Below are 140,324 nucleotides of genomic sequence, written 5' to 3'. Positions count from 1 at the left end.
GAGCCCAACTGGTTATAAGGGAGGAACACTGGGCATAAACAGGGGAAGGGACTCTTTCCAAGACAGGCATCTGGTCTTCTCTCACTAGAGCCCCTGTGGTAGAGGGTACAGAAATGGATGGTGGTTCCATGCCAGGCTGGGGAGGGAACTCTGTCTGCACAGGAAGGCAACCTGCAGCACTGACCTGTCCTAATGAAGATGAATGCTGTATAGGCCCCGAAGACAGCTGTGTATGAGAACTGGAAAGCTGCAGGAGAGAGTAGAATCTTTTAGAAAGAGAGCCACTGAAATTCCCTTATACAGTATCACGACTGATCACTTCTGGCAAAAAACTGTGTGTGCTTAAAACAGAGTTGCCACATCTTTTCCCACCATCAGGGATCCAGAGAGAGGCCAAACTAACTACAATTATGTTAATTAAACTGACTTTATAGATTACAATTTACATTTAATGAACAAAAGAATTCTGATTTAGAAAATACAATGGACTAGAACATAAACCCCACCCTTTCATACTGTTTTGCGTTTCAGCTTCAATAAAGACATGTATTTCTTGATGTGTTGGCTTCTTGGCTGATTGAACAATTAACCCTCCTCTGCCAATGTCTCTGTTCCTGTCACTTTACCTTGTCTAAAGGATGTTTAGTAAGCCTATTTCCTTCCCTGGTCTTCCCTTAACTTTTCCTCTTTCTAGGTATTACCCTTTTGTGGCTATTTCAGCTCTGTTACTAGCTCCCCTTTGATGATGGAACTCAGTCACTGGGGTTGTATCCACTGGCTTCCCACTTACTGCATCCCCTTCTTTTCTGGTGTTTGTTGCTGCCTTGCTCACCACGGGCAGCTTCCCTCCAGACTTCACCAGCTGTTCTGGAGGGAAGCTGCTGTTCATCCTCCCCCACCCCCAACTCGCTCCAGACCCTTCACAGACAACTTGTGCTGCTCTCATTGTGCTTTTGACCCAACAGCCTCCAATACAGTGGGGCGATACATATTCCCCTCCCCAGAGATGGCTGCATCTCCACACCAGTGGTACAGGCACACATTGTACCTGTCTGCCAGACTGGGAGTGAGGCTGAGGGAGGGGATTCTCCTCAGTCAAGAGCCAGAGACAGGCCCAGGGGAGCTCCAGGGCTGGCTAGATGTGTGTGATTGCTCTAGGTAGGGGTTTGACCATAACTACCTCTATCCCTGGTAATGAGGAGGACACGCTGACAGGTTCACACACAACCAGCTGCACCCAGAGCAGGCTAAGATAGTGCTGGTCTAGGGGTCCTTAGTTCAGGACCATTGCCCTAGCAACCATTTCCTACCTGCCGACAGGAAGATGCTGGCTATGCTGCCCTGGCGGAACCGTAGCTGCTCAATAACATGGTGGAAGTGAGCTGGAAGAGGGAAATGTCCATCAATGCCTGTGGCTAGCCCAGCCCCCCTCCCCAGCCTCTACTGGCAGGAGCTGATCTGAGGAGAACCCTGCTTGCACCAACCCCACCTGCACCTGCTCCCCGTCTCTGTGAGCATGCTGGCCCCTAATGGGCACCAGGCAGGGGGTTGTGCACAGGGCGGAGGCTTCTAATCCATGCTCCTGTGCCCAAGGCAGACACCCCTAGCTCAGAAGGGCTTGTTTTGTGCTCAGTGGGACTGGGGAGGGGAGCAGAGAAGCAGAACTCAGCCTTCCCCTCATTGTATGGGAGGAGGTAGATACTTGTTCCCTTGCCAAGCTGCTCGGGGGTTGGGGTGGGGTGGGGATCAGTGCAAACCCCTCAGTCCCACTGGGTACAGGAAGAGGAAGGGAGACAGACAGAGAGGAGGGGTGGGAAAGAGTGACATGGGAAGGAGCAATGCTGGGCCTAGGTCACATGCCCCCTGACTCTGCCCCCACCACTCCCAGCAACCTGGGGGTGGGGGATGGAAGCTGTGCTCAGAGCCATACTGTTGACCCTGCCTGGATGCTTTGCAGTAGCTGGGGAGGGAGCTCTGTTGGACACCGTGGGGCGGCTCAGTCAGGGGGCCTGAGCAGTGCTGGATACTCACCGACACCAAAGAAGAGCGGGCAGGTGAAGATGGCTGGCCCCAGGCCGGTGCAAGGGATAAGCATGGGCAGCATACAGGCCCGGAACACCAGCTCCTCTGTCAGGGGTGCGATCACCTGGTTGCGGAGCCAGCGCATGTCGCTCAGGCACAGCACCCAGAAGTGGGGGTCTGCAGGGAGAAGGGGGGTAGCATTATGTGTCTGGCGCTGCTAGAAGTCTCTGGAATGTCCTGTGGAGGCCTGGCACAGAGCTCCCCTCCCCAGTGCTGCTTGGGCATCTCATCTCAATAGATATGAACAAAAAGCACAGACCAGGCCGAGGATGCCCCCTCCCCTGACTATGGGACCCCCTTCTTTGTCCCTGTGCACTCCCACTAGCTCTGAGCAGCTCCCAGGAGACACAGAGCTCTGCCGACCTATGCCCACTAGTCCCTTAGCTCACCACCAACACTCCCTGCAGCTTGCTGTTACAGGCAGCGTGGTCTAGAGACTTCAAGCTAGGCCAGGACTCTTGGGGTCTAATCCTGGCTCTGCCAATGGCCTCAGGTGAATCCCTTCCCCTCTCCATGCCCCAGTTTCCCCTCCCACCGTTTGTCTAGCTAGACTGTGAGCTCCTCAGGGCAGGGACTGTCTTTCACTGTGTCCATGCAGCACCCGGCACGCAGCATGAGAGGAGACGATTTCGGTCTGTGTTCCTACGTGCTACCATCATCTAAATAGCAAGGCCTTACCAAACATGACCTTCAGTCCATCAACCCAGTCCCAGGGACAGTCCATCGAGAGCTGAATGAGGGGCCCAAGGAACAGGACCTAGGACAGAAAAGGAGGTGCTGAGTGAGCATCCCCTTTGGCATTCAGGTTTACCCCAGCTGTCAGTCCTGTCCCCACACCGAGACAACAGCCATTGTTTAAACATCACATAAAGGATCTGGGTGCCTGGTTCCCTGGCATTTTAATGGGCACCTAAAGGCCCTGGGCAATTTGGAAATCTCAGCTCAGCACCATTAAGCCCTGTTTGCTCAGTGAGTCACAGTCCTTCCGACTGATCTCAGAAGGGCAGCTCTTCTATGCACAGTCTGCTAGCAAAGTCAGGACAAAGCAGCCTGCACCACATCCCCACCATGGAGGAGTCCATGCCCTGCAATGAGGGCAGCAGCACAGAGCAGACGACTGAGCCTGGCATCTCTGTGTTTGCTGGCACACTATAGCAAGCGAGGGTGGAGAGAAGGCGGCTTGACAGGCCAGCCATTGGCCCCCAAGAGAAAGCAGGCACCTGCTCCCAGCAGAGCCTCTATCAGGGCCTAGCAGGTTGGGGCAAGGCAGCCCTAGGGCATTAGCCCCACACATACCATAGTGAGCAACAAGGGCAGTAGAGTCGCTGGCACAATGCCCTCCAGTCGGAAGCCCAGCAGAACTAGCAGGGATATACCTGGCTGAGCAAAACACAAGACACATGTGGATCAAGACCATGCAGGCCATCACCCCCTGGCCCAGCCCTGCAGCCACCTCCTGCACCCCAGTGACTAGTGCATGGGGCTGGCACTCAGGGCTCCTGGTTTCTATTCCAGCTCTGCCAGAGACCTTGGGCTAGTCCCTTCTCCTCTCAGTGCCTTTGTTTCCTCTTCCACTCTGTGTCTGTTTAGACTGTTGAGTTCTTCGGGGCAGGGCCTGTCTCTCACTGTGCACCTGTGCAGTACCCGGCACGATGGGGCCCTGATTTCGGTTTGTGGGGGGGGGGTCTGTGCAGTCCCCGGCATGACTGGGCTCCTGATCTTGATCAGGGTGTGCAAGCACCCATGTAATACAATACTCAGACCCAGAGGGTGAGGCAGTGGCTGGCACAGCACTAACTAAAAAGATTCTCCCTGATGGGATTAGCCAGGAAGGAGGGGCGATGTGAAGGGCCAGGCTAGCTGCAAGGGAGTCCCAGGGCTTGAGGGACAGCCTCCGGCTCCACACTTCAACATACTGGCCTTGGGGCCCTCACAAGACAAGTGTCACGTGACTATCCTTATCAGCCAGGACTGTCCCAGCCTGCTACGAGTCACATGACTACTCTCCCACATAGGCAGCCCAGCTTGCAGATATCGGGGAGGGAGGAGATAGGGAACAGGTGACAATCTTACCTTAATGCCTGTCAGCTCCTTCCAGAGCCAGACGAAGAGTGGCGAGAGGCCGGAGACGATCAGAACGCTGGTAAATCGCCGCTTGATCACGGCCGGGTGGTCTCTGCAAATGGAGACAAACCTTCAGGGCGCAGAGGAACGGAGGCCGCTCTGTCGTGCGGCCTAGGGGCTAGGTCCTCAGGACTCCTGGGTTCTATTCCTGGCTCTGCCACGAACCCACTGTATGAGCTTGGGCTATGCTTTTCCCTCTGTGTGTCTTGATGTAAGCCGGGGCGTCGAGCTCATTTGGGGGAGGGAGCCGGGTCCCACTGTTAATGACAATTTCATGTTGGGGACAGAATTCCCCCACCCCATATCCCACTGGCCTTTATTTCTCTTCCTTCCCCACCCTCCTTCCCGGAGTTCCCTCCTTCTTCCCCATCTTTGTGGCTCTTCACATCTAATGATTTTCCTGCCAATTCCCACAACTTCTCCTATATCATCTGCTTATTGGCCATGCAACAGTTAACACTGGCATTTGTCTCCCATAGAGGACTGAGGCCTTCATATCTCCTCCAGACATCATTTCAGGCTCTCTGCAGACTCAGGAAGGCAACACTATGTCAGTTACCATTATTATTATTATGTGAATTGTCCAGTCACGGACCAGAACTCCATTGCGCTGCACAAACTTGGAGGAAAGAGACAGCCCCTCTGCCCCAAAGAGTTTCCATTCTAAGGCACTGGACAGTTTCTCCCAGCCAGAAGCGATGGCCTAGCTACTGTAGAGGGTCAGAATGGGCCATCACTGTGGTCCTTTCTAGCTTCAGAATCAATGAATCTATGAAGCACAAGGGCTAGATTGGTTCTTTAAAAAAAAAAAAAGTAATATCCAAGATTTTGCACAATCTGAATATGTCCTATGGGCAATGCAGATACTACAGGGGGCCAGATCTGGGTAGAGGGCTGTCTCTCACTGTATGTCTGTGCAGTGCAAAGCCCAGTGGGGGGTGGGGGAGGGATCTCAGTAACTGTTGCAATACACATAACAATAACCAGCAACATATAAGGGAGATTTCTCCCTAATCCCTCTTGAAGGGTTAGAGCAGAACACTGGGAGTCAGAACTCCTGCTGGGTTCCATTCCCAGTTCTGTCAGAGGTGTTCAATTTAAATGCATGAGAATTTAAGAGGAACCTTGCTTTTTTAAATATGTCTTGAAGTTCACTTGACTCTTGGCCTTGATATCATGAACCAGTGAGTTCCACAGATTATGCACTGGATAACATCTTTTAACAATCCCTTTCATCAGTTGTGAATGTGCTGCCTCCCAATTCCATTGTACCCTCCTAACAGCCAGTGTATGACGAGGGGTGAATAGCAGCACCTGGTGCTTTCTATCCCCCAGTCATTATTGTAGTGTATGTGCTTGCATCATGTCCCCATGACCCACCCACTGCACCCAATATTTGCATTTTATAAAATCCTCACAGCAAGAGAAATGTTTCTACCAATTTTATATATATATAAAAGGGAGAGGGGTGGGAGGAGCCAGGACTCTTGGGTTCTATCATATCTGGCATGTAAATACCTTGCAATGCCAGCTACAAAAGTGCCATGCAAATGCCTGTTCTCACTTTCTGGTGACATTGTAAATAAGAAGAGGGCCGCATTATCTCCTGTAAATGTAAATAAACTTGTTTGTCTCAGCGATATATATATATGTATAGAACCCAAGAGTCCTGGCTCCTCCCACCCCTCTCCCTTTTAATCATTCTCCTCACAGTACTTGGAATAGAACCCAAGCTGGTAACCTGACTCCCTCCCCCTCACACTCTAACCCACTAACTCCCCACCCAGAGCTGGAAACAACCCAAGGTGAAGAAGGTGCAGGGTGGGTCAGGGATCACACTCTTCCTCTCATCAACCCCCCCCCCCCCCACACACACACACATTCTAGAGACAAAGATTATTAGGCTGAGGTTTGGTTTGTGTTTATGGGGGCGTAACATGCCCCTCTCATCTGATTAATGCCCTGGGAAGTCCCAGGGCATTGGGGTTGCTGGAGAGGCAGGGGGCATCCCAGGAGTATGGGGCAAAGTGGGTCTAGAGTCTCCTCCTCACCTGGATAGGTGACTGGGCAGGACATGCCAGGGTTCCCTCTAACTGGGCCAGCCAGTACCGGGGAGGTCACTCTCCAGGGCAGGTGGTTCCAGGGTACCGGGTCAGTACCACAGAGCAGGGTGTCAGTCACCGGGGCAGGTGTCTGGGGGCGGGAGCTGGGGCAGGTCATTCACGGGGGGGTGTCACTCAGCAAGGCAGGTGGCTCAGGGGTGGGGGGGGTTCAGTACTGGGGAGCAGGGTGTCACTCACCTGGGGAGATGGCTCGAGGGGTGGCAGGTCGGGATTGGGAGAGGGGGTCATTCACCAAGTCAGGTGGGTTGGTACCAGAGGGGCTGGGTCAGTACCCGGGGGGGGGGGTCACTCACTGGGGCAGGTGGCTTGTGGGGGGGGGGTGTCACTCCCCAGGGCAGGTGGATTGGTACGGGGGGGGGGTCGCTCACCGGGACAGGTGGGTTGGTACCGGGGGGCCTGGGTCAGTACCGGGGGGGGTCACTCCCCGGGACAGGTGGGTTGGTACCAGGGGGCCTGGGTCAGTACCGGGGGGGGGTCATTCCCCGGGGCAGGTGGTTCGCGGGGCGGGTGTCACTCCCTGGGGCAGGTGGGTTGGTACCGGGGGGCCTGGGTCAGTACTGGGGGGGGTCATTCCCCGGGGCAGGTGGTTCGCGGGGGGGGTGTCACTCCCTGGGGCAGGTGGGTTGGTACCGGGGGGGTCACTCCCTGGGGCAGGTGGGTTGGTACCGGGGGGGTCACTCCCTGGGGCAGGTGGGTTGGTACCGGGGGGGGGTACTCACCGGAGCAGGTGGGTTGGTACCGGGGGGCCTGGGTCAGTACCGGGGGGGTCACTCCCCGGGACAGGTGGGTTGGTACCGGGGGGCCTGGGTCAGTACCGGGGGGGGTCATTCCCCGGGGCAGGTGGTTCGCGGGGGGGGTGTCACTCCCTGGGGCAGGTGGGTTGGTACCGGGGGGCCTGGGTCAGTACTGGGGGGGGTCATTCCCCGGGGCAGGTGGTTCGCGGGGGGGGTGTCACTCCCTGGGGCAGGTGGGTTGGTACCGGGGGGATCACTCCCTGGGGCAGGTGGGTTGGTACCGGGGGGGTCACTCCCTGGGGCAGGTGGGTTGGTACCGGGGGGGGGTACTCACCGGAGCAAGTGGGTTGGTACCGGGGGGCCTGGGTCAGTACCGGGGGGATCATTCCCCGGGGCAGGTGGTTCGCGGGCGGGGGGGCACTCACCGGGGCAGGTGGGTTGGTACCAGGGGGGGGCACTCACCGGGGCAGGTGGGTTGGTACCGGGGGGGGGGGCACTCACCGGGGCAGGTGGGTTGGTACCAGGGGGGGGCACTCACCGGGGCAGGTGGGTTGGTACCGGGGGGGGGGCACTCACCGGGGCAGGTGGCTGTTCCACACGTAGAGGCTGCCCACGTAGGCGCAGGCCAGGCTGAGGCAGGCGAGCAGCGCGGCCCAGCAGAGCGCGGGGGAGCCGGGGCCCGGCGCCAGCCCGCCAGCGGAGACCCAGGGGGAGTTGGCCGGGCCCAGCGCCTCCGGCCCGGCCGCGGCCGCATCCGCTGCAGCCGACATCGCCCGGCCGGCCCGGCCCGCCCCCCGTGACGGGGAGAGGCGGGAGCGAGGGAGGGACCGGGACGGGCCGAGACACCCCCATAGCGCCCGCGGCCTGGGCTCCGCGCCCCGTCACGGGAGAGCCGGGACCTCCCCAGCGCCCCGGGGATCTGCCCACCGGCCCGACCAGTCACCCGCGTCCCCGCTACCGCCTGCGGCCTCCCCGCCTCCTCCAGCTCTTCCCAGTCACCCCTCTCCTCCCGGCTACTCCCTAACCCTCCCCGGGCACCCCCCTTCCTCACTACTCCCCCAGCCCGCCCCGGTCACCCTCGCTTTCCCCCCAGCACTCCTGGTGCCCCCCACTACTCCCTAGCCCTTCCCAGTCACCCCCCATTAGCCCCCAGCCCTTCCCAGTCACCTCCCCATTACACCTCCAGCATCTCCCATCACCACCTCCTTACACCCCCAGTCACCCCCCATTACACCCCCAGCACTCCCCAGTCACCTCCCCAGCACTCCTGGTCACCCCCCATTACCCCCCAGTCACCCCCATTACAGCTCCAGCACCTCCCATCACCTCCTCATTACACCCCCAGTCACCCCCCATTACACCCCCAGCACTCCCCAGTCACCTTCCCAGCACTCCTGGTCAACCCCCATTACCCCAATCATTTCCCCATAACCCCCCCAGCACTCCCCAGTCACCTTCCCACTCACTCCTCCCTTACCTCCCAGCATTCCTCGGTCATCCCCCCATCATTCCCCAGTCACACACACACACCCGACTACCCCTCGGTACTCCCTGATCACACACACTGCCCATCGCAAGTCCCCAGCACTCTCTGATCATTCCCTTCCCTTACAACCCTTCAGCACTCCCTGGTCACTCCTGTCCCCACACTGCCTCTACAGCTCTCCCTGGTCACCCCATCCCCATTCCACAGCACCCCTGGATCACTCTCCTGGGCTGCTTCCCCCACTAATGATGGGAATCATTAAGAAAGGGATAGATAATAAGACAGAAAATATCATATTGCCTCTTTATAAATCCATGGTATGCCCACATCTTGAATACTGCATGCAGATGTGGTCGCCCCATCTCAAAAAAGTTATATTAGAATTGGAAAAGGTTCAGAAAAGGGCAACAAAAAGGATTAGGGGTATGGAATGGCTGAAGATTAATAAGAGATTAAGAAAACTGGGAGAGATTAATAAGATTGGGACTTTTCAGTTTGGAAAAGAGACAACTAAGGGGGGATATGATACACGTTTATAAAATCATGACTGATGTGGAGAAAGTAGATAAGGAAGTGTTACTTACTCCTTCTCATAACACAAGAACTAGGGGTCACCAATAGGGCTATCAAGTCATTAAAAATTAATTGCGATTAATCACGCAATTAAAAAAATTGTGACTAATCGCACTGTTAAACAATAATAGAATACCATTTATTTAAATATTTTTGGATGTTTTTTACATTTTCAAATATAGTGATTTCAATTACAACACAGAATACAGTGTACAGTGCTCACTTTATTTTTGATTATAAGTATTTGCACTGTACAAAGAAACAAAAGAAATCGTATTATTCAATTCACCTAATACAAGTACTGAACTTACAAATGTAGAATTATGTAATAAAAAACTGCATTCAAAAACAAAATAATGTACAATTTTAGAGTCTGCAAGTCTATTCAGTCCTACTTCTTGTTCAGCCAATTGCTCAGACAAACAAGTTTGTTTACATTTGCAGGAGATAATGCTGCCCATTTCTTGTTTACAATGTCACCTGAAAGTGAGAACAGGCATTCTCATGGCACTTTTGTAGCTGGCGTTGCAAGATATTTACATGCCAGATGTGCTAAAGATTCATATGTCCCTTCATGCTTCAACCACCATTCCAGGGAACATGCGTCTATGTTAATGACGGGTTCTGCTTGATAACAATCCAAAGCAGTGTGGACCAACGCATGTTCATTTTCATCATCTGAGTCAGATGCCACTAGCAGATGGTTGGTTTTCTTTTTTCGTGGTTCGGGTTCTGTAGTTCTCTCATTGGAATGTTGCTCTTTTAAGACTTCTGAAAGCATGCTGCACACCTCATCTCTCAGATTTTGGAAGGCACTTCAGATTCTTAAACTTTGGGTCGAGTGCAGTAGCCATCTTTAGAAATCTCACATTGGTACCTTCTTTGCATTTGTCAGATCTGCAGTGAAAGTGTTCTTAATATGAACAACATGTGCTGGGTCATCATCCGAGACTGCTATAGTGTGAAATATATGGCAGAATGGTAAAACAGAGCAGGGGACATACAATTCTCCCCCAAGGAGTTCAGTCACAAATTTAATTAACATATTTTTTTTTAAGTAATGTCTTCAGCATGGAAGCATGTCCTCTGGAATGGTAGCCAAAGCATGAAGGGGCATACAAATGTTTAGCATATCTGGCATGTAAATACCTTGCAATGCCAGCTACAAAAGTGCCATGCAAATGCCTATTCTCACTTTCTGGTGACATTGTAAGTAAGAAGAGGGCAGCATTATCTCCTGTAAATGTAAATAAACTTGTTTGTCTTAGCGATTGGCTGAACAAGAAGTAGGACTGAGTGGACTTGTCGGCTCTGAAGTTTTACATTGTTTTGTTTTTGAGTGCAGTTATGTAACAAAAAATGTACATTTGTAAGTTGCACTTTCAGAACAAAGAGATTGTACTACAGTACTTGTATGAGGTGAATTGAAAAATACTATTTCTTTTGTTTATCATTTTTACAGTGCAAATATTTATAATAAAAAATAATATACACTTTGATTTCAATTACAACACAAAATACAATCTATATGAAAATGTAGAAAAACATCCAAAATATTTAACAAATTTTAATTGGTATTGTTTAACAGTGTGATTAAAACTGTGATTAATTTTTTAATTGTGATTAATTTTTTTTAGTTAATCGCATGAGTTTACTGCGATAAATTGACAGCCCTAGTCACCAAATGAAATTAATAGGCAGCAGCTTTAAAACAAACAAAAGGAAGTATTTTTTCACACAACGTACAGGCAACCTGTGGAACTCCTTGCGAGAGGATGTTGTGAAGGCCAAGACTATAACAGGGTTCAAAAAAGAACTAGATAAGTTTATGGAGGATAGGTCCATCCATGCCTATTAGCCAGGATGTGGAGGGATAGTGTCCCTAGCCCCTGTTTGCCAAAAGCTGGGAATGGATCACTTGATGATTACCTGTTCTATTCATTCCATCTTGGGCACCTGGCACTGGCTACTGTCGGAAGACAGGACACTGGGCTAGATGGACCTTTGGTCTGATCCACTATGGCTGTTCTTATGTTCTCACCCTCCCTCCCACACAGCACTCCCTGGTCATTCCACCGTAGTGCCCCCTCAACCATCCATTGGCCCCAATATCCCTATAGTTCCTTCTCACCTCCACACCATGGCTGAGATGACTCCTCTTCCCCAACACCACCAGCACAGTACTCCCTGTCTTGGGTCCACACCACCCCACAGCTCCCAGCCACAGCACCCCCATCTCTCCAGGAAACCCCAGCCCTGGGCCCATCCCCTGCACCCCTTCAGGAACCTCACAGCACTCCCATGCTGCCATGTAGGATCAGGCAGTGTTGCTGTGGTAGGTTGTCCGGTAGAGTGCTTATCCAGACAAGGCTTCTTACACACCCCACAGCTCCCAGCCACAGCACCCCCATCTCTCCAGGAAACCCCAGCCCTGGGCCCATCCCCTGCACCCCTTCAGGAACCCCACAGCACAGTACTTACACAGTACCAACACCTCAGTACCTGACTCAACTGGAGCATCTACAGTACCCTTTAAGGGATGTGAGATCTCCCAAGAGTGGGTCTTATGGGGTGACCTACCCTTTTTCTTAATTTCTCTGGTTAGGAAGGTGTGTTTCTTCCTTTCTGAGGTCTTTGTGTCTGTGGTCACAGATGAGGCTGGACCAGTGACGAGAGTGGTCTGCAATGTTGAGGCTGATGTACGGGGGAGGAAGTGGACCCCTCCAGAGCTAGGCCATATTCCCTTAAGAGGTGTTTTAGTCTAGCCTCCCTATCTTTTTCTGGCTCTGCCCTTAAATCCCAGACAGACCCTACACTATGAGGGGATATGGGAGTCCCCCAAACACCATAGGCAACTCAAATGTCCGTCACTGTTGGGAAAAAACCTGTAGCAGGTCTGGCAGGGCTTAAACCCTGGGGTCTTGGGCATAACAAATTGTGCTCCCTCCAGCACAAACAAAGGTTCCAGAAGAAGGAGGCAGAAAAACTCCCTCCACAAAAAAGAAAAATCAATAACTATGAAACAAAAATAAAGAAAGACTTTCATGAGATGAAACAAAAGTGGGAAACTAACAGCAAAGACTCTGTCTTGAGCTGCCGGCAGTTGAGGAGGACCTGAGCCCACCACCACTCATTCAGAGGATGAGGTGTTCTGCACAGGGGCAGGCCCGCGAGCACTACTTTGCAGTCTCCAATCAAGAGCACACAGGCACAAACATCCTATGGTGGAGCTCCCATGGGACATATACTCAAAGAAGAACCCAGAAGTCCTCCACCACTGTCATGTCCCTTGACCACAAAGCCATCCACCCTCCCTCCTTCTAATACAACAGTGTCAGCTCTTTGGGGCAAGGGACCAACTTTGTTCCATTTTTGTACAGTGCCCAGCACAGAGGGGTCCTAGTGCGTATCGGGGCTCCTAAGCCCTACTGCAGTGGTTCTCAAACTTTTGTACTGGTGACTCCTTTCACATAGCAAGCCTCTGAGTGCGACCCCCCCTTATAAATTAAAAACACTTTTTTATATATTTAACACCATTATAAATGCTGGAGGCAAAGTGGGATTTGGGGTGGAGGCTGACAGCTCGTGACTCCCCCATGTAATAACCTCGTGACCCCCTGAGGGGTCCAAACCCTCAGTTTGAGAACCCCTGCCCTACTGCCATCCAACAATAAAGAACAAGAACCCCATTGAACGGATGGTCTTTATTTGGCTTTGTTTGCATGGGGGAGCACAGCTGTTCTCATACCCTTGGCTAAGGGCATCTCCATTTCAGGATGTCCATTCAGAAAGATTGGAAATCTCTTGCAGCCACAAGTGGTCAGCCTGCAGGACAAATACAAACAGGCATTGGTCTGTGACTAGACAGGAGCAGAGAAGCCTCCCCACTGGCGAGGGAGGTTACAGCAACACCTGGAGGCCATGTCCTGCCATGCCAGGTGCTGCTCACACAACCAGGCCAAACTCTTCCAAAGCAAAGAGTGACATCAGGTGCCTCATTTTTTGAGCATGCAACTAGAGATGCTGTAAGGACCCTGATTTCCAGACAGTGCTTGGACATCACCCTCAAATTCAGGCCCCTTTGAGGGCTCTCATGTTGGGCTACCAAGAGCCTGGCCCCACAAATGACTGGTGCCTTTTTCAAACAGTAAATGGAAGTCTCCACCCCAAGAAACTTCCAGTCTTTCCCTTGTGCTGAACAGGCCCCTTTGACCAAGATACTAATTGTATGTGATTCCCACAGATCTCAGTGGGCTCCTGGAATCCTGGCTCCCACCCTCCCTACTCTAACCATTAGATCTCACTCCCCTCCCAGAGCTGGGACTAGAACCCAGGAGTCCTGATTCCCAGTCCCTGCCCCTGTTCTCTAACCCACTAGACCCCCCTCCACTCCCCTTGCTGAGCTCCAGACTCCCAGCCCACCTTGCTCTCCTCTGAAAACCAAACCCAGACTTTTGCATAATCTAGAAGGATTTTTGAAAAGAAATCCCCATAGCCATGTTTACGTATTACTCCTGATTGATAATCCTTAGCCCTTCTATCTAAGCCTCTCAAAGTGCTTTCCACACTGTGACGATGCCCCCCATAAGGCTTTACAGAAATATACTTATGAATGTATATATGACATAACTAGAATGTGTTTTATGCTACATATGCCATGTAACATATCTGTAAAGGTTATGATCTACTGAATCTATTAATCCTATTTGTATAAATGTATCATTTTTGTATTCAAAGTTATGAATATTGGCTGCATACTTGTTTGATTCTGAGTAGGTTTTAGTGAAGCAGTTGGTCAACTTCCTGAGAAAAGACTATTTTCAGTAAGTGCCCAATCAAGAAGCCTTAAGCCAACAATGAATTTGGAGATGCCAATCCACATCTGGGCTTTCCCAGGAATGTGGCTTGATTGGTAAGGAACTCAGTCATGCATGGACATGTGACTTGCCCAGGTGACTCCAAAACTCCATTTTGTAGCTGGACTTTGCATAAGAGAGAGGAGGGGGGTCTCCACCCACAAGAGAAAGTCTATTTAAACCCCTGGAAGACCCCTCCATTTTGTCTTCAGCTGGCTAAAGAGAGAGCCTCTCCCCCCCCAAGGATACCTGAAAGGAACGGGAACAAAGGACCGTAACTATGGGGGAGGGGGGGGGGAGGGTGTGAGTGATTGCTGGACCCAGACTAGAAGGAGACTATTCTGTAAAAGGAAGCTTACTGGGTGAAGTTTTTATCTGTATTCAGTTTCTTAGACATAGGCTTGCGTGTTCTATTTTATTTTGCTTGGTAATTCACTTTTGTTCTGTCTGTTACTACTTGGAACCACTTAAATCCTACTTTCTATATTTAATAAAATCACTTTTTACTTATTAATTAACCCAGAGTATGTGTTAATACCTGGGGTGGGGGTTGGCATCTTCAGCTGTGCATGTCTCTCTATCAGTGTTACAGAGGGCAAACAATTTATGAGTTTACCCTATATAAGCTTTATACAGGGTAAAATGGATTTATTTAGGGTTTGGACCCCACTGGGAGTTGGGCATCTGAGTGTTAAAGACAGGAACATTTCCTAAGCTGCTTTCAGTTAAGCTTGCCGTTTGTGGGACGTGGTTTAGACCTGGGTCTGTGTTTGTGGCCAGTAAGTGTGTCTGGCACAGCCAGGCAGGGTTCTGGAGTCCTAAGCTGGCAGGGAAAGCAGGGGCAAAAATAGTCTTGGCACATCAAGTGGCAGCTCCCAAGGGGTTTCTGTGATCCAATCTGTCACACACACATTCATACCTGAAGCCACAGCTCCCTCTGGTAGTTGGGTCAGTGTTATCCCCATTTTGCAGACAGGGAAAGTGAGGTAGAGAGGGAAGGCACATTAGAACTCAGCACCAATTGATTCTGAAGCCCATGCTCCTGCGAACATGGCCTTGTGGGTGCCATCCAGTTTGGCCCTTCCCTTTTGCTCAAACCAAGTTTGATTTCTGGAGAGGTTCTTCCCTCACCAACCTGCCACAGATTCTCACTGCTTCTGGCTCCGCATTCTGATACAGCTGTAAAGCCTTCCTCTCTTTCACGTAGGAACATGCTGGCATCTGCTCCTTCCTTGGGACTCCACAGGCAAAAACTCAGCTGGCTGCCAAAGTCTGTCATGAGATCGTCCGTCCTCTCCTGCAAGCCACCCAGTGGCTCTCGCTCCAGAGCCCCACCTGCATTGTTCTCCATGGTTGCTGTCTTCCTCCTCTTAGTTTCACTCATTTCTCCCCACAAGTCAGCTCTGTCCAGCAGAGAGGCTGTAAACATAAAATGAACATGATGCTCTCACGATAACTGTCTTATACTGTTCTATTGCTGGGAAATGCTGCAGAGCTAGTTACCCAGTGTCTCATACCATGCTGTAGGCGAATGGGACCTCTTTGCCAAGTTTGGCAAAGGCCACATGTAACCCTAGGGAGCTCGTGAATCTGGTAGACACAGACTGAGCAGGGCCAGCAGCTGGAAGTCTGAATACATTCACATTAGGAATAAGGGGAAAATGTTTAGCCAGGAGGGAGAATCCCATGGTTGGGATTGTCCATCCCTTAGCAGCTTCACATCCAGACCGGATGTCTCCCTGAATTATCTGGTCTAGCTCCACCACAGGATTGATGCTGAATGCTGGAATCACTGGGTGAGGTTCTCTGGCCTGTTTGATACAGGCCAGGGGGTCATGCCCGATGGTCAGAATGGTCCCTGGCCTTGAAATCTATGGATGAATGGTGGGCAAAATCTACTGTGAGCATGTGTAAATGCAGATAAGAGCATGCCATTCAATCAGCTCCAATGCTTGTGGTAAGGGAAATAGAAACTGCACAGGAAAATGATCTCGGAGCCATCGTGGGGCTGCTCAGTGGGGAAGAGAGGACGAGGGGGTTAGAGAAAGGAATAAGATATTAAAGGGTGTTAAGAGTAGAGACAGCCCATCCCAGGGAGCAGGGCAGAGGACTCTTGGGCTCTATTCCCAGCTCTGCCACTGGCCTGCGGCATGACCTTGGGCAAGTCCCTTCCTTCTCAGTGCCTTTGTTTCCCCTCCCACTCTGTGTCTATTCTGATTGTTTCTCACTGTGGGTCTATGCAGTGCTCAGTCTAATGTGAGTCTGATCTCAGTCGGGGAAGGTCTGTGCAGAGCCTGGCACAATAGGGGCCTTAATTCAGTCATGCAAAGAATAACAGGCAATATGATTGTGGTTGTTCTATGAACTGCTGGCCTGTTTATCTACTTTTCTAGTACTAATGTGGCTGGATCCAAGCCCCAGTGCGGTCACTGGAAAGAGGATTTGTGGGGTGTCTGGGTGGCTATCACCTGGAGGAGCTGTGTGTTTGTGTTGTGACAGGGCAAGGCCAGATGGTTATAGGAAAGTAGTGAGAAACAGGTATGTTAGCCCCAGGCTAAACAAATCCCTGTTACATGGTAACCAAATGGCAGTTGCTCCAGGTTAAGCAAGACACCTGGGGCCAATTAAGATCCTTCCAGAAAGCAGTGGAGACAGCTAGGTTGATCCTTCCAGAAAGCAGTGGAGATAGCTTCCAGAAAGCAGTGGAGAAAATCAGAGGCTGGCTGAAACTAGTTAAAAACCTCCCAGATAGTCAGGTGGGCGTGCATGTCAGGAGTTGTGGGAGGAAGTTGTGCTGTTGAAGAGACTGAGCAGTACACACCATATCAGGCACAAGGAAGGAGGCCCTGAGGTAAGGGTGAAGTGGAACTTGAGGAAGTGGGGACTGCTGTGGGGAAGTAGCCCAGGGAATTGTATGTGTCCTGTTTCTCAAAGGTCAGCTACCATAGCTGATACTATTAGGGTCCCATTTTCTTACCTGGCTCTGAATTGACAGAACTGATGCTGTCAGATACCTCTTTCTGTGATAGCTTCTGGCCAGCTGTTGGTAAGAAACACGCAGCGAGCCAGGCTGGGTTGGCATCTTCAGTGAATAATCAGAGGGCCAAAGGGGGGAGCCCAGAGTAGAGGGTGGACCCGGGCTCCCCCCTTTGCCCCTCTGATTATTCACTGAGACTGGGAGACAACAGAAACTGTGAAAGGGAGGACAGCTTCTCCTCACCTCCCTCGCTGGGTTATGATGAAAATGGCTCAGTAGGCTGTGACCCTTGCCTCTAGAGAGACAAGGGCTATGTGGAGGGTCACAGTGAGCCTCTGAGGCTAGCAAAATCTGCCAGGAAACGCGGGACCCACGGAGACAAGGACAGAACTTTGTCACAGTGTGCAGAGAGAATGTGTGTCCTCTGCACATTTTCTTACCCGGCTCTGAATTGAGAGAACTGATGCTGTCAGATGCCTCTTCCTGTGATAGCTTCTGGCCAGCTGTTGGTAAGTCACACGCAGCAAGCCAGGCTGGGTTGGCATCTTCAGGTACCTGCTGTTGAAAGTTACCCTCATTAAGTTTGATGAGCAGGGGACAGCTCTGCCAACCTGGTTACACTGGAAAACTGGGTAGGGGAGGCTGAACTGACGCAAAAGTGCAGCAAGTCCCCAGCAGCCATGCAGAACTGACTGCACTGCTCCCCACAGCCAAGCACGGTGCTCTCAGCAGCACGCCTGGCAGTACAAGTGCATTTTGGGTAGCTATCCCACAGAGTGGTTGCAGACGTGTATTCTGCTCAGGTCAGTGTGTGCCCAGTGCACCAAAGCCAGAGAACTTTACCTAACAGTACACATGGGGCAGCACTTGCACCCCCTGACCCCTTAGCCTCTCCCCTGGCTATTTAAGGGCTTCACAACACTCTTCCCTAGTTCCTTCTCATCTCCCATGGCTTGAGTCAGAGTGGTTTTCTCCTCAGGCTTTATTCCACAGTGATGTGATTTTTCTGTATATTGTTTTTAGTTGTGGCTAGCTTACCAGTGCCCTTAAGTTTAGTTTATTATTAATAGTTAGATAAGATTTTGCACACTCTTTCCAGGTTTCAGTGGCCAGAAAGGAGGTTCCCCTTCGGAACTGGAGAAAGGGATTCTACTTATGGTACTTCCTGCTCCCCAAGTCCAAGGGAGGGGGTGAGATCTATCCTCAGTCTGCGTCTCAACAAGTACATCAATTACATGAGGTTCCACATGGTCACGCTAACTACTATTCTTTGAATCACAATGACTGGCTTGCCGCTCTCAATCTTCAGGACGCTTACTTCCATGTAGTGATTTTCCCAAGCCACAGTAGATTTCTGAGATTTGTAATGACAGATCAGCATTATCAGTACACCGTGCTTCTCTTTGGCCTGTTCTTAGCTCCCTGGGTATTTACCAAATGCCTGACTACAGTAGAAGCATATCTCAGAAAAGAGGAATGAGAGGGTTACTCGCATTGTGCAGTAATTGAGGCTCTTCGAGATGAGTATCTCTGTGGGTGCTCCACTTCAGGTGTTGGTGCATCCTGGCGCTGGTTGATGGGAGATTTTCGGGAGCAGTGCCTGGTCAGGATGTGCATGCGCAGTAGCTGGCTTGCCGTGCCATTAGCGCTTCATCTAGCATGTGCACGGCCTGACCCCTTCAGTTCCTTTCCTACCACAGAGTCTTTAATGCGAACGCCGAATTAGAGGGGAGAAAAGTAGGTAGTGGAACGCCCATAGGGGAACACATCTTGAAGAACCTCAGTTACTGCATGAGGTGAGTAACCCTCTCCTTCTTTGAGTACTATCCCTGTGGATGCTCCACTTCAGGTGACTGTAAAGCAGTGCCCTACTGTCGATGGATGGGCTGCGGAGTTGTATGCATAGTTGGTGCTAGCACCGTTCGGCCTAGTATCGCATCTGAGCCTGAGCTTTGCATTATTGCGTAGAGATTAATGAATGTGTGTTTGGATGCCCAAGTGGTGACTCGACATATCTCTGTGAGTGGTAGGTTATTCAAAAAGGCTGTTGAGGTTGATATTGATCTCGTCAAATGGGCTCTGATCCCCACTGGGAGTTCCCTTTTTTGTTGTTGTTAGCATAGGTGGATGCAATTGGAGATCCATTTTGAACGTCTTTGTTTTGATATTGCGGATCCCTTTGATCATTCAGTTGTGGAGATGAACAGTCTCGGTGATTTTCTGAATGGTTTCATTCTATCTCGGTAAAATGCTAATGCGCATCTAACATCTAGAGAGTGTAGGACTGTCTCTTGTACAGTCCCATGTGGGTTAGGGTAAAATGTAGGTAAGTGATTGGTTGGTTGAGATGAAAGGATGATGATACCTTGGGGAAAAATTTTGGGTGTGGTTGTAGTGTCACTTTGTCTTTGACGAATACGGTAGATGGAGGGTGGGCCATGAGAGCCCCTAGTCCACTTACTCTTTGTGCAGAAGTAATTGTGACCAGGAATGCTACCTTCATTGAGAGGTGTAGTAGAGAACAAGTCATGAATGGATCCAATGGTGCTTTGGTAAGGCCTCTAAGGACCAGGTTTAGATCCCATGCTGATGTGGGGTTGAGTATTTCTGGGTTATACCTGTGAGGAAATGCTTTGTGATCGGGTGTGTGAATATTGAGACACCATCGATCTTATGGTGGAAAGCAGCTATGGCTGGCAGGTGTACTTTAACCGTACTTATGGAAAGTCCTGATTGTTTCAGTTCTAATATGTTCTCCAAGATCAAATGAAGTGGTGCTGTAAGTGCAGTTATGCATCTGTTTCTGCACCACATGGAGAACTCTTCCATTTCTGTAGGTATGTTGCACAAGTGGATGTCTTTCTGTTGTTTAGTAATACCTGTTTAACCTGTTCTAAGCAGGCTAATTCTTCGTGTTGGAGCCCTGGAGGAGCCATGCCTTCAGGTGAAGTTTCTCCAGGTCCAGATGGAGGACTTGACCTGCGTCTTGTGAGAGAAGATCCCGTCACCGTGGGAGAGTGTATGGTGCGCAGATCGCCATGCATCTCAGGTATGGGAACCATGTCTGGGCCATGTCGGGGCTATAAGTATGACCTTGGCTTTGTTGTTTCATATCTTGTGTATTACCCTGGAGATTAACCGTGTCAGTGGGAATGCTACAGGAGAGGTGTGTTTCATCTGATGAGGAAGCCATCTCTTAGGAATTGTGTTCCCAGTCCTGCTCATGAGCAAAACTTTGGGCATTTGTTGTTTCATGTGAATAGGTCGATGTGTGGGAACCCTTTCATGTGGAATATGTGTTGTGTTATGTTGTCATTCAGTTCCTATTCATGTTCTTGAGGAAACTGTCTGCTTAATGTGTCCACCGTCATGTTCTGCTGACCCAGGAGGTATGATGCTGTAATGGTGATGTTGTGTTTTATGCAACAGTTCCATAGTTTTATGGCTTCTGTGCATAGGGAGCGAGATCGTGCTGCGCCCTGTCGGTTTATGTAGAACATACATACAATGTTGTCCATCATGACTCTTATTGTTTTGTTCTGAAATGGTTGCATGCATTGCGAACTGTGCATAATTCAAGCAGGTTGGTGTGTAAATGTGTCACTGCGGATTCTCTTGGATTGTATGTTGGTTTCGGTGGGTGCCCCAGCAAATCGGTGAGCAACCGTTGTGATCAGTATGGAAGGTGGATCCTGCTGGAATGGGGTCCCTGAGCATATGTTTCCTGGATTTGTCCACCATTGTAAGAAGTGTTGGACTTTTGGTATTAGTGTTAGGCTTTTGTTCAGGCTGCAAAAGGAAGAGCAGATACTCCCAAAACTGGTGGTTAACACTGAAGTTAAACTCACCAACCAGTCACAAACTGTGTTTCTGATCCCCCACACTGGTTATCAAGAAGCTGAAAAAAGAAATCACACAGCCCCCTTTATTGCATTCCAGTTCTCTGGCTCCCAATCAGCACACAGGTCCAGTACAGTGAGAAGTTATTTAAAAACTCTACTCACTATGCAAAATGTTTTTCTAACCACAAAGGGTCAGCCATGTTACCAGGTCAATATTAGTTTGGATCTTACCCAAAATACCACGCTGCCAGCCAATCCTTTAGTGTCTAAAACTAAAGGTTTATTATAAAGAAAAAAGAAAGAACAAGAAGAGCGATTTTAAATGGTAAAGCAATCACATATATACAGAGACTTCAAAGTGCATATATCAGGTTCTCAGCAGTATTGGTGAATTTGCTGGCTTGAAAGTCCCTCTGGAACACATCCACAGCTTGGATGGGATCATTCAGTCCTTTGTTCAGAGCTTAAATTTGTAGAGAAATTACTCCAGAGGTGGGAAGCAGGATTGAAGACAAGATGGAGATGATGCAGTTGTCTTTTATATCCTTTGCCATGTGTTTGGTACTTCCTTTGTCCCATACACAAACTCATAGCACACGGCATGGAAAAACCTTGGAGTCCTCTGTCCATACGCATGCCCCTACAAGTCCTGCTGACTCATAAGGTGTAGCCCCTGGCTTCTTTCAGTGGGTTGTTTCTAAGCTGATGACCCTTGATCATGGGCCATCAAACAGGCTAGGCACTGCTGATGTCAATCTGTCTGGGGGTGTCACCCAGAAACACAGCACAAGTTTTGAAATACAGATATACCATTAAAAAGATGCATCCAATGAAGTGAGCTGCAGCTCATGAAAGCTTATGCTGTAATAAATGTGTTAGTTTCTAAGGTGCCAAAAGTACTCCTTTTCTTTTTACGGATACAGACTAACACGGCTGCTACTCTGAAACCTATCAGATATACCATTGTGACATTCTATACCTTGGGGGAGCATAGTGTAACCCCCATATTCCTCATTTTCATATAATCATGATCTTACATATAAAGTATGCCTTGTAAGGTATCAGGGGAAAGGTTATGATCTGCTGAAAGACATTTATCTATCCATATATGTGTATCATTAATGCATATTAAGTTATGAGAATTGTGTTATATGGTGGTCACTAAAGCATGCTGTAAGTTGGGGACTCAGCCAGATATTAGCTCCCCAGATGCAACAGCAAGGAAAGTAACTAACGCCTGGGAGGAGTGCCAAACAACCCATCAACAGCCATTGCCCAGCAAGGGAGCTACAAAGCAATGACTCTCCTGCATGAGGCCACACAAGGGGAATTGCTCAACCTTTGCTTGAGGAGACTCAGCAATGCCCTCCAGACATGCCTAGACTTGTGCTCTCCAAGCACATGGACTGAGAGTATAAAACAGACAGAGTGGACACATACTGAGCCTTTCTCCTGCCCCCACCTATGCTGCAAGCCAAGACACTGAGGAGAAGAAGACAAGACTCCAACACAGGAGATTGGCCCAGGTTTAAGGAACAAACCTGTATATTAAGGACTGCAATATCCAGTGGGGTGAGAAAAACGGCTGAGTGAGTAGGCAACGTCAGCACGGTGACGAGAGTGATGAGGACATGGACAAAGACTTCTCTCAAAGCACGGGCCCTGGCAATGTGGGTATCAATTTTGTAGTGTAGACATACCCTTAGTGGTGGATGGGGGCAACCAATGGGGTAAACAACTACAATCCTGATCCACACTCCAAGACAAGGATTGGAAGAGATTAAATCTATTTGGATGGAAAGTCTACTCTTTGGCAACTCTGCAATTCCACACGGCCAACTACACAGCGTTACTAGCAACAAAAACCACAATAATTACACTAAACTGAATGAGTTCCTTGATGAAATCTCAGAGGACAAGAAGGAACAATTCCAAGCCATCATTAACGAGGGACAGCTCGTAGCCAGAACAGCACCCAAAGCATCCCTCGATGTCGCAGACACAGCCGCATGCACAATAGCAATAGTAATGTGCAGAGCTTCATGGCTACATTCTTCGGGAATCCTGAGGGAACTTCAAATTAAGGTAGAAGACCTCCCATTTGATAGGGATAAGCTGTTCTCCACCAAGACAGATGAGGTCCTACATTCCATGAAGGACTCATGAGCGACACTAAGAACACTCAGCATTTACACAACCCCAAACAGAAGGAGGAAATACCAACCATACTCCCGCAACAGAGACAATACATTGCAACAACAACAGAGACAATTCGACAACCAGAGACAAAGACACTAGCCACAGAGACGTTATCCTTCCCAGTCTCAGTCTGTGGCATCCCAAGCACCATAAGCCAAGATGCAATTTTGAAACGTTGGTCAAGGGTCTGACTGACCTCCCCCAACAACCAGCGCCAATACTACAAACAACCCAGACCTTTGGTCATCGGCTATGACCATTTTATTATACGCAGGCCTCCATCACCACAGACCACTGGGTATTAGAGATCATCCACACAGGTTATACCATCCCTTTTATTTTCATTCCACCTACCCATCCCCCTTCCCTGTCCCTCTTCAGGGACCCTTCTCACGAGCACCTTCTACGACAAGAAGTGAATCATCTTCTACAACTAGGTGCCGTGGAACAAGTTCCAACACAACACAAGGGGAAGAGATTTTATTCCTACTATTTCCTGACTCAAAACAAAAACCGTGGATGGAGACCCATATTAGATCTCAGAAAACTTAACAAGTTTGTCCGTATCCACAGATGGTCACATTAAACTCAGTGATCCCAGTGCTGGAAAAGGGGGCCTGGTTCTCGGCCCTCGACCTAAAAGAGGCATACTTTCATATTACCATCCTTCCCGCATGCAGACGGTTCCTACGATTCACAACAGGAAAAGACCACTTCCAGTACAGAGTGCTACCCTTCGGACTTTTGACGGCCCTGAGAGTTTTTACCAAAACCCTAGCAGTAGTAGTGGTGCATTTACGCAGACAGGGAATATTGATCTTCCAGTACCTAGACAACTGCCCACTGAAAGGACCTACTCAAGCAGAAACAATAAATATTCCCCAGAGGAATATCACCCTCTTTCACACCCTTAGGTTACAAATTAAGAAACTGAAATCCATAGGCACCGACTTCCAGATTTCCCAGCTCAACCCTCTGCTCCATCCTAGGCCCCACCCCTTCCCCCAATGCCCCACCCCACCTCTTCCTGCCCCTGCTCCACCCTGTCCCCCAAGGATACCCCATATTCAACTGGTGCCTCCCCATAGTGGGGGGGCACAAGCAAAAGGGCAGGTCACGTGTGTGTCCCCCTGCGCCCAGCCCCGGGGCCAGCACACTCTCCCTTCCCCATGTTACCTGGGGGGGCTTTGTCCTCCCACTGCGCCTGCCCTCTCCGCACGTTATGCTGCTCTCCCTGCTCCCCAGGAGTCCAAGAGGGGAGCAGAAGGGAGCTGCTTTTAACGCCGGCCCCTCCCAGTCGCTGCTTTGCAGTCCTGCCTGGCAGCTGTCTGAGAGCCTGGCTGGGGAGGAGTTGGCTTCCACTCCCTGCCTGGCTTAGCTGCCAGGGATCCCAGCACCCGAACCCTGGCAGGCAGTGGGAGTCACCTCCCCAGCCATGCTCTCTCAGGCAACTGTTGCGCAGGGCTGGAGAACAGCATCTCAGTGGCTGGAAGGGGCTAGTCCTGTCCCTTCCACTCCCTGCATCTGGGCCATGCATTGCCCAGGCCCGCCCCCTGTTCCTCCCACAGCACGCTGCCAAACAGCTGATGGCAGCTGGCGGGAGGCATTGCGGGCGACGCGGACGAGCTGATCGGCGGGACCTGGCGCTGGGGGGAAGAGGGGCCTGCCAGTGGGTGCTCAGTACCCACTATTTTTTTTTCTGTGGGTGCTCCAGCCCAGGAGCGCATATGCTGAAATCTACTCTAAAACCAGTACAACAATTGGACTTTATTGGAGAACACCTAGACTCGTAGAGGCCAAAGCATCATCACCAATGACCAGATTCGTGCACTAACCACTCTCATATCAGTGGTCACAAACAGCTCACGAGTATCAGCACACACCTGCCTTCAACTACTGGGACATATGGCGGCCGCCACCTTCGTAGGAAAACACTCTCGATTACACATGTGCTGCCTACAGGGATGGCTGCGCTCGGTATACATACCATGAAAGCACAGCCTGAACAAAAGGGCCCAAGCAATATTAATCAGCTTCCTCAATGATGTTTCGATATTGGACATTTGCAGGGCAGCTCCTTGGTCTGTCATACATACTTTTACCAAGCATTATGCTATTAGGGCTGCATCTAGATCAGATGCAAATTTTGGGAAGGCAAGTGCTGCAATTGTTCTTTAAGTAGACTCTGAGCCCTGCCCCTTAACTTGGTTTGTGAGTCCCCTGAGTGAAATACACGTCTGCACCCACTCAAAGAAGAGTGGTTACCTACCTGGACAGTAACTGTTGTTCTTCGAGATGTGGGTGAAGAGGTGTCTTCCATGCCCCACCCTCTGTCCCCTCTGCATTGGAGTGTTACCATGTAATGTTTGGTGTGAAGGAATAAGGGGGGGTTGGAGCCCTTAAACAGCCTGGGGAGGGCCGAAGGGGCCATAGGACATGAGCACCAACCCATGGTTATGGCTAGGGAAAGTTCTCTGACTTCTGAGTGCTGGGTGCACACACACCTGAGTGGAGTTCATATCTTGCAGAACAACAGTTACAATACAAGAGAGTAACTGTTTGTTTTTTTCCCAGCAGCAGGTGATAGCAGAATGAAGATATTTTTCTAATATAAGACTGAAGGGCATTGAAAACCGGCTGAACAAGATCCTGGGGGATAATTTACAGGGGGGTAATCCTACCCTGGGTCCCAGAGAGGTATGGGGTAGATGGGATCTGATGTGGGGTGTCTCCATCTCTGATGGAACAATCCACAGGGAATAGTCTGTAGGGACTCGGGCCACATGGGATTCAGTAGACGCTTTCCATCTCTGCTATCTCTGATGACTAAAAGGTGCTCACATACCATGGTCACGAGCATGGAGTTGGTGGGTGGGTGGATATGTATGGTGACAGGTGACAGACACAGATCAGTATACAGGGCCTCAAAGAGGGAGCCACAGGGTGAAACTGACTTACTTTTGTGATGCTGCATGTGCCACTGGGCATCAGTCGCTTCCGAGTGACATTTTCAAAGGCTGTTTGAATGGCTGCCATTAGCTCTGGGGTATCTGAAACCTGGACACATTAGTAGAATACAGTCACCTGGGGAAAGGTGCTTTGGATTCTTGAGACCTCTCCTTTGAAGAGTTCTCATGCCTCCATGGTTTGCACGAGATCTTAAGCTACTTTTATCCTTACAAGCACTAAAATAGCACTTCATCTAATGATGATGTTTTCATCCCTCTGCTGGGGGGGAGCAGAATTCTGGGGGGAGCAATGAAGCCCAAGAGTTGCCTCCAAATCCAGAGAACAGAGCAAACAGCAAACTCTCTGCCACCTGCCATGACATCTCTCCAAGAACCGTGGCATCACAACACTAGTATCACAGCATTTCTTCAAATACTAAAAACTTGCTCACAGGGGACTTAAACAACTTGGAAGACTGTATGACAGTGCCATCTGGTGATCTTCCTGAAAACACCATCCTGGCCACCATGGATGTAGAAGCTCTTTACACCAATATTCCACACAAGCTGTCAAGAACAGTATCCCTATTAAAGCCATGGCACACCTGGTGGCTGAGCTTTGTGACTTTATCCCCACCCACAACCATTTCAGATTTGGGGACAACTTATACCTTCAAGTCAGTGGCACTCCTATGGGTACCCGCATGGCCCCACAGTATGCCAACATTTTTATGGCTGACTTAGAACAACACTTCCTCAGCTCTCGTCCCCTAGCGTCCCTCCTCTACTTGTGCTACATTGATTACATCTTCATCATATGGACCCACAGGAAGGAGGCCCTTGAGGAATTCCACCTGGATTTCAACAATTTCCACCCCACCATCAACCTCAGCCTGAACCAGTCCATACAAGAGATCCACTTCCTGGACACTACAGTGCAAATAAGTGATGGTCACATAAACACCACCCTATACCAGAAACCTACTGGCCGCTATACTTACCTACATGCCTGCAGCTTCCATCCAGGACACATCACACGATCCATTGTCTACAGCCAAGCCCTAAGATACAACCAAATTTGCTCCAATCCCTCAGACAGAGACAAACACCTACAAGATTTTTTGGGGGTGGGTGCAAGGGATAGCTCAGTGGTTTGAGCATTGGCCTGCTAAACCCAGGGTTGTGAGTTCAATCCTTGAGGGGGCCATTTGGGATCTGGGGAAAAAAATTGGGGATTGGTTGTGCTTTGAGCAGGTGGTTGGACTAGATGACCTCCTGAGGTCCCTTCCAACCCTGATATTCTATGATTCTAAGATCTTTATCAAGCTCTCTTAAAATTACAGTACCCACCTGAGGAAGTGAGGAAACAGATTGACAGAGCGAGACAGGTACCCAGAAATCACCTACTACAGGATAGGCCCAACAAGGAAAATAACAGAACATCACTGGCCATCACATACAGCCCCCAGCTAAAACTTCTCCAGCACATTATCAACGATCTACAACCTATCTTGGAAAACGATCCCTCACTCTCACAGACCTTGGGAGACAGGCTAGGTCTCGCTTACAGAAAGCTCCCCAACCTGAAGCAAATACTCACCAGCAACTACACACCACACCACAGAAACACTAACCCGGGAACCAATCCCTGTAGCAAACCTTGTTGCCTACTGTCCCCATATCTACTCTAGCAACACCATCAGAAGACCCAACCACATCAGCCACACCATCAGGGGCTCATTCACCTGCATGTCTACTAATGTTATATATGCCATCATGTGCCAGCAATGCCCCTCTGCCATGTACATTGGCCAAACCGGACAGTCCCTACGTAAAAGAATAAATGGACACAAATCGGACATCAGGAATGGTAACATACAAAAGCCAGTAGGAGAACACTTCAATCTTCATGGACATTCCATAACAGATTTGAAAGTAGCTATACTTGAACAAAAAAACTTCAGAAACAGACTTCAAAGAGAAACTGCAGAACTAAAATTCATTTGCAAATTTAACACCATTAAGTTGGGCTTGAATAGGGACTGGGAGTGGCTGGCTCATTTCAAAAGCAGCTTTGCCTCTCCTGGAATTGACACCTCATCATCAGTTATTGGGAGTGGAATACATCCACCCTGATTGAATTGGCCCTGTCAACACTGATTCTCCACTTGTGAGGTAACTCCCTTCTCTTCATGTGTCGGTATATGATGCTTGCATCCGTAATTTTCACTCCATGCATCTGAAGAAGTGGAGTTTTACTCATGAAAGCTTATGCCCAAATAAATCTGTTAGTCTTTAAGGTGCCACCGGACTCCTTATTGTTTTTGTGGATACAGACTAACACGGCTACCCCCTGATACTTGAGTGCCATCTGGTGACTCCTCTCATGACATTATTAATATTATAGTAGCCCTGGAAGGCTACCACTTTCATCAGTGTCCAATTCTGTTGGGGGTTGCACAGACCTCAACTGAGATCAGGGTATCATTATGCCAGATGCTGCACAGACCCTGACCAAGCTTGGGGGCCCTGTCTTGCCAGGAGCTGCCCTGACCCCAAGTGAGACTGGGGCCCCCATTATGTCAGGCCCTGCACATATGCATAGTGAGATAGAGTGCCTCCCCTGAAAAACTCACAATCTAAATAGACAAAGGGTGGGAGGGGCAACTGAGGCCCCAAGAGGGGAAGGGACTTGCCCAAGATCACCCAGCAGGTCAGTGGCTGAGCCATAAATAGATCACAGTAGCCCTGAGTTCCAGTTGAGTCAGCACAGCTAGTCACTAGACCATGCTGCCTCTTATGGAGAATTATATCCTAAAAAATCCACCACATACAATAGTTACCTGCAAACTCTGTAGACATTCCCTTCTGAACTGGCTGTTAGTGCTGCTAGACACCACGCTGGAAATGGCACTTAGGATGACGGGCAGGGACAGCTTCAACCTCTGCTGGTTCTGGGAAGGGCCAAGAACATTTTACTGAACATTTCCATTCCCATCGACACCTGGCCACCCAGGGACAGATCAGAAAACCAAGGCAGATCCTGTGGTGGGGAAGCTTGGGGGGTCAGAATGAGACAGTCCTACTGAAATTGGCTCAGCACATTGTGGGATCAGCCTGACACCTAGGAAAAGCACCATGCATATAGTGGGTTTATGTCTCTTTCAGATGATGTCATCCGCAGCAGTACAGCATCGCCTAGCACAGCCCTGGAGAACTGGGGCTGGGACTAATCCCAAGAGGACAGCACCCCCTACTGAGGGCCTGGCACTGTTCCATTTAGCACAGCATGCCCTAATGCCACACTGGGTTCAGCACAGACTCCAAAGGGAGAGCGCCCCCTGCGGCTCCCCCACCCTTCTCTCTATAGCACAGTGTCTGCAGCAGCTCACTGACTCAGAAGAGGGAGCAGTTCCTGCTGAGTCACCCACACCACTTCTTGTGGAATCTGAAGTTTTGTGCAGACATTTCCAACCCAAGTCCTAACCAAATCCCAAGCTGCTGAGCTGGCAAAATCTCCTGAGAGCACAGTTCACAGGAGTCTGGCTGCAGGATATGTGGTGAAAGCCAACTTGACCCAGTAATAAAACAATGAGAACAGAAAAAGCAGGCAAGAGCACAACTCACCCCAGTACAACAGCAGGCTCAGAGAGGATGGAGAGAGGAGCCCGGATAGAAGAGCTAACCCTGTGATCTCAGATTCATGGGTTCAGTGCTGCCTAATACACATACCAGTACAAGCTCCTACCTTCCCCCTCTTGCAGTGCTCCTCTAGCATTGCGTCAATGACAACCTGGACTCCGCGCTTCACTGCCTGCTGGCTGCACAGGAGAATCTGGTCCATATAGGATGCAATCATGCGCCGGGCCCCTGAGTCACAACAGTTCGGGGTTCGTTTACATGGGGTTTGGTTTGCTTAGGGAAGAGTCATTTTTAGGCGATGATGATCCAAGGAGTCAAAAAACAGGTCAAAATCCCAAAGGCAAATCAGTTATTATTTATGTTGCAGGGCTGCCCCGAGGATCCAACCAAGACCAGGTCCCCAGTGCTGCACAGATCCTGAGTGAGAGCAGCGCCCTGTCCTTCCAGGTGCTGCACAAACCCCGCAACATCAACAGGGCTCTCTCATGTTCCCTGCAGCATAGTGCCCCCTAGCACTGCACTGGGGTCTGTGCAGCACCCAGCATGCTGGGGACCCCCACCTCCTTCGGAGCCGGTGCAATGTCGGTCATGCCAGGAACCCCCATCTCATCTGGAGCCGATGCAATGCCTGCCATGCCAGGAGCCCCCACCTCGGTGAGGTCTGTGCAGCACCAGGCACGCTGGGACACTGATCTCAGTTGGGGTCTGTGCAGCTCTTGGCACAACAGGGGCCCCGATCTTGGTTGGGGCTCTAGGACCTAATCATATACAACACTGCAGTTTTTGTTTCCAGCCTCTAGGGGAAGACAAGCCCAAGATTTGGGCTGGGATGTTACCCTGGAAAACAGCCAAGCGATTTTATACATACAGAAATCGTAAAATGGCTTATCTTGAAACTGGTCTGAGTAGTGGAGAAAGAGGAAGAGCAACAGGGTCTGCTCCCAGGTATCCGGATCATCTACTTGGCTTCCACCTTCCCAGTGAAGTTTATATCTGACGTCTGGGTTCACTCGATCTGGGGGGCAATGGAACATCACGCAGCATTTTTATACACAGAGACACAGCCAGTGCTGCCATCTTTAATCAAGCAAACGGCTTCATGATATTGGTGCAGCGCTGCTGCTAGGATGGCGCTCAGCATCCACGACTTCCCACCGCTCTGATCCCACTTAGGCTGCACTGTGGTAATGCCAGTTCTGCTAGGCGCTGTCCAAACGAAACAAAGAGACTGTTCCCTGACTCAAAGAGCTCGCACTCAATAGCCAGGTCTACATCCAGCCTTCTTCCTGCTATAAGCAATGCCAGGGGGTGATTTGTTTAACTGATCTAGTTATAGTGGGACAGTTCCTAGTGTGGATGCAGTTATTCCAGGATAAAGGTGCCTTATCCTGGTACAGCTTAGGGAATAACTATACTGGCCGAAAGCACATTAATCCCAGTATAATTGTGTCTACACTAGGGGGCTGCACCACCTTAACTACCCAGGCACAGCACAACTTGGGTGAGCAGATAAAGCCTTGATGTTAGATCATAGCCACCGGCAAAACCAAGAGACAGGAAGAGCAAAGAGAAGCAATGAAATGCTTGCAATCTGCACACTCAGCAGCACTCCCAACTCACCAGCTGCACAGCCCCTGGGGAACGTTTTGCAGTGCACAGCAAATGGGGGCTAATAGGGGTGGAAGGACAGCAAGGTGGCTTTGAGGATGTTCGCAGGCAGCTCTCACCATGCATGAAGGGGCAGCATGGGGGAAAGCGCAAAGGTGCATGCTGGGAAATTTTTCAAATGGGCGACAGAGAATGGCATGGTTTGTTCAGTATTTTAGGGTAGAAGCATTCAGGAAAATCTTGCCCTCATTTAGGTACCTAAAAGAACTTTGGGATCCTGCTGCCACAGGGCTTCTCAGTGCCACAAAATGGCATGATGGAGAAAGAAGGGGCTCTAATAATGACCACTGGGTATTACTGCTACTTAATAGCATGATAGTGCTATCTAGAGGCACCTTTTACGATCCAGGCCCCATCGTGCTGGTGTTTCAGAGACCTGGACTGAGATTGTGGCCCCTGCCAGGCCAGGCCCCGCACAGACACACAAGAGAGTCCATGCTCCAAAAAGGGGGAGGAGAAACAGAGCCACCAGGAGGAAAGGGACTTGCCTAAGGTTAATATCAGGAGACAGAATAGAAGCCATGAGTCCTGAGTCCCATTCTTGTGCCTGCCTGTCTAGCCCCCCAACTTCACTCCACAGCTCTGTCCCGAGGGTATGTCTACCACAGAAAAAGCCCGTCTCGGAGCCCAGGTCAACTGACTTGAGCTTGAGGCAAGGGGACAAAACTAGCAGTGTAGACCAGGGGTTCTCAAACTTCATTGCACTGTGACTCCCTTCTGATAACAAAGTTACTACATGACCCCGGGTGGGGGCGGATCACAAGCCACACCACCCCAAGTGGGGGAAGATGGGACCACAGCCTGAGCCTCGCTGCCCAGGGTGGGGGTGAAGCTCAGGCTTCAGCTTCAGCCAGGGGTTCCAGCAAGTCTAATGCTGGCCCTGGCAACCCCATTAAAATGGAGTCGTGACCCACAGTTTGAGAACCGCTGGTGTAGACAATTGGGCTTCGGTTGGAGTCCAGGCTCTGAGACCCACCCCCACCACCGGGTTTCACAGCCTGATCTCCAGCCCAAGCCTGAACACCTGCACTGCTATATTTAGCCCTGTAGTTGACAGAGGCTCTGAGACTTGCTGCCGCAGGGTTTTTTGCGGTGTAGACATACCTTTCCTCTCTTCTCTGTCTTTACCACTGGCCACCCCTGCCAAATTGACACAACAGGATTGGAGTGAGGTGGGTCAGATTTTGCCACAAAATCGCCAGTTCAAGTCTGAGTGCATCCTTTGTGACAAATCAATGGATTTTCAGATGCTTGTGCTCTTGGCTACAGACAAATTCTGATTTGTCTTGAGATCTGAGCCAGCCAATATGGGAAGCTCTAAATACGCATCTGTGCAGCACCCATCACAATGGGCTCTAATCTCATTTGGGATCTGTGCAGCACCCAGGACAACAGGGCCCCGATCTTGGCTGGGGACTGTTGAGCACTCAGCACAATGGGGGCCTGATCTTGGTTAGATCTTTAGAATCTGAGAAGGCTGTGAGCTCTACACAGTTGCCTTTGAGAATGACAGCACCTTCTTCCTGCCTTGGATCTGAGTCCAATGTTGTACTATAGCTGTATTTCTCCCATTCTGCTAAGTTCGATGGGTCATTGAAAAACACAGATGATTTCCCCTTTGCATAGAATGATATGGGCAGACCCGCCGGGTCGTAAAAAAATATGTATTGTTGGCTAAGGAAGAAACCACTGTGAGGCTTAATGCAAAGCAATTTGAGCACAACAAACACCTTTCCCTGTCCCTTGGAAAAACATGTGTATTTACCCTTTGATCTTTCAGTCCTAGTGTTCTTAGGCACTACAAGGTACAGCAATTTCCAGGAGCAGAGTGATATTGGAGACCTGCTGACCCTTTACATTATAGTGGATGTTAAGGCCCAATGGACCATTCTTACTTCCTTATCTTGCCTGCTACACAGCACATGAGAGTTTCACCCAGCACATTTTCTCTGTGGCAGTTTTTTCAGGATGGTCTAACCCTGAGGGGTGCTGGATCCACACCTCAGTGTCTCTCAGGATCAATGAGAGCCCCACAAGAGCTAAAACTAACTCCTTTGTTCATTGTGACCAGTGAAAATTGCAGTAGGATGAGATGGCTCGTGAGCCTATCTGAGAAGAAGAACACTGCAGTGGAGAGGGTGCTAACATGAGACTCGGGAAACCCAGGTTCAAGTCCTTGCTCTGTCACAGATGCACTGGGTGACCTTGGCAAGTCACTTGGCCTCTCTGTGCCTTAGTTCTCCAGCTAATAGCACTGCCCTGCCTCCTGGGGGATTGGAAAGATAAATACAGTAAAAGTATGCTCAGGTGCTCAGACACTACAGTGGTGGGGGCCAGATACGCATCTTGGACAAATACAAAGGACCGAAGCTCAGCCCACAGTTTCAGGCTAAACTGCTTTCTGCTATGGTGGCTCCTGATGAAGCGACTCCTATGTTTCGAGCATCCCTCCCAGGTGCAATTCACCTCTGTGCAGCAGGCCCATGGCCCCCTGAGGCCCTGGTCAGCCCCATGTGGAAATATTTTTTCTTGTAAAGGATATGGAGACAGCAACTATCTTAGCAGGCTGATTGGGATACAGCTTCAGGCAGGGACACAGCGCAGCAGCCGGCGTGACTTCCAGCTCCCCGGTGAAGCCAGTTTCAGCCACTTCACGGGGAATCAGGAGGCTGATAGCCCTGCCCAGCACAGGGTGGATTTTGTCACAAAGGAAGTTAGCGCCACAGGACACCAAGCTGTCCACAACCCTATGTGGGACAGAAATAAACAAAAGGAAATAAGAACAGAGGCACTGCTGCAACAGATCAGACCGATGACCCATCTACTCTTGTATCTGGTCTCTACCCCTCACAGGCCAAGAGCAATGATCCAGCTGTTATTACTTATTTTACACTAATACCTGTAGTGCCAAGTGCTGTGCAGGTTCCTATACCAAGACACCTCGTCACATTGGGTGCTGCACAGATCCTGACCGAGATTGGCAGGTTCTGTATAGTACCTGGCATAATAGGGCCCATATATCAGGTGGGATCTGTGCACTGCCCAGCAGAACTGGCTTCCAATCTAAGTTGGGGTGTGTACAGCACCCGGCACAAGGGGAGGCCCCAATCTCAGGCAGGGTCTGTGCAGCACCTGGCACAAGTGGGGGGGCCCGATTTCATTTGGGCCTCTGGAGTGATACTGCAACACAAATAACTGCCATCTGAGCTACATCCTCTCTTAGGAAAATGGATTGCGACAGCAAGACACCTCCTGTCCCTACAGGCAGAACAGTGCACACTCCTTAAAAGGCACTTGCCCTATAATGTGACTCCAACCTGGCTGCTTTCACAGGATGTAGTGCTCCACTACAGTCCCTGCAGGCAGGGAGGCAACTGCTTCCCATACCTACACAGTTTGTCCAGAGCACGCAGAGCTCTGGATTGGGCACAGACGGGTCTGGAGCTCTGAGTATAAAACCACTGACACCCATGAGCCCTTAGATGTCAGCAGGCCTCACATGGGTAAAGCTAAACATGTGCAGCATTAAGAGCTGCCCGCAAGAAGCCATTCATAATCATAACAACAACTTTATTGAACTCATAAGCCAACGAACAATGCAACAGATGCTATTATTCATACATACCACTAGGTGGCAAACTTTATGTACTGTCAAAAGAAAAGGAGTACTTGTGGCACCTTAGAGACTCACCAATTTATTTGAGCATGAGCTTTCGTGACTTTGTCCTTACCCATAACTATTTTACATTTGGGGACAATGTATACCTTCAGATCAGCGGCACTGCTATGGGTACCCGCATGGCCCCACAGTATGCCAACATTTTTATGGCTGATTTAGAACAACACTTCCTCAGCTCTTGTCCCCTAACGCCCCTACTCTACTTGCGCTATATTGATGACATCTTCATCATCTGGACCCATGGAAAAGAAGCCCTTGAGGAATTCCACCATGATTTCAACAACTTCCATCCCACCATCAACCTCAGCCTGGTCCAGTCCACACAAGAGATCCACTTCCTGGACACTACAGTGCTAATAAACAATGGTCACATAAACACCACCCTATACCGGAAACCTACTGACCGCTATTCCTACCTACATGCCTCCAGCTTTCACCCTGACCACACCACACGATCCATCGTCTACAGCCAAGCTCTGCGATACAACCGCATTTGCTCCAACCCCTCAGACAGAGACAAACACCTACAAGATCTCTGTCAAGCTTTCTTACAACTACAATACCCACCTGCGGAAGTGAAGAAACAGATTGATAGAGCCAGAAGAGTTCCCAGAAGTTACCTACTACAGGACAGGCCTAACAAAGAAAATAACAGAACGCCACTAGCCGTCACCTTCAGCCCCCAACGAAAACCCCTCCAACGCATTATTAAGGATCTACAACCTATCCTAAAGGATGACCCAACACTCTCACAAATCTTGGGAGACAGGCCAGTCCTTGCCTACAGACAGCCCCACAACCTGAAGCAAATACTCACCAACAACCACATACCACACAACAGAACCACTAACCCAGGAACTTATCCTTGCAACAAAGCCCGTTGCCAACTGTGCCCACATATCTATTCAGAGGACACCATCACAGGGCCTAATAACATCAGCCACACTATCAGAGGCTCGTTCACCTGCACATCCACCAATGTGATATATGACATCATGTGCCAGCAATGCCCCTCTGCCATTTACATTGGTCAAACTGGACAGTCTCTACGTAAAAGAATAAATGGACACAAATCAGATGTCAAGAATTCTAACATTCATAAACCAGTCGGAGAACACTTCAATCTCTCTGGTCATGCAATCACAGACATGAAGGTCGCTATCTTACATCAAAAAAACTTCAAATCCAGACTCCAGCGAGAAACTGCTGAATTGGAATTCATTTGCAAATTGGATACTATTAATTTAGGCTTAAATAGAGACTGGGAGTGGCTAAGTCATTATGCAAGGTAGCCTATTTCCCCTTGTTTTTTCCTACCCCCCCCCCCCCAGACGTTCTGGTTAAACTTGAATTTAAACTTGGAGAGTGGTCAGTTTGGATGAGCTATTGCCAGCAGGAGAGTGAGTTTGTGTGTGTGTGTGTGTGTCCCCGGGAAAAGAAAGAAAAAAAAAGGGGGGGTGGGGGTGGGGTGAGAAAGCCTGGATTTGTGCTGGACATGGCCCACTTTGATTACCATGCACATTGTAGGGAGAGTGGTCACTTTGGATGAGCTATTACCAGCAGGAGAGTGAGTTTGTGTGTGTATGGGGGTGGGGGGGTGAGAAAACCTGGATTTGTGCTGGAAATGGCCCACCTTGATTATCATGCACATTGTAGGGAGAGTGGTCACTTTGGATGAGCTATTACCAGCAGGATAGTGAGTTTGTGTGTGTGTGTTTTGGAGGGGGGTGAGGGGGTGAGAGAACCTGGATTTGTGCAGGAAATGGCCCACCTTGATTATCATGCACATTGTGTAGAGAGTTGTCACTTTGGATGGGCTATTACCAGCAGGAGAGTCAGTTTGTGTGTGTGGGGGTGGTGGGGTGGAGGGTAAGAAAACCTGGATTTGTGCTAGAAATGGCCCAACTTGATGATCACTTTAGATAAGCTATTACCAGCAGGACAGTGGGGTGGGAGGAGGTATTGTTTTATGATCTCTGTGTGTATATAAAGTCTGCTGCAGTTTCCACGGTATGCATCCGATGAAGTGAGCTGTAGCTCACGAAAGCTCATGCTCAAATAAATTGGTTAGTCTCTAAGGTGCCACAAGTACTCCTTTTCTTTTTGCGAATACAGACTAACATGGCTGCTACTCAGAAACCTGTCTTTATGTACTCTGACAGGGTCGGGCCAGATGGCTATAGGAGAGTCATTTTTTTTTCCCCAACCAAACCAGGTTTTTATTGTATACCTGCCACATTCAACTACAAAGACCAGAACCAGTCCAGAACGGCAAAGCTCAGGGCTACCACCTGTACAGATGAGACCTTCATTCTTAAGATGGAAAACTCTTGGAGACAGCTAGTAGAAGGCAGATATATAAGCCCCAGGCTAAGTAGGTCCCTTTTCCCTGAGTAAAGTAACAGGGAAGGTTCCAGAACAATCAGGAACTTTCTGGAGACAATTAAGACAGGCTGATTAGAACACCTGCAGCCAATCAAGAAGCTACTAGAATCAATTAAGGCAGGCTAATCAGGGCACCTGGGTTTTAAAAAGGAGCTCACTTCAGTTTGTGGTGTGCGTGTGAGGAGCTGGGAGCAAGAGGCACTAGGAGCTGAGAGTGAGAATGCGGACTGTTGGAGTACTGAGGTGTACAAGCATTATCAGACACCAGGAGGCAGGTTAAAGAAGGTGTTGAGGAGGAGGTTAAAGAAGGTGTTGGGAGGAGGTTAAAGAAGGTGTTGGGAGGAGGCCATGGGGAAGTAGCCCAGGAGTTGTAGCTGTCGCACAGCTGTTCCAGGAGGCACTCTAAATAGCTGCATTCCACAGGGCCCTGGGCTGGAACCCGGAGTAGAGGGCGGGCCGGGTTCCCTCCAAATCCTCCCAACTCCTGGTCAGATATAGGAGGAGTCGACCTGGACTGTGAATTCAGAAAAACGGCAAGCTGAGGGCTGCCGTGAAGCTCTAAGGCGAGCAAATCCGCCAATAAGTGCAAGACCCAGCAAGGTAGAGCAGGAACTTTGTCACAGTACAGTATGTACCAACTAGACATTAGCACTTGGTTGAAAAATTTTTGATGGAATCGTTTTCTGTCAAAATGCAGTTTAGCTGAAATCAAAATGTTTTGTGGCAGCATATCAATTTCAATGACATTTTTATGGGATTCTCGTTTTTTTCCAACAACACATTTCATTTTGATACAGTAAAAATGTATAATTTTGACTTTGTCATTTTGATTAATTTTGTTCCACTATTGTATTAAAATATTAAATATATTAAATTAATATTTTAAAATAATAAAAAAGTCGAAATGAAATTAATCAAAGTCAAAATGACATACCTTATCAGAATGAAACATTCTGACATTATAAAATGATGCAATTTGACATGATCCAAACAGAACTTGCTGATGGTCCTGAATCAGAAGTTTTCGTTCATGGGAAGTTATAACATTTTGGCTTCTCATCTGGATTTGGAATGAGTCGTGTGTGTGCTGTCCCCCCCCCCTCGGCCCCCCCGAAATGTCAGCATTTCCAGTGGAACAAAAATTCTGGGTTCTGACCAGGTCTCTTCCTGTGTGCACACACATATACATATTTCTTTTTATACACAACTTCTGTAACATGCATAAGTGTTTATAGGATGGGGCCCCAGCAGTCAGCAAAGCACTTAAGCAAGTGCTCAACTGTAAATCTGTGCTTAAATCCCATTGACCGCAATAGGACTTAAGCATATATTTAAGTACTTTGCTGAATTGGGGCCTTCCAAAGGAGTGCATTACCTTAGAAGCTGGCTAGATGGGGCTAAAGCATAATGGGTGTAGAATAAACAACGGTTACTAACCTTCCGTAACTGTTGTTCTTCGAAAGGTGTTGCACATGTCCATTCCACTGTAGGTGTGTGCGTGCCCAAAGCACAGTCACCAGAAATGTTTTCCCACAGTGGTACCCACGGGGGAGGCTCAAGCAACCTCTACTGCAGCGTGCTTATAGCACCGGTATAGCGTGCCCAGATGACCCCACTCCCCCTCAGTTACTTCGTTCCAGAAAACTCTGATGTAGAGGGGTAGGAGGGCGGGTCAGGGAATGGACACGTGCAACACAAAGATTCATAGATACTAAGGTCAGAAGGGACCATTATGATCATCTAGTCCGACCTCCTGCACAACACAGGCCACAGAATCTCAAAGAACAGTTACAGAAGGTTAGTAACCGTTTTTCCTTCTTCCAGTGATTGCACATATGTATTCCACTCTAGGTGACTCACAAGCAGTTGAATAGGTGGAGGGATCAGAGTTCATCGACACACTGATTGCAGAACAGTTCGACCAAATTTGGGATAATCTCTGGACTGTTGAATGACGGTGTAGTGGAAGGAGAATGTGTGCACCAGTAACCAGGTTGCTGCTTTACAAATGTAGTGAATAGGGATCTGCGCTAGGAATGCTGCTGAGGATGCTTGCAATCTTGTGGAATGAGCAGGTCAGGTTAGCTGGTGGCAAAACACCTGCTTGATTGTAATAAGTATGAATACATTAAGAGATCCATGACAAAATTGTCTATGAAGAGATTGGGAGACCTTCACCCTGTCAGCTACAGTTACGAACAGTTAGGTGGACTTTCAGAATGGTTTAATCCTGTATATGTAGAAAGCTAGGGCTCGTCTAACATCCAATGAGTGAAGGCACTGTTCATTCCTATTTGCATATGGCTTTGGGTAAAAGACAGGTAGGTAGATTGCTATGAATTGCAAAAACACTTCTGGGAGGAAACTGGGGTGAAGACATAAATGCATCTTATCTTTAAAGAAGACTGTGTACAGAAGCTCTGATATGAGGGCATGGAGCTCTGAGACCCTTCTGGCCAAAGTGATAGCCACTAAGAAAACTACTTTCCAGGCGAGGTATAATAAGGAGCATGTTGCCAAAGGTTCAAATGGTGGTCCCATAAGCTTTGAATAGACTACGTTCAGGTCTCAGGGAGGAATGGGCTCTCTTACTTGAGGGTATAATCTTTCTGTGCCTTTGAAGAATCAGATATACATGTCATTGGAAAAAAGGACTGGTTATCCACCCAAGGGTGGAAAACTGATATTGATGCAAGGTGAACCTTGATAGAGGATTGCTAAGTCTCGTTGTTTCAGGTGCAGTAGATATTCAAGTATTTCTTGTAAGGATGACTGCATGGTGAGACTCTGCATTGGAATGCCCAGAGAGAGAACCACTTCCACTTTGAAAGGTAAGTAGCCCTGGTGGAGGGCTTTCTATTACAGAACCTGACAAACTTGCTCTGAGCAAGTCTGCTCTCTGGGATTTAGACATGGAGCTTCCAAGCTGTTAGTTGAAGGGAGCTCAGGTTTAGGTGGAGCAGCCAACCGTGGTCCTGAGAGATCAGGTCCGGGTGTAAAAGAAGCGGGATTGGAATAGACACTGAGAGGCCTAAGAGAACCAGTGTTGGTGGGGCCATGCTGGGGCTATCAGAACAACAAGGGCCTGGTCCCACTTGATCTTTAGCAGTACTCTGTGCACAAGAGGGATGGGGGGGAAGTGTAGTAAAGATGTCCCATGCATGGTAGCAGAAAGGCATCCATGATAGAACCCAGTTTGTGGCCTGGGAGGGAGCAGAATTGGTGATACTTCCTGTTGTACCTAGTTGCACATAGGTCTATCTGGGGAATCCCCCAATGCCGGAAAACATCTCTCGCCACATCCAGGCGAAGGGACCACTCGTGGTGACTGGCAAGAGACCTGCTGAGGTGATCTGCCAGCTTGTTTTTTGTTCCTGGAAGGTAATAGGCCTCAAGGTTGATTGAGTGGGCTGTGCAAAACTCCCCATAGCTGAGTCGCTTCTTGACAAAGGGAAGAGCGAGCTCCTCCTTGCCTGTTGAGATAAAACATGGTTACAGTTTTGTCTGTGAGAACAAACAAGTTTCTGCCCATAATGTGGAGCCGGAAGGCCTGACATGCTAGGCGAACCACTCAGAGTTCCCTGACATTGATGTGGAGCGAAAGTTCCTCCGGAGATCACAGGCCTTGAGTTCTGAGGGGCCCCAGGTGAGATCCCCACCCTAGTGCTGATGCCTCTAAGACCAAATTGTCATTGACGGTTGAGAGGTGTCAAGGCTGAATCCCTACTCTGTCACTCTGAGTACAGAAGGTGGGGGCCTGCAAGGATTTTAAAAATTAATACTTGCCACTCCAGGCTGGTATTAAACTCCCAAGGTCACAGCTTCTCTCACCTTGGATGGGTAGATGCTGCCACCACCCAAGTGCAAAAACCCCTTTGGACTCAGGAAGGAACACTTGGGAATTCCTCCCTGTGGGGTACCCTCAAGCCCTTTCACCCCACTCCGGGGAAGAGCTGAGAAAGAAAACAAAGGAAATTAGCCTTGCTATCAGCTAATCAAACAACATGCACAAACTTCTTAGGACACCCAAAATCCAATTATGTTCTTAAAAAAGGTAAATTTTATTAAAAACAAAAAGGAAGAAAATACATCTGGAACTTAGGCTTTTGCTAGATTTTAAAAGAGCAATTCCAAAAATTAAGCACCCAAAATAGCTTTCTTGGGGGTTAAAGGTTACAAGCAAACAAAAGCATCTGGGGTTAGCACAGAGGAATCCACAAGCCTTAAAAAATAAACAGAAATAAACCTAATCGTGTCTATTTAAACATGCCCTGTCCAATTATTTCTTCTAGGTATGGAAGATTAATGTTTATACCTGGTTCAAGCCTTACACAGCATTCCTGCTTATAGCATTGCTACTCCCTTTCTCCTTCTCCAGAGAACAATAGACAAAGTGAAAGGTTCATTCCCAATTTTAAAAAGTTTTAACTTCCCATTGGCTCTTTTGGTCAGGTGACCATTTTTTCTTTTTTTTCTTTACCTGGGGGACTTTTTAATCCTTTACAGGTGAAGCAAGCATAGAACAGACCAAGAGGGATTTTACAGCTAACTGGCTGGCTGGGTGTCCATCAAAGGGAGCTACCCCCCGGCCCCATTTCATTTATCACAAGAGGGTATAAAGGGAACACCTGCACAAACAGTGAGTAGATCCAACCACCAACTAAGGAAGATAAGAACCCAAGCAGTTACTATGAGTACAGTGTCCAGATGGTGGAGGTTTGTTGAGTATACTGAGGCCAGCCATGTCTGGAGGGGCCTGAAGTACAGCCTTGAGTGTTGTACCATGTAAGTGCTCAAGGCTATGTGACCTAAAAGCCTCATACAATTTCGGGCTGTTGTGATTAGATGACCCTTGAGGTGCGTTATCAGGGATCCGATTGACTGGAAACGTCCCTCTAGGAGGTAAGCTCTGGCCTGAGTAGAGTCAAAAACCACCCCAATGAACTCTGTCCTCTGTGCCAGAGTGAGGGTAGATTTCTCTATATTTATCAGAAGGCCTAGGGCCTTGAATGTCGACTGGACGAGTCAATTGTCGGACATTACCTGAACCCTTGACCGACCCTGGACTGACCCTCGACCAGCCAGTCATCTAGATAAGAGTAGACCTGCACCCCTAACTTCGTCAGGAAGGTTGCCACTACTGCCAGACATTTTGTGAACACCTGCGGAGCTGCAGACAGGCTGAATGGGATGACCATGAATAGATAGTGCGAGTGTTTCACTGCAAATCTGAGTTACCTTTTGTGTCCTTGGTATATTGAATTACGAAAATATAGTAGAACCTCAGAGTTATGAACACCAAAGTTATGAACTGACCAGTCAACCACACACCTCATTTGGAACCAGAAGTACGCAATCAGGCAGCAACAGAGACACACACAAAAAAGCAAATACAGTACGGTTCTGTGTTAAATGTAAACTACTAAAAAAAAAAAGAGAGAGAGAAAGCAGCATTTTAATTCTGCATAGGACAGTTTCAAAGTTGTATTAAGTCAACATTCAATTGTAAACTTTTGAAAGAACAACCATAACATTTTGTTCACAGTTACAAATATTTCAGACTTATGAACAACCTCCATTCCCGGAGTGTTCATAACTCTGAGGTTCTACTGTAGGCGTCTCTTAAACCAAGGGCAGCGTACCAATCCCCGGGATCCAGGGAAGGGATAATGGATGCCAGGGTGACCATGTCGAACTTTATTCTCTTGAGATAGTTGTTGAGCTGTTGTTGATGCAGGTCTAAAATTCATCTGAGACCTCCCTTGGCTTTTAGGATTAGGAAATAATGGGAGTAGAACCCCTTCCCTCTTAAATTCAGTGGCACCTTTTCCACAGCTTCCACCTGAAGGAGAGATTGAACCTCCTGGGCCAGAAGTTCTTCCTGAGAGGGGTCCCTGAAGAGAGATGGGGAGGGAAGGTGGGAAGGAAGAGTAGAAATAAACTGGAGGGTTTATCCCACATTCACTGTGCTAAACACCCAACGGTCCGTGGTGATACAGGACCATGCACTGAAGAAGTGGGAAAGACAGTTTGTAAACAAAGGAGAAACAGGGTCTGGCATCAAGGGAACTGGTATGGCATCCTCGAGCATCCTGCCAAAACACCTGCTTAGAACCCCCTGGATGTCTGGGTGAGGCTGGCATTGACGTTGAGGTAGAAACGGGTAGTCTAACCCCTGCTTCTTTTCCTCTGCAGATTCTGACAGGCAGCCAGGGCAGAGTACTGGATGGCTGTTGGGGCCTGTAGTGCTTCCTTGAAGGCACTGGTGTGTACAATCCAAGGGACTTAAGGGATACCCTGGAGTCTTTTAACCCATGAAGCTTTGCATCAGTCTGTTCTGAAAAGAGCAAAGCTCCTTTAAAAGGTAGGTCCTGAAGGGTTTGCTGGACCTCCTGCAGGAGTCCTGAGGACTGTAGCCACAAACTTCTGGACATGGCCACTGCCAAAGTCATGAACCTGGCTGCTGAGTCAGCCACATCCAAAGCAGCTTGCAACAAGATCCTTGCCACTGATTTTCCTTCATCCACCAGCGAGGAGAACTCATACCTAGCCTCTTGAGGGAGCTAGTCCTTGAACTTCTGCATGGAGTCCCACATATTAAAATCAAATCTGCCCAGCAGCACCTCCTGGTTTGCAAATCTGTGTTGTAACCCCGCAGCAGAATACATTTTCCTACCAAATCCATTGATTTTGGGGTTGTACCCTGATGACTCTGTCTTTCTCTCTCATTGGCAGCAGATACCACTGGGGATCCAGGGGTGGGGGGCAATGGGCGTACAGGAACTCATAACCCTGTGCAGGAACAGGGTTCAGCCCTTTTAGATGTGGAGGGAAGGGATGTGCGGGTCTACCACAAGGGCTTAACAGGGTCCATAATAGCCTCATTGAGAGGCAAGGCTACTTTTGAAGGGCCCACAGCAGTTAAAATATCAAGTAGGCTTTGTGAGGACACTTTCACTACCTTCACATGTATGCCCAGATTTAAGGCCACCCTCTTTAGCAACTTTTGATGAGATTTATAGTCATTGGGGGGAGGGGGAGCCCCCTCCTGAGACTGCCTCATCATGGGAGGAGGTGGAGGCCAGCACTGGCTGTGCAAGCACTTCCTCCCTTTCTGCCTCTGTAGGATCCTGCTGTGCCGGGTCTTGCAGTACAAGAACAGGCTCAGTTCCAGAGTCCAGGCTGGGTGCTGGCTGATGGGATGATGCCGCCTCCCATTCCAAGGCCACTGAATAGGAGCTCCTGGAATAAGCCCTGGAAACTGGGGGGAAACCCCACATGTTCCAAAAGGGCCACAGGACTGGTGTAGGTCCCCAATGACCTCCTGGGCACGTACTCGATGCCCATGTCCATGGAAGGGTAGAAATGCCTGAGGGAGTAGCGGGAACGACTCCTAGGACGGGAGGAGTGAGACTCCACCTCCAACTCAAATGACAATGAATCTTTGTCCGGTGACCATGGTGGTGCAGTTCCCACCACTGGCAGAGACTGCTGTTGAGGTGGAGGTGTCCACACTGAAGCAAGCATAGCCAGTTTCCCTTTTGATGGCACCCAAAGGCATGGAACCGAACAATGACCAGAACCAATGGCTTCCTTCCTGACGGCTGGTACTGATAACACCAACTCTTGTACTGCTGGTGATACTGGTACCGACGGCGAGAGAAAGTCTCTGGCAGCAGCCAACGCCTCCAGCGTCGTTGGTACCAAGCTGTGCTGCAGATGTAGATGGCTCATCTGGTACCGGACTCAATGGTGTCTGCGTAGTGCTGGAATTAATGGTGCCAACTTCTGTGGTACCAAGACAGAAGAGTGCCCTGGTTTAGGTTGCACTCTACTCTGATCCCCATGTCTGGCCGTCTTTGGTGACGGGGATTGTTCCCTCTTGGCTGACTGTTTCTTGTGCCTTTTCCTAGGTGCTGGGGATGGTGCTCGGACTCCAGTATGGTAGGAGGAGCACTACTTACCTACACCGAGGCACTCAGTGCTGAGTTCAACTGGTCTGCCTCAGATGGAGGTCTCAGTGCCGCCTCCACGAACAAAAACTTCAGTTTGACCTCCTGGTCCTTCTTTGTGCAAGGCTTAAAGTCTCTGCAGATCTGGCAACAGTCCCCAACGTAAGCTTCTCCCAGGCACTTCAGGCAGCTTGAGTGCATGTCACTAAGGGGCATAGTCTTTTTACAGGAGACACAGGGCTTAAAGCCTGGTGGCGGAGGCATGTCATGGCACCGGGGAACAGACAAAAACTCTGCTAAGACACGAAGTTACAGAACTTCACTAAAACTGACTACAACTATGTACAGATACAATAAAAGAAGACCACTGAGAGAGCTTGCCGAAGCAAGGATAGCAATTCCAGCAACTGTCACAGGCAGTAAGAAGGAACTGAGGGGGCACAGGGTTGGCTGGGTGCTTTATACCAGTGCTATAAGCATGTGGCTGCAGAGGGTGCTCGAGCCGCCCTGACGGGTATCACTGAGGGGAAAAAATTTGCTTGGGACACACGCGTACCTCGAGTATAATGCACATAAGCAATCACTCAAAAAAAGACTAACATTCCTCTGTTCCCAGTGCTTTCGAACCCAGTACTTTTCCAGTGAGGTAACCTGGGCATCTGTGAGGTTTTGTGCTTGGGGATTAAAGCACACAGCTCTCTAACTTCCACCCAGAGCTCAGGTTCATGCCCTTTGGTGTTGCTGGTTTACTTGCTAATTTAACCCTCTCTTTGCCTAATTCTGCCCATGGTGGAAACTCATTGATTTTAAAGGCAAGAGGGGGCCCATTCAATAATCAAGGCTGATCCCCTGCATCCCATGGGCCATCCCTTGCAGCAGAGCTACAGCGTATCATATACAGCTGTGGTTCCCAAACTTTAACAACCTGTGAACCCCTTTCACTAAAATGTCAAAGTCTCGTAAGCCCCCTCCTAAAAATGAATATTTCCAGGGATTTTCTCCTTTACCTGAGTATAAATTATAAAAGCAGTGATCTTAGAAATATAAAATTTGTTTTTATGACACGCTTATTATACACTATTTATTATTAATTATTATTTATCATTACAGTATTTTTATTACATTATGAAAACGGCAACACTCTTCCAAGATCTCACTTTCGTAGCTTGTATCACTTTGAATAAGCCTGTTATATGACAAGGGTCCTATGTTTCATCAAGGAGTATCAGATGTGAAACAGCATGAAGGTATTTAAGAAGCCAACTCAAAAAGTTCTTTCTACACAAGCATTCAGGTCTTGAGCAGTCCAAGCAAGCAACGCACATTACAACAAAGCTTAAACTTGTTCTTCATAATAATTTTAAAAACAATACTTGCTGCCTATTTAATTTAAAAAACAGCAACAATTATCCACCTCCCTTTCCATTTCTTATAAGCAGTCTTGAAGTTTAAATCTCCTCAGTGTGATAGATATGCTTGCTTTGATCTGCTTAGCTCTTGGAAGTCCAGGGGCTCCAGGCTGCTGGCCCCATACTGCCCGGGGTCCCTAGAGACAGCTCTGTCCGCCATTAGGGAATTTTTTCTTGAGAACCCCCTGTAACATTTTGAGAACCCCCAGGGGTTCACGAACCCCAGTTTGGGAACCACTGATGTACAGAGATGCCTACTATGGATTTAAAGACTCCAAGCGATGGAGAATTCACCACACGGCAAGGCTATCTGTATGGTAACAGCAGCTCCCCTCCACTGTGCACCCAGAGAGGCCAGTGGAAAAGAACACAGCTTTGTTCCCTTTCTGGAGGCTTTGCTTCTCTCTAATGTATAATTTATTATTATTATTAATAATTTGTATTACTATAGCACCTAGGAGCCCCCATCATGGACCAGAATGGCATTGTGCTAGGTGCTGTATAAACACACAACAGAGATGGTCCATGTCCCAAAGAGTTCACAGTCTAAATACAGAAGGAATAATACTTCTTGTGTGTGTGTATCTTCACATTAGAAATTCAGGTCTCGTCTGAGGCAGTGTGGTCCAGTGGTGAGGGCACTGAACTGAGACTCAGGACACCTGGGTTCTGTTTCTAGCTCAGGCACTGCCTGCTGTATGACCATGGGCAGGTCTCTTCCCATCTCTGCCCTCTGCTTCTCCTCACACACTGTAAGCTCTATGTTCATGTGCAGTGCCAGGCATGACAGGGGCCCCAGTCTCAGTCAGGATCTGTGCAGCACCCAGCACAATGGGTGCCCCAATCTTGTTTGGGGTCTGTCCAGCACACTGTATGATGGGGGTCCCCCTCTCGGCTGGGACCTCTAAGTGCTAATGTAATAATAACCATCTAACCTGTTTTTCCAGGAAGACTCTCTGGACAAAGGTAGAACTAGTAGGATGACGACACTAGAGATATGATCATTTACTCATTATTGATATTACGGCAGTACTGAGAGTCCAGTCAATAACTAGCATGTCAATCGACATAACACAGCACTTGCACTATTTGAAAGACTCAGAGGTCTGAAGGCCAGAAGGGCCTGTTCTGATAGTGCAGTCCGACCTCCTGCATGTCCTGGGTAACAGAAACCCACCCAGTGATTTATGCATCCAGCCCAGGTCTGGCGGCTGAGCTGTAGCAGAGCTTTCAGAAAGATGTTCAGTCTTGATGAAGAATCCACTCTGTCCCTAGGTCCGTCCCAATGGTTAATTCCCCTCCCTGTTAAAAATGTGCATTCATTTCTAATCTGAATTTATCCAGCTTCAACTTCCAGCCATAGGAACTTGTTCTGCCTTTGTCTGTGAGGTCTGCTATCAGAAATCATCTCCCCAGGTTGGTACTTATAGACTGTGACCAAGTGGTCTCTTACCTTATATAGTGTCTCTGGTCAGTAAGGAGCTTTATTCCATTCAGAACACATGTACTCTCTCTCTTCTCCCCACTAGAGAGCAGAAATTAACAAAACAGGATTTTAACCCAGTAAGCATCACTTCTAAGTATCACCAAACCATTTTTAAATAAGGCAACTCACTCAGCTCCTCCCATCCTTATTTTAGAAAGGGGACAAAGATGAGATCATTCTATTACAATGGCTGGTCTAGAAAAGGGAGAACAGGAGCTTCCATTCTCTCTGTCTCCTGATGCAGGGACAAGGGGACATTTGGTGAGAGTGAAAGGTGGGAGATTCAAAACCAATAAAAGGAAATCCTTTTTCACACCACGTGTTATCAGCCTATGGGATTTACTGCCATGGGGTGGCATTGCAGCTAAGAGCTGAGCACAAATCAAACAGGGATCAGATGCTTATAAAGATATCAAGAGTATACCAAGTATGCATTGTAAGTGAGAAAGAATGCCTGCTTGCATTACAAAACTGTGGTTTTTCCAGATCTTTAGTCTGGGTGGACCCCACTCATGGTGCGTTTATGCAGGTGAGATACATATGCACCACGAGTGGGATATACACAGATGAAGACTTGAAAAAGGACAATAATTTTGGCAGGGATACTTAAACTTCCTCGCTCAGGGCTTAAGCCAATCTCTAACTATTAGAGATCAGGGTGAGTCTAGGCCTAGCTTATATTTACAATTTAGGTCAACATAGATACATCATTCAGGGGTGCAAAAAATTTATCACCCTGAGCAATGTAGCTAAATCGACCTAACCCCTGGTGTAGACGCAGCTTGGGCAATAGAGGAATGCTTCCGTCATCCTAGCTGCTATTGCTCTGGGAGGTGATGTTCCCATAGCAATGGAAAACCCCCTTCCATTGGTGTAGGCTGTGTCTACACTACGGGGCTATGCCAGCATAGCTACAGTGATGTAGTTATACCATTATAGTCTCTGTAGTGTAGACATGGCCCAGCTGTTTGGGGGCAGACTGTCCCACATGTGCTTACTGTGGGGTTCTTGCATATTCCCGAACATTGCCTTGCTAGTCCTGTCCACACGCAGTCACTATAGATACATTTTCCTCTGAAGCATTGGGTGTTGGGCACTGTTAGAGAGAGGATAGTAAACTAGATGGACCTAAGGCAGAGGTGGGCAAACTACAGCCCGCAGGCCATATCCGACCCGCGGGTCTGTCCTGCCCGGCCCTTGAGCTCCTGGCCAGGAAGGCTAGCCCCCAGTCCCTCCCCTGCTGTCCCCACTCCCTCATAGCCTCAGCACACTGTGCTGCCAGCTTTCTGGGCAGCAGCGCTGCAAGCTCCTGCCAGGCAGCGCAGTGGCATGGCTGGCTCCGGCCGGGTGGCACGGCTGCCAGTCCTGCTGCTCTGAGCGGCACGGTAAGGGAGCGGGGGGGTTGGATAAGGGGCAGGGAGTCCCGGGGGGGGCAGTCAGGGGACAGGGAGCAGGGGGCAGTTGGATGGGGCGGAGGTTCTGGGGGTGGGGCAGTCAGGGGATGGGGAACAGGGGGGGTTGGATAAGCGTGGGAATCCCAGGGGACCTGTAAGGGGGCGGGGGTGTGGATCATAGAATCATGGAAACATATAATATCAGGGTTGGAAGGGACCTCAGGAGGTCATCTAGTCCAACCCCCTGCTCAAAGCAGGACCAGTCCCCAACTAAATCATCCCAGCCAGGGCTTTGTCAAGCCTGATCTTGAAAACCTCTAAGGAAGGAGATTCCACCACCTCCCTAGGTAACCTATTCCAGTGCTTCACCACCCTCCTAGTGAAAAAGTTTTTCCTAATATCCAACCTAAACCTTCCCCACTGCAACCTGAGACCATTACTCCTTGTTCTGTCATCTGGTACCACTGAGAACTGTCTAGATCCATCCTCTTTGGAACCCCCCTTCAGGTAGTTGAAAGCAGCTATCAAATCCCCCCTCATTCTTCTCTTCTGCAGACTAAACAATCCCAGTTCCCTCAGCCTCTCCTCATAAGTCATGTGCTCCAGCCCCCTAGTCATTTTTGTTGCCCTTTGTTGGACTCTTTCCAATTTTTCCACATCCTTCTTGTAGTGTGGGGCCCAAAACTGGACACGGTACTCCAGATGAGGCCTCATCAATGTTGAATAGAGGGGAACGATCACATTCCTCAATCTGCTGGCAGGGCCCCTACTAATACAGCCCAAAATGCCGTTAGCCTTCTTGGCAACAAGGGCACACTGTTGATTCATATCCAGCTTCTCGTCCACTGTAACCCTTAGGTCCTTTTCTGCAGAACTGCTGCCTAGCCATTTGGTCCCTAGTCTGTAGCAGTGCATGGGATTCTTCCATCCTAAATGCAGGACTCTGCACTTGTCCTTGTTGAACCTCATCAGATTCCTTTTGGCCCAATCTTCTAATTTGTCTAGGTCCCTTTGTATCCTATCCCTACCCTCCAGCGTATCTACCATTCCTCCCAGTTTCGTGTCATCTGCAAACTTGCTGAGGGTGCAGTCCATGCCATTCTCCAGATCATCAATGAAGATATTGAACAAAACCGGCCCCAGGTCCAACCCTTGGGGCACTCCACTTGATACCGACTGCCAACTAGACATGGAGCCATTGATCACTACCCGTTGAGCCAGACGATCTAGCCAGCTTTCTATCCACCTTATAGTCCATTCATCCAGCCCATACATCTTTAACTTGCTGGCAAGAATACTGTGGGAGACCGTATCAAAAACTTTGCTAAAGTCAAGTAATAACACATCCACTGCTTTCTCCTCATCCACAGAGCCAGTTATCCTGTCATAGAAGGCAATTAGATTAGTCAGGCATGACTTGCCCTTGGTGAATCCATGCAGACTGTTCCTGATCACTTTTGTCTCCTCTAAGTGCTTCAGAATTGATTCCTCGAGGACCTACTCCATAATTTTTCCAGGGACTGAGGTGAGGCTGACTGGCCTGTAGTTCGCTGGATCGTCCTTCTTTCCTTTTTCAAAGATGGGCACTTTCCAGTCTTCCGGGACCTCCCTGATCGCCATGAGTTTTCAAAGATAATGGCCAATGGCTCTAAATCACATCTGCCAGCTCCTTTAGCACTCTCGGATGCAGCACATCCGGCCCCATGGACTTGTGCTCGTCCAGCTTTTCTAAATCGTCCCAAACCACTTCTTTCTCCACAGAGGGCTGGTCACCTCCTCCCCACGCTGTGCTGCCCAGTGCAGTAGTCTGGGAGCTGACCTTGTTCGAGAAGACAAAGGCAAAAAAAGCATTGAGTTCATTAGCTTTTTCCACATCCTCTGTCACTAGGTTGCTTCCTTCATTCAGTAAGGGGCCCACACTTTTCTTGGCTTTTTCTTGTTGCTAACATACCTGAAGAAACCCTTCTTGTTACTCTTAACATCTCTTGCTAGCTGCAACTTCAAGTGTGATTTGGCCTTCCTGATTTCACTCCTGCATGCCTGAGCAATATTTTTATACTCCTCCCTGGTCATTTGTCCAATCTTCAACTTCTTGTAAGCTTCTTTTTTGTGTTTAAGATCAGCAAAGATTTCACTGTTAAGCCAAGCTGGTCACCTGCCATATTTACTATTCTTTCTACACATCGGGATGGTTTGTTCCCGCAACCTCAATAAGGATTCTTTAAAATACAGCCAGCTCTCTTGGACTCCTTTCTCCCCTCATGTTATTCTCCCAGGGGATCCTGCCCATCAGTTCCCTGAGGGAGTCAAAGTCTGCTTTTCTGAAGTCCAGGGTCCGTATTCTGCTGCTTTCCTTTCTTCCTTGTGTCAGGATCCTGAATTCGACTATCTCAGGATAGGATAGGGGTCGGGGCAGTCAGGGGATGGGGGGTGGAGGGTTTGGATAGGGGGTGGGGTCCCGGGGGGGCGGTTAGGGGTAGGGGGTCCTGGGAGGGGGTGGTCAGGAGATAATGAGCAGGGGGGTTGGATGGGTTGGAGGTTCTGAGGGGGGCAGTCAGGGGGCAGGAAGTGGGAGGAGGTGGACAGGAGGCAGGGGCCAGGCTGTTTGAGGAGGCCCAGCCTTCCCTACCCGGCCCTCCATAGTTTTGGAACCCCAATATGACCCTCAGGCCAAAAAGTTTGCCTACCCCTGACCTAAGGTCTGATCCAGTCTGGCAACGCCTAAGTTCCTATGAGTGCTGGCCTGTGTGAAGTGCCCAGGTAGCCCCGTCTCGTAAATACGCAACCACCTGTCACACGGGCATTCCAATCACTCGCTTACTCACCAGTACGTTTCCGCAGACACAGCACCATTCACATTCACACAGTAATGGAATCTGATCTGCAAATCAACAAGGAATCAGGAGAGTCAGGAGGTCATGCTGGGCACTGCACAGATCCCAGCTGCAACTGGGGCCCTTCCGGGCTGGCCTCTGCACAGACTGCAACTGAGATCAGGGCCCCCATCATGCCGGGCACCACACAGACCCTGACTGAGATTAGGACCCCTGTCGTGTTGCCCACTGCTCTGCCCACTCACCTGGCTGGCATGCTAAGCACAGACAAGGTTGGGTGTTCCCTAGCTGTGTGGGCTTCAGCAATATGAGTTGTCTACACAGGGAAGCAAAAACATTCCTCAGGCACCCTTGCTGCCCTGGGTGAGCATGTGGTACCCTGCACCTCTCAGACCAGTGCCAAGCAGGGCCAGGCAGCCTATCGCACACCCGCCACTTCCCATTGCCTTCTTGCACCCAGGCCTCATGGAGAGGGTTATGAGTCTGCTACAGCCTTTTGGCACTAGGAACTGGATCCTTCAGCTCAAGAAGCTGTGGCTCAGATCCTGCTTGCAAATCTCAAAGCACAGGATTTAATTCCTGCTGCTGCCAGCCCAACTAGGGAAGGGCAAGAGATCTGTGTTTGAGGGAAGGAGAAGCTAGGAGAGGGCTGGTGCCAGTCACAAAAACTGGGGTAAACACCTGTGCAAAAGAGAGGAGACTAGTGCAGAGGCCCAGTGGATAAGCTGGGGGTACTGTTGTCTGGGAAAAGGTAACGCCATGGAAGGGGATAATGATGGGCTATAATACAAGATCTTGTAGGAGGATTCATCCCGACAGAGTAATGAACAACAATTAAACCAGCTGAAATGACAAAGCCAAAGGGGTGTTGCCCAATAGATAGGCACTGGGGCAAGTTCTGTGGGAGTAATTGTGTAGGAGCTGATGGAGCTGTGCCAGGGAATGTACATTGGCCCAGGGATTACATGTATGTTGCAAGGAGTAATTAAAACAGGCCCTGATTGTTGAGTGGGGAGAAGGGAGCTACCTGTGCTCTGGGGCTGTGCAGCCCGGCCCCCGGAAGTTAAGAGTAACCCCAGGGCTGCTCTGCTTCCTGGAATACCCATTGTACAATGTGGTCCAGTCACATCCCCACTACCCTGGGGGGTTGGGCTGAAGGTGAACCCTAATGCCAGTCGGGAGGCCCTTTGCTCAGAGGGGACTTTCAGGGGAATGTCTCCCCCCAGGGCAGCGCAAAGGGGCCTTAGAGTCACTGAAAACCAGGTGCTGTTACCTTTGGGTGCACCATGCTGATCTTGTGCATGAACTGTTTTACTGCCAGATAGTCCGTCATCAGAACCCCAGGCCTTTCGTGGACCTGAGAATAAAATAAAGAAGCTGCTTTTCCATGCCCTAAAATACAGCCGTGACTTTGACTGCTGCTTGCAAGGTTGCTGCAAAACCCCTAGGGACAGAAACAGGAGCACCTCACGGGAGAACAGAAATAAGTGGGACGTCATCATTGGCGGGCAAAATAAGCTTCCTAACTAATAATAGGGCTCAATTCTCCCTGTGTCTGAGCTCTGTGGGACCAGGCCGGCACTGAGTCAGGGAACCATAATCAGCAAATTGATCCAGAGCCAGCCCAGCCCCAGCATCAGTTAGAGCCACCAAGAGACAGATAGGTCTATCATATGCCAGTGGTTTGTCAGCATAATGCCACTCAGCTCCATGGTGTCTCTAGCCTGCTTCCGATGCCAGGGTTGGCTGGCATGGTGATGGCTTGGTTTATGCTGACAGAGTTATGGCCAGAATCCGTCCACCTCAACAGCATAAAGGGGCTGGATCAGGAACTAGAATCTGGCCCTTAGTCTTGAATTCAGTGTCTTCAAGAGCAACCAAGACTATGCTAGAAAGAGCCATGTACATGTGAGTGCCTGAAGTCGGGTACTCATGGCCTGATTTGTGTGCACCCACAACTCCCACCAATGACAGCAGAATGCCACAAGAAATCAGTCCGCTCTATTTATATTTAGGGACCTAAATAAATGGCCTAGATTCCAGAACAGCTGCGCTCCAGCGCCTTGGGACTTTGGAGCGGTTGGTTGTAGGGTGTATTGTAGGGGTCCCAGTCCCCATCCTTCCTCCATTGTCACACAGTCATCAGCCTGAGATTACCTCTGCTAGAAAGTGATTATTTGCTTCAGGAAAGAAGTTATTTGTACTACGGTAACACTTTGAGGGCCCAACTGAGATCGGCGGCCCATTACTTCAGGCCCTGAAGATAATCTCAACTGAGATCATTGTTGGGGTCTGTGTGGTGCCCAGCCCAACGGGGACCTCGATCTTGGTTGGGGTCTGTAGGTGTTACCTTAATACAAATACTTGGTTCATCTTTAATCTCTGGGGGCCCAATCCTGCAGGGTGTGGCATACTATCAAATTCCACTAGAGTCAAGCCAAGGGTATTCGGCGTCTCCCAGGAGGCGCTCAGCACCTAGCAAGGTCAGGCCCCAAGTTGGGTGCCATGTGATACTTGCAAGTCACTTTGAGAAATATGATCAGGTAAGCAGGAAAGTCAAACCTCGAAGGCCAGCTGGAGTGCGGTAGAATCCAGGGGTTCATGGCTACATCCACCTGCTGTCCAAGGCCTGGTCCAGGGCACAGAGAGCTCAGCCAGCATCCCATCCATTTCTGCATAAGGGAGAGATTCTGGGTCACATATGCCAGAACAAACTAGTTCAATCTGAAAATTCATGCTACTGAAACCAATTAAAAGCACTGGCTCCCATAGACGCAGAGTGGTGCTTTAGTGAGTACGGCACGAGCCAAGACTCCTGGGTTCCAGCTGTCACTGTCTTTCTTTGTGACTTTGGGCTTGCCCCTCTCAGTGCTTCTGTTTCCCCTCACACCCTGTGTCAGTTCAGCCTATGAGCTCTTTGGGACAGGGCCTTTCTCTCACTAGGAGTCTGTGCAGCACCCGCCCAATGGAGCTCCATTGTACTGGGAGTGCCACAGACACACAGTGACAGATGGTCCTTGCCTGGAAAAGCTTGCAAGCTAATTTGACACATGGCGGGTGGGGACACAGAGAGGGGAACAGACTGGCCCAGGGTCACACCACTAACAGAACCCAGGTGTCCTGATGCCCAATCTTGTGCCCTATGAACACCGAGATCTCACTGCAGATAAATTAGGAATAGAGACGCTTTAGCTTCAGGGCACAAGCCAACCTCTAAAGTAGGGTTTCTCAACCCATGGGTCACAACACAAAACTGGGTCACCAGAACGCATCAAAGAGTTGCGGGGCTAGCTGGGCTCAGCTCCCCACGCTGATGCAAGCTGATGCACAGGATCACCACGCTGCTCAGGTTGGCCCAGCCACTCCTCCATTATGAGGATGGGGGAACCTGCTGGCCAGGCCAAATTTAAGTGAGTGGTGCTGCGATCCCAGGTGCCAGATTGCAATGCCATTCACACAAATTTGGGCTGGCCAGATGTGGGGCCAGACCAAATCTGAGCAGCACTGTGACCCTGGCGATTACAAAGCCAAGAGGAGGAAGCTAAGTCCAGCCAGCCCTGTATGTCAGGAGCTGGGAGGGAGCAGCTGATGTCCTGTTCTCTGGTAAGTACCAGCCCCACTATGAACTCCCACCCTGCAGTTGGGCTACACCCCATCTTTCTTACTCCCTGTTCTGCCCATCAACCCAGATGTACCTCTCCCACACAGCAGGGCAAATCCTCATCTGTCATATCACTCATTCTGGCCCCCATCCCCCCAGATCTTCCCCCAGTGCACTCCAAGCCCCTTCTGTCCCCAAATTCCCTACCCCTTTACCCTTGCATTCTATGCCCAGGCTCCCCAAAACCCCAACTTCTTCCTCACTACACCCCCAGGCTTCCCCATTTCACCTCCAGACCCCCAAATTACCACACCCTCTTTCCCTCATGGGCTATGGGGAGGCAGTATGTGTTTGAGGTGGGGGGGGTCTCAGCTCACTGCCCCTCCTGCCTAGTTGCCAGTGAGGGCATCTTGGAAGGTGTCTGGGTCATGACAGGCCACAAAGTTTTACAAATGGGTCCTGAGCAGTTGAGAACCAGTACTCTAGGTGATTAAACTTTCCCTATGGACAGGTGACTCCAGAACAGCTCATTTTGTGGTTCCTCACACCATACCCTGAAGCATGTGGTAGGGGGCCACAGAGACATAAAACTGAAACGACGTTGGTCTGATCCAATCTGGCAGTCCCATTGTCCCTTCTGTAATGCTCCCATTGAGTGCGAAAAGCCATGATTTCACCAGCAAGCAAGGGGTTAATTCCCACTGAGGGCTCTTGATTTAGCCAAACAAGATCCAATGGCTGGGAGTTGCAGTCAGCAGAACTCAGAGTACAAAGAAGGAACATATTTTAACAGGGAGGAGGATCAGCCCCTAGAACAGCTTCCCCAGGATCCGCCACAGGTCTATGGAAACAAATTTGAGGGTTTGTTTGTTTTTACCTTTCCAGATCTGTTCATTGAGGCGTTTAGAGCAAAAATTCCCTGCTGCAGCAACTGTAGGAAGAAAATACAAGGCAAGCGTTAAACCCAAAGGAACAACACAGACACCGCAGAGTCCTCATTATGTTTCACTCTACTCACTAGTGGTCGTGCACCGGAGCTGGCTTGTGCCACGCGTAGAATCACTCAGATCAATGGAAACAAGCACTATCCCTTCCAGGGCTAATCCTTTCAGCTGCCTTTCTTCCTCACTCTTAAGGCAAATGATGAGATATTCTAAAATCTGAAATGGTAGGGACTGTGAGAAAGTGATTGGCCCCTCTGGGAAAGCACGAGAACAGCAAAGCAAAAACGCCCGTTGAGATGCTGAGTCAGAGCTGCTGAACATAGGGACATAGGGCTGGCAGATATGGCATATTGAAAACCGTGTTAAAATTGTCCTTTATCACTTTAAACTTTTAGGGGGGTTCCTGGTCTTGCTTCCAGACAAGGGACTCTGTAGGGAAGCATATGATCTGGGCCTAGTGCAAACTGAGGGCATGGCTACATTTGCAGATGTAGAGCGCTTTGAGTTAAACCAGCCTTCGTAGAGCGCAGTAAGGAAAGCGCTGCAATCTGGCCACAATGACAGCTACAAGCGCACTGGCGTGGCCACATTAGCAGCTCTTACAACAGCCACAGAGAGCAGTGCATTGTGGCAGCTATCCCAGCATGCAAGTGGCTGCAACATGCTTTTCAAATGGGGGGCTGGGGTGGGGTGGAGTGTGACAGAGAGTGTGTTGTGTGTATGTGGGGGGAAAGAGAGTGGGTTTTTGGGGGGCTGAGAGCATATCAGCATGCTGTCTTGTAAGTTCAGACAGCAGCAGACCCCCCTCCCCCTGCCTTTCTCTCTCACACACAGCATTCCACAATAGTGGTTGCTTTGTCTCAAAGATAAGCGCCGGCTGTCAGAAACAGAGCTTTCAACGGCGCATTCCTGCAGCGATTCCAAAACAATGAGAAGAGTGGCCACTTGACTTAAGGGGATTATAGGACGTTTCCGGAGGCTGATCAGAGCGCAGTAATGCAACACCTCGTTCACACTGACACCCAGGTGTTTCAGCCAAGGTACAACAAGCATTAATCTTCTCGCTGAGGTGGAGTACCAGGAATGCTGTAGCCGTGGAGTCAGAGTGCTCTACATGCCTTGCCAGTGTGGATGGGTAGTGAGCTAGGGCACCTGGGGCTGTTTTAATGCCCTCTAACTCGCAAGTGTAGCCAAGCCCTAAGAAATAGCATAGTGTGATGCAACCTTCCAGCAAGAGTATTTATGGTTGTGACTAATTTCCCTGTGTGTATGCCAGAAACATAACAGCAGGGAGCTCCTGGGTTACTGAGTCCAGTCCCTGCAGGCAACTCGGTCCCAGAATCCACGTTAGAACTAGGTGGTTGGCCCCACTTCTCCTGTTAGAAGGCTGTTCCAGACCCTCACTCCTCTGACGGTTAGAAACCTTCTTCTCTTTTCCAGCCAACATTGATTCCTGACCAGTTTATCTCCATTTGTTCTTGTGCTAATGCTGTCCTTGAGCTTCAGCAGCTCTTCTCCCTCCCTGGGCCCCGCCCACCAATATATTCAGAGAGAGCAATCAGATCCCCTTTCAGCCTTTGTTTTGCCAGGCTAGAAAAACCAGCTCTTAAGTTTCCGCTCGTAAGACAGGCTCTCCGTTCCTCTGATCCATGCGGAGTTGAGTGACCATTGCTATAAGTCTCACTGTAGCACCTCCAGGCCCCAGTGGAGAGCAGAGCCCAGTTGTGCTAGGCACTGTACAAACACATACTAAGGTCCTGTCTGCACACAAAAGTTGCCCTGCTTTAACTCTCTTGGTCTGGTTAAAGCATTACAACCTGCCTAGTGTGGATGCAGCCAGCCAGGGTAAATGTATTTATACCAAGATAGCTCACAAGGGGAATAAGTTATAACGAGATAAAGCACCTTTATCCCAATATAACTGCATTGCAGTAGGGGCTGTCCTAGTATAATTATACTGGTAAAAAAGCCCATTCCTGACCAAAATAATTATACTGATACAATAAATGTATGTGTGGAGCAGGCCTACAGGCCAAGCCTCCAAGCGCTCAGTCTAAATAGACACAGGGTGGGAGGGGAAATAGGGACACCAAGAGGGGAATGAACTTGGCCAAAGTCAGTGGCAGAGCTGGGAATAGAACCCAGAAGTCCTGACTCCCAGCCTTCCCCTGCTCTAACCCACTAGACCCCATTCCTCACCCAGAGCCTGGCCTAGAAGCCAGGAGTCCTGGCTGCCAGTCTGTGCCCTAGCCAGAGGGCCATGCTGCCTTCTGCTATTGACTTTCAACATCTTATTCCTTCACAAACATGTCCTGTTCCCTTTCTATGCTAGGGCCACGCGTAGGGTTGTAAACCCCTTGGGGCAGGGACTGAGCCATGCACTGCCTGTGGCATTACAGACCAATGCTGCATGCCCATAATCCTGTAGATGGGCTGGGAAATCAGTCACACACCAAGAAAAGGAGTACTTGTGGCACCTTAGAGACTAACCAATTTATTTGAGCATAAGCTTTCGTGAGCTACAGCTCGCAGATGAAGTGAGCTGTAGCTCACGAAAGCTTATGCTCAAATAAATTGGTTAGTCTCTATGGTGCCACAAGTACTCCTTTTCTTTTTGCGAATACAGACTAACACGGCTGTTACTATGAAACCAGTCACACACCAATCCACACAGGACTGGGAAAGGGAGAAAGTCCTTATTAACAAACAAAAGTTCTCTGTCACACAATAGGCAGCTGGGGGGAAAAATACAGGCCAATCTCATTGAGTAGAAGACTCCTCTCTTCCCCTGCCCCCACCCCAGACTCTGCTGCTGTATAATCCCCTGAAGCAGGATGGAAAGTAGATTAAGATCTCTCATGGCAGGTCCCCCTCTGCCAGTGTCACAAACAATTTCCCTCTTTGGGCAGATGCCACAGCCAGCAGGAGGTTGCAAAACATGCACCTTGATTCGACTGGATCTGCCATACTAACCCCTTTGCAACTGGCTCAGCCTGGAAGGGCCAGCTCTTGAGCCTTTAAACATGGAAGGATATAGGGTTTGAGTTGTGGGGGGCCACACAGGGTTTCAGAGCTGAAGGCCTGGAGTTTGGGGAGCTGTGTTGTGAGGAAGGAGTCTATCTCAGCTGGCGCTGCACTGGGGTAACACTATGGCAGAGTTCATGTGATCATGATAGTCTCAATAACTATAACAGCCTCCCTCTCACCCACCTCATTGGGAAGACCTGGTGCTGCCTATCCTTGGTTCAATCTCTGCTGGTTACCTGTATGAGGCCACAGTTTCATAACCTCCTCTACCCCCACTGGGCCTCTCTTTCCCCTTCGACAACCTCTTAGATTTCCAATCCTGGGAAAACATTCCTACTGAGGTCGATGGAGCCAGAGAAAGGAATGTGGACAGGGGTGAATCCTTGCAGAGAGGTGGGAAAGCAGCTTTACAACCACTGACCTGTTGACATCCTCTAGGCCAGGGGTCGGCAACCTTTCAGAAGTGGTATGCCGAGTCTTCATTTATTCACTCTAATTTAAAAGCATGCCAGTAATGCATTTTAACGTTTTTAGGTCTTTTTCTATAAGTCTTTAATATATAACTAAACTATTGTTGCATGTAAACTAAATAAGGTTTTTAAAATGTTTAAGAAGCTTCATTTAAAATTAAATTAAAATGCAGAGCCCCCCGGATGGTTGGCCAGGACCCGGGCAGTGTGAGTGCCACTGAAAATCAGCTCGTGTGCCGCCTTTGGCACATGTGCCATAGGTTGCCTACCCCTGCTCTAGGCCTTACTTAGGGAGAAGGGCTGGGAACTCAGAAAGGGATCTCCCGCTGCTCAGAAAGGAGGAAAACAGACAGCAGCTGTTTCCTGGGCTCTCATTAGAGACCTCAGGATGGGCATGCAATAAACTGTGGCCACGTGCATATAGACACCATAGTGATCGAACCCAGATGTTCAGCCGCAAAAGCAGAGGCTCCCTGGAACTAGCTCATCCAGCTCTGAGCAGGCTATTCCAGTTGCTACTTGAGGCATGAGTGCACACACACAGGCTGAGCCAGTGCAGCGTATGTGTATCCCCGGGCACACGGATCTGTAGATCCTAGGAGAGAGAACACAGCACTAGCAGCCTATTGCTACAGCCCTCCTCATTATAGTATCTCAACCATTAATGGATTTGATCTTCCCCCACCTTTGGGAGGCAGGAAGATATCCTCTCCATTTTACAGAGGAGGAAGCAAGGCACAAAGGTCGCATATGGCATCCACAGCTAAGCCAGGAACTGAACCCAGACCTAAGCCAGTGCTATTTACTGAACACTTTTCCCAGCTGCAGAGGCACCCCCTCTGCTATATGCATCCAACTCCATATGACACTGCTAGCCTGCATAGCAGTATCTCATAGGTTGCAGGTACTTGCTAAAGCCCTGGATAGTCCATGAAAGAGCATCATTCCTACCTCTCCACCTGCAAAGGCCCATGCAGCATGAACACACACACGCACATGTGGACACACAGTTATTAATGCAGGAAACTTACACCTCACTTTCATGATTCTGAATTTCTGAGGCTCATAACTTACAAGAGAACCAGGGAAAGAAAACTACAGGCTCTTTATTTCAGGAAAGAAACGTGGACCAGTGGCTCAGGCACAGGCCTAGGACTTAGGACACCAGGGTTACATCAGAAGGGGTACATCAGAAGCAGGAAGCTTGCTAATCAACCAGTGGGGCCACTGGATGATCAAGATGCTAAAGGAGCATTCAAAGATGATAAGACCATTGTGGAGAAACTAAATGAATTCTTTGCATCGGTCTTCATGGCTGAGCTTGTGAGGGAAATCCCCAAACCTGAGCCATTCTTTTTAGGTGACAAATCTGAGGAACTGTCCCAGATTGAGGTGTCATTAGAGGAGGTTTTGAAACAAATTGATAAACTAAACAGTAATAAGTCACCAGGACCAGATGGTATTCACCCAAGAGTTCTGAAGGAACTCAACTGTGAAATTGCAGAACTACTAATTGTAGTCTGTAACCTATCATTTAAATCAGCTTTTGTACCAAATGACTGGAGGATAGCTAATATGATGCCAATTTTTAAAAAGGCTCCAGAGGTGATCCTGTAATTACAGGCCAGTAAGCCTGACTTCAGTACCGGGGAAACTGGTTGAAACTATAATAAAGAACAAAACGGTCAGACACATGGATGAACATAATTTGTTGGGGAAGAGTCAACATGGTTTTTGTAAAGGGAAATCATGCCTCACCAATCTACTAGAATTCTTTGAGGAGCTCAACAAGTATGTGGACAAGGAGGATCCAGTGGACATAGTGTACTTAGATTTTCAGAAAGCCTTTGACAAGGTCCCTCATGAAAGGCTCTTAAGCGATGTAAACTGCCATGGGATAAGAGGGAAGGTCCTCTCATGAATTGGTAACTGGTTAAAAGATAGGAAACAAAGGTTAGGAATAAATAGTCAGTTTTCAGAGCTATAGTGGTGTCCCCTAGGGGTCTGTACTGGGACCATTCAACATATTCATAAATGATCTGGAAAAAGGGATAAACAGTGAGGTGGCAAAATTTGCAGACAATACAAAACTAATCAAGATAGTTAAGTCCCAGTCAGACTGCGAAGAGCTATAAAATGATCTCTCAAAACTGGGTGACTGGGTCACAAAACGGCAGATGAAATTCAATGTTGATAAATGCAAAGTAATGCACATTGGAAAACATAATCCCAACTATACATATAAAACGATGGGGTCTAAATTAGCTGTTAGCACTCAAGAAAGAGATCTTGGAGTCATTGTTGATAGTTTTTCTGAAAACATCCACTCAATGTGCAGCGGCAGTCAAAAAAGTGAACAGAATGTTTGGAATCATTAGGAAAGAGATAGATAATAAGACAGAAAATATCATATTGCCTCTATATAAATCGATGGTATGCCCGCATTTTGAATACTGCATGCAGATGTAGTTGCCCCATCTCAAAAAAGATAAATTGGAATTGGAAAAGGTTCAGAAAAGGGCAACAAAAATTATTAGGGGTATGGAATGGCTTCCGTATGAGGAGAGATTAATAATACTGGGACTTTTCAGCTTGGAAAAGAGACAACTAGAGGGGGATATGATTGAGGTCTCTAAAATCATGACTAGTGTGGAGAAAGTAAATAAGGAAGTGTTATTTACTCCATCACATAACACAAGAACTAGGGGTCACCAAATGAAATTAATAGGCAGCAAGTTTAAAACAAACAAAAGGAAATATTTCATCACACAACGCACAGTCAGTCTGTGGAACTCTTTGCCAGAGGATGTTATGAAGGCCAAAACTATAACAGGGTTCAAAAAAGAACTAGCTAAGTTCATGGAGGATAGTTCCATCAATGGCTATTAGCCAGGAAGGGCTGGGATAGTGTCCCTAACCTCTGTTTGCGAGAAGCTGGGAATGGACAACAGGGGATGGATCACTTGATGATTACCTGTTCTGTTCATTCCCTCTGTGGCACCTGGCATTGGCCATTGTCGGAAGACAGGATGCTGGGCTAGATGGACCATTGGTCTGACCCAGTATGGCTGCTCTTATGTTCTTATGTTACCCCAGCTCTGCTGCTGACTGTGGGCAAGTTCACACTTGATGCTTGTTTCCTCTCCTATCTGTTATCCTTCTAGACTGTAAACTCTTTAGGGGTAAGGACTCTCTCTCTCTCACTGAACGGCTATACAATGCCTAGCCCAATGGTGTCCTGATCTCAGCTGGGACTTCTAAGAGGTACTGTGATGTTAATAATAATAAACTGGGGAGTTTTCTATGTCCCTTGTTGTTTTGCGGAGCTGTTGCAACAGCACAGTCCTCCATTGTGGAAGCTGCCACCTTTACATCAGCCTCAGGATGAGTGTTATAGCCTATCCAGGACTCTGTAATGTTTGTTTTACTAATGATCTCAGATGCCTCAATGTTTGACATGATGAGCTTAAGACACCTGATTTTTCAGAAAGCCCTGAGCACGTCTCTAGATGGCTAAGCTAGTTCTACAGCTCCATCACCAGAATATCTGAGCACATTGCCCTCTCTACTGCATCTGTCTGCACATCCCCCCTGGGAGGCAGGGCAGGGCTATTATCTCCTTTGCACAGCTGGGTGACAACAGTTCAGCGAGACTAAGTAACTCGCCCAAAATCACACAGGAAGTCTGTAGCAAAGCAGGTAACTACCACAAAGCCATTTCCCCTCTTGGACTGGCCACTGTCCTCTGAAAACCCGTTTAATCTGTCTCAAATTGGGCACCCCAAAAATCACTAGACCCTGTTGCAAATCTCAGCCTGTATTCTCATCTCGCACAGCCTTGTTGCAGCTCTCTGGTTCCAGTCTATTTCCCCTGCAGGCCCAACTAAATACTCCAAGGTCTATAAATGATTTTTCATTCCAAAAACACTTCTAGTTCTCTCTAGCTGGGCTGAAGTTGCGAAGAAATCATACTTTTTCCATCAAAAGTCACATCACTGTCTGATCCCTGAGAGCACAACAGGGTTCTGTCAACATGATCAAATCTGTAAGCATTGCAGTCCTGAAATCTCCTTGTTTGTTGCTGCTCTTCTCACTAGGATCCTAAAGTCACACTCTAGTCTGGTCTATACACAGATCATATCTATTTAGGGATCACTTCTGTGGAATGAGCCACAAAGTCCACTAGGGACTTACTGATTTTAGATGGAAAGAGCTCACAAGGGTGATAGGTAGCAGGATCAACCCGTGTTGGAGTTACCAACTTTACCCTCAATTACTTTTGAAATATTGCTTCCCCAGAAGGAAGTGGGTGCCATGCACTAACTGAGATCAGTGCCAAGTGGGCAAGATCAGAACCATAGTTTGAGCCTCAGGGATGTGGAAAAAACATTATAAGAATCAGAGGTTTTTGATATGACATGATTTTTACGGAAGGAATTTATGTCAGAAACCCCGTATTCACATGACCCCAAATTGAGACCACTACCCAAATCCCAGGCACTTATGAAGCACGACAAATTTCAAGACAATTCAAATAAGCATGTGGATTTTAAAACACTTAGAAAAGTTGTATGTTAAAAAAACAAACAAAAAAAATCCCCAACAAAACAAAACAAAAAAGCAGCCAGTGAGTGTATAATGTCCAGCCTGCCCAGGTCGAAGGAGACTGGAAGGGTCAGTGAGCCATGTCATGGTCACCATCAAGGCCAGTGAGCCAGAGGATAATGGTGCAGTAAAGCACGGCACAGATCGGCGGGTGTGGGAGGGGGGATGTATTTAGGTGGCTAGGGCAGTGAGGCTGGTCACAGGGGTCTGGGGGGCGGGGGGGGGGTGATGTGTGAGTGTGAGGGTAACTGCTCCCAGGGGCAATAGAGATGTGTGTGCTGGGGGGTACAGTGGTGGAGAGGAATGGAAGACCTTTCTAGATCCTAATACCAGAGAAGATGCCCCCTCCCCAACACACGCAGAGAGGGAGGCCTATACTAGGGACCTGCCCTCAAAGGCAGTGGGAGAAATGCCTCCACCCCCGGCACCCTCCTCACACCCCACCCTCCATAATGACATCCCTGATCCTCTAGTGCCCCCGTTGGTCCCAGCAACCCCATCTGCGCCCAGCAACCTAACTCATCCCCTCATTCCCCCAGCCGACCCCACAGCACCCCCCACCCTGACCCCTCAACTTAGCCTCCCATCACCCTCCGCCCCCCCGCACCGTGCGCGTAGCCGCTCCCTCCATTACGCCGCCTCGCCCTGGGAACGCTCATTCCCGCCCGAGGGAGCCGCGGGAGCGCGCGCCGACCGTCCTGTGCTTCCAACTCCCTCGCAGCCCCCTCCGCCGCCTTCCGATCCAGCCACCCAGGTCTGAACCGCCCCCCGCCCCATCCAGAGACAGCTCCCCGGTCCCACCTCCACCCCCAGACGTGACCCCTCGCAGCCAGCCCCCCCGAAAACCTCACAGCGCAGCGCCATAGCCAGACCCCTCGCAGCCAGCCCTAGACCCCAGATCCAACCATCCAGGACTGATCGCCTGGCCCCATCCCGAGCCTGCTCCCCCCATCCCACCCAGATCCAGCTCCCGCGCTGAATCCCCCACATCCCAGCCCGTCACTGAACCCCCAGCCCTCAGCTCTACCCCAGCCACCCCCCCAGTCTTGCCCCCATACTTCACCGTCTCCAGGACCAACCCCCCAGTTTATTCCACTCCAGACCCTAACGCCTAGCTCTACCCCCAGCTCGACACACACAATCCTTCCCTCCCCCCCAAAATTGGCCCAACCCTCCCGGCTCTCCAAGGGCAATAGAGATCAGGTGGGGGCGGGGGGGGCAGGTCTGAAGTAGCTGGGAGGGGGTTGGCACAGGGGTGGGAGGTTGCTGCTGAGATAGGAGTGGGTGTTACAGGAGGGGATTACCCCTGCACTGAGCATGAGGGATACCAAGCTCTTATATAGTGTTTTATAAAGGAGGCAGGTTTCAGAGTAGCAGCCCTGTTAGTCTGTATTCTCAAAAAGAAAGGGAGTACTTGTGGCACCTTAGAGACTAACCAATTTATTTGAGTGTAAGCTTTCCTGAGCTACAGCTCACTTCATTCACTGAATGCATCTGATGAAGTGAGCTGTAGCTCACGAAAGCTTATGCTCAAATAAATTGGTTGGTCTGTAAGGTGCCACAAGTCCTCCTTTTCTTTTTATAAAGGAGGCAGTATCATTAGCTGATGGTGAAACTGAAGCACAGGGAGGGAAAGTGACTTGTCTAAAATCACGGAGCAGATCAGTGGCCAACCCAGGGCTCCTGCATGTCAGTCCAGTGCCCTATCCCAATACAGGTGTTGGGTATTTGGGAAAGAAGGTTAGCACTGGGGTGAGTGGGAGGTAACTGGGAGTTGGGGGGGGGGAATTCCCATAGTATGGAAGTAAGGGAGCTGGGAAACCACACAGAGGGGGCTGAGCCTGAAGGAGGAGGCGTTTGCTGTGGGGCTTGTGAGTGCAGTGGGAGAGGGCTGGGTGCAGGGGTAAGGGTGGGGGTGGCATGAGTGACTTGGCCTGCTCCTTCCTCACCATGCTGCCTCCATCCAAAAGGCCCAATTTAGAAACAGGCAGACGGAGCTGCCGGCAGCAGATCATATAACATGCTGTGCTGCAAACCCTTGTTCACTCCCACCAGCTTCCATCTGCAGCCCACCACACTAGCCCATGCCGTGCCATGGCTTCCTCAGGACTCTGGGCCCTGGATTATGAGGTCCATGGGGACGTGCAAGGTAAGTGTGCTGCATTTTGCACTGTTGCCCTGCTGCATTGATTTTGTTGCAAATGGAGAGGATCATTCCCCTGCTGGCTCTAGCCACAAATGCTGCAAATAGCCCATGAAAGGAGAGTAAATCTCACTAGCAGCAGGACAGCTGCTACCATGCAGCATGGCTGGGAGGATTTCAGTGAGCCCCAAATGATCTGATTAAAGCCAGTATCCCAGGGATAGGGAACAGGGAGCAATTCCAGACATGCCACTGTCATCTTGAGCAGTGTGTGCAGAGATATTTCTCAGCATGGGAGTGAGGTTGTCTCCCTCTGTCCAGCTCTGGGCAGACCCCACCTGAGTTACTATTTTGAGATTGGGGCCCCTCGGTAGAAGAAAACAGAGATTTCATCCATTGCACATTGTAAAACCCCTCAGTAGAGCTCTTTCAGGCAGGAAGGAGTGGGGTCTAGTGGGTTGAAGCAAGAGTTTGGGGGCTAAGAGTCAGGATTTCTTGGTTCTAGACCCAGCTCTTGGGAAAGGAGCAGGGTCTAGTGGTTAGAGCAGGGGAGATTGGAGTCAGAACTCCTGGGTTTTATTCTTTGCTCTGGGAGGAAGCAAAGTGTCATGACTGAATCACAGGATTGGTAGTCCAGATTCTAGAGTTCTCTTCCTAGCTCTGCCACTGATTTGGTGGGCAGCTGCTGGTAACTCACTGTGCTTCACTGATACATTGGATGTTGTGAGGTCCATTCATGTCTTAGCCTTATGCAGGAAACGCTGGGTGAGATTTTGGGACCTGGATGCTGTAGGCGGTCCGACTGAATTATCACAGTGGTCAATTCTGGCCTCAGAATTGATGGAGTTTTCTTTACACCCAGATAGAAGGACTGATCCTTGGTGTAAATTAGATGATGCCAGGGCCTAGTGTTTCATTTGCATTCATACCTCAGATGCTGAAGTAAATTTCACATGCTGTGGAGTTGTGGGCTCATTGGGTGCCTTTGGAACTCATTGCCACAGGAGCTGAAGCACTGAGCAGGAGCCAAACAAGGATAGGATGTTCCTGTGGATAACAGGACTATCCAGAGTTAGAGCAGTAAATCTTACAAACCAAACAAGGCTGTGGCAAGGACAGACACCATCATACTCTAGGGCATGAGCTAATGAAGGGTCAGGCAGGGACTTCTCCAGGAGGCAGGTTATTTCAGCACGGCAGGGTTTTCTGCACTTTCCTCTGAGCAGCTGGTGCTGGACAGTGCCAGGATCCCAGGATAGATGGCTCCTGGCCTGGTCCAGGCTGGCGGTTCCCACATCATTAAGAAGCAGAGCTGGCATTTAATGCCCAGCATTTGCTGTCTATTTGCAACTGACTCATCTTTTCTTTCTTCCCGCCAGGTGTCTTCTTTAGAAAGGTAAGGGTGTGTGTGTGGGGAGAAGGGTGTGTGAGCGGGCGAGGCGGGAGCCAGCTTTTAGAGCACAGCCCATTGGAGGGGGCAGCATGCTGGGTCGCATGACACTGTCTCCTGATTCCCAACTGCCCCTAGTCCAGACTCTCCTTCCCAAGCCAGTGTGAAGCAGCTGCGGGCAGGGAGGAGAAGCCATAGTTGGATGCACTAAGGGCCTATGCTACCAAACAGGAGCTGCTGTCAGGGTCCCCAGGCCAGCAGTAATGTTGAAAACGGTAGCCAAAATCAGGAGCTGCTTGCTGGAGAGGACGGTCCAAGGCAGAAGGGGACCAGATGAAGTCTTGGGCTTGCGGATGCAAGGAGCAGGTTAGAGGAGAAAAGTCTCTGGTGATAGAGCAACATGTGCAGGGAGAGGAGAACTCCCTCACTGATCAGCATGCGCACCTCTATGGCCAGCAACCCACGCTACAAGAAGTTTTGAAAGGCCCTAGTGTGGGTTCTCAGGAGCTTGATGCAGTGAATACAAGTGCTGGACCTCCCTGCCCCAGCCACCCTGCTTCCCTCCTGGGCACTGAGTTTGCTGGTGCAGACCTCCCTTGGAAAAGCTTTTTCACCCAGTGCATGGTTAGACTGGAACTCATTGCTACTTGATCTTATTGAGGTCTAGAGCTGAGCAGGGTTCACAAAAGAACTGGCCATTTCTATGTGTAATGAGAATGTACAGAGTTAATATAGTAAATACTAACTAAGAGACAAGAGTCTGAGAGGGATCTAAACCCACATGCTTCAGGGCATGAGCCAATTTATAACTATTGGGGTTAGGAAGGAATTTCCCCTGGGAACAGAGGTCTTGCAGTTTCCTCAGAGCTGCAGGGACTGGGCTGCTGCGGGAGATGGGATACTGGGCAACATGGGTCCCCTGTTATGATCCACTCCTATTCAGTCATTTGCTGCACCCCTACCAAACAGTGAAGAGTCTGTTTCAATCCATCACCTTCCATCTCTTTTTCAAAATATTAATGATAATAAATAGTGTTTTGGATGAGATTCCAGGTTAAGGAAGGGAAGTTTTTGAGCCATTTACCATTTAAAAATCCCCCACGTGTGGTGGTGGTGCAAATTTGGGGAAAGGGAATTATTCTAATCTGTGTACACACCTGAACCAAATCTCTAATCTCTTTCCAATATTTACTAGAGAAAAGGCCAGTGGGTATAACTGAAGTGTGGATCAGGTGGATGGAGCCAAATCCATACTGCCTGTAAGCCCAAGCCTCTTCCTTTTTGAAGCAGGGCTGATCAGAGCCATGAATACAACGAGCCGGCCTGATTCTTGCCCTGAAACTTGGGATTCTGCAACGTGACTGGATGGCATCACTATGTAGAATCAGGGCCAGATGCAGGCATAAGTGCTAGAGGGCTGTGCCTTGGGCCCCAGATACTGGAGCCATCTGATTGCAGTGGAATCTCAGGGCCATTTAAAGAAAAAAAAGAAAGTTTCTGATGCTACTGTTGGAAAGACAAGCTTCAAAACATGCCCCAAGTGAAGCAACTGCAGGAGAATCTGCCTGAATCTGAGACAACAGCTCTGAGAGGGGGAATTTCCCTGAGTGTAACTGACGCAGCAGTGTCTGCTAGATTCTGCAGAGAGCCTGGGACAATAGCTTTAAAAGGAAGGAATGGCCCAATGCATCTCGATGATGTACCTGCAAATCCTTTCTCTGGTGTGCATCCATCCTGGATGCCAATTTATATTGCCCAAAAGACTCTCTCATAATGTTAATGTTGCTTCCAGGACCTTGGACTGACTGCTGAGCCTAAGCTGGTTGGTCCAAGCTGATTGGATGAGCTCAGTTTTCGGGGGTGACCCTGGTGGGGCATAGCAATTTTCCAGACTTAGTGTGTGCGTAAATTTTAGAGCACTTTGAAACGTCGGCTCTTACCATGAGAGCTTGGTTTGATTGAACTCTGGCATAGCTAGTGCCTCTGTGATCCAGCTATCATCATAGATCTCAGATGCTGTGCTCTCTCGATCCTCCTGGCCTGCTTTAGCTACCTTTCTCCTAATATTTGGCTCTATCTACTGCATCCAGCTATTCGCCTAGATTCTAGTAATCTTAGATGCTGTCTGTCTCTAGCCGTCCATCCATCCACCCCCCCCCCTCCATAAACATCCCTCTGTCTATTTAGTGATCTATCTATCCCCATACACACCCCTCCACCTGTCTAGCTCAGCTCATAGGATGCTGGTTTCTCTGTCTATAGGGATTGAATAGAGGCAGTAGATGGATAATTGCAATGAGGCTTCAGGCCACCACCCAGGACAAGCGCTTGTGAAGTCATTAGCCTGTAGGGAGCGCCCTGTCTAATGCTGACTGTTCCTCCTCCTGCTGGTGCCCCTGGCTGGCAGCTGATACCCAAGCCGAGACAGGAATGTGGTTACCCATCTGCAAAGGCATATGAAAAGCTGGAAGCCTTGCAGGAGGCAGGGAGAAAACCAAGTTTGTCCCACCCTCTCTGGGGTGGAAGCTCCCCATATAGACCTGAGGGAGCTAGAATCCTTCCCCTCAGAGTTGCACTTCCACATGGATATGTAGAGAGCTACATGCTGGGTGGTGCACAGCCCGGGCTGTGCCATTCAGAGATCAGTGCACAGGGCAGGAGAGGCTGTATGCTGGGGACTGAGGCAAATGCCCGTTCTGTTGGCTCATGCAAGGCCTTGATAATCCTGTCTCTTCCTCTCCAGTACACAGAAGACCAGGGCAAGAAGCTGGGGGTGGTAGGCTGGGTGAAGAACACCTCCCGTGGGACTGTGACTGGGCAGGTGCAAGGGCCCAAGGAGAAGATTGAGATCATGTGAGTATCAGCTAGGCTTCCTAGCTCACCAGTTGGCTCAGTGTTAAACATGGGTGCTGCTCACCCTTCCGGGTATCAGAGCAGGGGGAGGTGAATAGCTGCCAGGGTTGGGGTTGGGGAGCTGCTTTTTCCCCCTAGTGGTGCGGGAGGGAGCTGCTGATATCACTCCAGCGTAAAGAGGAGATAAAGGATCCCAGGATGTGGAGAGATACGGAAAAGACTCCTCTTTGTGTATCCCCAGCTCTTCCTTCACCCGTGTACATCAAACACAAGCTGCAAGTGTTGAAGGCCCTTTGTAGCATAGCTGAGCACCTGCCCCACTCGAAGAACTTCCAGACTTTTCCACCCACCCACCAGTCAGCTTCTCCCTGTAGATCGGGTTCCCCATTGTGCTAGGTGCGGCACACCCGCATCCAGCTGAGATCAGGTCCCCCGTCACACCAGGTGCTGCCCAGACCCCCCTGACTGAGAGGAGGACCTCCTCATGCCAGGAATTGCACAAACCCTCCCGACTGAGGATCCTTTCTGTTGTGCTGGTTGCAGCACATGACCTCCCGCCTGAGATCAGGTCCCCGTTGTACTGGGAGCCACACAGACCATTGTACTGGGCATTACACAGATCCCCTGACTGACATCAGGTCCCTGTTTGTTGTGGGCGCTGCACAGACCCCCCCCTAACTGAGACCAGAGCCCCGTTGTACTGGGCATCGCACAGGCCCCTGACTGAGATCGGATACCTGTTGTACTGGGAGCCACACAGACCTTTGTACCAGGCATTGCAGACTGAGATCGGGGTCCCGTTATACTAGGTGCCGGACAGACCCCCTGACTGAGATTGGGGCCCCATTGTGCAGGGTGCTGCATAGACAGTTCATGCGCACCCTCTCACACACACACTTCAGTTTAAACAGACAAATGGTGGCAGTGGAAACAGGCACAGAGAGGGGAAGGGGCTTGTCCAAGGTCAGGGGCAGCACTGGGAATGGAATCCTAAGTCCCAGCACCCCGTCCACTGGGCAACACTGCCTCTCTAAGAAGAGCTGTGAAAGTGCCTGATCCTGAGAGCTGACCTGACATTCCTGAGATCTCCAAGATGGGAAACATCCCTTTGTGAAGGAGCAAAGCCGCTTCCAAAGACCTATGTTCTCTCTGGCGCCTCCAGTGATATGCAGGCCCAAGGTGTCGGCCAGACTGCAGGGGTGGTGTGGGGGGGGGGCAAGTCCGATCCCCTCCCCTGCAGGAGGGAAGGGGTTAATCCCTAGGTCCAAGCTGCAGGATCATAGACTGTCACATTCCCCATTTGAAACCCTCCTGCCTCTAACTAGGGCAGTTCCCCCGGTGCTGCTGCCCTAGCCAATCAGTGGCTGGAAAATCTGGGCCTTGGCTCGGCCCCAATTAGCGTCCCCTCAGGAAGGGACAGAGAATTTGTCTGATTAATTTCTCTCTTCAGGGGCCATAGAAACCTGCCTGCCCATCCCCCATCACCCGTGGCAACCGGGAAGGGCAGGCGGGGCAACTTCCGTAGCAACGGCTCCGTCACCTTCAGAGATGACAACCGGAGACAGTTTCCATAGCAACAAGTCCCCCTTCCATCACCTTCAACATTTGGAGACAGAGAGAGAAGTGGAACAGTTTCCATAGAAACCAGTCTCCCCCCATTTCCACCACCTTCAGGGCTTGAACAAATTGGGGCTGCTTCTATAACAGCCAGTCTGCTTCATTCCCCCATCCCTTTTCATGAACGAGATAATGGGGGAAAGGCAGGTTCTATAGCAACCAGTCTCCCCCATCTTTGCTTCAGGTCCTGGAAGGAGATAAAAGAGGAAACAGGTTCCACATGGACTTTACAGGCTGAACCTGTTTGTGTGGGATCATAGCTGGGTAAATGCCAGCTGTGTAAACAGCGAGCCAGGACTCCTGGGTTCTATCCCTAGCTTTGGGAAAGGAGTGGTGTCTAGTGATTAGAGCAGAGGGGCTGGGACTCTTAAGTTCTATTCCTGGTTCTGGGAGGGAAGTGGAATGTATTGGGCATGGGGGAGGCTGCAACCCAGGACTCTGGGGTTCTATCTCTGGCTCTGGGAATGAAGTGGGGTCTAGTGGTTAAAGCAATGGGGCTGGGAGCCCGAGCTCTCTTTATGGATGCTCTACCCCCTACCCGCACAGGAAGAACTGGCTGCGCAACGTAGGGAGCCCCATGTCCCGCATTGACCGGGCTGTCTTCTCCAATGAGAGGGAGATCTCCACTCTGGAATTCTCGAACTTCACCACCAAGTACTAGGAGGTGGGGCCAGGACCACAGCAACTCCTTACCCCTTCCTTGGGGGACAGATGACTGTGACCTCTGCTGGCTGGCTGCAGCTCCAGGGTGGAATGCAAGGACCCCTGCATCCCAGCCTGGCCATTGAGCATGTCTTCCCCTGCTGCTCCCGGACGTCAGGGTGTGGGCCTAGCTCCCGGCACGTGGACCTGTGATTTCCTTTGCCAGCCTCTCACTAAACTCCCATTCCCCAGCAGGGACCCTGCCCCCAGAACACCTGAAACCCCTACACCTGATGCCTGGCTCTGTGGATAAGGTCCCACCCCGGGACCTGAGCCCCACCCCACACCTGCTTTGCACTAATACAAATGGCTGCACTGGCCCCCCACTATTTAATCCACCCCCACTGTGAAGAAGATGCTGCCTATGCTGCCAACATACCCCTCCCACCTGCACACTGTATTTCTGCAGAGGGGCTCAGTAAAGATGACCTGAGAAAGCGAGAAGGTTGATGCCTGTGCCCTTATGTTTGGTTCCTGGGTGGGTGGGGTCTGCCTGGGTGGATTTTAAAATACAAAACCAAGGGGAATGGTGTTCTCCCCTTGGGTTTTTAATCTAGAAATAGCAGCATCATGCCTCATTTCCCCTTTCTCTGGGCTGGCGGCGATTCAGCAATGTGGCTTGGGCTGTCCCTGAGCCTCTGAAGGAAGGGGAAGGGGTCTGTACTAACCACTCCCATCCCACAGTGATGGGCTCAGTAGCAGAGTAGAGACGGGCTGGGATTGCCCAGGGGTGAGACTGAGCCTGGAATACTGCATCCAGTTCTGGTGGTCACATTTTTAAAAGGAAGGTGAAAAATTGAAAAGGGTGCAGAGAAGAGCCCCAACAATGATTCAAGGGTTGGAGAAAATGCCCGACAGTGAGAGACATAAGGAACTCAATCTGTGTAGTTTATCAAAAAAAAAGGTTGAGATGTGACTTGATGATGGTGCCTGGGGGCCTTCATGTGGAGAAGGTGCCAGGTACGAGGTAGGGGTTCTTTAACCTTGTGGGGAAAGAAAGACTGAACAAGAGCCAGTGGCTGCAAGCTGCTGCCAGACGCATTCCAATGAGAAAAAAGGCACACGTGTGCTAGGGAGAGTGATTAACCACTGGAACAAACTCCCAAGGGCAGGGGTGGAGTCTCCATCTCCAGTCCACGCTGGCTGCCTTTCTGGAAAATGCTTCAGTCAAACACAAGTGACTGGGCTCAATGCAGGGGTGTCTGGAGGATATTTTCCTGCTTGTGCTATACAAGAGGGCAGACTAGATGATTTAATGATCCCTTCTGGGCTTGGATCTAAGTGACTGGACATTTGGGGGGCCTTAGTCTTTGGAATGCCCAATTTGAGACACCTCAAAGGGGCCTGTTGCTCAGGAGTGAAGTAAAAATCAAGGCCCTTTAAGTCAAGGCTAGTTGGGTACCAAAATGAGTCACTTTGGAAAACTTGAGCCTAAGTGATTAATGGAGAACACTTTTCTGCCAAGTGTTTGCTGGTTTTTGAGTTAAATGGGCTTTTAACACAAAAGGCATTCCACAGCCTAGGTAAAGTCCTTCCTCCCCAAGAGCTCTGGCTTCACTGGTTTGGAGCCTGTGATGACACAATCCTATTGTTATGTGTAATATGGTAGTGCCATATCAGATCAGGAGCCCCCACTGTGCGAGGTGCTGCACAGATCCCAACAGAGATCAGGGCCACCATGGTGCCAGGCACTGCACAAATGTCAACTGAGATTGGGGCCTCCATTGTGTGGGGTGTTGCACAGACCCTGACTGAGGTCAGGACCCTGCCATGCCAGGTGCTGCAAAGACACACAGTGAGAGACATTCCCTGCCCCGAAGAGCTCACAGTTGAAACCAAAAAGGGTAGGAGGGGAAACAGGCACAGAGAGGGGAAGAGAGTGGAGACTTGACCAAGGTGAGTGACAGATGTGGGAAGAAAACCCATGAGCTCTGGGTCCCAGCCTGCTGCACTGCACTCGCTCTTATGCCCTTAAGCACCAGGGAGCTGGATTGCAAGGATGCAAACTGGATCTCTTTGGCCAAATCCTGCTCCTAGCACTTGGGATGTGAGCACTGTTCCTGGGGAGGTGCCCCACACTCAGCCCCTGGCAGGTCAGACCCCTCACACCCAACTAATGAGGCCTGACTGTGCCATGGCGCTTGTACAAACCCAATCAGGACTCACTCTGGATTAATCTCCACCTCAGGATCCTGTCCTCATCTGTTTGGGCGACTCTGGATTTACACCACGGTTAATGAGAGCAGGATCGGGCCCATTTCCTAGATATGAGGAGGGGGTTCCCCATTCTGTGCTCTGATCCCCTGGGTGAGATAGGGCAGCCCAGCCCCCAATCAACCCCCCCTCAATCGTCTCCCAGTCCCATTTCCCTGTGTGTGACTGATGTGGGGAAGGCGCCCAATGGCTGTGCCTCGTGGCTGGGAGGCGGGCGCTTTTCCAGCCATTCCTGGCCGGACCATTCTGCCGCCCAGGACTGCTCGTTCGGGCTGAGCCCTTGGACGCCGGGTTTCACCCAAGCGCAACATGTGATGCTTGCACCCCCATCAGGGACGGGGGATGGGACAGGTGATTCGGACCTCATCGGATCAGCCTTAAGACTCACAAGGAGCCCCCCACTGGCAGCCCCCTAGCTTCCAAGTAGCCAGACGCTGCCTGCAGTGAGGTCTGCCCACGGCGGGGAGGAAGGAGACCTGGATGCCACCCCCCAGGTATGTGAGTCGGGCCCTGGGGGATAGAGGGGCTCGTTATTGTCTTTGCATCCCTGGCAGCAGGAGGGGAGGGGGATCCCAGCTACCCATGGTGCGGGGGAGGGTGGGAGCTGGGCTGGGGATGCCCAAGTGGGGCTGGGAAGGAGTGGATGGGTGCAGTGGGGTATCTCCAGGGGATGGTCTCTGGATCTGAAGGCAGGTCCTGCGAGGGGCTGAGGGGCCTTTGATACCATAGTGGACCCACCTGATATATCTGGGGAAGGATGGGGGCCAGGGTGTCTGCCTGCAGCTGGCAGGGTCAGAGCTCCCTGCCTCACTGCTCCCAGGGTGCCAGGAAAACAGGGCGGATGAGGGGGCTCATACTATTGGCTCCAGTTGCTCACTACATGGGCTTTCTGCACACAGCTCTGCCAGTGCCATTCAATCCTGACCTGCAACCCCCTGTTACCCAAGCCCTGGGCTCCCCTGCACCTCTGCCAGTGCCCCTCAGTCCTGACCAGTCACCCTGGTGAAATCCCAGCCCTGGGCTCCCACAAACACACATGGCTCTGCTGAGCCCCCCAGTCCCAGCCCACAGCCCCCTGCTATTCCAGCTCCGGGCTTCTCCTAAGCAGAGTCATCCAGTCATGTTAGGTTATGATGTTGTTGGGTTATGCTGCGCTATCAGGCTGCTCCATTGCTAGTCAGCAGGGAGATGCTGATGTATCCCATAATGAACACTGGCAAGAGGGAGGTCAGGTAACCTACTGCAGGCTCTAAGAGCACTCACCCTAGGGGGTAGGGGATTACTATGGGGTGCAAATGAGAGGCGGGCCATGGAATACGGACGGGGAACATAAGAATGGCCATACTGGGTCAGACCAAAGGTCCGTGTAGCCCAGTGTCCTGTCTTCCGACCGTGGCCAATGCCAGGTGCGTCAGAGGGAATGAACAGAACAGGTAATCATCAAGTGATCCATCCCCCGTCACCCGTTCCCAGTTATGGACAATATTAGTTGAACAGGTTGCTGACAGTGTGATGATTCTGGCCCAGGAAAGAACCCAGGAGTCCTGGTTTCCACCCCCAGGCCCCACTCTGACCTTCTTTCTCAAAGGCAGGGGATCAGAATTGAGTGCAGAGTCTATGAGGGAGGGTCTCCCCAGAGCTGGGTTGTCCTCTTCAGTCCTGCTCTCAGCACACAGATACAGGAGAAGGGTTTAAGGGGGCTTATGAGGTCTTTTCCTGGGGTGTAAATGAGAGCAGCCTCAGAGCTGCTCTAATATATACTCAGTCCATGCAATCAGGCTACCCAACGTTTTTGAGAGACAGCAGATGGCACCACTGCATATCCTGTAGTCAAGGGGAATGTGCACTGAGCTTGGAACCAGAAGCTCCTGCCTTCACATCTCCCCTTTGCTTTTTGCTTTTTATATTTCCAGGCACTTCCCAGACCTTACTATTGACCAAGACAACATTCCACCCCACTATTTAATTACTCAGATATTAGCCCCCCACTTCCATTTTGCAAATAATCTAAAAGAGAGGCTACACAAGGTCAATTCAGGTGGAGCTGGGAGTTGAGTCCACACTCTAACACCTCAGAGCTGTGTCGGAGCCACTCTGCTGCACTGCCTTTTAGAACGAACGTGCTAAATATATGTGCCATGGTTATCCAATTGCTAAACGCTTTGCCCACTTCCCTCCCAGACCCAGGGCTAGCATGCAGTGTTCTAATAGCCTACTGCTATCTGAGAGCTACTCTACACACGGATTTTGTCCCGGTATAACTATTTTGGTTGGGGAGGGAATTTTTTTTTACCCGTATGTTATGCCAGGACAACTCCAAGTGTGGAAGCAGCTATACTGATATAAAGATGTCTTATCCTGGGATAGCTTATTCCCCTTCCTGTACAGGAATAGCTATACCAGGATAAGCACTTTTATCTCATCATAACCATATCCACACTAGCAGGGGTTGTACCTCTTCAACTAGAATGGAGTAGTCAAAGAGGGACAACTTTGGTGTTTGGAAAAGTGCTAATGGAGTTGTGTAACCCACTGGCAAAGTGTATGCAAAGCCCTACTCTAGAGGCTAATTCATGCAGCAATTACTCCTGTAGCTCGGGTGGCAAAGGTCTATGCTCAAGTCAGAAAGTTATGGGGTCAAGCTCTGTTCATGACTTATGGGGGAATGTGATAGTTGCAAGCAACAGGGGATTATTTTTCTTTTTAAACAGCTGGTTTGGGTAATTCACAAAATTAGGGCTTTTACAGGGATCCTTCACCCAGTGCTAAAATGCGGCTGCCTCTGGGATGGGACAGAGGGGGATGTTTATGCAGAGATCCCTCACCTGTCTCTGAGTTGTAGGCACCTCTGGGGTAGTGTGCAATGCTGTTTATACAGGGATCCAATGCCTAGCATTGAGATACCTGGGGGTTGGGGTGTGGGGGCTGTTTATACACCTTCACCCAGCACTCAGGTGCAGCTGCTTTTAGGGTGGGCAATTCCCACAGCGAGGAGTCCTTTCAAATAGGCTTTATAGTGAAAAGCTCTTCTAACGTGTAAGATATGGTGCAAGTTATCATTAAACACAAGTTTGCATTCCGAACATCTGCAGGTGTGTCGGTTGCAAGGGATCTTTTATCCTGTGTCCCATAGCGGTGGGGATGCAGTGAATAGCCAGTGTGCACTGCACCGCATCCATACACTGGGATGGGGGGCTAGGAGCCCTATTACCAGATGCTCCCTTCAAGGGGAGTGGGAGGCTTAGGGGGCCATTCGCACCCACCTTAAGCCCCCTTTTGTGGTGTGCAGCTGAGGACACTCATTGAATACACGGAGGGGTTCTCAGACTTCATTGCACTGCGACCCCCTTCTGACAACAAAAATTACTACATGACCCCAGGAGAGGGGACCAAAGTGTAAGCCTGCCCAAACCCAGCCTCCCCGGGTGGAGTGGGGAGCAAAGTCAAAGCCCAAGGGCTTCAGCCCTAGGTGGGGGGCCTGTAACCTGAGCCCCGACACCCAGGGCTGATGCCATCGAGCTTTGGCCCTGGGTGGTAGGGGTTGGGCAGTGGGGCTCAGGCTTTGGCTCGGACCCTTAAGTCTAATGCCAGCCCTGACGACCCCATTAAAACAGGTTCGCAACCCACTTTGCGGTCCTGACCCACAATTTGAGAACCGCTGGTGTACAGAGAGCAGTGTGCTCCAGGAGGGGGCATTCTGAGTCGATACCATAGACTATGGTGCTAGGAATGAGCTGGCTGTGATTGTGGCCTTTAGGTAGGAGTGGGAGACCATGTGGGAGGGGGGGCTTGGGGACATCGACTGGAGCAAGGATCTATTTAAGATCATTACAGATACCAAGGACTGAGGGTGTCACTGTCCCTGGGATCCTCCCCTTTCACCCTTGTCCTAAACAGCTGTATAACATTACTACACTACTGTATATTGTTAAAAAGCCCTTCTCCCCACCCCAAAAACAGCTGCATCTAGGGCTGGGGTGAAAAATTCCTGTATAAACAGGCCCTGCTCCCAGCCCAGAGGTGGCTTCATCTCAGCACTGGGGCAATGGATCCCTGTATAAATAGCCACCACTCCCTACCCCTGGGGCAGCTGCAGCTCAGGGCCAGGCAATGGATTCCTGTATAAACAGCCCCCCACACCCCACCCCAGAGGTGGCTGCATCCGGGTGCTGGATGAGCACCACATGGCTTTTACCCATCCCTGTCTAGGCCCCATGTCCAGCCTTTCCTCCCCGCTCCCTCCCACTGTGCAGCTGGGAAAAGCCCCTTCCTTTTGTCCTCTCCCCCAACCCCCCGACCCCGCCGTGGCAGGACCAGCTGGCTGGCTGGGGAGGGCTGGCAGAGTCCTGCGGGAGCCCCGGTGGGCGCCAGAGGATGCTATTGTGATTTTTTTTCCTGCCGGCTCCCTATTGCGGGTGACGCGCGCTCACACACGCAGATCCATGCGCTCACAGCACCGCAGCCAGCAGCCACAGCCAGCCCTTCCCCGCCGGTCCCCGAGCTTGCCCGTGTGGTGCTGGGGGCCTCCCTGGCTGTGGAATCTGGACGCGAGCGAGGGGAAGGAGCCCTGGGTGTCCCCCGGAGGGAGGTGAGCCGGGCTCCTGGGAGATGGAGGGGCTTGCTATTGTCTCTGCATCCCTGGCAGCAGGAGGAGGAGAGGGGTTCCCGGCTGCTCCTGGCGCTTCGGGGTGGGGAAGGGAGGCGGGCTGGGGATGCCCAGGTGGGGCAGGGATGTGGGGGCACCCGGATGCAGGCACCTGGGAAGTGAGGGGCATGTAGGCTAGAGCCGGTCTCTGCGCCTGACGCGAGGCCGGGCTGTGGGGGAGGGAGAGGCAGGCCAGCATGCTCCTTGGGGAATGGCAGGGGGAGCAGCCGGTCTGAGATGCCGGGTGTGCGCGCACATTGAGCTGGATTCCCTCTGGTGTGTGCATGGCTCTTTGTGTGTCTCTGGGTGCCTTTGTTTGGCAATAGCTCTCTGTGTTTGCACCTCTGTGTATCTGGGTGCGTGAACCTGTCTCCGTATTTGCTGGAGTATGTGTCTCTGCGTGCATGCATATCTGGCTGTGAGGGTTTGTATGTGTGTGTGGATGTGGAGCTGGCTGTGTGCGCAGCTCTGCTGGGGTGTTTCACAGTGTGCATACATAGATTTGTGTCTCTATCCCTGCCTATCTGTCTTGGTGTGTGCCTCTCTCTGTACGTGTGGGCTTGTTTTTGGCCGTGCTGTGCCCCGGCACTGGGCGGCCATTGCCAACACTGGGAGCTGCTGGGTACAAGTTCTTTCGGAAGTCTGGCCACCTGACTCAGGAACTGAAATCTGCACTGTGGGGCAGAACTGGAAGCCCCTGTTTTGAAATGTTTGGCATGTGTGTGCGTGCAAGATGGCTCTGCCAGCTAGTGCCACATGGCAGGGCCCTGCGCTGCATTTAGGGTCCGGGTTGAGCTCGCTAGTAGGTCAATAGTGGGATCTGAGTTTTATGCAGAAAGAACTGATGCAAATGGTGCAATGGGAACAATCTGGTTAGCCCTGTCTGCAGCGTGGAGAGGGGGATGGCAGGGGAAAGTCAAGAATAGCTTGATTGGGCTGAATAGTTTTCCAATCTCTGATACAGGGGGTCCAAGCCGCCCAGCTTCTGGGGCGGCGGTGTCATAAGTTGGGTGCACAATTCAAATGTGTGTTGGGAAGAACTCCATGGTGCAGGGAGCCCCGGGGTGGGGATGAGTATCTTGGGGGCTGAATCCAGATTATCAGGCCTGCCTGGGACTGAGTGGTTCAAAGCCTTTATGGTGGCATTAGCGATGTGCAGGTGCCATTGTGCTAATGCAGTGATCACACTTCCCCATGGAGATCTGGGCATGTTAACACAGAACATGGGGCAAATAGGCTTCCAATTCAGCCCAGAGGTGCTGGGCTGGGTGGTACCAACCTATTCCTGAATGTAGGGATGCAAGCCATGGTATTTCGGTCACAGATCCAGGGGAGCAGAGCCAATACAGTACTGGGGTGGTTTGCAGCGAGGGGAGTGGGAGTTCAGTAGGCGGTACTTTTCTCTCACAGTCAGTGCTGACCCCGGTGCCCCAGTTCAGCACTACAGGGCACTGTACTGCAGGGGACAGGGTGGGGGCTCAGTGAGGAATGCTCGCCCTGTGGAGTCAGTGCTGGCTCCGGTGCCTTGATGCAGTGCTGGGTGTGTGTGTATGTTATGCAGTGGTGTAGGAGCTGAATAGGTGGTGCTTTTCTTTGATAGTATTGACACCAGTGCCTCAGTATAGCAGTAGGGGGCCTATGATGGGGTGAGGTAAGGCTTGGGCTACTGCAGGGGAGTGGGAGCAGCTGTCTGGTTAGACCCATCTCCTCTCTACTTGCACTCCCTCCCCTCCTGCCCTCTGTCTGGGGAATGAGGGAGCAGAGGACCCCAATGGTTTTGAGATCAGAAGTCATGGGGAGCAGGGGCTGGGCCTGCTGGGGGAGAGGGTTCAAAAGTCACAGGGGAGGGGTGGCTAAAGATGATGGTGTGTATGGGGGGAAGTGGAGCAAAGAGAGGACATTGTGTGGGAGTGAGGGGGCTGGTAAGAGACATTGGTCTCAGGGTTAAAGAACCCACCTCACAGACAGCTGCATCTCAGTGCAAGGTGAGGCAGTGCACCACCCCAGAGATGGTTGCATCTCAGGTCTGAGTGAGGGATCATCGGTACTATTAAAGTAGTACCCAGCATCCCCAGCTGAGATCAAAGCCCCGCATTGTGCAAGGCACAGCAGACACACACTGGAAGTCCCTGCCTTGAAGAACATACAATCTCACTAGGCCAAGGAGGGGAGGGAAAACTGAGGTACAGAGTGTGCAGTACCTGGCATAACAGGCCCACTGCTATATTTATACTACAAAACTATACAGCAGGGCTGTGGAAGAGGCTGGAATAGAACCCAGGAGTCCTGACCTTCTCCAACTACCCTGGCTTTAAGCCATGAGGCCCCACTCCTCTCCCAGAGCTGGGGAACCTAGAAGTCCTGGCTCTCAGGCCAGTGCTCTGTCCACTGGCCCATGCTTCCTCCCCTACAAACATCCTCCTTGAGGTCTCTTTATCCAGCACAGAGGAGGCCCAATTCCTGTCTCCCCTCATTTGTTTCTGGAAAGGCTGGTCCCTGAGTGCCAGCAATGGCAGTGCTGATTGGATTTTGCAGGAACACTTGCTGGCATAATTACCTCAGTCTGGCATTGGCGCCGGCTGTGGGGGGAGGATGCCGTTATCGGGGAGGTGGCCTGGCTGCTGTCAGGGAGTTGGGCTATTTATCCTTCGGCCTTAAGAGCATAAGCCTCCTTGGGGCTGTGCAGCTAAGAATAAGATGCCCAATCAGCAGTGTAATCTGGGGATGATCTGCAGTGAGATGCCGGCCTTTGGCATGGGTCCTCTGTGTGGGCGGGTGGGGCTACCGCAATGTGGCACTGGGACCTGTACGGTCAGAGCCGGTCGCTCGCTAGGCTAGGCCTGTGGGGGAGGCTGGGCCCAGCCGGGCAGTGCTGGGGGCTCCCTTCAGAGGCTTGCTAGGCCAGGGCCTGTGTGGGAGGCTGAGTCCAGCTGGGCAGCACTGGGGATTCCCCCCAGATACTCGCTAGGCCAGGGCCTGTGAGGGAAGCTGGATCAAGCCAGGTGGGCAGCACCAGGGGTTCCCCTCAGACACTTACTAGGCCAGGGCCCACTGGGGAGGTTGGGCCCAACTGGGCAGCGCCAGGGGTTCCTCCCAGATGCTCGCTAGGCCAGGACCCATTGGGGAGGCTGGGCCCAGCTGGGCAGCATCAGGGGTTCCCCCCAGACACTCGCTAGGCCAGGGCCCACAGAGGAGGCTGGGCACAGGAGGTGGCTGGGTTTTACCTCATGCCCCATCCCTGGTTTCCCCTCTACAGCCTTGTGGTAGGCCAGGGTCCAGCCCTCTCAGCTCATGGAGAGAGGAAGCAGCCCAGAACCGCACTCCCCCTCAGAGTCCTTTCACTCTGTCTCATCTCCTCCCCCTGTGCCTTACACCCCTCTAACCCACTCCTCATTGCCCAGCTCTCCCAGTTAGGTCCCCCTCTCCTCAGGGGTTCCTGACATTGGGGTCACCCTGCCAGCCAGGCTAGGTTTCCTTGTCAGCTGCCTGTGCCCCAAAATCCCCATTGTCCCCAATTCTGGATACCCCCAAATCTGCATCAGCCCAATCCCCCAAATCTACATCACCCTTGAACCCAATTGCCCCAAATCCTCATTACCACCAATCCCAAATCACCAGTCCTCAAAATCCCCTTTGTTGCATTCCAAATTGCCTTAGTCCCTTATTACCCCAAGATTAATGTCACCCCAACCCCCAAAATACACTCATCCTGAAACCACATCACCACATCCCTCAAATCCCAATCGCCCCACATCTACATCACCACCAATCTAAATCCCTTTCACCCCTCTGATCCCAAACACCCACAAATATGCATGGCTCCAATCCTCCAAAAACACATTGTTCCAATCCCCCAATTACCTGACCTCCCAAAATCCCTGTTACCCCAATTGCCCCAAATTCTCCATTACTCCGAATCGTCACCCAATTCCCAGTCACCTCAACCTCACTATCTGTTTTACCCACCCCAATTGCCAGACTGAATCTGTTTGTGCTGTCACTCTCACCTGGCCCTCATGTAAATCTGTGCATGCACTGCCCTTGTGCTGGAGGTAATTTGCATGTTGGCGGTCACACTAGCCAGTCCCTAGTCCCAGCACTCAAGGCAGAGAGAATGTCTGTGTGATTGCACTAACTCACCCCTCATGTGAGCGGGAACCTGTGCATGTGTGACTGCACTAACCCAATCCTTGTGTCAATGGGAATCCGTGCACACACAATGGCACTAACCAACCCCTCGTGTCAGTAGGAATTTGTGTGTGCAGTTGCACTAATCCAGCCCTCATGCTGAAGTGATCTTGCTTGTGATTGTACAAGCCTGTCCATGCAGTTGCCTCCCCCCTTCTGGGCAGCAAAGTGGCATCACTCAGTCACCTGCCACCATCCACTGGCTCTCCTGCATGGCTGTCATTTGTCTGGGGCCCATATACACCTTGTAGAGGGTGCCGTCTCTGTGGGAGCAGCTGTTGATGTTAGATGGGAGTTGGTCTGGGATGCCCATGGGCTTCAATGGCCTCCTGCCAGTGTTCCAGTGACTCCTGCCAAGTCAGCTGTGGTGGCCATTTGACATGGATTTGGTGCCATGTTGCTGGTGTCTTTCTGCATCTAAAGGATCAGCAGCCCTGTGACCCCAGTCTTACCCTGGGCATGCTGGCTGGCCATCTTGGCAACTTGCAGAGCTGGGTTAATGCCTCCCACTGCACTGGTCAACCCTCCCCTGCCCCCGTCACTTGGCACCAGGAGTGTTCTGGGCTTTATATCATGTAATCCTGTGCCCCTGCTCAGCTGTGCACATCGCTTTACAAACACTAACCCTGCATGCCCTCTCAGCTTCTGTTGTGGAAATTAGAGGGAAACTGAGGCACGAGTGAGTGAGTAAAATAGCTGAGAATAGCACTCAGGAGTCCTGGCTTTCGGCCCTCTTTCTCTAAGCTCTAGACCAGGGGTGGCCAACCTGTGGCTCCAAAGCCGCATGTGGCTCTTCAGAAGTTAATATCTGGCTCCTTGCTTAGGCACCAACTCTGGGGCTGGAGCTACAGACGCCAGCTTTCCAATGTGCCGGGGGAGGGTGCTCACTGCTCAACCCCTGACTCTGCCACAGGCCCTACCCCTTCGCCCAAGGCCCCCACTCCTTCCTGCCCCCTTCCCTGAGCCTGCCATGCCCTCACTCCTCCCCCTCCCCCCAGAGCCTCCTGCATGCTGCAGGAGGCATGGGGAAGGAGGGGGAGGTGCTGATCATCAGGGCTGCTGGTAGGCATGGGAGAGCTGATGTGGGGCTGCTGAGGTATTACTGTGGCTCTTTGGCAATGTACATAGGTAAATTCTGGCTCTTTCTCAGGTGTAGGTTGGCCACCCCTGCTCTAGACCCTACTTCCCTCTCAGACCCAAGGATAGAATCCAGGAGTCCTCGCTCCCAGCCCTCCCTGATATAACTCACTGAACCCCACTTTCCTTCAAGGGACTGGGAGAGAATCCAGCATTCCCAACTCCAGGCCTCACTCTCCTCTAACCACTAGACCCCACTCCCTTTCTGTCAGGGCATACTTGTCAGCTGATACTCCAGTATCATGCAGTTGGAGCTACGCTTGTGTAGGTGGTGGTAGATGCATGTTTGAAGCATTTGACAGCATGGCTGTGCATATGCAGTGTGATTAGGCAGCAATAAATATACATGCAGTGGGGAAGGGTGGTTTAGTGGGGAGGGCACTTGAGTGGGATGCAGGGTACCTGGATTCTATTCCTAGGACTGCCACTGATTCCTTGCATGAGTCATGTCCATTGCCTCAGTTGTGAAATAGGACTGATGCTTCGCTGCCTCATAAAGCTAAGATCCATTGATTGTGAGGCACTTGGATACTATGGTGACAAGGGGAGCATAAGCTCTTTGTAGCAGAGCATTTTCATTGACCATGTGCCTGTACATCACCGATCATAGTGGGGCCCGGAGCCCAGTCATCTCTAGGAGTTACCTCACTGCAACAATTATTTTATATCCCAGAACACTACATCCAAAGAACTATGTTAAGATTTTAAAATACGGCCCTCAGAGTGCAACGTTAATTTGCACCCCCTTGTGTTTATGCATTATGATACGGTCTTTAATTACATGATCACATGTTGGTTTTTTTCCACAGGACCCCTGCCTTGTTCAATGCACAGGATGGACAGTAACATAAACTAGGTGTGGCGCCATGCATTATTCACTGCACACTATCCAAACCCCACACTTCATACAGAATTAGTAATTTCCCCCTGGGCTTTTCAGTGTTGCTCTTATTGTACTATCTTAGTGCTTTACAGATGTGAATGAATTTATCTTTGCAACTTTCCTATGAGATGACTTGGCAGTTTATCCCCATTTTACAGATGGGAAACAGAGATTAAGGCCAAAAGTGTCAAAAGGGTCAGTTAATTTTGGGTGCCCAGTATGAGATGCATAGGGCCTTCTGTTTCAGGGAATTTAGCATTATATGGCACTTTTTATGGTCAGAGCACAGCTCCCCTTGACTTCAGTTACAGTTGTGAGTGCTCAGGACTTCTGCAAATCAGAACCCAAGATCTCAAATGGAGTGCTCAGAAAATGAGGCCCACACAGTTAGTGCCCACCTGTGAAAAGTTTGATGTAAGTGATTTGCCCAGCATCACACAGGAACTTTGTAGCAGAGTCCAGTTCTATAGGGCAGCATTCAGCTGCCTTAACCATGCCAGACCTTCCTTTTTCTTCCTGCAGTCCCCTGCCTCATTCACTGCCCACCTTCCAGCTTCTACAACAAATGAAGCAGGGGTCTGACAATAGCTTTCTTCACTACCCTACCTTGATCCATGTCCAGAACATGTCTGTTCTGTACACTGACAAAGCAGGGGTCCTGTGAAAAAATAGTATGTGATCATGTAATTAAAGACTATATCATAATGGATACGCACAGGGGGACGAACTGAGGTTGCACAGGCAAAAAATGTCATCATGAGGAACCATACTCATCCCCCAGTTTGAGTCATCAGCAGTGCTGCAACCTTTAATTCTCTACCACTTGAGCTAACAGCATAACAGGTAGGAGTAGTAGGCTGTTATCCTCTGTGGATTAGGCTCTAGAAGGAGTAAGGTACATACTTTTCAAGTGGGTTTTACGACTATTTGCTGTCAGCAGAGGAATGCAGAGACTCAGGATTCCTGGGTTTAGTTCCAGGTTTTATAGGTGATGTTTGCTAGTGGTTACAGACCATTCTGTCCCTTTCATCCTGCTCCCTAACTCCCCCAGTCGTCTCCCACTCCTGTCTCCCTGTATGTAGCTCCTGTCGCCAGCCCCTTCTGCTCTTTTCCCATCGTGGGGATGCCCACCCCAATGCCCCCCACCTGGCTCCTGCCCCCATTATCTTCCCTCTGTCCCTGTCTCCCCCACATCTCTTCCCCACATCTATTCTGCTCCCCTCTGCACTCTAGTGAGGCTGCATTCTCCTTCTTCTCCAGCATGGGGGAGCATTGAGAGCACAGGAGAGACCATTTTCCTGCTCTCACTTCTGATGTGAAGGTCTGGAGCATGCTCAGCGCAGTGGAATCTTTAGAAAATTTAGCTGCCAAACTTTAACAAGTCTCTACTTAGCATGTGAAAACTGAATTTTTTCCCCCTGAGGCTCATAAATAGGCCAGATTTGGGTGGATCTTCATGGAAACAGCAAAAGGCATCTTCCTGACCCCAGAGTGGTCCCCCTGCCAAATTTCAACTCCGTGCTCCAATGGATTGAGGCCCTAGAGGAGGGGTAATCAATTATTTTTTGGCAAGGTCAAAATTTCTTGGTCAAGGTATGGTCAAGGTCCAGACTCCAGAGAAAATAATACAAAAACAATAACCAAAAACAACTACAGCATTTGCTCAAGAAACTTCCTGAAAAAGCACAAGATCAAATCCGCACAGACACACCCCTGGAACCCTGACCTGGGATATTCTATCTACTACCCAAGATCCATAAACCTGGAAATCCTGGGCGCCCCATCATCTCAGGCATTGGCACCCTGACAGCAGGATTGTCTGGCTATGTAGACTCCCTCCTCAGGCCCTACGCTACCAGCACTCCCAGCTACCTTCGAGACACCACTGACTTCCTGAGGAAACTACAATCCATCGGTGATCTTCCTGATAACACCATCTTGGCCACTATGGATGTAGAAGCCCTCTACACCAACATTCCACACAAAGATGGACTACAAGCCGTCAAGAACACTATCCCCGATAATGTCACGGCTAACCTGATGGCTGAACTTTGTGACTTTGTCCTTACCCATAACTATTTTACATTTGGGGACAATGTATACCTTCAGATCAGCGGCACTGCTATGGGTACCCACATGGCCCCACAGTATGCCAACATTTTTATGGCTGACTTAGAACAATCCTTCCTCAGCTCTCATCCCCTAACGCCCCTACTCTACTTGCGCTATATTGATGACATCTTCATCATCTGGACCCATGGAAAAGAAGCCCTTGAGGAATTCCACCATGATTTCAACAATTTCCATCCACCATCAACCTCAGCCTGGTCCAGTCCACACAAGAGATCCACTTCCTGGACACTACAGTGCTAATAAACAATGGTCACATAAACACCACCCTATACCGGAAACCTACTGACCGCTATTCCTTCCTACATGCCTCCAGCTTTCACCCTGACCACACCACACGATCAGTCGTCTACAGCCAAGCTCTGCGATACAACCGCATTTGCTCCAACCCCTCAGACAGAGGCAAACACCTACAAGATCTCTATCAAGCATTCTTACAACTACAATACCCACCTGCGGAAGTGAAGAAACAGATTGATAGAGCCAGAAGAGTTCCCAGAAGTCACCTACTACAGGACAGGCCTAACAAAGAAAATAACAGAACGCCACTAGCCGTCACCTTCAGCCCCCAACTAAAACCCCTCCAACGCATTATTAAGGATCTACAACCTATCCTGAAGGATGACCCAACACTCTCACAAATCTTGGGAGACAGGCCAGTCCTTGCCTACAGACAGCCCCACAACCTGAAGCAAATACTCACCAACAACCACATACCGCACAACAGAACCACTAACCCAGGAACCTATCCTTGCAACAAAGCCGGCTGCCAACTGTGCCCACATATCTATTCAGGGGACACCATCACAGGGCCTAATAACATCAGCCACACTATCAGAGGCTCTTTCACCTGCACATCCACCAATGTGATATATGCCATCATGTGCCAGCAATGCCCCTCTGCCATGTACATTGGTCAAACTGGACAATCTCTACGTAAAAGAATAAATGGACACAAATCAGATGTCAAGAATTCTAACATTCATAAACCAGTTGGAGAACACTTCAATCTCTCTGGTCACGCAATCACAGACATGAAGGTCGCTATCTTACAACAAAAAAACTTCAAATCCAGACTCCAGCGAGAAACTGCTGAATTGGAATTCATTTGCAAATTGGATACTATTAATTTAGGCTTAAATAGAGACTGGGAGTGGCTAAGTCATTATGCAAGGTAGCCTATTTCCCCTTGTTTTTTTCTAACCCCCCCCCCCCCCCCCACGTTCTGGTTAAACTTGGATTTATGCTGGAAATGGCCCACCTTGATTATCATGCACATTGTAAAGAGAGTGGTCAGTTTGGATGAGCTATTGCCAGCAGGAGAGTGAGTTTGTGTGTGTGGGGGGTGTGTGATAAAACCTGTATTTGTGCTGGAAATGGCCCACCTTGATTATCATGCACATTGTAGGGAGAGTGGTCGCTTTGGATAAGCTATTACCAGCAGGAGAGTGAGTTTGTGTGTGTGGTTTTTGGAGGGGGGTGGAGGGGTGAGAAAACCTGGATTTGTGCTGGAAATGGCCCACCTTGATTATCATACACATTTTAAAGAGAGTGGTCACTTTGGATGGGCTATTACCAGCAGGAGAGTGAGTTTGTGGGGGGGGGGGGGGGTGGAGGGTAAGAAAACCTGGATTTGTGCTGGAAATGGCCCAACTTGATGATCACTTTAGATAAGCTATTACCAGCAGGAGAGTGGGGTGGGAGGAGGTATTGTTTCATGGTCTCTGTGTATATAACGTCTTCTGCAGTTTCCACGGTATGCACCCGATGAAGTGAGCTGTAGCTCACGAAAGCTCATGCTCAAATAAATTGGTTAGTCTCTAAGGTGCCACAAGTACTCCTTTTCTAATAACAATACTGATAATAATAAGTAAATAAAAAGATGTCACGGTCCATTCAAAAGCATCTGGCTGTCCAAATTTGGCCTGTGGTCTACGTATTGACTACCCCTGCCCTAGAGCTTCTCAGCAAAATGGATCTGAGATTTTTTTTAACATGGGCAAAACAGTTTTTCCCTAGTTTCATCTTTGGAAACAGGTGAACCATTTTTGCTGAAACTTCCCAGAAAGTTTCAGCCTGAGGCAGAGTCCTGACCAGGAAAATTTCAGGACTGGACAACTGAAGTTTGGCAAAGTTATAAATAACCAAAACCAGGGTCTTCTAATGGCAACCTTACTTATAGATCAGTGGTTTTCAAACTTTTTAGGCTGTGTACCCCTTTCCAAATAAGGTAGTCTGCCATGCACCCGGGCTGAGATAGGCAGAGGCGACACATGGGGGGTAGAAGGCGGGGTCATATGTCTCCCCCCCACCCCGCGATTTCTGCCTTTCATTTAGCAACAGCTTCTAGAGGTTTTCCAACCGTGGGATGCACCCCCTTAGGAACATTTGGAGAGGTGAGCGGTGACACCAAGCGGCTCAGGCCAGTCCCGCATGGCAGGGCTTGGGAAGGGAGTGCCACCTCCACCCCCTGACTCACCTCAGCAGGCCACCCAGTTTGAAAACCTCTCGTTCTGAGTTGCACAGCAGAAAGAAAACGTACACCAATGCAGCTGCTGTTTTAATTGAAAGGAGATTAAATGCTGATTAGATTGCCAAGTCTTACTAAATGAAATGCGTTGTCTGCCGTTACAGGATTTTTCTTGCGTACACCCTTACGAGAGCTTGCGTACCCCAGTTTGAAAACCACTGGGTGGTGCTGCCCCAGCTCTGTGTATAACCAGCAGTTAACACTGAGCTCCCGGGGTACCTGGGCCCTGAATTGCCCGGCCCTCACCCCCCAGAGATGTGTGGGCTGGACAGGGATTCTTTGTGAGCATTTTCCTGACTCTCCTTTTGGTCTGTAGGACAGAGTGATGCCCATGAAGGGAATCCAGCTATAGGAATAGAGACCACAGAGCCGAGCAATCCTGACCACGTGGCACTGCAGCAAGACACCCAGTTCAGCAGCAGCAGGTGGCCTTTAGCATTCATAGGGTGTGGTGTGTTGGCCAGAACACTGGGCTGGGAGTCAGGACTCCTGGGTTGTATTCCCAGCTGTGGGAAGGAAATGGGGTCTAACAGTTAGAAAAGTGGGGCTGGGAGTGAGAACTGCTGGGGTCTAAATCCTGGCTCTGCGCTAGGACCTGGGTCTAGTGGCCTAGAGAGAGGCAAGGCTGAGAGTCAGGACTCTTGGTTTCTATTCTTGGCTTTTCTCTTGGCCTTGAGCTAACCCCTTCCCCTTTCAATGCCTCTGTTTCTCCTCCCACCCCTTGTCTCTTTAGATTTTAAGCTCTTTGGGGCAGGGATTGTCTTTATGTATCTGTGCAGCACCTCACACAATGAGGCCCTGATCTTGGCCGGGCTGTGTACTGCACTCAGCGCAATGGTGCCCTGATCTCAGTCTGTGCAGTGCCTCGCACGATGGGCCCTGATCTTGGTTAGGGTCTGTGCAGACAGGGCATCTGATACCATGGTGATGGGCCACACCTAAGAACCAGAGTGGACAAAGCCATATGAGGAGCTGTCCTGGGATCCACTGCTGTCTGAATTCCACCCAGTTCTTGGGCCTAAGGGCCCAGAGCTGCATGTGGGGTACCAATGGAGTGAGGGGATAGAGTGGAGCTTTGCTCTCCCTGTTCTGGTATGGGATGCCTCTGGGACTCAGGGCTGGATCTGCTCAGCTGTTTCCTGCTTTTAGCTGCTGTTAGCACTTGGGGCTGGGTGGGGAATGTAGTGCACCAGCAGGGAGATGCAGAGGCCAGCTCTATTAGGAGGCCCAGCAGACTGAGATGAGGATATGCTCAGTTCCAGGCATTGCTGTGTTGATACAGCCATGGGCCTAGCTCTCAATCACTCTGAGCAAGAGCAGGACAGGAACCAAGATGGCGCCCGTGCCCCCCCTACAACTCGGCAACAGCGTAAACAAAGGGCGCCAAGCGTCCTGGGGAAGGGAGATGATAGATGGGCCCTGTCAGCAGGCACCAGGCGGGGCAGGTTAGACACAGAACAGGGCAGGGACTGGTGGAGGCTGGAGGGGGAGAGAAACCAGCCCAAGGCTTGGACAACTTAGAGCAGCCCACCCCGAAGGCTCCCCTCAGTGCCACAGCGCCCCTTAGAGCCCTTTGCAGGTAGCCATTCATTTACGACAACCCTCTGTGATCGGGGGTAGACTGGTGTTGTTATCCCTCATAGAAAGATAGTGAACACTGAGGTGCACAGAGGGCCTAAGGAAACATAGTGACCTGGGGCAAAACCCAGGTGGCCTGGTTGTCACCACCAGCCCACACTCTCCTACCGCAGCCAGGGATAGAACCCAGAAGTCCTAACCCCAGCCCTCCCTGTTCTAAACCACTAGACCCCACTCCCCTGCCAGAACTGTGACAGGACCCAGGAGTTCTGACTCCCAGCCCCCCTGCTCTGACCCCTAGACCTCCTCCCACCCTTGCTGAGAAACAGGACTGTGTCTCTGGGGCAGGAGCAGAGACAGGAGTGCTGGAACAATTTTTATAGTGGGGGTGCTGCTGATGGAAACCCTGTATTTGGTGTTTTGTTATTACCACTTCAAGCCAGGGGGAGTGACAGCACTCCCAGCAGCCCTAGTTCCAGCACCACTGGGCAGACCAGTGGGTTGTCAGGGTTCAGCTTTGGGCTGGAGGTCCCCATGGTCTCAAGGGCCATCATTTGGCTAGAGGAGGCTGCTTGTTACCAGATTCCAGCCTCTAATAGCAATGAGCCCAGCACAATGGGTCTCCCTCCCTAATGCCAGTGAGTGCTGACAGCCCCAGCCAGGTGTGACATGGATGGGATGTGTGCGCTAGCCTAGCCTGCATTGTTCTAATGCAATTACAGCCACTGCCATAGAGACACAGGCAGGCTGTGCTCCCAGCCCATCCCTGGGGCCCTGCTGTGAGCCTGGAGCATGAGGGAGCGTGTGGAATGGCTGGGGAAACATTGGGCCTGTAACTGGCTTCACAACAGTGCAGTCATGGAGCCTGGATGGTTTGTTACCCTGCCTAGAAATACAGGTCTTGCCCACACTGCTTTTCCTGGAAGACTATGGCCAGTGGACGAGCTAGCCAAAAGCAGCATGGTCCAGTGGGTAAGGCACGGCATGGGGAGTCAGGACACTTGGGTACTCTTCCTGCCTCTGCTGTTGACCTGCTGTGTGATCTTGGACAAGTCTCTTCCCCTCTCAGTACCTCTGTTTCCCCTCCCACAACTTTGTCTATTTAGCTTATGAGCTCTTGGGGCAGGGACTGTGTCTGTGCAGTGCCTGATGTGACAGGGCCCTGGTCTCAGACCCAGCTTTGTCTGGGAGCCAGAACTCCTGAGTTTTATTACTGGCTGTAGGAGGGTAGTTGGTCTAGTGGTTAGAGCCCAGGATTGGGGGTCAAGACTCCTGGGTTCTATCCCCAGCTCTGAGAGGGGAGTTGGGTCTTGTAGATTACAGTGGGTGTGGGGCTGGGAACAGGACTCCTGGGTTCTATCCCTGGGCCTGGGAGAGGAGTGGGCTCTAGCAGCTAGAGAACAGCCCCTTTATGGCTCTGGAGTTCCAGCCCTCCTGTTGTCACTGCTCATCTCAGAATCAGCAGCTTGAGAGTTTGGCTGCTCTTTGGCTCAGTCTCTCTTGCTCCTGTCCTCCAGGCTCAGTCCAGTGCTAAACCCTCTTGCCCTGGCTGATGGGGGTGGTGAGTGGGTCAGGAGTATCACAGCTCAGGTGGGAACGGGGCCTCCCTTGTAGCTGGGAGCACAGAGCAGTCAAGGGACCTGCAATGAGCCCAGCGAGGGATTGGCTCTGTGGGCATGGCTGGGATACCCAGAGCCTGAGGGTGAGCCATGCTATGTACTGCCATGCCCCAAGGACAGATGTGGCCTCCTGATTCAGTCAGTGTACTATACTAAAGGGCTGAGGGGGCACCACCCATCCACAGCAGCACCTGTCACCATGCACTGCAACCCTAATAACAGCCAGGAGGGTAGGAGGCTAAGGGTGGGGGCTGGCGAGTGAGCCCACCCCCTACTAACCCCACAGCGGCAGCTCCTGTCCTGCAGGGCTGGGCTCATGCAGCCTGGCATGTCGAATCGCAGCACCACGCTCTCAAATTTGGCCTGGCTGCCTCTCTCTATGTCAGGGAGGGAGCAGCAGGAGGCCCCTCCCCCCAACCTGGCTTCCTCCATCCAGGGGAAAGTTGACCCAGGAGAGACCATTTGCCTTTGGTGGGTCCCAAGGCAGCGGTGGAGGTGTGGCCCTGGGGAAGGGACATGGCTGCAGTCCCCATGCCCAGAAGCACTGATAGCTCGGGCTGTGTGGGGAGTGGACAGGGCAAGATCTATTGAGGAGTGGGCTGCCCTGGGTGCCAGGGGGTTGGATTGCACTGGGAGTGTGGGGTCATCCTGCTGCAGGGTGGGGGAAGCATTTCTTGCCTGTCTGGGGTCCTGGGGGTTGATGCAAGATGCAGACTCTCCCCTGGGGTGCTGCTGGGAGTGGGGTCCCCGCCGGGAGGCTCACATTGCTACCTCTTTGCTTTCAGGTTCTTGGGGGGAGACTGCGCCATGCTGTAGCTCAGCAGAGGATTTGGCAGACAGAGCCCTGGCCACACAGGTAGGTACGCAGCCCCTGGGGGTGGGGACTGGGATGCAGGGCCCTTCCCCTCTAGGGGGCGCCGACTCTAATCCAGCCCCAGGGTAGGGGGACTTGTTGGCTGTGGGGTGGGGAACCGGCCGGAGGGGGGTCAGAGGATACTCACGGCTCTCTGGTCTCCCATAGGTGGATGCAGAGACCCTGTGGTAGGCACCATGAGCAGCACCCTATCCCCCACGGACTACGACAGCTTGGAGATCCAGCAACAGTACAACGACATCAACAACCGGTGGGAGCTGGCAGATGAGGACTGGGACAATGAGAACAGCTCAGCACGCCTCTTCGAGCGCTCCCGCATCAAGGCGCTGGCAGGTGAGGGGCACCGTGTGGAGTGGTGTGGGTGTATCTTCCCGGTGTGGGCTGGGTGCAGGAGACAGCACTGACTCTGGAAGGGGATGTGTAATTCATAGGGTGGCAGTGGTAGGGAATATGGGTGCCGGGTGTGGCTCCAGCAGGGAATTTGGAGTGTGGGGGACAGTTTGTTCCTGTCTCTGAGATGGGTGAAAGGTCTGAATGCCAATGGATACAGCGAGTTGAGTCCAAGCAGGGCTCTCTCATGCCCTGCTGCCCCGGGCATGCTGAGAGGCTCTGGACATCCTTGGGGAAGCTGCAGGCCAGGCATCCAGAGTGCAGGCTCCTGTCCCTGGCGTGGAGCTTTCCCTGTGGAGCTACAGGAGATGCCAGCTGGCCTGTGTGTCCACATCCACCCTCCCCACAAAAGGCAGGGCCAGCCCTGACTTGGACTGCCCTGGGGTGACCCTGCTGGGAGCAGAGAATGGGGTTCTCAGATGTCCCCCCTATTCCACCGCTCCCATTCAGCCGGTCCCCAATGCTCCTGTGGAATCCACCCCCACCAAGATCACAGTCACAAGAAGGGGCTGCAATTGGCCACAAGAGAGCAGCACAGGCCTGCAGAGGCAGCAGGCGCCCTGCCCAGCTGAGCCCCGCCCAGCCCCCTGTGCTCAGCTACCTTGTAGTGGGAGGGGGATATCCAGGTGGGGAATTCGGGGCAGCACAGGAAAGGGGCATTGCAGGAGGGCAGACTGATCCTCCTGAGACTCTGAACCCCAGAGATCCAAAGCCTCTGTCCGTCCATCCATCCCATACACACCCTACACTCTGCCCCTGCCTTCTCCACCCCCCCCAACAGCACAAACAAACCAGTCTAACTGCGTTCCAGCCTGATAGCTCCCATAGCAACGCTTGCCTGGCAGCCACCTGACACCAGGGATGGGCTGGACTAGGCTCCCCTCCCCGTCCTGGGGATCCTCCCTCCCCAGCCCAGCCCCACTATCCCTTCCTGTCCTGGGGATCCTCCCTTCCCTTCCCTTCCCTTCCCTTCCCTTCCCAGCCCAGCCCAGTCCAGTCCAGCCCCACTGTCCCTCCTGTCCAGGGGATCCTCCCTCCCCAGCCCAGCCGTCCTTCCCCCTCCTGGGGATCCTCCCTCCAGCCTCTCTGTCCCAGGATCCGCCCCCCCCATATAGCCCAGCCCTGCTGTCCCTCACCATTCCATGGATCCTCCCCTTCCCTCCCCTCTGCAGTCCCAGCCCATCTGGACCTACCATTAGGAGGCAGGGGGCATCAGTACGAAAACTGGGGCTGATAAACCCTCCCCTGTCCCATCCCACTTGGACACTACAACCCCAAGGCATAGTTCCCTTCCCTCCCTGCTCTGGGGGCCTTTGGGATTGAGGGGTGCTAGGGGGAGTCTTGCCCCAGCCCTGCCCCTGCCCAGGTGGCTTTAGTCACACTGGTTCCTGCGGGGGGAGAGGGGTCAACAGTGGCTGGATCTGATCTTGGTGGGCAGCCAAGGCAGGACAGTAAACAGCTCCCCACACGCCCTTCACAGGCCAAACAGATCAATGCTTCAGGAGTAAACAGGGAGCAGGGACAGTGGGGCCCGGGCGGGCCCGGGCAGTTCATGGATGGACAAAGTCCAATTGGCCTGGAGTCAGGGAAGATAATACAGCTAAAGCACATGCAAGTTGTGTGGGGTGGATGATCCCAGGAGGCTGGGAGCCAGGGGGCACCAGGACAGAAAGGTATTGGGTGCGGGGAGGGCAGGAGGAAGGTCAGTGAGATGAGGATCAGGCTGCAAAGTTGAGAGGCACAGTGTAGTTTTGTGGGTAAAGCCCTGGGCTAAGAGTCTGGACTCCAGTGGTCTATCCCAGCTCTGGGAGGGGAGTAGGGGCTCATGTATTTGGGGGGGCTAGGAGCCAGGACTCCTGGGTACTATCATGTGCTCTGCCACTGATCTTGGGCAAATCCCTTGCCCTCTTGATGCCTTTCCCCTCCCCTCCTTTGTCTGTTTAGATTGTGAGCTCCTGGGACAAGGCGTGTGTCTCAGTGTGAGTCTGTGCAGTGCCCAGAGCGATTGGGTCTGTCTCAGCCAGGGTCTCCTGGAATTACCATCTCACGCACTATCTCCAAACCCGCCAGTTCTGGCTCCATCCTGTACTTGGTCTTGACATCAAAGCCCTGATTCTTTCCCAGCAGGAAGCACTGTCTGCTGAAATAGCAGGAAAATAGCAGCTGCCAGTGCAGTGCTCCTGTAACCAGCCTTCACTGGGAAGGATCTGTAGGCTGAGCATGGTAGCATAGCTATTGGCATGTGTCCTACAGTTGAGTAACGAGACTGACCGAGACTCGGACTCCCGGTGTGCTGCACAGACCCCGACTGAGATTGGGGTCCCCATCATGCTAGGCGCCACACAGACACAGTCGCTGCCCCAAGGAAATCACTGTCTAAACCCATTCTACAGTTGGGGGAAACTGAGGTCTGGAGAGATTCAGTGGTAGAGCTAGGAATTGACCACCAGGTCTCCCAAGCAGGAGGTTAGTGGCTGTGCGTGGCAGGCGCACGGCAGTGCCATGGTATACCTACTCACTTGCAAAATCCTGCCTGTGGTAGAAATTTGGTTTGGCGGAGCTCTGGGAGTGGGCAACGGGCCCTGCCCAGCACAGCAGGGTCTCTGGGCCGGGCTGGAATACCAGTAGGGGAGACACAGCTAACAGCATGTAATGACATGATACCAGCATGGAGGAGTCACATCTAAGCCCTGGTAGGGGGTCAGGTAGTGAGACAGGGGCTTGCAGTGGGGCACCACATGGTGAAGGGCCAGCATCCAGACTGGGGGAGATATGGGAGGATGAAACACATAGAAATCACCCCGACGGACCTGGTCCTACCCACTGGGGAGGGGTGGGAGCTCCAGAGCTGGGCCTGCCTGAATCCAGGCAGAACAAAGCCCAGGGCTCTGTACAATAGGGTGTAAATCCTCCGTTGTCAGGGCGATGTGCTGCATGAGCTAATGGGCTTTATCCATGGCTGTGGCTCTAAGGGGGGGCAGGGGCCTCAGCTGCAGGGGACCCAGCTCAGAGCCTCCCTTCCTCCACCAGTGCAAATACCGTCTCCTGGCCCTGAGCACATACCCCTCCCTCGCAAGAAAGGGCTCCTGCTGCCCCGTGCCCAGTGAGAGACATCCTTGCAGAGTGCAGTGCAAGTCCAAATGCATCCTCTAGGGGTCGGCACAAGGGGACCAGGAGTCAGAATCTTGCTCCAGAGGGTCATTGTTTGTATTGCTCCCTGGTCATTGTTTGTATTGCCACCACACGTAGACACCTGCACTGAGATCAGGGCTCCATTGCGTTAGGCTCTGCTCAGATAAACAGTCCTGGATCCCAGCTGCCACTGCTCTAACCCACCAGACCCCACTCCCTCCCAGGGCTGGCAGTACAACCCAGGAGTCCTGGCTCCCAGCCTCTAACCCATCGGCCCCCACACCCCTCCCAGAGCTGGGAGTAGAACCCAGGAGTCCTAGCTCCCAGCCTCCCCAGCTCTAACCCACCAGACCGCAGAGTGGGATAGACCCCAGAAGTCCTGGCTTCAGTGTAATGCCCTATGCACTGAGTCGCTGCCACCTTTCCACTCGGCGTTGCCTTGGCCTGATCCCAGCTCTGGGATTTGTCCGCTCAGGCCTCTAACGCTGGAGCTGTTGCTCCCCTGGGCAGGCTGCCTGCACACTCACACACACACACACACACACACCTTTCACAATAGAGCGGCCCAACCTGTTTTTATGTAAATTGCCCAGGACCGCCCTCCCATCCTGGCTGGGAGGAGGGCAGAGCCTCTGCACACTCAGCGCTGAGCTGATTCCCCCAGAGCACCTGGGCCCAGCTGTGCCTGCCGGCCTCCACTCCCCTAGGGAGAGAGAGGTGCCTTCCCCGCACTCCTCCCCAGGATGTTCCAGCATGAGCTGGGGCAGATGGAGGTACCCTGTGCCCCTCCATCGCCTGTGCTGTCCCCTGCCGCCTTCATCAATGCCGCGCAATACTCCAATGTGCTGGAAGGCAGGTTCAAGCAGCTGCAAGGTAAGATTGCAGGGGGCAGCGACCCCTGCAGTCTGGGGTTAAGGGTGTTGGGAGCTGCCCAGGAGCCTGGCCAGCTCGCCGCGGGTGGGGCTGATCCAGGGAGTGACTGCAATAGGTAAAAGTTGAGGGGGATCAGGCGCCCTGAAATCTCCCTGCTTTATCCTGCTCAAGCGGCCACATCAAGGACCCTGAGCCCTAATCTCCAAGGTGCTGCTGGGAATTAGCTTCCCGCTCCACAGGGATTTGCAGGGGGGAAAGCGGCTGCATGTTTGAGATTCTTTTGTGCCTGCCCCATTCTCTTCAGTGATAGCCCCTTGCCCCCATAGGCGTCTCCAGGCCTCCCCAGCACTTGCTGCTCCTGTTTTTCCCCTTTAGATCTGGACTGAGGCGCGTTGACAGACAGTGACAGCTTGCGCCCCAATGAGGGCCACATGCTGGGGATAGGGGGATGAGGCACTGCACCCCAGATCTGACACTGAACTCCAACACTTCCCTCCTTGTCACCCCTAAACTCTGTCTAGGTACCTCCTCTCAAACTGTCACCCCAAGACTCTTAACCCCCCAAATATCCAGCCAACTTCACCCCAAGTCCCACTGACTCCCAACTATCAGCCCAAAACTCAATCCATCTTTGTCATCACCCCACAACTCCACTGATCCCACAATTACCTCAGACTCTGACCCCCTCATCTATCACTGCAGAAGCCTCCACCCAAACTTCACCCTGCCCCCTGAAACCATCACCCCAAACTGAAAACAACCCTCCAAACTCTCATCCCCAAACGGACTCCACCAGCCTTTCCACTCAATTTTCTATCCCCCACCCAAAACTGGGGCCTCATACTCCAGCTGACCCCTCCCATCTCCCCCAGTCCTTCCCCGTAAATTCCATGCAGGGGAGAGATTCAGGGCCACTCTGTGTGCTGGGGCTGAGGAACTACTCCTTTGCACAAGGGGTCGGCTGGCATGGGGTGGGTTTGGATGCCTGTGTCTGGGAAGGTTATGCAGGTGGGCTGAGATGTAGCAGGACTTGGGATGCGTAGCTGCAATCTTGGCCTAGAATATGACTTACTTCAGGGGTCTTTTGTTGTATTGGGCCTCAGGGTGTTCTGGAGACTAGCAGCCAGGACTCCTGGGTTCTATCCCAGCTCTGGGAAGGGTGCAGGGTTGAGTGGGTTAGTTTAGGGAGAGCTGGGAGCCAGGACTAGATACCTGGCTGTGCTACTGCTCTGCTATGTGACCTTGGTTCCTCAGTTTCCCTTTCTGTAACAGGGGACCAGTGGCACTGCAACCTGAGGCTGTGGGGCTTGGATCATTGATGTCACTTTAGTGCAGTGGGGAAGAGCTCTCTGGAAATTCATACTGCCCTTATTGCCCAGCTATGGGTCCGGTTCAGAGCAGGGATGGCTTTGGGATACCACATCCAGGGTTGGCTGTGTTTTAGAGAAACCACTCAGATTGAGAAATGGGAGTTGAAGCGGGGCCGTATGTCCAGGTGCAATGAGGAAAGCAGCTCAGGTTCAGGAAGGGGATGGAGTGCGTCCCCGGGCACTGTGGCTCCACTCCCCGATCTGCCCTGCATGGGGCCAAGGGCTATGGACCTTGGCAGAGGCAGCAGGACCAGAAATGGGTAAATACCAGGCACACGGGAGGCTATGTAAATACCACACTGGGATGACAACATCCCCAAGATCGCACTCGGCCCAGTGGGCCTGCGACAAAGCAATGCCGGCCTGCCAGGGTAAAACCTTGGAACTATCCCTCATCCGAAAACAGCAGCAGAGGGTGGGGAATAGGTCACAGGGCCTTTCTCCTCTAAGGGGCCCAGCTCCAGTCCAGCCCCACAGCAGGGGACTGGCTGGCTCAGGGCGGTGGGGAACAGAACACTGGGCTTTCCCCATCTAGTGGGCGCTGGCTCTGCTCTGGCCAGGTCAATCCTGGTTGCCCCCATCACTTGCTTATTAATGGCAGGTATGGAATGAGCAGTGTTTGCCACTGGCCAGGTTCATTGTCCCAAGGAACAATGACAGCAGATGGCTGGGCTGGGTTTGGCTGGCTGCTCTCTGTGGGGCCTGGGCATCCAGGGTCTGCTGGGAGGGTCTGGGGGGCGCATGAGCCCTGTGTTGAGGGAGTGATGACAAGCTGTGGAGAGGAGTCCGTGTCAGGGGTAGCAGTGGGAGGCAGAGGGGATGTGTGGGTATTGGGCAAGGGGCAGTAGGAGAAAAGCTTTGGGCTTCCTACCCTGGCCATCCCCTAATTTAGTGCCATGTGGGTCACCTTGCCCCCACCGGTGTCCATAGCAGGGACAGCAACAGCTGTGTTTCTGGGCAAAGCCCATGGGGCTCGGAGGGTGTTCTTCACAGGAGGGGACAGCAGCTGAAGATGGGGTGGGGATGTCTTGGGGTTTGCTGGTGGGAGCTGGGTGAGAGCTTCTGGATGCGGGGTTCTGGCAGCAGTGTTGGGATGGCACGTCCCTGGTGGATGTGTCTGGATGGGGGAGCCAGTTGAAACATCTGTGGGTGGAGACCCACAGGGGAGCTGTCAAGAGGTTCAAATGGGGACCTTGATGGTCAGAGTGAGACAGAGCTGGGAGGGATGCAGGGGGGCAAGAGGCAGGGATGAGACAGGCCCTGGAGCCTGCAATCCCTGTGGCCTTGCCCCCTTCTCATTGGGATTCAGGCTCCAGTCAGACCTTAACCATCCCCACTTCCCTCCTCAGGGTCCTACATTGCCCTGTGCAGGCAGCTCCTGGGGAACAGGTGAACCTCTTTTGCTGGTCGTCTCTGCACATGGCCCCGCCTGCAGCCAGGAGAGCCCACAGGCTGAGGCTGCAGTCAGCACTGTTGGGGTTCAGGGTTTGGAGCAGAGGAGTGAATGAGGGGAAGGGACTGGGCTCAGAGGCAGAGCTGGAACTAGAACCCAGGAGTCCTGACTCCCAGACCCCCTCGTCTAACCCATTAGGCCCCACTCCCCTCGCAGAACTGGAATAGAACCTAGGAGTCCTAGCACCCAGCCCCCTTCCTCTAACCAGTCTCGGGTGCTCCCCTCCCAGCCTGGCTGTGGATGGGTGACTCAGTCTGGCGCTCTCCCCCAGAGTGCTTTCTTGGAGCCTCCCTCCCCCAGCCTCCGGACTAAGACACCTGTTGTTTAGGTAGGTACAGCCCAGATCGCACATGCAAATAGGCTGAATGTTGTGATCTGCAGCTGGGTGGGGGTGAGGGGATTCCCTAAACTCCTGTGCTCTCTCCACAGCTCCGGGAGGGGAGAGGGGGCTCATGGTTAAAGTGAGGGGGGTGCCAGAACTCTTGGGGTGTATTGCTGGCTCTGGGAGGGGAAATGGATCTAGTGGTTATAGATGGCGGGTGGGTTTGTCAGGACTCTGCCCTGACTTAACAGAGTGCCATGGGGGCGAGTCCCTCCCCTGATCTATGGCTTGGTTTCGCCTTTGTAATGGAGTGGTTGCTGTGAACCTGCCTGCAGGTAACATTTATAAGGTGCTTTCTGCCCTGAGATCTGGTCTCAGACTGTTCCGAAAGGAAAACGTCTCCATCCCTCACCCTCCTCGCCACCCAGTAACTGGTGGGGCACCTGTCCAGGAGCCACCCCCTCCTCCAATTACTGACGCTACCCTTCCCCCAGCCCAGATTATCTCACAGTCAGCCCTGACCCTTCCCAAGGCTGTGCTCTCAGACAGGATCCCCCACTCCTCTTCTTAAGGAGTCCCACCAGGCTCCACCCGCACGAGACACTCTGTTTGCAGGGCAGAGGTTTCCTCATTGCCAGGACCTGCCCCCCCAGTATGAACCAGCCCCAGACCAGAAGCCAGCAGGGTAGGGTGGAGCACAGCCCAGAGCAGGAGTTCACAGCACTTTGCAGACAAACCCCATAGCAGGAGAAACAGGCACAGAGCGGGGAAGGGGCTCCCTGAGGCCACCCAGCCCAGTTGTGGGCAGGGCCAGGAATAGAACCCAGGAGTCCAGTCTCCTTCCCTGCCTGCTCTAACCCACTAGACCCCACTTCTCTCCCAGAGCAGGAGATAGAACCCAGGAGTCCTGGCTCCCAGATCCCCCCCCCCTTTGCTCTAACTACTAGACCTCATTCCCCTTCCAGAGCCAGGGATACAACCCAGGAGTCCCTCCCCAACAATGCAAAGGGATTCCCTGCAGCCAGCTTCTCTCATGCACCCTTAATCTTCACCCCCAGTCTCCAGCCAATCCCCAGAACTGCCCCCACAAACACATCCACATGAGGCTAGAGCTCAGTGAGGGGAAAGGGCCTTTTAACATGACAGCGTTCAAGGCAACAAACAGAATCATGGCTGGAGATATGCTGCCTCCTGGACATAGACCTCCTGTTCCCAAGTGTAAATGGGAGCAGCCCCAGGGCTTCTCTGCCTCCCAGCAGCATCCTTGGGTCCCCATGCAGTTCCAGGTGCAACGGCCCCATGCTTTACACTGGGGCCTGTGGGGTGAGGAGGTGGCGGAAGGCAGCTGATGCTTGCCCTGTGCTGTGCTTGCCCTAGGAAAAGGTCCCTCCCACTCCAGATCCCCCCATTTTCCCTTTTCTGGAGTTTTTCACTGGGAAAACACTGAATAGTAAATGCAACAAACTCAGTGAATGTGGCACTAGGAGAGAGTTTCTGGTGGATTTCTCCCACCGTCTCCCAAGCCAGGCCAAGTCCAGGGGAAAGTTGGGATGCCCCCACCCTAGGTGACTTGCTGAGTACCTGTGTGGGCTACTGGCCATCACTGCGGTCCTGGAAATGGGAGTGTTGGGCTCCTGGCTTTGAACATGCAGCTTCAAACAGGAAATGCTGGCACTTGCTTCTGGCTTAGGTGTGGGGTGGGTGGGCTCTGGCATCTGCCAGAACCTGGGGTGATAAACTAACATCCCATAGGCAGGCTCTGCCCACAGTGCCCAGAAAACGGCACAGGATTAAGCACTAAAGGGATTCTCAGAGGCAACAGAGAGAGAGAGACAGGCTTTGCAGCCGGGGTTAGGGCTGAGGGTCAGGATTGAGGGGCATTGGCAGAGCTGGGGACTGCAGACTGGGATTGAGGGTCATTGGCAGAGCCGGAGGACTGTGGGTTTTGAGTGAGGGACGCAGAGAGGGCAGGGAGAGGAGCAGGAACTGGTGGAGGAGGGGGTTGGGGGGCAAGAGATCAGGGTGGGGTGGGGGCTGGAGTGAGGACCTGCAGTAGGTCTGGCCTGTTACACAAGGGCCCTGACAGGAGCAGCTGCTGACAAGTTGGGGCTGGAACCTGCATCCAAACAAATGAGACTGATGAGACGCCTGAGGGGGGTCTGAGGGTTGCTCAGATGAGGGCAAAAACACACTGGAGAGCGCACATGAACGCACCCCCCCCCCCGCACTGTCCCCAGCAGGTCGCACTGCCTCTCGCCCTTGCACAAACACACTCTCCTCTCGCCTCAGTACGTGACAACCCCCCCGCCCCCCACACACACATGCTCCTGTGGCCGGTGCAGTCAGGGCAGGAGGGAGCTGGGCTTGGCTGGGCTGCCCAAGGCTGGGTCCGTGTTTGCTCAGAGCAGCAGCCCTGACAAGGAGTCATCAGACCAAATGGTGGGGGTGGGGGGTAATGTGCATTTCAGGGACAAACAGAGACACACCCCTCCAGAGAGGCTGGGATGCACAAACCCTTCAGTAAATGCAGCCAGAGTCAAGCAAGGCTGTCTGGCTGGCTCTGGGAGGAGAGTGGTGTCTAGCAGTTAGAGCAAGGGGGCTGGGAGTCAGGACTCCTGGGTTCTATCCCCAGCTCAGTCACAGACTCCCTGTTTGACCTGCCCAGCTCAGTTCCTCAGTTTCCCAGTCTGTGGCTGACCATGCTGCTCCCCAGCCTCTGGTGGTGAATAGCTCAGTTAACATTTGGAGAAGCTTCTAATGATTGTCATTCGCTGGGCTGCCTGAGGGGAGCAGGGAATCCCCTTCTGGAGCAGGCAAGTCCCTCCTTGCCCTGCTGTCCTGGTGCCTCAGTGCTCTGTGGGGCTGGGGGCTCCTAGCCTCCATTTCCCCCCCGCTCCCAGACACTGGTCCATCACCATCCCATCACTGCGGGCATTGGCACCCACTGCCCACTGAGCCAGGCTGTGCAGAGCCGCCCACAAGTATGGCCTGGCCTTTCCCTGAACTGCACAGTCACTCTGGAGCCCAGCTGGGAGTGGGAGTCCCTAAGATCGCCCTACCCTCACGCTGCCTGCACTCCCAGCTAGGGCAGCTCCTCCCAGATTTCCTGGGCCACAGCCCTCCCTGGCCTGGACCAACTGAAACACCCAGTATCATATGCAAACAGTACTCCCCTACATCCCCTTCCCAGATCTCTGGTAGATACAAGCAGGACAGGGCCCAGCCTCATGGCACCTGCATTTCCCATTGTTGTTACGTGTATGACGGGGCTCAGATGAGACTGGGGTCCCCACTGGGCTTGGTGCTGCACAGACCTCCCCAACTGTGATCAGGGCCCCCTCGGGCTGGGCACTGCCCAGACACAGTCTCTGTCTCAAATTGCTCACAGTCTAACAGTCAAAGGGCAGGAGGGAAAACAGAAGCTCTAGGGGAGGACCTTGGGGTGGCTTGGAGCTGGTGCCCCTTAGAGGGGAAAGTTGCCCTGTCCCATCCCCCTCAGCTGATTCAAGGTGAAGGTAAATCCGGTTGTGCCTGGTGTGGGATGCCTGCAGGGAGCTCTGGCTCAGCCCGGTTCCCTCGCCATATTCCTGGCTTACGTCAGGTCTGGAAGAACAGATAGTATTGTGCCATCCCCGGGCTTCTGCCAGGACGACCCACCCAGCCGGGGCTGTGGATAAATAGGAGCCTTGGGAATAAGTATGCGGTTAGGGAGTGGAGTTATTCACAGGGCGGGGGAACCCCCAGGGCCTGTCAGCTGAGGAGGGGCTCAGGGTGCTTCTCCCAGACGCCTCTCATGGCACCTGGGGCTGGGAAGCTGTCAGCTACACCCTGCACTGTGCTGCAGGAAGCAGGCTGGGGCTCAGCAGGGGGCGCTCTCCCCTTGCAGACAGTGCTGACCCCATGCCCCCATGCCTCCTGCCCCTTAGAATCAGACCTACTCCTCCCCCGCTGGTATCTCCCTCCCCAGCCCCAATGTTATTACAGGGGAGGAAGAAGGCATGCGTTGTAGTGGTGCTTGTTATTGTAGGGTCTTCTGTGAGCATTGTTGCTGGGCAAACTGGTTATTATTGTATTGTGTCTTGGGCAAACTGGGGCTGTACAGACCTGTTTGTTATTGTAGGATCTCTTGAGGCACTAGAGCTGAGTAGGGTGGATTGTTATTGTAGGGTCTCCCAGGAACTCGGGACTGCAGGTACTGTTTTATTACTGTAGGGTAGAGCTGACTGGTGTGAGCTGGCTGGGGAAGGAGGCAGTGGGGTTGGGGATCCAGTACTGAGTTGTGGGGGAGTGGAAGCATTGAGTATTAGGGGGCTAGGCTGGGATTGGATCCAGAATTGTAGGCATTGGTTGGGTCGATCCTGGTTTGGGGAGCCCCCACTCCGGTAATGGCGTGTTCTGTGGAGAGCAGGATTGGGGATAGACGCCAGGGCACCCGTTTCTGAGGAGCCTTCTGGTGGCTGCTTCTCTTGCAGATGAGCGCGAGGCCGTGCAGAAGAAAACCTTCACCAAATGGGTGAACTCTCACCTGGCACGTGTGACCTGCCGCATCGCAGACCTGTACAATGACCTGCGCGATGGGCGCATGCTCATCCGCCTGCTGGAGGTGCTGTCGGGTGAGCAGCTGGTGAGTGTGGGGCTGGGGGACAGGGCACCCTGGGAGCAGTGCCATGGGATATTTGGGCTCCTTCACCTCTGCTGGAGGCTTCATATACCAGTGCGGTTAGGGCCGAATTCAGATCTTAATTACCTCAGGGAGAATCTGGAGTCACCTCAGTAGGCCCCACTCCCCTTTCAGAGCAAGGAGTGAACCCAGGAGTCCTGACCTCCAGCCTGCCTGCTCTGACCCACTACCCTCATCTGCAAGAGAAGTGGCCACCGGAGGGCACCTCAGAAACGGGCAGCCATGGTGCCTATCCCCAATTCTGCTTCCCCACAGAACATGCCACTACAGGGACGCTCCCCAAGCCAGGATTGACCCAACTGATGCCTACAATTCTGAAGCCAGGAGTCCCGGCTCCCAGCCTCCTCTAGCCCACTGGACCCCACTTCTTTCCCAGAGCCAGCGTAAAACTCAGGAGTTTTGACTGCCAGCCCCCCTCTGCTGTAACCACTATGCTCTGCTCCCTCTCTGGTCGTCCCCACCTATGTGCAGACTTGAACCCAATAGCACCCACAGCTCCCTGTGCCTGGCTTTGTAGCCCATTCTGTGTCTTCCTCTGTCAAGCTGGGCTTCTCCTGGTTCTGTGACTCATGCCCTGGCTGCCCTCTGAGCTCAGCACCTGCTCCCAGCATGCAGTGCAGCTCCTTGCCTACATGCCAGGTGCTGGGCTGGGTGGGGCAGGCTGGCTACACGCCCAGCCCTGCTCTGGTGGTTTTTCTGGTTCTTGGGCAGGTCAGGTGCTGGAGCCACCTGGCTGTGTCTGTCTGAGCTGCCCCTGGCCCGCCACCCTGTCTTCAGGGGGCACATCACTCCCTACGCCCCTGCCCTCACTGCCACAGGTGCTGCGGTCCAGGTCCTCTCTGCTTTGGAGCCCTGGCTTCCTGGCACCAGGGAGATGGCTCCCACAGCACCCAGCCCCAGGGCGGGCGAGGGCAGCCAGAATCATGGGGAGGGCAGGCATGGAAATTCCATGCTGAAGGGTGGACTCCAGTATGGCCCAGGGTGTAGGACACTGGGCTGGGAGCCAGGACTCCTGGTTTCTTTTGACAGCTCTGGGAGGGGAGTGGTGTGTAGTGTCTAGAACATTGGGCTGGGAGCCAGGATTCCTGACTTCTATTCCTGGCTCTGGGAAGAGCAGTGTCTAGGGACTCCAACCAAGATCACCACCCCATTGTGCTGGGCGCTGCGCAGACACAGAGTGAGACATGGTCTGGGCCCTGAAGACCTCAGTCTGAATAGAGATGGGAGGAAAAACAGAGGCACTGAGAGGGGAAGGGACTTGCCCAACATCAGAGGCAGAGCGGGAAATAGAACCCAGGCATCCTGGCTCCCAGTGCAGCATGCAAAGTGGTGGTCAGTGCCCCATGCTGTGCTCAGCTATCCTAACTCCCCCCTGTGTCAGGCTCCTGCACCAAACCCTGCCGCAACTTCAGCTTCTCCCCTGTGTCAGGGACCAAGAGCAGACTGTTCCCAGGGCTGGGCTGAGCTGCCTCGTTGGTCTCAGAGCTGTAAGGGCCTTGGGCCAAGACTCCAGCATGCTCTGGTCTGTGTGGGTGACCTGTTAAACCGGCTTCCCAGCCAGAGCTAGCTGGTGCATCCGGCCCAGCACCTGGATTGTTGCCTGCTGCGAGCAGCATGGATGCTGAACCAGCAGTGAGGAGTGCAGGTCAGGGAAGGGGGTCCTGGCAGAGGGGGAGTCAGGCAGTGTGGGGCCCACAGGCCAGTAGGGGATTGAGGTGGGATCCTGGGAGCAGGGAAGCAGGCAGCGTGGGGAGTGCAGGCTGGAGGGGGGCTGGGGTGGGATCCCAGTAGTAGAGGAGGATGGTATGCGGAGCACAGTCTGGGGGAAATACTGAAGAGGGGTGCTGGCAGCAGGGTAGGTGGGTGGCAGGGGGATCCCCTTCCTGTTACTCCCACCTTCCAGCCCAAGCCCACCAAAGGGCGAATGCGGATCCACTGCCTGGAGAACGTAGACAAGGCCCTGCAGTTCCTCAAGGAGCAGAAGGTGCATCTGGAGAATATGGGCTCCCATGACATTGTCGATGGCAACCACCGCCTCACGCTGGGCCTCATCTGGACCATCATCCTCCGCTTCCAGGTACCTGGAGCAGCTCAGTCTCCACCCCTTTCCCCACCCTGGACCTGAAGCCCTCTATCCCTCTGCAGTCTCAGAGCTCCCCAACCTCTTCCCCTCATGGAGAGCCAACCCTGGTGAGAGTTGGTGACAACGGAACAATTGTCCCTGCTGGCATGGTGGAGTGGTCATGCCCCTAACGGCTGCAGGCCACTGCCCTATGGCTGCCTGTGTTATGCCAGTACTCGAGTGGCTGCTTGGGGACCACTTGGATCCCTGGTTCAAATTGCCCATGGGGAAAGAGCCCCTCCCAATCGTGTGATGTTAGAAAGAATGGGCCAGGGAGCATGGAGCCTTCTCTCCATGGCCCGGGAGGCTTGGTGCTGGTGGGACTAACCCGCACCTGCCTCTGTATCTGCTCCCCAGATCCAGGATATCAGCGTGGAGACTGAGGATAACAAGGAGAAGAAATCGGCCAAGGATGCCCTGCTGCTCTGGTGCCAGATGAAGACGGCAGGGTAAGGGGTAAAGGGTAGCTATCGGGGGATAGAGTATCAGGTCTTTCCTCTCTAGGGGATGCTGGTTCGGATGCAGCCCCATGGTGAGAGGACTGGCTGGCTTGGGGGGAGAGGGGGGGTCGGGAATGGGACACGGGCCCTTTCCCCTGTAAGGGGCTCCAGCTCCATCCCCCTCACTGCTGTGTCTGTATGTTACAGGTACCAGAATGTTAACGTTCACAATTTCACCACCAGCTGGAGGGATGGCCTGGCCTTCAATGCGATTGTCCACAAGCACAGGTCAGTGTGGGCCATGTCTGGATGCGCAGGGGACACCAGGATCTCAGGGACCCGTCGCGTGCTGCCACTGTCCTCTAGCATTGGCCTAGGGTGGGGCATTAGGATGGGGTTGATGGGGGTCAGCGAGACATGGGGGAGTGGGGGTGGAGCCTCCGGCCTGGCATTCACTGTATGCCCTTTGGTGCCCCCTGCAGGCCGGACCTTATAGATATTGACACGCTGAAGAAATGCAATGCCCACTACAACCTGCAGAATGCATTTAACGTAGCAGAGAAGGAGCTGGGGCTGACCAAGCTTTTGGACCCCGAAGGTGGGTGTCAAGCTGTGTGGGCCTAGAGGAGGGAGGGCTGGGGTGAGCCGGGGTCTCAGTCCAATGGTCGTCCATTCTTGGTATGGGGGAAAATGCCTTTCTCATATGCGTTCATCCAGGTTGGAGGTCGGGGCGGAGTTTGTGGCTGGGTAATGCTGCTGGGAAACACTGTTACAAGGGGGACAGACTCCTCTCCCATCCTGCCTCTGTGCTGCTGAAAGCAGAGGGGTCTTTTTCCATGGAACAGTGCATTTTGGGAAAATCCAGACCACTTTCCCATCCTGCACTCATATACACGAAGAGGGAGGTTCATGGCTGGAAGTAGGGGCTCCGGGATAGCTCAGTGGTTTGAGCATTGGCCTGCAAATCCCTGGGTTGTGAGTTCAATCCTTGAGGGGGCCATTTAGGGATCTGGGGCAAAAATTGGGGATTGGTCCTGCTTTGAGCAGGGGGTTGGACTAGATGACCTCCTGAGGTCCCTTCCAACCCTGATATTCTATGATTCTACGACACCACTGGTTAATCCCCACCCACTGAAGAGAAATTACTGCTGCTTCCCATTCACCCCCACACCAGGGCATCTAGGTGTTAGTTGCCAGGAAGTGCCTGGTGCTGATGTGCCCTCCCTCACAGTGAGGAGGCAATGGGAGATGCGGCTCCCTCACTGACATACATGGCTCTTGCCCCCAGATGTCAACGTGGACCAGCCAGATGAGAAGTCCATCATCACATATGTGGCGACCTACTACCACTACTTCTCCAAAATGAAAGCACTGGCTGTGGAGGGAAAGCGCATTGGAAAGGTACCAAGGGCAGAAACCAAGGGCAGGGAGTGCTGTCACTGCATGGGGTGTGCTAGGTGGGTGGGTTGGGAGCGTGGATGGATTGGGTTGGATGGATTAGAAGCAGTGGTTCTCAAACTTTTGTACTCAAACTTTTTTTTATATTTAATAGTATTATAAATGCTGGATGTGAAGCAGAGTTTGGTGGATGCAGGCTGACAACTCATGACCCCCCACATAATAACCTCGCAACCTCTGAGGGGTCACAACCTCCAGTTTGAGAACCCTTGGATTAGATGAATAGATAGGGAGGATGAGTTGTTGGGATAAATGGATGGATGGAGAGAGAGGAAGCGTTGATGGGGTGGATGGATGGATGGAGTGGGAGAAAGGATTGAAGGGGAGGATGGATGGATGGAGTGGGAGGAAGCGTTGGTGGCGAGGATAGATGGAGTGGGAGAAAGCCTTGATGGGATGGATGGATGGATGGAGTGGGAGAAAGGGTTGATGGGGAGGAAGGATGGAGTAGGAGAAAGGGTTGATGAGATGGATGGATAGAGTAGGAGAAAGGGTTGATGGGGTGGATGGATGGATGGAATGGGAGAAAGGGTTGATGGGGTGGATGGATGGATGGAATGGGAGAAAGGGTTGATGGGGTGGATGGGTGGATGGAATGGGAGAAAGGGTTGAAGGGGTGGATGGGTGGATGGAATGGGAGAAAGGGTTGATGGGGTGGATGGGTGGATGGAATGGGAGAAAGGGTTGATGGGGTGGATGGGTGGATGGAATTGGAGAAAGCGTTGATGGGGTGGATGGGTGGATGGAATGGGAGAAAGGGTTGAAGGGGTGGATGGGTGGATGGAATGGGAGAAAGGGTTGATGGGGTGGATGGGTGGATGGAATGGGAGAAAGGGTTGATGGGGTGGATGGGGTGGATGGGTGGATGGAATTGGAGAAAGCGTTGATGGGGTGGATGGATGGATGAAGTGGGAGAAAGGGTTGATGGGGTGGATGGATAGAGTAGGAGAAAGGGTTGAAGGGGAGGATGAGTGGATGGAGTGGGAGAAAGGGTTGATGGGGTGGATGGATGGATTGGGAGAAAGGGTTGATGGGATGGATGGATAGAGTAGGCGAAAGGGTTGATGGGGTGGATGGATGGATGGAATGGGAGAAAGCATTGATGGGGTGGATGGATGGATGAAGTGGGAGAAAGGGTTGATGGGTTGGATGGATGAAGTGGGAGAAAGGGTTAATGGGGTGGATGGATGGATGGAGTGGGAGCAAAGGTTGATGGGGTGTATAGATGGAGTGGGAAAAAGGGTTGATGGCGAGGATGGATGGAGTGGGAGAAAGGGTTGATGGGGAGGAAGGATGGAGTAGGAGAAAGGGTTGATGGGGTGGATGGATGGAATGGGAGAAAGGGTTGATGGGGTGGATGGATGGATGGAATGGGAGAAAGGGTTGATGGGATGGATGGAGTGGGAGAAAGGATTGAAGGGGAGGATGGATGGATGGAGTGGGAGGAAGCGTTGGTGGCGAGGATAGATGGAGTGGGAGAAAGCCTTGATGGGATGGATGGATGGATGGAGTGGGAGAAAGGGTTGATGGGGAGGAAGGATGGAGTAGGAGAAAGGGTTGATGAGATGGATGGATAGAGTAGGAGAAAGGGTTGATGGGTTGGATGGGTGGATGGAATGGGAGAAAGGGTTGATGGGGTGGATGGATGGATGGAATGGGAGAAAGGGTTGATGGGGTGGATGGATGGATGGAATTGGAGAAAGCGTTGATGGGGTGGATGGATGGATGAAGTGGGAGAAAGGGTTGATGGGGTGGATGGATAGAGTAGGAGAAAGGGTTGAAGGGGAGGATGAGTGGATGGAGTGGGAGAAAGAGTTGATGGGATGGATGGATGGATTGGGAGAAAGGGTTGATGGGATGGATGGATAGAGTAGGCGAAAGGGTTGATGGGGTGGATGGATGGATGGAATGGGAGAAAGCATTGATGGGGTGGATGGATGGATGAAGTGGGAGAAAGGGTTGATGGGTTGGATGGATGAAGTGGGAGAAAGGGTTAATGGGGTGGATGGATGGATGGAGTGGGAGCAAAGGTTGATGGGGTGTATAGATGGAGTGGGAGAAAGGGTTGATGGGGAGGAAGGATGGAGTAGGAGAAAGGGTTGATGGGGTGGATGGATGGAATGGGAGAAAGGGTTGATGGGGTGGATGGATGGATGGAATGGGAGAAAGGGTTGATGGGATGGATGGAGTGGGAGAAAGGATTGAAGGGGAGGATGGATGGATGGAGTGGGAGGAAGCGTTGGTGGCGAGGATAGATGGAGTGGGAGAAAGCCTTGATGGGATGGATGGATGGATGGAGTGGGAGAAAGGGTTGATGGGGAGGAAAGATGGAGTAGGAGAAAGGGTTGATGAGATGGATGGATAGAGTAGGAGAAAGGGTTGATGGGGTGGATGGATGGATGGAATTGGAGAAAGCGTTGATGGGGTGGATGGATGAATGAAGTGGGAGAAAGGGTTGATGGGGTGGATGGATAGAGTAGGAGAAAGGGTTGAAAGGGAGGATGAGTGGATGGAGTGGGAGAAAGGGTTGATGGGGTGGATGGATGGATTGGGAGAAAGGGTTGATGGGATGGATGGATAGAGTAGGCGAAAGGGTTGATGGGGTGGATGGATGGATGGAATGGGAGAAAGCATTGATGGGGTGGATGGATGGATGAAGTGGGAGAAAGGGTTGATGGGTTGGATGGATGAAGTGGGAGAAAGGGTTAATGGGGTGGATGGATGGATGGAGTGGGAGCAAAGGTTGATGGGGTGTATAGATGGAGTGGGAGAAAGGGTTGATGGGGAGGAAGGATGGAGTAGGAGAAAGGGTTGATGAGATGGATGGATAGAGTAGGAGAAAGGGTTGATGGGTTGGATGGGTGGATGGAATGGGAGAAAGGGTTAATAGGGAGGATGGATGGATGGAGTGGGAGGAAGCGTTGATGGGGTGGGTGGATGGATGGATTCGGACAAAGAGTTGATGGGATGGCTGGATGAAGTGGGAGAAAGGGTTGACGGGGTGGATGGATGGAGTGGGAGAAAGGGTTGATGGGGAGGATGGATGAATGTAGTGGAAGAAGGGGTTGATGTGGTGGATGAATGAATGTAGTTGGAGAAAGGGTTGATGGGATGGATGGATGGAGTGGGAGAAAGGGTTGATGGGAAGGATGGATGGATGGATGGAGTGGGAGCAACGGTTGATGGGGTGGATGGATGGAGTGTGAGAAAGCGTTGATGGGGTGGATGGATGGATGGAGTGGGAGAAAGAGTTGATGGGGTGGATGGATGGATGGTGTGGGAGGAAGGGTTTCTTTACTGGATGTTAAATTCTGAGTCGCTGGTGAGCATTGGCTCTTATGGAGCCCAAGGATGGGCTGCTGGGACCATAGGTGCTGACTTCTGCTCACGTCGGTGGGTGCTTGACCCCCCCTCTGCTCCCGGCCCTGCCCTGACTCCGCCCCTGCCTTGACCCCATTCCAACCCGTTACCCAAAGTCCCCGCTTCAACTCCGCCGCCTCCCTGCCCCTATTCCGACTCCTTCCCCAAATCCCCGCCCTGCCTCTTCCCCTGAGCATGCCACATTCCCACTCCTCCTCGCTCCCTCCCGGAGCTTGCTATGCTGCCAAACAGCTGTTTGGTGGCAGCAAGCAGTGGGAGGTAGGCAGAAGAGCGGGGACACGGTGTGCTCAGGGGACGAGGTGAGGTGGGGGGAGGGGAGGTTTGGTTGCTGGTGAGTGCAGAGCACCCACTAATTTTTCCCCGTTGGTGCTCCAACCCTGGAGCACCCACAAAGTTGGTACCTATGGCTGGGGCCTCTTGGGTTCTTGAGGCTGCCATCCATCTCGGAGGGGGCTGTCAGCCAACAGGCTTGACCCATGCTGGCTTGGTGGTGAGTGACTCCTTCCCTCCTTTCCCCTCCCCTCCTGGCCAGGTGCTGGACTATGCCATTGAGGCTGACAAGCTGATCGAGAAGTACGAGACGCTGGCTTCTGACCTGCTGCAGTGGATCGAGCAGACCATCCTGACACTCAACGACCGTAAGCTGGCCAACTCCCTGAGCGGGGTGCAGAACCAGCTGCAGGCTTTCAACACCTATCGCACTGTCGAGAAGCCCCCCAAGTGAGTCCCTTACCCACCTCTGAGTCGGCCCTGGGCCACCACTTGGCAGCCCTGGCACAGCTAACACGGCACAGGGAACCCCCAGGACTGTAATCAGCGCCTGGATTGGTGCACTCTGAGAGATCTGTGCCACTCTGCTATCCTGCCCCACCTCTGGCATGAGCAGAGGATTGTGGGTGTTTTTCCCAGGGCGCAGTGCACTCTGGGATGCCTTGCTACAGACAGACTGGCTACGCTGGTTACTCAGCTGCCGCCTACACAACATGGGAAGAGTGCTCACATCATGTCCAGCTACCCACACTGGCGGCACTGCCCTCACAGGTGCCCACCATGCTGTGTGTGACCAGGGAGCCTACCCCATTCCAGCCTGTGGGAGAGGGACCTTGTATGAGCTGGTCACTTCCCAATCTTGGTGTGTTCCAGTGCCCTGTGTGTTCCAGTGCCCTGTGTGTTCCAGTGGCACTGCCTGCTGGCTGGCTCACGGGGGTGGGGAATGGCACGTGGGGCCTTGCCCCTCTAGGGGGCGTTGGCTCCACTTTAACCCCAAGGTGGAGGGACTGACTCAGGTTCCCTCCCAGTCCACGTGGGGACTAAAGCATGTGGTGGTCTCCAGCCTGTCTGGGGAGTTAGAGCAGAAGAATGGCGCTGGGGGAGGTAGCAGTGTGTCGGGTTCTCCATCAGAGTATGTAAAAGTTTGAAACAAGGTAAATTGTTCTCATTAACCTCTGAGGTTAGGACAAGAAGCAATGGGCTTAAATTGCAGCAAGGGCGGCTTAGGTTGGAAATTAGGAAAAACTTCCTGTTTGGGTAGTTAAACACTGAAACAAATTGCCAAGGGAGGTTGTGGAATCTCCATCATTGGAGGCCTTTAAGAGCAGTTAGACAAACACCTGTCACGGATGGTCTAGTTATTACTTAGTCCTGCTTGGACTGCAGGGGACTGGACTAGATGACCTAGTGAGGACCCTGACTGGGGAGCCTCTGGCATGACATGAGCTCCCCCTGGTGGCAGATTGAAGAGAACCACAAGGAGGGAAGGGATGTGGATATGTGTTCTGGGTTCAGGAACTGCTGCTCCTGCCCCTGTCCCCTGGGCTCTGATGGGCTCCTGCTCCCCCGCCCAGGTTCTGTGACCAGCCCGCCTGGATCAGCTCCCAGCCTCTGAGACACATACCCCTGGCACTCTGTCTGACCCTTTACCCTATCCCCACCCCTCAGGTTCACAGAGAAGGGGAACCTGGAGGTGCTGCTCTTCACCATCCAGAGCAAGATGCGCGCCAACAACCAGAAGGTGTATATACCGCGTGAGGGCAAGCTAATCTCTGACATCAACAAGGTGAGCAGCAGAGGGCAGGACAAGGACTCAGTAGGGGGTGCTTTCCCCTTACAGCCAGTGCTGGCCCCCCTCCCTCAACTCAGTGCTGGGGGGCTTTGCTTCTGGAGGTGTCATATTTTGGATGTGATAGAAAACATCTCAGCGCTGAGCGAGGATCCCTGTACAAACAGCCCCCACGTCCCACCTCAGAGGCAGCTGCATCTCAGCACCAGGCGAGGGATCCCTGTATAAACAGTCCCTGCCCCGCCACCTCAGAGGCGGCTGCATCTCAATGTCAGGAGAGAGATCCCTGGGAGATGGTCATTGGTGCTGTCATTAATTGTTGGCCTGTGTTAGATGTTGACTCCCTGCTGTAATTAACCCCCTCCCCCCTGCAGGCCTGGGAGCGGCTGGAGAAGGCGGAGCACGAGCGGGAGCTGGCATTGCGCAACGAGCTGATCCGCCAGGAAAAGCTGGAGCAGCTGGCAGCGCGATTTGACCGCAAGGCAGCCATGCGGGAGACGTGGCTGAGTGAGAACCAGCGCCTGGTGTCCCAGGTGAGTCCCAAACCCACAAACCATGTGATTAGAGCCAAGGACTCCTGACTCCCAGCCCCCACCCAACACACGACACCCCACTTCCCTCCAGAGCTGGGGATAGAACCACGAGTCCTGGCTCCCAGCCCAGTGCTCTCTCCGGTAGAGAGGCGGCTGGTTCCATGACCTGTAGGTGGGAGGAGCTGTGCAGTGACCCCCTCAGCCAGCCCTGCCCCGGCATGATGCCTGCCCTCCCCCGCAGGATAACTTTGGCGTGGACATCTCGGCAGTGGAGGCGGCGGTGCGGAAGCATGAGGCCATTGAGACAGACATCGTGGCCTACAGTGAGCGCGTGCAGGCCGTGAATGCTGTGGCCACCGAGCTGGAGGCGGAGTGCTACCACGACATCAAGCGCGTGCTGGCCCGTAAGAACAACGTGGTGCGGCTGTGGGACTATCTGCGGGAGCTGGTGGCCTCACGCCGTGAGCGCCTGCTCCTCAACCTGGACCTGCAGAAGATGTTCCAGGACCTGGCTTACCTTATGGACTGGATGGAGGAGATGAAGGTATGTGGGGGCAGTGGGGCTGGGAGCAGCCTGCCCAGCCTGGGCCGCCACCATCTGCCACCACCGAGGGGCCCAGCTGTCTGGGGTAGGTGTCCCAGGTGCTCTCTGCCAGCCCCATCCCCAGGAGCTCCAGCAGGGGGAGGCGGAGTGGCAGGCTGGCCTTCCTCTTGGAAAGGATAAGGGGGTAAAGCTGGGGGCACTGCCAGCTCAGACATGGGGTACATGGGGGTCAGTGGGGCAGAAGGCTTTGAATGTCTGTAATGGAGGGGAGGGAGCAGGGGATAGCGATGCCCTGGCGCAAAGGGGAGTTCAGATGCCCTGAGTGCTATATCCTGTGCTGCAGGGGGCAGGGAGCTGGGACTGTGCCCACATACCCCAGTGCAGCCTGCTGCTGTGTCTGTCCTCCTGACTAGGGCAGAGTGTGGGAGGGTGCCTGGCTCTGTCTGTAGGCGTGCCCCTCCCCTGACAGGGCCAAGGTATGGGCACTGGTGGGTGGGATCTGGGAGGGCTCCCCATGCAGTCAGCAGCTGCCCGTCCCTCCGCAGGGCCGCCTGCAGTCCCAGGACTTTGGGAAGCACCTGCACGGTGTGGAAGACCTGCTGCAGATCCATGCACTGGTGGAGGCCGACATCGCCGTGCAGGCCGAGCGCATCAAGGCTGTTGGCACTGCTGCACAGAGATTCGCCACCCCTGGAGAAGGTAACAGCTCCACTCACCACAGCCAACCCGCACCCTCCGTGTTCAGCTTTGCCGCATCCCAGGCCCCTACCTCATCCCCGCCCTGCCATGTCCCAGCCCATTCTATGTTTGCTCCTCCATGTGCTTGTCCTGCCATGCCCCAGCCCCCACATCCCATTCCTCAAGAGAACAGCTCAGAGCCCAGCTGAGTTTGGGGTGGCCACATCTGCAGGGGGCAATGCCATATCTTAAGCCACCCTGTGAGCTTCTCACCCCTCTGCGTCTCTGTGGAGGTTCCCTGCCTGGTGTGAGCCCTGCTCTGTGCCTAGCCCTGACTCTATAGCCTGAGCAAAAGGGCCTTCCCTCCCCTATTACTCGCTGTGGGCCCCCTATTTGTCTCCCCTGCCTCATACGCACCATTACCAATGACCCTGGCCCCCTTTTGCCCCCAGGACCCAAGGGTCAGGAGCCCCATGGCTCTTCCTGTGGGGCAAATGGCAGGGGAAGGAGGGGTTGTAAGCAAGGATCCCATGTTGTTGCCTCATGTATTGATTATGTGGCTGATTTCATTTTCCCCAGTTAGCACTCTGCAATCTGGTAGGTTCTTGTCCCAAGATCAGGCCCAGTATCTCCAGAATTATTATTTGTTTGGGAGCCCCATGGCAGTAGCAGCAACACTCGCACTCAGGGATGACTTTTGGTAATTGTAGGAGTTTTATTACCACAATGATCAGTCCAATAAATAAAATTATTCAAACAAGTAAAGTGAGATAATACAATGCTGTAAGTATGACCCACCCCAATACCTGGGTGTACTCAGTGATGAGCTGCCAAAATCTTAACAACCGGTTCCCTCCTCACCCCACGAGGGAGTCGTGGCCCGCCCCCGCCCCCCAGGATCCTACCCCATCCACCCCCCTCCCCTGTCCCCTGACTGCCCCTGGAACCAGGCAGGAGGGTCTTGTGGACCACTATAGTGGGTGCCCACCCCATTCTGCCCCTAAGAGCCAGAGGGACCTGCCGGGGGGCAAGGTGGGGAGTCCTGGCGGTGCTTACCTGGGGCGGCTCCCGGGAAACATTTGGCAGGTCCCTCTGGCTCCAAGGGGTGGATGAGCATAGCTAGGAGGGAAGCCGGGGGAGCTGCCTCTCCCCCCACTGATCACATCAAGAGTGGTGCCTTAGGCACCAACTCTGTGGGTGCTCCAGGGCTGAAGCAGAGCACCCACTGGCAGCTCCCTGCCCCACGCCCGGCTCCAGCTCACCTCCACTCCACCTCCACCTCCCCCCCGGACTCGCCGCCCTCCTCTGCTTCTCCGCCCGTCCCCTGCTTCCCGCAAATCAGCTGTTCGAGCGGGAAGCCTGGGCGGGCTGAGAAGCAAGTGGCAGCTTCACGCTCAGGCCCAGGGAGGGGGAGGCGAGCTGGGGCAGGGAGCAGTTCCCCTGCCCCCCCCCCCCGCCCCAGCTCACCTCTGCTTCGCCTCCCTGGGCCTGAGCACTGCCTCCTGCTTCTCAGCCCTCCCTGGCTTCCCGCGCGAACAGCTCATTTGCGGGAAGCGGGGGGGGGGAGGTGTGGGGGGAGTGGAGAAGCAGAGTGGGGCGGAGGGTAACTCAGGGGCGGAGGCGGAGCGGAGCTGAGCTGGGGTCGGGGTGGGGAGCTGCCGGTGGGTGCTCTGCACCCACCAAATTTTCCCCGTGGGTGCTCCAGCACCGGTGAGTACACCCAGTGGTGAGCTGGAGCGGGTTTGCACCGGTTCGCTAGAACTGGTTGTTAAATTTAGAAGCCCTTTTAGAACCGGTTGCCCCTCGCAGGATAGCTGGTTCTAAAAGGGCTTCTAAATTTAACAACCGGTTCCAGCGAACTGGTGCAAACCGGCTCCAGCTCACCACTGGGTGTTCTCACCGTATCCTTGGGGAGAGCTCAGAAAGTTGAGACGGATCCTAGTGTGACTCTGGCATGCCAATGGAGAACTCCAGTGGCTCTCCTTAAGACCAGATGTTTTATAGGCCTTTGGTGCATATGTATAAATAGCTCCGCCCTCTTTTACTATCTTGACTTTCTCACCCTCGTAATGTTGGGGTGTCCTTATCCCATAAGTGACTATATTAATTAGTTCAAACTAATGGGATAAGTAGCATACATGTCAATTAAATTACCATGGTTACCTGTGGTTAGGCATCTACTCATGTTTCCCTCCAAAAATACCCTAAACTTGTGCAAACTGCCTTCTTGCAGGTACCTGTCAGAAGTTTTCAACACTTGTGATTTTTACAAAACAAGTAAAACAAAAGCTTATGCCATCTTGGGACTTAAGGTCCCTGTTGATTTACTTACTTATGCTAACCTAAGCAACTGCTCCTATGCAGGCTGTTAGGCCTTATAGCTGTGGTAACAGCTTAAGTTATTCTTATAGGTCTATGCCGCTAAGTCTCTTGCATTTCTGCATTGCTATTCTTATCCTTTACCGTAAAATCAACCTGTGGGCTACAACATCCACATCCCCCCACAGGATACAAGCCGTGTGACCCCCAGCTGGTGCAGGAGAGGGTGGACATGCTAGAGCTGTGCTACCAGGAGCTGGTTGAGCTGGCAGGCAAGCGCCGGGCCAAGCTGGAGGAGTCACGTCGGCTGTGGAAGTTCTTCTGGGACATGGGTGAGGAGGAGGCCTGGATCCGGGAGCAGGAGCAGATCCTGTCGTCGGATGATTTCGGCAAGGACCTGACCAGCGTGCTGCGCCTCATCAGCAAGCACAATGCCTTCCGTGATGAGATGAGTGGCCGCTATGGACCCCTGCAGCACACCACGGCCCAGGGCCACTGCCTGGTGCGTGAGGGGCACTTTGGGGCACGCGAGGTGGCCGAGCGCATCCGGGAGATCGAGGAGCAGTGGCAACACCTGGAGGCGCTGGCAGGCGAGCGGGAGCGGCGCCTGCATGAGGCCTCCAGCCTCTACCAGTTCCAGGCTGATGCCAACGACATGGAGGCCTGGCTCATGGATGCCCTGCGGCTGGTGTCCAGCCCGGAGGTGGGCCATGACGAGTACTCTACCCAGAGCCTGGTTAAGAAGCACAAGGACGTGGAAGAGGAGATCCAGAACCACCGGCCCGCCATCGCTGCGCTACATGAGCAGGCCCAGAGCCTGCCACCCGCCTTTGCCCATACACCCGAGGTGGCAGGGCGCCTGCCCGCTGTGGAACAGCGCTACCAGGAGCTGGCCGCTCTGGCTGAGCGCCGCAAGCAGGATCTGCAGGATGCCCTCAACCTCTACAAGATGTTCAGCGAGGCTGATGCCTGCGGGCTGTGGATTGGTGAGAAGGAGCAATGGCTGCATGCCATGGAGATCCCTGAGAAACTGGAGGACCTGGAGGTGGTGCAGCAGAGGTGAGTGGGGGCTGACCAGGCCCGCATGCACCACCTGGCCCAGCCTCGTTAGGCCCACACCCCGCTGCCCCTTGCAGCCAACGAGTAACTGTGGCCCTAGCCCCCTTCCCTGTCTCCCAGCTCTCTGTGTGGTGGGACATCCCAGAATGCATTGCTCCCCCCTCTATGCTGCTCTGTCTGTCCCGACTTAGGCACCATGGGAGAGCAACCTGGATTTTTCCAGCATGCACTGGGGCACATATGCTCTGGCAGCCCCTTGTAGCCAGTCAGTAGCCTGGCTGTCTCTAGCTATGTGTGTCCTTGGCAGTGGCCTAGCTTGCCCCTGGAGCCTCTCCCTGGAACCAGGGTGTTGGTGGGGACGGAGCCCCTAATGGGTCAGTGGAACTGGCATTGCCGATCCCCTTCCCTCCCCTTGGGCATGTGGTGGGGCATCCTAGAATGCATTGCTCCCCCATGATGCTCTGGCTGCTATATCCATGCTGAGGCCCTATGGGAAAGCAGCCTGGATTTTCCCAGTAGGCACTAGGGCAGATGCGTGATCAGCAGCAGCTGGTGCTGTGCTGGGGGGAACATGAGGGGTTGGCTCGCCAGGGCAAGAGGGGGGTTGAGTGCATTGTTGGCTGAGCCTGTATCTCCGGGCCTGCAGGTTTGAGACACTGGAGCCCGAGATGAATAACCTGGCTTTGCGCATTGCGGCCATCAACCAGATTGCTGGGCAGCTGCTGAGCACTGACCACCGCAACAAAGAGAGCATCCAGGCCACGCAGGAGCAGCTCAACACCAGGTCTGAGCGGGAGGACAGGCGGCTCAGTGCCAGGGGGAGATGGGGAGGGCAGTTGGCTCGGCGCCAGGGGGAGATGTGGGGGGCAGGCAGCTCGGTGCTGGGGGGAGATGGGGAGAGCAGGCGGCTTGGCACCAGGGAGGTTGTGGGGAGAGCAGGCTGCTTGGTTCTGGGAGTGGGGGCAGGCAGCTCAGCGTCAGAGGCTGTGTGTGGGGTTCTGACTGACCCATGGTGATGAGTAGGACTCTTGGGGGATCTGCATCCAGTGACAGGCATCAGGGCTCTGGGGAGGTCTGCCTTTGGCAGCGCCAATGTGGGCTCGGCAGCTCCAGGGTGGTCAGTGGGAACAGGCCCCGCACCTACCTCCCTGTCCCTTCTCCAGGTGGGAGCAGTTCCGCACTCTGGCCGACCAGAAGAAGGCCGCACTGACCTCGGCCCTGAACATCCAGAACTACTACCTGGAGTGCAACGAGACCAAGTCCTGGATGAGGGAGAAGACCAAGGTGATTGAGTCGACGCAGGAGCTGGGCAATGACCTGGCGGGCGTCATGGCGCTGCAGAGGAAGCTGACGGGGATGGAGCGGGACCTGGAGGCTATCCAGGGCAAGGTGTTGGACCTGCAGGGGGAGGCGGCCACGCTGGCAGCCGAGCACCCGGGCCAGGCGACGCCCATCCTAGACCAGCTGGCGGACATCAAGGCTGTGTGGGCCGAGCTGCGTGAGACCATGCGGCGGCGCGAGGAGTCGCTGGGGGAGGCCAGCAAGCTGCAGGGCTTCCTGCGTGACCTCGATGACTTCCAGGCTTGGCTGTCACGGACACAGACGGCTGTGGCCTCTGAGGACGTGCCAGCCACCCTGGCTGAGGCTGAGCAGCTGCTGAGCCAGCACGAGAGCATCCGTAATGAGATCGAGCACTACAAGGACGACTACCAGAGCATGCGGGCCATGGGCCAGGAGGTGACCCAGGGCCAGACCGATGCCCAGTACATGTTCCTGCAGCAACGCCTGGAGGCCCTGGACACTGGCTGGAAGGAGCTGGGCCAGATGTGGGAAAATAGGCATCACCTGCTGTCCCAGGCCTATAGCTTCCAGCTCTTCCTGCGGGACACCAAGCAGGTGGAGGGCGTGCTCAGCAACCAGGTGAGGCTGGGGCGACCAGCATGTCTGGGGGAGGCTGGTTCCTGTGCTGGAGATAGGACAGACCCATGCAGCCCAGTATGCCACCCCCTTCTCTGGCCCGGATCAGACCCATCTGCCCATCCAGTCCAGTATTCCCCCGACACCTGATCAGTCTCCTGGACCCATCCAGCTTGGTATTCCCCTCCAGCCCCCCATTCCAGTTGCCCAAGACTCCCACCCAAATCCCTGTCACTGTATTAGTCCCCTAGGACCCGCAATCACCCCATCCCCACCCACCCTTAGCAGTTTCAGTACCTCTCCATCCCACTGGCCCCTAGTTTCCTCCCTTGGGATCTCCATCTCACTCAGGGCAGGGGCCTGGAACATGGGCCAAGCTGTGCCCAGTGCCATGGCTCTGTGTGGCTCGCCCCTGCAGGAGTACGTACTGTCCCACACTGAGATGCCCAGCACCCTGCAAGGGGCAGAGGCCTCCATTAAGAAGCATGAAGATTTCATGACCACCATGGAGGCCAATGGGGAGAAGATCAAGGGGCTGGTGGACGCCGGGCGGAAGCTGATTGTGGGGGACAGTGTCCATGCAGACAAAGTCCAGGAGAAGGTTGACTCCATTGATGGCAGGTGAGAGCCCAGCCCCACAAGGGCTTCTGGGAGTGGGAACCCTGTTGTGTCATTGCTGTCTGGGTTCTATCCCCACTCTAGGAAGGGATGCGGGGGTCGAGTGGGTTAGAGCAGGGAGGGCTGGGAGTCAGGACTCCTGGGTTCTATCCCCAGTTCTGTGATTTAGGACAGGTCCCTTCCCCCTGGAGTTAAACAGGGAGGACAATACTGAGATTAATGATTGTGATGAGCTAGGAGCTCCTCCCTGGCCAGAGCCAGGCAAACCTGGCCCAGGAGGTCAGAGCAGCCTGTGGGACGGATCTCAGCTTGCCCTGTTCAGAGACCACAAGTTGCTAGTGCCCGAGGTAGTGGAGAGTCCTCACGAGCAAAGGCAGTGCTGGCTCTATGACATACAGAGGACAGGCCCCGATCTCACCCTGCAGGTGAATATCACATGAGTCTCTGCTTTCCTTCCCCAGGCACAAGCGGAATCGGGATGCTGCCAACGAGCTGCTTCGGCGGCTGCGGGATAACCGGGAGTTGCAGCACTTCCTGCAGGACTGCCAGGAGGTGAGTGGAGGGGGGGCTGTGGGGGAGGGGCAAGGGGGCCATGGGTCTGGGGATCCTCACTCTGTCCTCTGCCTCCCCACCAGCTCACCCTGTGGATCAATGAGAAGATGCTGACAGCCCAGGACATGTCCTATGACGAGGCCCGCAACCTGCACACCAAGTGGCAGAAGCACCAGGCCTTCACGGCCGAGCTGGCTTCCAACAAGGACTGGCTGGACAAGATCGAGAAGGTGGGGGCGGTTAGGGTATGGCAAATTGGGGACCCCCCCACATGGCTGCACCCGAATACCGTGGCCCTGTCCCCTTGCCATGGACTTACCATCATGGCCATGCACCAGCATCAGAGACTTGCCCCTTCATGGTGGACTTGCCACAGCATCATGGACCTGACTCCATGGCCACTCCCCAGTGCCATGGACCTGCCCCATGGCTCTGCCCCCTCTCCATGGACTCATTACCACAGCCTCGCCCTAAGACCATGGCCCTGCCCCCACAGTCCCACCCCTTACCATGGACCCTCTCACCCATGGACCCCCTGCTGCAGACCATGGACCCTCCCACTTCTGGTCCCAGAGATGCTGGGGTGTCAACAGGGCCCCCAGGACTTGTCCCTCCAGTCGGGTTGTCTGTGCATGACTGAGGGGGGAGCTGGGCCCACTGGACTCTGCTGCTCCTGCCTCATACTGAGCCCCCTGCTGGGATAGAGCTGGCCAGGCCCCTGGAGAAGTGGGGCTGGGTGTTAATACCCCACTGAGATGCATGGGGCAGGTCCCCCCTCTCAGAGCCATTGTCTCAGGATTCCTGCAGACTCTGGTGTGACTGTGATCACATGACTCCAAGAGGCAGGGCACAGGGCTGTAGCAACTTGGCCTTCATCTGGGCTTGGCCAGGCCTGCTGGGGCCTGAAGACCCTGCAGCACATGCAGGGCCTCACCCCCCTAACCAGTGCTCTGGGTCCCTGACAGGAGGGGCAGCAGCTAATGGCGGAGAAGCCGGAGCTGGAGCTCGTGGTGAAGGAGAAGCTGGACAGCCTCCACCGGCTATGGGATGAGCTGGAGTCCACCACCAAGACCAAGGCTCAGTGCCTCTTCGATGCCAACCGGGCTGAGCTCTTCACCCAGAGCTGCTCTGCCCTGGAGGCCTGGCTGGCCGGGCTGCAGGCCCAGCTCCAGTCTGATGACTACGGCAAGGATCTGACCAGCGTCAACATCCTGCTGAAGAAGCAACAGGTCTGGGGTGGCAGGTGCAATAGAGGGGAGGGCAGCCTAGATTCTTGGGGTGAGGGATGATGGGGCTCCAAGATGACCCAAAATTCCAGGTCCCAAAGGCCCGTGAGATATGGGAGATCCTGGCCCTCTGACCCTCTCAATCCCAGAGCCCATTCTCCCATTTCCAAGGCCTTGGGTATTCCCTGGCAGAGGGAGCCTGCTCCATTGGCCACCGCACTGGAGAACCCTAGACTGGCCTCATCCCTGACACCACCCCCTCCATGCACCACGGCTCAAAGGTGGAACTAGTTGCCTGCAGGATCCCCAAGCACCATGGGGAAGCAGAGGGGGACCCATGGCTGCATCACACCAGTGGGGAGAAGGGCCAGACTCCCTGCTCTCCCTGGGCTGGGGCTCTCTGCTGGGGTCCCTAAGGCTGTAATGCTGTCCTCTGCCCCTCAGATGCTGGAGAATCAGATGGACGTGCGGGAGAAGGAGGTGGAGGCCATCCAGTCGCAGGCACTAGCCCTGAGCCAGGAGGACGCCAACACAGCTGAGGTGGAAGGCAAGTTCCGGGCAGTGGAGGAGAAGTTCCTGGACCTGCGGGGCCCTCTGGAGGAGCGCTGCCACAAGCTGCTGGCCTCCAAGGAGGAGCACCAGTTCAACCGTGACCTGGAGGACGAGATCGTGAGTCCCAGGCAGTGCAGGTGGTGCTGCTGTGTGGGGAGAGGATGGGAAATGGGGCCTGGAGAGGGGAGACAGGAATGAGATCCAGCCCCAGAGACTGCTGCCTTTTACTCCATGGGCCTCAGCCTAGAATTACAGGAGTGCAGAGCCCCACCGCTGCACCCAGCACTCCCCCATGCCAGGGGGCAGGGTAGGGGGCATTTAGGCTGGGTTTCTCCTGCAGGCCACTGTGCCCCCTGGACAGTATTGGGGCTGAATGATGGGTCCCTATTAGGGACTAGCACTAAGCCCTGGGTCTCTAATGGGGCAGATCTGAGTCTCAGTTACGGAGCCACACTGCCTTTCAGAATGAATGTGCTAGATCCTTGGGCTTGGCTGTGCTGCACCGCCTCACACGTCCCTCCAGAACCAGAGACAGAGCCCAGCCCCCCTGTTCCAGCCCAGTAGATCCCACGCCCCTCCCAGAGCCGGGGGGAGAACCCAGGAGTCCTGACTCCCAGCCCCAAGCCACTAGGCCCTGCGCCCCTCCCAGAGCCAGGGGGAAAACCCAGGAGTCCTGACTCCTAGCCCCCTGCTCTAACCCACTAGGCCCTGCACCCCTCCCAGAGCTGGCGGGAGAACTCAAGAGTCCTGACTCCCAGTGTCCTAGTGTTCTTGAACAAATAGAGCCCTCACTGGCTAAGTGTGAGTCTCCGTCCCCCTCCAGTGGCCAGTCCCTGCTTCACCTGCCGGTGATGCCCTTTAGCTTCAGCAGTGGGGCTCTATGCAGCATGTGTGGAGGTCCCACCCTGGCTGGTGACAAGTGGATGGGGTGGGGGGTCAGGCTGGGTCCATGGGCTGGACTTTTGCGTGGGAGGAGAAAAAAATTTAAACTGGGAAATTCCATTAATCTCCCACCCTGATATTCAGACTGCAATGTTGAGTGGAGGGGCTGCCAGGTTTGAGGCTGCCCATGCATGGACCCCCTTGCAGTTCCTGTCCCATGCAACATCCCCCACTCTGTGCAGTGCCCGTGCAGCCCCCATGCATCCCCCTACCCTGTGTACTCCCCTGTGCATCCTCTACCCTGCGCACCCACCTATGCAGCCCTACATGCATCCCCCATCCTGTGCACCCCCGTTCAGCCCCCCATATATCCCCCACCCTGTGCAGCCCCCCATGAAGCCTCCATGCTTCGCCCCCACCCTGCACAGTTCTCCCTGCATCCCTCACTGTGAAGCCCCCCCATACAGTCCCCCCACGTGCCCCTCGTGTGCCCCTGACCCTGCTCCACATTGTGCTTTCAGCTGTGGGTGAGGGAGCGGATGCCGATGGCCATCTCCACCGACCATGGCAAGGACCTGCCCACCGTCCAGCTGCTGATAAAGAAGAACCAGGTGTGGTGCCAGGCTGGGGAGGGACTGGGGGGCTGGAGTCTGCTCACCCCACTCAGTGGCAGAGGTGCTCCCTACCTCACGCAGTGTTGACAAGGCAGGAGTAGAGGGTTGGGGGCAGGGGGAATATGAAAGGAGGAGGGGGTGGGCGAGGGTTGATGGGGGATGGAGATGAGGGAGGGGTGAATTGGGGGGAGGGTCAAAAGAGTGGTGAGGCCTGGGGGTGAACGTACCATGACCCCCCCCTTCCTCTCTGCTCCCAGACTCTACTGAAAGAGCACTCTGAAGGCTGAGGTTGGGGGGTGGGGAGGGTCAGGAGCAGGGGGCTCAGCATAGGGGAGAGGGTGAATGCCACACTCTGACCCCCCTCGCCCATGCTCCCTGCCCCAGACCCTGCAGAAGGAGATCCAGGGCCATGAGCCACGCGTGGAGGAGCTGCTGGGGCGGCGGGCAGGGCTCGCGCGCTGCGGGCCCGTGGAGCGGGTGGAAGAGCTGCAGGAGGCCTGGCGGGAGCTGGGGCACCAGGCGGAGCTGCGGCACCAGCGTCTGGAGCGGGCACACGCTGCCCAGCAGTTCTACTTCGACGTGGCTGAAGCTGAGGCCTGGATGGGCGAGCAGGAGCTGCACATGATGTCCCAGGAGAAGGCCAAGGTCTGGGGGAAAGGGAGTGGAGGCCCCGCCCCCACCCCTCCATGGGAACCAGGTGTACCCCTCCACCCACTGGGTGCCCCCCCTCTGCAACTGTTGTGCACGATGTCCCAAGAGAAGGCAAAGGTGTACGGGGGGCACAGAGCCCAGCCTGCCCCACCCCCTCTCTGCCTCTGAGAGCCCCCTTGTTCCCTGATACCCACGGGAGCTGGGGTGCCTCTCACTCGCTGGGTGCCACCCCCCCGGCCACAGAAGCTGCACATGATGTCTCAGGAGAAGGCTGCTCTTGGATGTCTTGCATCCACCCTGACCCCGCACCTATGAAAGCCAGTGGGCCTGTGAGAGCTGAGTGACCCTCAGCCTGACCACCATCCTAGGAGCTGGGGACAGCCCTGCCCACCCGCTCCCTTTGCCCCTGCATCATGGCACCCCCGCCCCTCCCCCTCTTTGCCCCTGCGTCGTGGCACCCTCCATCCTTCTCTGTCCGGCACCCACAGGACGAGCTGATTGCCCAGGCCATGGTGAAGAAGCACCTGGTGATGGAGCAAGCGCTGGACGACTACGCCCAGACCATCCACCAGCTCTCCAATCAGAGCCGCGACATGGTGGCCAGTGAGCACCCAGAGAGGTGAGACCCCCTGTGCCCCTTCCCCCCCCCAACAGTGGGCACAGATCCAGGTCCCATGGCCCTGTGCTACTGGGGGACAGTGAGTCCATAGCCTCCCATGGGTTGCCAGGAGCCCAGTCGAAAGCCCCGTCCCTCCGCCCCGCTGAGCCCAAGTTGTCCCCTCAGCAGGGCCTGAGCCCGGCTAGATGCTGCTTGTGCCTGCATCACAGACCTTGTGGCCCGATGCTCTGTGCCCAGACACCATTCGCCATGGCTGTGCATGGAGAGAGGGGCACCGCAGCTGTCCAGGGGAGATCAGACCTGGAACCTACAGTCCCTCTCGCTTGGGATGGAGGTGGAGACTCCCTTAGCAACATGCCCCCCTTCTTCCTGTTTGCCGTGGTCCGCCCCGAGCCTGGCACAGCCCAGGCGAGCGTGGCATGGCCCATGCCAGCACAGCCCCCACAGCATGGGAACCCCCAGCCTCTTGGGCAGCGCATTAGCCCCAGGGCTTTCGCAGGTCTTCGGCCCCTGCTCCCCGGCAGTGCTGCCACTTCCAGTCGGCGAGGGGCAGGCACCGCTCTGTGGCTCAAGTGGCTCTTCCCCCTGCAGTGAGCGGCTTACCCTGCGCCAGGGCCAGGTGGACAAGCTGTACGCCAGCCTGAAGGACCTGGCAGAGGAGCGGCGGGGGAAGCTGCAGGAGCACCAGCGCCTCTGCCAGCTTAAGCGCGACGTGGATGACCTGGAGCAGTGGATCTCGGAGCGTGAGGTGGTGGCTGCCTCCCACGAGCTGGGGCAGGACTACGAGCATGTCACTGTGAGTGCCCGGTGCAGAGCAGGGGGAGCTAGACTGATCTCTGCTGGGCTGTGTCAGTCTGAAGTGGGCTAGACTGGTCCATGCTGAGCTATCCTGCTCTGTACTGGGTGATACTGGTCAGTCTGGACTGAGATAGACTGGTCCATGCTGAACCATCCCAGGCTCCGCCAGGCTGGGCTCCTGTGCAGGCTGGTGCCAGAGCCCGGCTGGCTACGCAGTGTGGCGTAGCCTCTCTGCAGCACTAGCCGAGGTAGCCCTACGTGGAGCCCAGCTGAGGCAGCCTCATGCGCCTGGAGCCCATCACCTCCCCCGGTGCACCTCCCATCCCGCAAGCCCATCCCTTCTCCTGTCGACCCTTTCCTGACCTCCCCTCCAGACCCCCTCTCCCACTCCCCCCAGACCTGGGTCCCATCACTGCCCTCAGCAGGGCCCGTGGCCCTCCCTGACCCTTCTCTTTCCCCAGATGCTGCGGGACAAGTTCCGGGAGTTCTCCCGTGACACCAGTAACATCGGGCAGGAGCGCGTGGACGCCGTGAACCTGCTGGCGGACGAGCTGATCTCATCAGGGCACTCGGAGAACGCCACCATTGCCGAGTGGAAGGACGGGCTCAACGATGCCTGGGCCGACCTGCTGGAGCTCATCGACACCCGCAGCCAGATGCTGGCGGCTTCCTATGAGCTGCATCGCTTCTACCACGACGCCCGCCAGACTCTGGCCCAGGTGCAGCACAAGCAGAAGCAGCTGCCTGACGAGGTGGGGCGCGACCTGAACACAGCCGAGGCCATGCAGCGCATGCACACAGCCTACGAGCATGACATCCAGGCGCTCAGTGCACAGGTACTGCCAGCTGCAGGGTGGGATTGGGCAGGGTCTGGGGATGGGGAGGGGGGTGGCGGCAGGGTCTGTGGCAGCGGGAGGGGAGTGGGGTGGGATGGGGGGACAGGGTGTGGGGTAGGATGTGGGGGAGGGAAGAGGAGCCGTGTGGGATGGGGAGGGGGTGTGGGGTAGGATCTGGGGTGGGGAAGGGGAGGGGAGCAGGGTAGGATGGGGGCAAGATCTGGGGGGGTCTGGGGCATGGAGAGGAGAGCAGGATGGGACAGGGGACAGGGCATGGGGTAAGGAAAGGGAGATGGGCAGGATGGAGTGTGGGGCAGTGTCAGGGATTCCTCTCTCTACATACACTTCCCCTACGAGTGGGAAGGGTGGCATGGGGTGGGGGCGGGATGCCACTCTGACCCCCGGCTCCCCAGGTGAAACAGGTGCAGGAGGACGCTACGCGGCTGCAGAAGGCTTATGCGGGTGAGAAGGCCGACGACATCCGGCGGCATGAGCAGGCCGTGAGCGAGGCCTGGGCTGAGCTGCTGAGCAGCAGCCAAGGCCGACGGCAGCTGCTGCTTGACACCGTGGACAAGTTCCGCTTCTTCAAGATGGTGCGAGACCTGATGCTGTGGATGGACGGGGTGCACCTGCAGATAGATGCCCAGGAGAAGCCCAGGTGAGCAGGGAGCTCCCAGGGCACGGACTGGAATAGCCCAGCCCAGACTGGCATGGCCCAGTGTAGGTCAATATAGCCCAACATAGCTCACCCAGCCTAGCAGAGACTGGGATGGCTCAGTGTGGACCAGACTGACCAGTATCGCCCAGTACAGACCAATATAGCTCAGCGTGGCCCAGTCTATCCCAGTTCAGCCTGACATGGCCCAGCACAGACCAGTATAGCTCAGGACAGACTGGCCAGGCCTCCACCCCAGCTAGCATGGCCCAGCTGGGATCAGAACAGCATGTGCCAGTGGACACAAGTCTGGAGACTGGAGGGAATCGCCTGGGCCCAGCCAGCCAGTGGTGAGTGGGGGGCTGTTGCTAGCTCAGCCATGCTGAAGGGTACCTCCTTATCCTCCTTCCCCAGGGACGTGTCCTCGGCTGACCTGGTCATCAAGAACCACCAAGGGATCAAGGCCGAGGTGGAGGCCCGGACGGACAGCTTCAATTCCTGCATAGCCATGGGCACTGCACTGCTGGACAAGGGCCACTACGCTTCTGACAAGGTGAGACCCCCAGGTGACAGCCCTCCATGCCCCTGCCATCCCAGCACTGCCCCCTGACACTACCCCCAGGTGTTGTGTGGACTGGGTGTCTTGGGTCCCCTCTAGTTCGTACCCGCACCCCTATGCTGGGATCCAGGTCAGGATCTCCTCCAGTCTGTTCCCAAGTCATCCCCTGAAAGGCCCCTCTCCTGCGTAGGGTTTACACATCGCCATCCATTCCTCACCGCCAATCATTTGACTGGGCTCTAGTTCCTTCCCACATCGCGATCCATTCCTCACCGCCAATCATTTGACTGGGCCCTAGTTCCTAGCAGTGGGACCATGTGACCAACACAACTGTGATTCCTCCAGGGTGGGCTGGGCCCCCCACTTTCCTGAGCCAGCGCCTCTGCTCAGATTTCAGAGAAGCTGTCCCAGCTGCAGGAGCGGCGCAAGGAGATCGGAGACCGGTGGCAGGAGAAGATGGACTGGCTGCAGATTGGTTAGTGAGGAGAAGGGGCAGGGAAGAGAGGGGGCTCTATGTGTCGGGAGGACACCAAGGAGGGAAAGGGGCAGCAGCACAGCTGTAGGGTTGAATCTGATGTGGTAGGGTGCAGAGGGGTGCAGTGGGGAGGTCAGTACTCCTGGGTTCTATCCCCAGCACCATGAGGGGAGTGTGGTCTAGTGGGTTGCTGGGGGATGGCAGCTTGGTATTCTGGGCTCCTGTCCCTAGCAGTGCCCCACCCATCTGGTCTGTCCCCCTGCAGTTATGGAGGTGCTGATGTTTGGGCGCGATGCCAGCATGGCTGAGGCCTGGCTGTCCAGCCAGGAGCCCATTGTGCGCTCAGCCGAGCTGGGCGGGAACGTAGACGAGGTGGAGAACCTCATCAAGAGGCACGAGGGCTTCCAGAAGTTGGCCGCTGCCTGGGAAGAGCGCTTCCTGGCACTGGAAAAGCTCACCACGGTGAGAGGCCTGCCTGAGGTTCGGGGGCCCTTGGTGTGTGCCCGGGGCAGGGATGCTGCACGCCCATACACACATCCCTGCTGCTCTGCCCCGGGGTGGGGGGTGGCTGTTGAGCCATTGGTGTATGCCCGGGTTGGGGATGCTGCAGTCCCACACATGGCCCCCTGAGGCCCTTGGCTGTGCCTTGGTGTGACACTGCCAGCCCACACAGTTTCCTGTGCTCTACCCTAGCCCTGGCCCAGGGTTAGGATGTCTCCATGGGCCAGAGGTAGCGCTGGGTTTGCCACAGAGGCCACCAATTGGAACTAAGGCCTGAGACCCACCCAACTTGGTGAATGGAGCCTCCAATGGGTGTGTCTGTGTTGAGTCTGTATGATGGATCAGAACCAGAACCCTGGATCTGGACTCCTACCCTGGAGCAGGTCTGATCTGCATGGTGCCCCTTAGGCCTGTTTCTGCCAGGCCAATCAGAGCTGCAGTCCCAATTCTGGAGCACCCTTCACTCTGAGGAGGTGTCGATCCCAGCTCTGCCCCTCATGGTCTATCTCGTATGGGTCAGAACCAGAACCCCTGGACCCTCTTGAGTTGTGGACAGCTCTGCCACTACGGCTCGTCTCTTGCCAAACGGATCGGAACTGGAACCCCAGTTCGGAATGCCTTGGCACTGGGGGCAGGTTCCCAGCTCTGCCTCTGGCCGTCCACCTTGATATGGATCAGAACCAGACCCCTATGGAACTGCCGCTCCCCACCCCAAGCCCTGCACTGTACCATGTGGAGACATGCCCCTGGCCTGTGTTCCCAGCCCGGGGGCCTTTTCAGGAGGGACTAGGCTGTTCCATCTCTGTGTGCCCCTCTCCCCTGCAGCTGGAGGAGAAGGAGCAGCTGCGGCACGAAGAGGAGGAGAGGAGGAAGAGGCGGCCCCCAACACCACCCGAGCCAGAGCCCGAGGTCACGGTGCAGCCAGTGCTGCCCCCTGACAGCCAGCAGGGGCCAGGACTGAGCATTGCTGATGGGTGAGAGCAGGGCCTGGCCTAGAGCACCAGCTGTGTAGGGGGTTGGCATCTAGGGGAGGACAGCATGGGGAGTACAGCCTCGGGGAAGAATGGGAAGGGGTCCTGGCATCAGGGGAGGAGGGTGGCATGGGGAGCACAGGCTGGCGGGGATGGGGGGAAGTCCCAGTAATGTGGGGTACATCCTGGAGTGGCAGCGAGGTTGGTGGCAGTCCTTCTCATGGGTCTCCACCAGCCCCTAATGCTTGTTCTTGTCCCGTCCCCCCATACCCCCCACAGGACTTCCACTCTGCAGAGCCGTCTCCCGGAGCTGCCTGCTGTGAATGGGATCTACCCTGACTCCGAGTCCCCCCAGGTAATGCAGCTCCCCCAGACGCAGCCCCCCAGCCAGGGCTACCTTGGGACTAGGAGGGCCCACAAACAGCAGCTGGGCTAAGGTGCCCAATTCTGGAACGGGGTGTGTGTGTGAGGGGTGTGTGTGTGGGGGGAGCCTCTGCCACCTTCAGCCCCATCCACTCCATGTTGCAGCTCTGACTCCTGGGTTCTATCCCCAGCTCTGGGAGGAGAGTGGGGTCTGGAGGGGGTCAGCTGGGCTGGTGGGGCAGAGCCTGGAGAGGCAGACGGCTCCCCCAGGCAGGAGGAATCTAGGAGCTGTGCTCCCTGTCACAGACCTGTTCTGTCCCTCCAGATGTCCAAGATGGCGGAGGTGACAAGCGGCACCCGGACGGATGCCCTGGCCGAGGAGAAGGAGCACAGCCCTGCCCCCTCGCCCAAGGCCCGCACCAAGCTGCCGGCACTCACCCCTGAGCCTGCCCATTCGGCCACGCTGCCACTCCGGTCACCAGACCCCACTGCCCAGGAGCACATGGAGGGGGCGCTGTGCCGCAAGCAGGAGATGGAAGCCCAGGGCAAGAAGGCAGCCAACAGGTGAGAGAAGCTCTGTCCCTTACTGGACTGGGGAAGCCTGGGGACCAGCTGCCACTGTGGTGGGCAGGGCCTTGGAGGTGGAGCTGGGGAGCTGTGTGCTCCACCTCCCGCCCCTCCCGCCTGCACTGATGGCTATATCCTACCCCTGGTCCCCTTGTGGTGATGGTTCTGTGCTCCCCTGCCAGCTGTGCTGATGGCTCTGAGCTCTTCCCTCTCCCCGTGGCTGTTCTGACGGCTCTGTGCTTCCTCCCAAGGTCCTGGCAGAACGTGTATTGTGTCCTGCACAAAGGCAGCCTAGGCTTCTACAAAGACGCCAAGAACGCCAGCCATGGTGTCCCCTATCATGGCGAGGTGCCCATCAGCCTGCAGGGGGCGCAGTGCAACGTGGCACTGGACTACAAGAAACGCAAGCATGTCTTCAAGCTGGGGTAGGAGCGGCCTCTGTGGCAGACACACAGGGTGGGCAGTGGTGGGATGGTATCCGTATGAGAAGGAGGGGACCTGGTGAAGGGGATAGGATGAAGGGAATAGGGAACAAGACAGGGTTTGGCTTAGCCATGGGGAGGTGACGTAACCTGTGTTTTTTTTCTCTCTGCAGGTTGAGTGACGGCAAAGAGTATTTATTCCAGGCCAAGGATGAGGTGAATCTCTTACGCATGAGGGCACTGCTTGCCCTGTCCACATGGGGGCACCCCTGCACGCTGGCCTCTGAGCTCCTTGTGGCCCCTCCTAGTGCTCCTAGGTTTACGTGTGTGCACACATGTAACCCATACACCTCCTGGGTGTGGTGCTGGCACCAAGACCACTTAGAGATTAATGAGTCTGCTACAGCCTTAGCTAATGGCCATGTAGCTTTTAGCTCATGGAGGAGAGGCTCATGTACTAAGCTCCAGAGGTCCCAGGTTGGATCCCGACTAAGGTCTGTCGGTGTTACATGCACACGCCGCCACCCGCTCGGGGATCCAAGTCTGCTATGCTGTAATGTCTCTCTCTCTAGTGGGGGAGGTCTGTAGGGGGCAGAGAGGGCTAACCGCACAGCCTCTCCTCCATGCACCTGGGGCCAGTAGCCAAACACCTGGGTTACAGGTTACAGGATTCTCCCAGTCCTTCTGCCATGCTCACCAATGTTCTGGACCCTCTGCCTTGCCCCATTCCAGCCCTAGAGCCCTCCCCCAGATATCCCTCCCCACTCTGCCCTGCCCCCTACCATCCTGAGTTGCATGCTTCCTGTGCTGCACCCTCTCTCAGTCCCTTTGCCTCATCAGTTCTGAATCCTGGGCCTTACCCCAGAGCTCTGCCCAACTCTGTTCCCTCCCAGATCCACCCTGTCTGTGCTCCAAAGTCCCACCCCTCTGCCTTGCCAACCCCTCTTGGTGCCCTGTCTCCTCCCAGAGCCAGTGCCCTGCCCTCTCTGTGCTCCAGTTCCCTGCCCCAACCCACGGCTGACAGCTCCTTCTCTTTCCGCCAGGCTGAGATGAGCACCTGGATGCGAGTGATCAATGCCTCAGTGGCCTGCACCCTGACGCCCCAGCAGGACACGGAGGATCCGCCCTCACTCACTGGCAAGGGCATGACACGGGCCGTGAGCATGCCACCCGTGTCCCCCAACAGCACCACTGAGGTCTCCGTGGCCCTGCGCAGCAAGGACGGCAAGGAGAAGGACCGAGAAAAGAGATTCAGCTTCTTCAAGAAGAAGCAATAGGGTCTGGGGGGCTTGCTACTGGAGGGGCACTGCCCGGCTATTTAATCCATGGAACTGATGGAAGGACACGGGATGGGACAAGGGGCTCTGCACAGGGGGGGCAGACTCTGGGCTCCAGATGGATCGGAGCAGGGAGTGGAACTCTGGGTCCTGGATGGGGATGCTGCATTTTAGATTGGTAGCTGTGCTAATGTGACAGTTTCAACCAACCCTCCCACCCTGGGAGCCGCTGGGGAGATCCCTGCTGACTCCCCCATACACTGGGGAATGCTGGAGTTGCTGGAGTGCATCAGCCATGAAGCCAAGCTGGGAAAAAACCTCCCTGTGACCTTCTGCACCAGTGCAGGGGAGGAGCAGCATTAGGGTTACCAGGCTGTGTGGGGAAGAGTATTTAGGTTGCCAAGACCCAGGCATGGTGGGGGAGGGGCATTTGGGCTGATGCACATTTGGGGACATGTTTGACTTGCCTTGTCCCCTCCTGTCTCTCTGATCCATGAACCTTCTCTCCTTGCTTCCCCCCATCTCCTGGAGCTGCCCTAGTATGGGGTGGTACATCTTCCCCCACCCCTTTTCTACAGCTGCTCTACATTAGCAGATCATGTGGCAGGGTCCATGGTGCATCCGTACCATAGTGAGGCCCCCACTCCGTGCCCTCTGCTTTGCAGACAGCCACACCCTCACAGGGAAGCTGCAGCTGAGCTGGACAGGATGGGGATGGGATCAGGTTCCCAGGGCTGGGGCTCGGTCTTTGGAGTGGGGTTATTTTTGCTTGCAAACAGCAGCAGTACCAGGGATTCCCTGCATGAGGATGCAGACAGCTGTGGCGGGCAGTTCTCTCACTGCCCTTCTCACACTGAGGGCTTTGCTGTCCAAAAGGGGAATGGGATTCCCAGAGGGGCTGAGCTCCCCCAAACAATGGACTTCAGAACAGGGGGACTCAGTGCTTCTGGCAATCCAGGACCTAAGAGCTGGAGAAATTACAAAGGGGGAGCCCTTATCCTCCTTGAAAGTTGAGGGGGCTGGACTCCTGGTGTCTCTGGAAATCTCCCTGCTGTGTGGGGCCTTTGAATTGAGACAGAGTGTCTCTCACCAAGCAACCCCGCTCAGCTAGCAGAATCACTGGGTGGGATCCTCTAGCCAGGGTTACCCGGGGGTGGGCAGAGGTCAGGCTGGATGCTCAGAATTGTCTCCTCCGGCCTGTCAAACAGTTGAGCTGAAAATCCATCCCCTGTTCAGTAGGTGGCTGCCCCTTTGACTTTCCCAATGTCCTAACCCCACTGGTCTCCAGTCATCCATAGGATTTCCTGGGGTGAACTGGGGGAAAGATTCCCTTCTCCCCACCAGTGCCCAATCTGGTGTCTTTTTCCACCCACCCCTCCCAAGCCCTGGCTGGTTTCCTTTGCCTTTATCTCCCAGTCTGTGGCCCAGAAATGATTTGTGCCTTCCTGCTATGAGTGGTTGCTCTCTGCCTCCCCTGGTCTTCCCTGTCTAAGGAGAAACCGTATCCCTGCCAGGGTAGGGCACCATGGCTCCCTCGCCCCTATGACTGTGAAATGAGCCAAGTCTCCTCCCTCTTCTGGGGCCCTGGGGACAGGCAGCTTGGAGCTCGAGGGGTGGGCAGGATTGCAGAACTGGATGGTGGCGGGGCCTGCTTCCTGCAGCGGGAGGCCTGGAAACAAGATGTCGCTGCTGCATTTGGACCATGACTTCGCTCCTCGCACCCCCTGGCTGGGACATCCCCTGAGCGCATCCTGGTGATCTTTCTGTGCTTGTGGGAAACATTATTCATGTGTTTGCAGTGGCATCTGTTCCAATTTTTGACAGAAACTCTGAAATAAAGGAGTCTGTGTAGAGACCAAGAGGCTTTGTTTCCCAGCAGGAATGGGGACGAGAGCATGTCTGCTCACACAACTTCCCTGGGGGCTGATGGGCATGGTGGGTGCAGTTAATGCAGGAATATCACACATGCAGCCACCTAGTGTCACAGTGCCAGTGCAACTGGCTCCCAGGATTGTTGCAACACAAATCATTGATGACAATAATGGCAGAGTGGCCTGTTGCTAGCTGGAGCATGCCCAGCTTCCAACCACCGGGTCATATGTGGCCACCACTGGCCATTTACAAATAGGCTTGGCAGGTGGGTGTTGGTTTTTTTTAATAATTTTGGGGGATAATATCGATGTTTATTTTAAGCATTTTTTTTCAGTTTTTATCCATTTAAATATTCACAGTTGCGGGATATGGTGGAGGGTCAGACATGGGGGTTGGTCAATTATTTAGTGGCAATGGAGGCTGGGATTCAAAAAGCTTTAGAACACTTCACGCTCCTTGTCAGCAGGGCGTATGGAAGTGCGGCAGTAACTATCCTTCCACCTGCTCCCACAGCATCTTTCCTACTGTGCAGCACCGGGGGGGGGGGGGGAGATTTCCAGTATTAGGATGGAATTTTGCGGGGAAGGGGGGCAAACCCACCTTTGCCAATAAGAATCGACCCCTTCCCTGCCTTGACACCTCCCTGCAGCTGGGGGCGACGCACGGGAAGGGAGGGAGGAGGGGTAGCAGAGCCCTGTCTGTGCTACCCCCCCCCCCACCGCACCGGATCTGTAGAGCAGGGGAGGGGAAGCGGCTAGTTTGAACCCGTCTTTTGGTTCCAGCCCAATGCACTTCTGCACTCCCCACTCCCGCATCCAGAGCCGCAATGGCACAACCTTCTATTGACCCTCCCATGGAGAGGCACAATGGAACAATCCATTTTCACTGCTCTCCCTATAAAGAGCAAATTTATTTCGTGGGCTACAGCTCACTTCATCGGCTGCATTCCTGAGCTGTAGCCCACGAAAGCTGATGCTCAAATAAATGTGTTCGTCTCTAAGGTGCCCCAAGTCCTCCTGTTCTTTTTGTGGATTCTGAAA

At 53.0% G+C, this 140,324-nt stretch overlaps 4 protein-coding genes across 13 annotated transcripts in view; 2 read left to right on the top strand and 2 right to left on the bottom strand.

The window, feature by feature from the left end:
- The window catches only part of RCE1 (Ras converting CAAX endopeptidase 1), an 8,665-nt gene extending 627 nt beyond the window's left edge, over positions 1–8,038 (bottom strand). Inside the window, exons 1-7 of one of the 2 annotated variants that reach the window (XM_078853673.1) lie at positions 7,602–8,038; positions 4,156–4,258; positions 3,379–3,462; positions 2,761–2,839; positions 2,032–2,199; positions 1,311–1,382; positions 185–247 (exon numbers count right to left, since the gene is read on the bottom strand). In XM_078853673.1, coding sequence (XP_078709799.1) covers positions 185–247; positions 1,311–1,382; positions 2,032–2,199; positions 2,761–2,839; positions 3,379–3,462; positions 4,156–4,258; positions 7,602–7,915 — 883 coding nt within the window. In that variant the 5' untranslated portion in view covers positions 7,916–8,038. The remainder of the gene's footprint in view (positions 1–184; positions 248–1,310; positions 1,383–2,031; positions 2,200–2,760; positions 2,840–3,378; positions 3,463–4,155; positions 4,259–7,601) is intronic. The other variant, XM_073352072.2, reaches the window with a different exon arrangement.
- A 4,773-nt stretch (positions 8,039–12,811) lies between these two features.
- On the bottom strand, positions 12,812–29,054 carry LOC140915266 (uncharacterized). Its single transcript, XM_073354850.2, has 5 exons — positions 28,788–29,054; positions 25,955–26,053; positions 17,396–17,513; positions 15,114–15,397; positions 12,812–12,947 (listed from the first exon to the last, which is right to left on the bottom strand). The coding sequence occupies exons 2-5, from the start codon at positions 26,030–26,032 to the stop codon at positions 12,894–12,896; spliced, it is 534 nt and encodes a 177-aa protein (XP_073210951.2). The 5' UTR covers positions 26,033–26,053; positions 28,788–29,054; the 3' UTR covers positions 12,812–12,893.
- A 36,611-nt stretch (positions 29,055–65,665) lies between these two features.
- Positions 65,666–74,189, top strand: LOC140914386 (acylphosphatase-2). 5 transcript variants are annotated; one of them, XM_073352069.2, is made up of 5 exons: positions 65,666–65,794; positions 67,109–67,189; positions 68,563–68,579; positions 71,317–71,426; positions 72,877–73,682. In XM_073352069.2, exons 2-5 carry the CDS (start codon positions 67,135–67,137, stop codon positions 72,998–73,000), a joined length of 306 nt encoding a protein of 101 aa, XP_073208170.1. In that variant the 5' UTR covers positions 65,666–65,794; positions 67,109–67,134; the 3' UTR covers positions 73,001–73,682. The 5 variants fall into 5 exon arrangements, with proteins under 5 accessions (XP_073208170.1, XP_073208169.1, XP_073208167.2 ...); XM_073352068.2 differs by having other exon boundaries at positions 67,096–67,189; XM_073352070.2 differs by having other exon boundaries at positions 65,686–65,794; positions 67,096–67,189; positions 73,590–74,189.
- Positions 74,190–76,169: 1,980 nt separating this feature from the next.
- SPTBN2 (spectrin beta, non-erythrocytic 2) lies at positions 76,170–139,271 on the top strand. 5 transcript variants are annotated; one of them, XM_073352065.2, is made up of 39 exons: positions 76,170–76,453; positions 95,455–95,525; positions 95,691–95,876; positions 96,353–96,354; positions 99,833–99,938; positions 107,556–107,707; positions 109,668–109,841; positions 110,244–110,335; positions 110,534–110,614; positions 110,809–110,924; positions 111,615–111,727; positions 115,698–115,885; positions 117,104–117,221; positions 117,599–117,757; positions 117,999–118,301; positions 118,847–119,000; positions 121,487–122,357; positions 123,004–123,141; positions 123,521–124,277; positions 124,693–124,895; positions 125,354–125,444; positions 125,528–125,674; positions 126,410–126,673; positions 127,115–127,339; positions 128,626–128,715; positions 129,103–129,363; positions 129,858–129,988; positions 130,580–130,784; positions 131,248–131,622; positions 132,036–132,280; positions 132,692–132,830; positions 133,227–133,311; positions 133,577–133,773; positions 134,638–134,786; positions 135,063–135,138; positions 135,472–135,710; positions 135,965–136,138; positions 136,309–136,351; positions 137,179–139,271. In XM_073352065.2, the coding sequence occupies exons 3-39, from the start codon at positions 95,720–95,722 to the stop codon at positions 137,410–137,412; spliced, it is 7,254 nt and encodes a 2,417-aa protein (XP_073208166.2). In that variant the 5' UTR covers positions 76,170–76,453; positions 95,455–95,525; positions 95,691–95,719; the 3' UTR covers positions 137,413–139,271. The 5 variants fall into 5 exon arrangements, with proteins under 5 accessions (XP_073208166.2, XP_073208164.2, XP_078709797.1 ...); XM_073352063.2 differs by lacking the exons at positions 96,353–96,354; positions 99,833–99,938; positions 136,309–136,351; positions 137,179–139,271 and adding an exon at positions 91,789–91,897 and having other exon boundaries at positions 76,171–76,453; positions 135,965–136,164; XM_073352062.2 differs by lacking the exons at positions 76,170–76,453; positions 96,353–96,354; positions 99,833–99,938; positions 136,309–136,351; positions 137,179–139,271 and adding exons at positions 80,388–80,547; positions 91,789–91,897 and having other exon boundaries at positions 135,965–136,164.
- The last annotated feature ends 1,053 nt before the right edge of the window (positions 139,272–140,324 follow it).

This window comes from Lepidochelys kempii, chromosome 7, assembly GCF_965140285.1.
Source record: "Lepidochelys kempii isolate rLepKem1 chromosome 7, rLepKem1.hap1, whole genome shotgun sequence".
Classification (NCBI taxonomy): Eukaryota; Metazoa; Chordata; order Testudines; family Cheloniidae; genus Lepidochelys; species Lepidochelys kempii.
This window is presented reverse-complemented; position numbering and strand designations above follow the sequence as displayed.

Excerpts from the sequence above, each read along its gene's own strand:
- LOC140915266 (XM_073354850.2), bottom strand. The coding sequence starts at position 26,032 with ATGGCAGCCATTCAAACAGCCTTTGAAAATGTCACTCGGAAGCGACTG. Across the intron at positions 17,514-25,954 it reads GCACATGCAGCATCACAAAA|CAGGTACCTGAAGATGCCAA; the intron begins GTAAGTCAGTTT and ends AACTTTCAACAG. Across the intron at positions 12,948-15,113 it reads GCAGTGAGAATCTGTGGCAG|GCTGACCACTTGTGGCTGCA; the intron begins GTTGGTGAGGGA and ends TTTGTCCTGCAG.
- LOC140914386 (XM_073352066.2), top strand. The coding sequence starts at position 67,061 with ATGCTGTGCTGCAAACCCTTGTTCACTCCCACCAGCTTCCATCTGCAG. Across the intron at positions 67,190-71,316 it reads GGTCCATGGGGACGTGCAAG|TACACAGAAGACCAGGGCAA; the intron begins GTAAGTGTGCTG and ends CTTCCTCTCCAG. Across the intron at positions 71,427-72,876 it reads AAGGAGAAGATTGAGATCAT|GGGCCATAGAAACCTGCCTG; the intron begins GTGAGTATCAGC and ends TTCTCTCTTCAG.
- SPTBN2 (XM_073352065.2), top strand. The coding sequence starts at position 95,720 with ATGAGCAGCACCCTATCCCCCACGGACTACGACAGCTTGGAGATCCAG. Across the intron at positions 109,842-110,243 it reads CCATCATCCTCCGCTTCCAG|ATCCAGGATATCAGCGTGGA; the intron begins GTACCTGGAGCA and ends TCTGCTCCCCAG. Across the intron at positions 133,312-133,576 it reads GATGGACTGGCTGCAGATTG|TTATGGAGGTGCTGATGTTT; the intron begins GTTAGTGAGGAG and ends GTCCCCCTGCAG.